The 144,179-nt window shown below is 40.4% G+C and overlaps 2 protein-coding genes and 1 pseudogene across 4 annotated transcripts; 1 reads left to right on the top strand and 2 right to left on the bottom strand.

Annotated features, from left to right (window-relative positions):
- The first annotated feature begins 33,579 nt into the window (after positions 1-33,579).
- TTR (transthyretin) lies at positions 33,580-40,548 on the top strand. Its single transcript, XM_032152585.2, has 4 exons — positions 33,580-33,674; positions 34,598-34,728; positions 36,838-36,973; positions 40,298-40,548. The coding sequence occupies exons 1-4, from the start codon at positions 33,606-33,608 to the stop codon at positions 40,403-40,405; spliced, it is 444 nt and encodes a 147-aa protein (XP_032008476.1). The 5' UTR covers positions 33,580-33,605; the 3' UTR covers positions 40,406-40,548.
- A 23,528-nt stretch (positions 40,549-64,076) lies between these two features.
- Positions 64,077-127,289, bottom strand: B4GALT6 (beta-1,4-galactosyltransferase 6). Of its 3 annotated transcripts, XM_032152581.3 has the most exons (9): positions 126,580-127,289; positions 108,713-108,829; positions 99,888-100,001; positions 87,189-87,313; positions 80,463-80,579; positions 72,782-72,969; positions 68,835-68,957; positions 68,121-68,222; positions 64,077-67,599 (listed from the first exon to the last, which is right to left on the bottom strand). In XM_032152581.3, the coding sequence occupies exons 1-9, from the start codon at positions 126,692-126,694 to the stop codon at positions 67,452-67,454; spliced, it is 1,149 nt and encodes a 382-aa protein (XP_032008472.1). In that variant the 5' UTR covers positions 126,695-127,289; the 3' UTR covers positions 64,077-67,451. The 3 variants fall into 3 exon arrangements, with proteins under 3 accessions (XP_032008472.1, XP_058294502.1, XP_058294503.1); XM_058438519.1 differs by lacking the exons at positions 108,713-108,829; positions 126,580-127,289 and adding an exon at positions 100,466-100,765; XM_058438520.1 differs by lacking the exons at positions 87,189-87,313; positions 108,713-108,829; positions 126,580-127,289 and having other exon boundaries at positions 99,888-99,963.
- On the bottom strand, positions 111,730-111,819 carry LOC116470007 (U6 spliceosomal RNA; annotated as a pseudogene).
- Positions 127,290-144,179: the final 16,890 nt, after the last annotated feature.

Here is a 144,179-nt window from a genome sequence, read left to right as displayed (position 1 = left end):
AGGTAGGAGAAAGTAAGGATTGAAAAATTACCTCTCGGGTACAATGTTCACTATTCCGGTGATGGGTACACTAAAAAGCCTAGATGTAACTGTTATGCAATCCGTGCGTGTAAAAAATCTGCAGCCAGGCTCGGTGGTTAATGCCTGTAATCCCAGCACTTTGGGAGGCCAAGGCAGCAGGATTGCTTGAGCCCAGGAGTTCTAGACCAGCCTGGGCAACATAGTGAGACCTCGTCTTTACAGAAATTTTAAGAAATTAGGTGGCCATGGTGGTGTACACCCGCGGTCTCAGCTGCTTTGGCGGCTGACATGGGAAGATCACTGGAGCCCAGGAATTCAAGGCTGCAGTGAGCCATGACTGTGCCACTGTACTCCAGCCTAGATGACGGGAGACTATGCTTTAAAAAAATGAAAATTAAAAAATCCTGCACTTGTACCCCTGAAATATATAAAAATAGAAACAGAAACTTAAATAATAATAAAATGCATTTCTTTTAAATGTAAAATAAATAAAAGTAAAGCACTTGAAATTAGACGATTCCAGAAAATTGTTGACATGTTTGTTCCCCTATCAATTTGGTACTTTGGTCTCCTTTATGAAACTGTGAAACCTCCGAGCCAAAAGCTTTGTCTTTCTGCATTCTTGCATCTTTAGTACATATCATAATGCTTTATATATGACAGGTGCATGACTATTTGTTGTTAATTGAATGGTATATCATACATCAATAGACATTTTCCCCAACATTCTGTTGGGAAACTTTTCACACACATAGCAAACTGAAAGTGAACACTTGAATTTCTACCACCAAGATTTCACCATTAACGTTTTACTGTTCTTGGCTTATTACATATCTATCCATGTCTCTATCCATTGATCAATCCATCTTATTTCTCTTGGTGAATTTCAAATTAAATTATAGCCATAAGTATACTCAAATACATCAGTACGCTGAACACATCAGAGTTGAATTACAGTTCAAGATTTATTTACATTTTTTTCTTCTGAGGCAAAATCACGTAGCATGAAATGCACCAATTTTAAGTGTACATTTGCTAAGTTTTGGAGAATGCATACACCCGTGTAACCAAACCCCTTTCAAGATGTGAAAATGACCATGACCCCAGAAAATACGAATGCCTCTCCCTGCTCAGCCCTCATCTCTATCTCTGAGAGGCAATGACTTTTTTATTTAAATTTTTTTTTGTTTTGCCTCTCCTGGAACTTTATATAAATGGAGTCATACAGTGTGTACTCTGGAATAGACTTCTATCACTCAGCATAATTTTTTAAGATTCATCTAGGTTGTGTGTTCCAGTAATACATTTCTTTTTGTAGAAAAGAAACTATTTTGCAATGGAAGGCAGTAGCATTCTATTGTATAGTTATGTCAAAATTGCTTTTCCATTCTCATTTTGATGGACACCCAGACTGTCTCCAGTTTTGTATTATCAAAAATGAAGCTACTATAAACATTCATGTTCAAGTCTTGGTGGCCACATGTTTTCATTTCTCTGGGGCAAATACCTAAATTGCTGGGTCATAGGGTAAATGTATGTGTAGACATTTTTTAGAAGCGTTTTGTTTTTTTTTTACCAAAATGCCAGGCTATACTTACCGTGCTTTTTCTCTCCTAGTTTGCCTATTTATTATTTATTTATTTATTTATTTATTTATTTATTTGAGACAAGGTCTCGCTCTGTTCACTCTGTTGCTCAGGCTGGAGTGCAGTGGCACAATCATAGCTCACTGCAGCCTCAATCTCCCAGACTCAAGTGATCCTTCTGCGTCCGCCTTCGGAGTAGATGGGACCACAGGCATGCACCACATCAAGCTATTTTTTTTTTAATTTTTTGTAGAGATGGGGATTTGCTGTGTGGCCAAGGCTGGTTTTGAACTCCTGGGCTCAAGTGATCCTCCCACCTCGGCCTCCCAAAGTGCTGCCCCTGCCCCTGGACTAGCTTGCCAATTTAAAAGAAATCCCTGAGTAAGAGCACCCAAGGTCTGCTGAATGCCCTTCACCTCACTCGGAATTCTAGAGCATCCGAGGATCTTTCCATTCCATATGATACACACCCTACCACACACTCAACCAACAGCTGACTGGATGAGAGAGGTACTGAACCTAAAAGTGGCCATCTACAGGTTGTCTAGAAGCCCAAGAGATAGACTGTTCAAAGATCTGCCCACAATGGGATGACAAAGAATAATCAGTCCAGTTAACTCCTTCTTGTTAATTAGAAATGGAGACACTGGAAAGAGACATTTAGTTAAAAGTGGACAAAGAAGGAAAAAGACACACAAGCAAAGCATTCTTCAGATTTCTTTGAGAGCAGCTAAATTGATGGTTAAAGAGACATGCGGAAATTCATGCTTTTCTAAGGAATGAACTCTTTAGGAGTTTCTCTTGCAAACAAAGAGAAATAAAATTCCCACATAATCTGGAGCACTCTAAGGAAGGGTAGAAAAATCCATGTTGTTGCTAGTACAGGACTTAGAGTCTTAAAAATTAGAGAAATTCGTTTAGGATTTATAGTTTTAAAAATTAGAAAAACCTACCCACCTGATCCACATTGAGAAGCTGGAATGAAATAGAAATAAAGATAATGATTAAAAGGAATATTACCTCAATATTTCCGCTCCCTGCATCCCCAACCCATCTGCGTCTCCCTCTACTCTCATACATACTCCAGTAATATTTGGCCATAAGTAAAAGCCAGGGGGTTAAAAAAAGAAATAGGATAAACCAAGACAAACTATTAAGGAAGTAAAAGGAACATAGAGGCAAACAAAATCCTCATGTCTCTTTCCCCCTCCTCCTGACATAGCCCTGATAACCAGGGATGAAGAGCATCTGCTACTGGGTGCATCCTCTGAACATTCTCATGACCCGACCCATGGAAAGAGAACCAAATTCTTCAGCCCAGCTTCTAGGATATTACCTCAGGAGAGTCTTAAGAGTTATGCAAAGATATGTATATAAGGATGTTTGTTACTATGTTGTTTATCATGTAAAAATTGTAAACAGCAGGTTATTGGTAGAGTTCCTTCAAAATGAGCTGTGGGCCGGGTGTGGTGGCTCACACCTGTAATCCCAGCACTTTGGGAGGCCAAGATGGGAGGATCACCTGAGGTCAGGAGTTCGAGATTAGCCTAGCCAACATGGTGAAACCCCGTCTCTACTAAAAATACAAAAATTAGCCAGCTGTGGTGGCGGATGCCTGTAATCCCAGCTAGTGAGGTGGCTGAGGCAGGAGAATTGCTTGAACCTGGGAGGCAGAGGTTGCAGTGAGCCGAGATCATGCCACTCCACTCCAGCCTGGGTAACAGAGCAAGACTCCATCTCAAAAAAGAAAAAATAAAAATCAGCTCTGTGCAGTGCTACATGTGGATTAATGAAGCATTTGAAAGTTACAAGACAGAGATCCTCCCAAACTCCTTTTGGTAATTGCAAGGGAACCTGGAATAGATCTACCCACCATGCTATCTGACCTTTCTAAACTTGTGTGTCAGTTACAAGGTTTATTGGTCCACTTTTTAGATGAGCAAGCCAAAGGTGAGGTTCATGCAACTGTGGCACACCTGTACACAGGTAAAGCTTTCGGACACAGTGGCCTGTTACTCAAGGGTTCTTACCCCAGTCAAAGGGTGTTCTACTGCAAGTAGTTTTTAAGAGGGAAAATTCAATGTGCATTTCCCTTTGGAATAATAATACTCTGAAGCACAGAGAGAATCTGGCAGACGGCAAAGGTGATGGTGATCACACCACTAGTAAAGACTCCAGTATGCACTGGGTACCTTCTCTGGACAGGCCCTGTGCTGAGCATTTCTCATACTATTGTCTGATTTGATCCTCACAACAGTCCTAGTGATCAATACTATTATTTTTCCCCGATTTGATGGGTGAGTTGGAGAAGATATACAATATATAAAGCTGGTGGTTTGTCTCGTGGCTTTTGCATCATCAGACAGTTCACCCCAGCTAAAGAAATGATGACGGGAACAAGAAAAAAGCCAAGGTTAAGGGCACTTCAGAACTTCAGAAAAACATTTGTTGCCTCTTCCAATTTTTGGATTTGTTGGGACAGAGAAAGGCTGTTTAAAAACAATTCAAGAGCCAAAGACATACAAGTGTTTGTTTGTTTGTTTTTCTTTAAATGCCCTAAGCTATTTTTCATCTCTAAAAAAAAGCACAGGGTAGAAATTTCCATTCACCTATGACTGGCTAATCTTTAGCGATCACTTAGCAACTGGGTAACAAATGGAAGTTGGCAAAGCCGGGCTGATTAGCATTCTTTTTTAGTCAAAAGATCAGAGTTATTACAAGGCACGGCCAACAGCTCTGAGGCTTACAGGCGATGGAAAGGTCAGACAAAGTTGCTGTTCATTTTGTTTGTCTTTTTTGGTTTTTTCCTTCAGAGCAAAACAAGTTTTCTTTGTTTATTTGGCTTAAAAAACTCATAAGATCTTTTCAAGAGAACAGATCCTGGACTGTGGGGAGGGTCCCCAGCTTGCTCAGTAGAGTTTCTCAGTTTTTCTGTCTCTGCAGAAATCTACATCAGCCCATGATAATGAAGATCGGCTATGAAATGCTTTGAAGTCTCTACAAAAAAATTAATTGTACAATAGATTTTCACCAGTGGAGCAAACAACAGCAATAATTTGCAATAAGTGTGGAAAATACATTTACAATCACAAAGAGAATTAAAAGAAGCTTGAGAGGCCAACTAATCCAATCCTCCCATTAGGAGATACCTCCTGACCAGTGAAAGGTGGAAGGGGGCCGCTATCTACCATTCTTGGTTATCCACTCCCGGGGTTCACAGCCTCTGTATCAGGAAGTTCTTTTGTAAGTTTCATTGGAGTCCCTCTTGCTACTATTTCAAGCTAATCTCTTCTTCTACTCTTCATAAAGAAGGCATCAATCTTTCTTTTTTTTTTTTTTTTTTTTTTTTTTGAGACGGAGTCTTGCTCTTTCGCCCAGGCTGGAGTGCAGTGGCACAATCTCGGCTCACTGCAAGCTCCGCCTCCCGGGTTCACGCCATTCTCCTGCCTCAGCCTCTCCGAGTAGCTGGGACTACAGGCGCCCGCCACCACGCCCGGCTAATTTTTCGTATTTTTTAGTAGAGACGGGGTTTCACCGTGGTCTCGATCTCCTGACCTTGTGATCCACCCGCCTCGGCCTCCCAAACTGCTGGGATTACAAGCGTGAGCCACTGCGCCCGGCCGGCATCAATCTTTCTTAAGAGTTATCTTAGTCTTGCTTGATGTGCGTAATGAATTCATAAAGACGTTTCTCTTATCCGGGTTCAATTTTTAAATCCACTGGGCCTGGCAGCAGGACTGGACTTTCTAAGTCCTGAACATAGAAAGATTTAACACGGCCCTTGGCTGCAAGGAGCTTATGTTTTCATGGGGTAAAGTAGATGTTTAAAGAAATGATGGCAGCAGAGTGTTATTGTGTAAAGTTCTGATATTCTTTGTTTTTGAAACTTTGCATTTTGATATCTGTCCATTCAAGATTACCCTATTTTTCCATTTCAAAATTTTAGCTATAATTTTATTACAAAATTTAATTCTTCATTCCACTGATGGGGTTGGGGTGGGGGGCGGGGTGCAGGAATAATAGAATGGGCCTGCCATCTAGTGGCAAAATGAGACAAAAAGAACTCCAAACTGTACCAGCATCCTTGTATCTATAAGGAGGAGAAAAAGGAATATATTTCCTGGATTCAAGGGATCAAAAATTGTAAGATGCACCATTGGTTTAGTAAGGGAACAAAAAGACCAAAAATGGAAACAAATACAACAAATATATACATCATCTGGATTTTAGAAATCCTAGGATAAGTGAGGAGCATCTTAAGGAAATATGCTCATTTTTCACTACTTTCTCTCTAACAGTTGGCAGCTGATGATGAGTAGTGAGTGCAGCTAATGATGGGGATTACCATGCACCCAGTCCCTGCTATATGCTGAATATTTCACAATTGTCCACAAAAGGGATATCATTTTAGCCATTTAACACCTGGAGAATGGGAGGCTCAAGAAAGGATCCACTCTTGACCTTAGAGCCAGCATGTAAACTCAGGAGGCTGGCTTATAGAGTTCCCAATTGTTCTACTCTCCTAAGCAACCTTCTGCTTTCTCTGCAAACCCTAGTGCTTCCCCACTGCTTTCCTTGAACTCTCTCCTAGACACACAGACAAGGTCTGATGACTCCAATTATTGGACTTCCCCGCATACTCCAGTTCACTCCCCTCTCCTGGATCAGATCCATGAGCCTGTCAGCTCCTGAAACTGTTCCACCTCAGAAACCTCTATCTCAAGCCCCAGGGTATGGCTCTATTCCCATCACCTCTTCTCTTCCACTTTCTAGTGATTTCTAGAAAACCTTTCCTCCCTGCTTACAGATGCCCCCTAACTTGCAGACACCCTCTAAGTGGTCCTGAGATAGCACCCTGATTCCTTCACAGCCTTGGCATGAAATTTAGGAAGCCAGGAGTGTCCCAGAGAGCAACATGGAGATGCAGAGAGAACAGGTGGCTCAGGGGAGGCCTAGGGTCAGGAGATGAGGCCAGAGAGGGTGGCCCCTCATCAATAGAGGCAAACATCAGTGGCCTTGAAATTCAGCAGCAAGTCTCAGCATATTGGTCCAAAGGACAAGTGCAATTAGACACATCTCAAGAAAGAATGGTACAGAACGTTCGGGGACAGCTTCTCTATTCCACAGCAGAGACCAGCATGCTGGGAGAGGCCCGTCCCACCAGGAGTACGGGTAGGTCTCTCCCTGCACCCACAGGCATTTTAGGAAAACATGAGGGAGATGCAAGACAGCTTAAGTTAACCCAGAAATGACTACTTTAAACCATAAGAAACAGAATTTTCTTGCTTTGGCAAGTTTAAATAGTATCCCACCCCAGCCTCCAGCATTGGTAGAAATGGGGCTCTAAACAGCAGTTACAGAAGATAAATGAAGGCCAAATCTATGCAGATTTGAATAACAGCATGTATCTATCAGCATGTATTCAAGAAAGCAGAGTCACTGTGGATATCGTGGAAGAAGAGACAGGATAGGGATTAGACCTGACACAATTGTGGGAGAAGCTGGGAAGGCAGAGATCTGGAAGGGGAAGTGAGAGTATCAGAGAAAACTCACTGTCCAGTCCTCCTGAAGCCCTGGCCAAGTGGATTGATCAGAGCTTGCTAGAGATCAGGGAAGGAAGGCCAAGTGCTGTTGGGCTGCTGAAACAGGATGACAGTAGGAGAGCTGGGATGTGTGGGTAGGGAGTGTTGACCACTGCAGGTCTACGGCCAAGTGGCTGGTGCTGGGCCAACAATCAGATAGAAGACCTGGACATGGAGAGGAACAGAGCAAAGACGGGCCGGGACCCACAGGGCATTGCCCAGCTGATAGTCACGATATCAGCCTGCAAAGGGATCCAGAGAAAAATGACCACTATTTCTCTTCTGCCTCTCAAATCTCATGCAAGTGTCTCTTTTGGCCAACTCTATTTAGGATCCATAGAGGGAAGGGATTCTGAAAAACATAGTTCCTAACATAGCCAAAGGTGACTGTGGAACAATCCAGCACACTGAGTACATTTCAATGCTGCTGCAGGATTTATAGCTTTAAAGTTATTACACATATGAACACGTGGCAGTGCCAAATAGCACTGGCTGAATTCAGAGAAAGCCATGGAAAAGTTGACTCTGGAAGTGGACCCGATATATTTTCTATCTAAAATTTTTTTCACACACTGAACATTCATTACATAGTAGTTTACATGTAACAGATTCTCCGATGAGCAATATAATTCATGACCTACACATGCTCTGCTACTGATACCAACATTTTCCCCAAACCTTCCTTCTTCCTTAGGAGAGAGTTCTCAACCAGGATCTGCCACCTCCAGTTATTCACAAACAGCGGCGGAAGAAGAGATTCCAAGCTTCCTGTCTGCCTCGCATTCAGGGTTTCAAGAATAGTTCTGGTGAATCAATAACTGTTCTTTCAACAAGGATGGAGAGCAATTGAAAAGGTTGGCTGTGACATGAAATTGCAGTGTGGCTGCAATTTCCTTGTATTTTCTAAACAAGACCTTAAAGGCTCCAGAACATTAAAATGCTGTGGCTGTCATTCATTCTTATAGTAGCCATTTCCTTGGACCGTCTTCCTTTCTGGATGATAAAAGCCCAAAATTCCAGGCACTGGCTGTCCTACCATCACACGTAGCCAGTACCTGCCTTGTGTCCCAATCCTGGCTCCCAGCATCAGAGCGAAAGTTGTGAAAAGGTGTTGCTTTCTCCCGGATAAAAAGAAACATCCTTTTCCCTCCTCAGGCTTCTGCAGAAGACAGCTCTGGTGGCTGTCTTGAGAGCTGTGAGAGAAGTCAGGAGAATCATAGAGAAGCAAAACCCAGACCTGTGACACTGCTGACCTTGTGAGACAACCTGCAACCACCCACCGCTTGACTCCTCTCATGCCAGATGATCAAGCCACTCGTGGGTAGGCGTTCTTGGGTAGATGCCTGATACATTTTTAACATTTCCAGTTTTGCAAGGGATTCACTGCTTTTTCGCAGCCCACTGGACTTAACTAGAGTGCCCAAGCAAGCCCACTTAGGGCCACAGAAAAACCCACGTGCTCTGTATGCAATCTCCATGCTTTCCTCAGGCTGCCTCTCGTGTTTCCTGCCAGACTCTGCCACCTCCTGGCTTTGCTACTTTCTCTTGCCAGAGATTTGCTCTGAACCTTGGCTTCTGCTGACTCAGTCATCAGGCTTTGGATGTATTAACACAACTTTGCCCTTTGTTCTCCTTTGGAATAAGAAGTCCATTTCCTGCCCCATGCATCCTTTCACACCAGGTAACCTCATGCCCCAGCCTTGACACTGCCAAGCTGGGTCTACCTCATGCCCACCAAACCTGTCCCAACCCACTCCTCCTATGGGCACAAAATAAATGAATGGAGACCATGTGGAGTTAGTCCATAGGACTGTGTATAACAAAGCTTCATGGGAATTTTTCTAGGGTCACAATATATTTTCTGTTGAACACACGGTGATTCATGCTTCCAATCTCAGCACTTTGGGAGGCCAAGGCAGAAGGACCACTTGACGCCAGGAGTTCGAGACCAACCAGGGCAATATAGTGAGACCCTGTCTCAAAAATTAATAAAATTAAATTAAAAACAATATTTTCTCCTATGTAATTCCTTAGAGTTGAATGCATAGACACCAAAAAGGGGAATGTTTGAAAAATCAGCTATAGTACAAAGAAGAAATCAATGCCCAGAGAAGGAATAATACCAAATTCATTAGAGTCCCAGACTCTTCCTCTGTGTTAACTCTAGTCATGTATTTGTTTATGTGGAGGTCTTCTACAGTAAGTATTGGGGCAATACTGATACCTGTTAATGGATATTATGCCTTTGACAAACGGTTTTTTTTCTTCCACTACATGTAAATGCTGTCATTATCAATATAGAGAATGTAGTTAAACTTCCACAGTGGGCACAGGTGAGAATTTCACTGCCATCAATTTCAAAGCTAAACCCTGATCTCAGTCAGTATTTATAATATTTATGAGTTATAATTAGGACATCCAATTTGTCTTGAGTTTGCACATCATTATGCTTCACAATAAAAAGTAACCAGGTTCTTAGTGCCTGAATTTTTTTAATCATTCTTCTTGGTTGAGGACCTTAATCTTGGCTTCAACTCTGACATTAAATTAAATACACTTGCACACAAATTATTCTAATTGCCTTATTTAGCCAGAGAAGAACAGGATCTGGCCATGAAGCATTTCCCCATTACCTGCACCTGAGCTAGTCCCTGATCTAGCACTGTCACCTCTGCAGGAAGGCCTGGCAAGGTTTACCGTTCTGTCCCCTGCTCTGGGAATCAATATCCAGGTCTCTGAGTGCTGCCTCTTCTCCTGGCCTACGCTCTGCCCCCACAACCCTCACACCCACCCGCTACTCCGTATCTGATTGGGTCCCTCTACCTAGGTGTTTCCAAGTGGTAAACTGCACCTAGTGCTATCTTTTGGATATTTGTCCCTTCCAAACCTCATGTGGGAATTTGATCCCCAGTGTTGCAGGTGGGGCCTAGTGGGAGGTGTTTGGGTCATGGGGGCAGATCCCTCATTAATTGATGAATGCCCTCCTTTGAGGATGAGTGAGTTCTCACCCTTAGTTCCCACGAGAACTGGTTGTTAAAAAGAGCCTGGCACCAGCCCTTTCTCTCCTGCTTCCTCTCTGGCCACGGGATTTCTGCACACACCAGCTCCCCTTCACCTTCTGCCACGAGTGGAAGCAGCCTGAGGCCCTCACCAGAACCAGATGCTGGCACCATGCTTCTTATGCAGCCTACAGAACTATGAGCCAAATAAACCTCTTTTCTATATAAATTACCCGGTTTCAGGTATTCCTTTATGACAACACAAAATGGAGTAGGACACCTAGACATCCAGGTTTATAAATGTAAACACATATATACGTGCATTTTCACACACAGCTTGTTAGAATGTGTGTGTCACTGGGGCTCTTTTATCTATACACTCAGAAAAAGGCGTCTGCTTCATTTTATTTTTGCCTTTGCTCACCTCGGCTCCTTTATTTCTGATACTAGCAATTCAAGAAAGTGGCATTTTAATTCAATCAACCCAGAAAATCAATCCCAATTGACCTTGGGACCATATTTTTATTTTCATTTAAACTTAACTAAAATTATTGAAAAGAATGAAAAATAATAAGAAACAGAAAAACCTAATAGCTTGGAACAACATGTATTCGCTAATTTTGTTTACTAATACCTCCATCCAGGGGAGTTCTTTCTAGCAAGATTCTTTTTTATTTTTATTATTATTATTATTTTTTGAGCAGAATCTCACTCTGTCACCCAGGCTAGAGTGCAGTGGTGCCATCTTAGCTCACTGCAACCTCTGCCTCCCAGGTTCCAGTGATTCTCCTGCCTCAGCCTCCTGGGTAGCTGGGATTACAGGCACACACCACCATGCCAGGTTAATTTTTTGTATTTTTGGTAGAAATGGGGTTTCACCACGTTGGCCAGGCTGGTCTCGAACTCCTGACCTCAAGCGATCTGCCCACCTCGGTCTCCCAAACTGTTGGGATTACAGGCGTGAGCCACCATGCCTGGCCTGCAAGATTCTTTTTTATTGAGGCAATTAAAAGTTACAAGAGAAGAAATGGCTGTGTAAAAATAGGAGCAAATAGAAAATGAGAATGGCCAGGCGCAGTGGTTCATGCCCACAATCCCAACACTTTGGGAGGCCAAGGTGGGTGGATCACCTGAGGTTAGGAGTTCAAGACAAGCCTGGCCAACATGGCAAAACCCCGACTCTACTAAAAATACAAAAAATTAGCTGGGTGTTGTGGTGGGCACCTGTAATCCCAGCTACTCAGGAGGCTGAGGCAGGAGAATCGCTTGAACCCGGGAGGCGGAGGTTGCAGTGAGCCAAGATCACACCTTCCATTCCAGCCTAGGAGTGCAAAAAAAAAAAAAAGGAAGAAAAGAAAATGATAATCTTACCATCTCAGCCCTCAAGTAAAAGAAAAGGGCAGGGCTAAGTCAGCAGAGTGATCAGGAAACAGATTCCACAGCCCTATTGCCTAAACGGAGGGGCAAACAAGATTCAGGCATTTCCTTCTTGGTCTACATGTGGATTGTGTCCCCCACCAGTAGAAACTCCCCCCTAACAGTTCTCACAGTTGTTCACCTAAACCTGAGCAGTGCTCTGGGGTGCATTCGCTGGTGAGAAGCTCTCCTTGCTTGAGCCAGTTTTAGGAGAAGGAATAGTGGGATTGAAAGTCACTAGGGCGCTAGCCTATGGCCAAGTACTATGAATGGCCCGCCACGTTCCAGAAACCCCCATGTGAGATCTTTCTCTGGGTTAAAGCTCCATGGTTGCTAATTGCTGTGAGAGTGATAGAGTCCCCTAAGTCTAATGAAGCCTGGAAGCTGAAGGACATCGTGTGGACTTGGGCCCTGAGAGGTTCCTGAACTCCAGAATTCTGCAAGTTATATGACTTTCATTTAAATTTTCTTTTTAATTGAGAAGGGGTCTCACTCAGTCACCCAGGGTGGGGTGCAGTGGCTTGATCACAGCTCACTGCAGACTCACACTCCTGGGCTCAAGCAATCCTCCTGCCTCAGCCTCCTAAGTAGCTGGGACAATGGGACATGCCACTATGCCTGGCTAATTTTTTTTGGTAGAGATGAGGTCTCACTACACTGCCCAGGCTGGTATTGAACTCCTAGCCTTAAGTGAGCCTCTTGCCTTGGCCTCCCAAAGTGCTGGGATTACAAGCATAAGCCACCATGCCTGCAGTTATATGACAATGATTGTTTCTTTTTAAATGAGGAAGCATTAGCTTAGAGAACTGAGAAATCCCTGTATGTAGTAGGTGAAGCAAACCATGCTAAAATAAACACATATAATTGGAGAAGCTAAGACTATTCTTAAAGCTACGTCAGTCATTCTAGCTGCCAATCAAAACCTGCACACAAAAACCTGGACATAAATATTTACAGTAGATTTATTTATTTATTTATTTATAATTTGGCATAGTTGATGCCAAAACTTGGAAGCAACCAAGTTGCCCTTCAATAGGTGAGTGGATAAACAAATTTTAGTGCATCCACACAACAAAATATGATTCAACAATAAAATGAGGTATCAGGCCATGAAAAGACATGAAGAAATTTTAAGTGCATATTACTAAGTGAAAGAAGCCAATCTGAAAAGGCTACATACTATATGATTCCAACTGTCTGACATTCTGGAAAATGCAAAACCATGGAGACAGTCAAAAGACCGGTGGTTGCCAGGGGTTGCAGGGGAGGTAGGGAAAGAGAAGGCGATAAATAGGTGGAATACAAGGGGATTTTAGGTCAGTGAAACTATTCCATATGATACGGTGATGGCGGATGTGTGTTATCATACAATTGTCAAAACCTCATTCAACACAAAGTGGATCCTAATGTAAACATGGACTTCAGTTGAGAATAATGCATCAATATTGGCTATCAATTACAACAAATGCACCACACCGATGCAAGATGTTTATCATTGGGGAAGCTGTCAGGTGGAAGATTTGAGGAGATACAAGGATAAAGGGGATAAATAGTATATCAGAGACAAAGAACAAGACTTGGCTGAAAGAAGGCAACATATTAGAAAGAGGTTTTATAAGAAGTCATTCAAGTGACGAAATATAAGGATAGACTGAGAGCCGATTCTTTGTTAAACCCGTGCTTTCCAGGCCTTGTTCTTCCCAATCTTTACCAATCTTCAGCAATGCAGAGGAGGAACTAGAAACTCTGGGAGACCTGAGATTCATCTACACACCTAGAAGGTGGTAAAAGCAGGGTTTGGACGAGGTCTGTCTGACTCACAGCTCCTGATCCTTCCTCCACCCCACCCTACCTTTGTCTACTTAGAGGAGACCCCAGCTTGTCTTCTACTTGGGATGGGGGTAGCCATGGAAATACTAGGAACAACTTAACAGTTATTCCCAGCAGCTGCCTGAGGAGATTTTCTCTGCAAGAACAGAGGATAATGAATTCTCCTAATGAATGAGAGAAATCCCAGAGGTAAACAGAGGTGTAAACACCCAAAAAGGTCACAGTCACGATAGCCCAGCAAGACAGCATCGAAAGACGAGTCTGCTCTGTCTTTAGAGAAGAGGGGTGTTTTCTGAGAGCCTCTCACTGCAGATTCTCTGCTGAGCTGGCAGCTCCAGCCTAGCGCTCAGAGGAAGCCACAATGAGAAGACCAATTTTCCACAGTCCTAAGAAGAGACGCATCCCCTTCTGTGTATACATTTCTCTTGCATTCACTGTTTTCACTCAGCCCCCTGCAGCCTGCATAAGACTTGAAATTGCAACCCTTATACCTTCAAGTCCAGATTATCCTTCTTAAAGGGAATCAACCATTGTTGAAATCCCCAGATAATCCCCCAACCTCATTTGTACCATTTTTTGTACTGCTTTCCCAGAAAGTTCAAGCCCTAGACTGAAGAAACACATGAAGTAAAATTGATGGCTTTGAATGGAAAATCCCAGCTAAGAATCCAACAGAACATGGTGTACCAGGGCCCCAAGCATGCTTCCTGTTCCCCACTAGCTACCGGCTCCCAGGCCCATTCCTCCTCAGACTGCCATGGGCCTGTGCAGACAGCCCTGGAGGAGGCGAGGAGGTTCCTTCCAGACTTGACGAGGTCTGGGTAAGGGCAGCAGGCACAGTGCAGACTCCTCCCACGAGCCCAGGTCAGGGCACAGTCCGGCTGCCGTCGAGGTTTGGATCTTAATCTCCGATTTGGCTCTAAAAGCTGCTCAGGCAGCACCCAGTGCAATAACTGTGGGGCAAAATCAAGAAGTATCTAGCAGGAGAGGGTTTCCAGAACAACTGTGCCAAGGGTCCTAAAAACTGAGCATTGAGCCTATGGACACTAGCCCCTGGATGGTCTAGAGGGCCCAGGATCCTACTTTAACCTGTTCTCCCAGCCAAGCAGGAGCAAACCACATCTGACTTAATATACTCTTGTGGAAGATCTACCTGCTCTGTGCTTCCTCACAGTCTCTGCTAGAGCCACTGGCATGGTACAAGTGACAGCAAGCTTGCAGGATGGACACGTGGGAGATAAGGGGGAAAGGGAAGAAAGAGAGGGAAGGAGGGAAAGTGGGGAAGTGAAAACAGTCTGTAGGTGGGCAAAGGGTAATGAAAATTTCAGTGCTAGAACTCCCTTCTCCTCCCTGCTTCATTTCTGTATCTTTGAATCTTATCATTTGCTCTAGACCCCAGTGAAATCTCCTCCACAAAGTCTTCTTTAATGCCACAACTGAATACTGAGAGCTCCCCATTTCCCAAGTGTGTTGGGCAATTTCAGTCGGAACCACCAATGCAGCACTTTATGACATGCCTCTGGTTTCCAGAATATAACCTTGGTTCCTGACACACTCTCCAAACACGAGGCTTCACTTGCTCAAGGACAGTTATGCTAGACACTTTCCTTGTAGCCAAGATCTAGGACTGCACTTCACCCTTCAAGATGGGCATTCGCTCACTGATTGAATTCCCTCCCCAAGTCCCAGCATGCTCTCATCTATGTAGGCACTGGCAGGAGAACCCTCGAGAGCTTTTCTTCAGGACCAAGGGAAGGCAGTGCTCTTGTTCCCTATCTCTGGGCCTCCAGAGTATGAGGGCACAAAGGTACAGCAGAGGGCCTGCCAATCCTTGGCCTAGGCATTTAAGGTGGTCTGGAGCTGATATTCATCCAGAAATGGGTTACTGTTTTTCAAACACCCATACACACATTTGATTTATAAAATACAAGCCAGGCATGAGGACTCATGCCTGTAATCCCAGCACTTTGGGAGACCAAGGCAGGAGGATTGCTTGAGTTCAGGAGATTGAGACCAGCCTGGGCAACATGAAGAGGCATTGCCTTTTCTTTGCTTTTTTTTTTTTTTTTTTTTTTTTTTTTGAGACGGAGTCTCACTCTGTCACCCAGGCTGGAGTGCAGTGGCGTGATCTCGGCTCACTACAACCTTCACCTCCTGGGTTCGACCGATTCTCCTGCCTCTGTCTCCTGAGTAGCTGGGATTACAGGCACCCACCATCATGCCTGGATAATTTATGTATTTTTGTAGATACAGGGTTTCACCATGTTGGCTAGGCTGGTTTTGAACTCCTGACCACAGGTGATCCACCCACTTCAGCCTCCCAAAGTGCTGGGATTACAGGCGTGAGCCACCATGCCTGGCCAAGAGGCATTGTCTTTACAAAAAATTTGTTTAAAAATTAGCCAGGCATGCAGTGCATGCTTGTGGTACCAGCCAATTGGGAGGCTGAGGTGGGAGGTTTGCTTGAGCCCAGGAGGTCGAGGCTGCAGTGAGCTGTGTTCACATGACACCACTCCAGCCTGGGTGACAAAGTGAGACCCTGTCTCAAATAATAATTTAAAAGAATAAAATACAAAGCCATTTCAAGCCATTACTGACTTTTTATTAACATTTTGTTATAAATTTATTTTTAAATAGGTAGATATTAAAAGTTCAGGTCCCAGGATTTTTTGACATTTGAAAGAACTTCAATGTCATATTAGAACATTTTGGAACTACTGATCCATACATGAATGCTGTTCCTTTCCTCATTCACAGTCAGGTGGCATGCTGCTAGCTGCAGCCCAGAATCCAGGTTCCCCATTTATGAACACACAGTCATTGAGTCTGCCAAAAATTAGCGTCTGAATTTGCAGAAGTTCAAGGCTTAGGGAATAGTTTAAAGGCAACTGATGCAACAGTCACTCTTGACCAATTTGCTGGGAGCTGAAATCATACACAGTCTATAAATATGACTTAAACAGTTCTATTTCAGTTTATAATAAACAATAAGGCTCAGCTCCAATCCTTCCCTCTCCCCAGTGAGGATTTTTTTTTTTTTGAGACGGAGTCTCGCTGTCTCCCAGGCTGGAGTGCAGTGGCGCAATCTCGGCTCACTGCAAGCTCCGCCTCCCGGGTTCACGCCACTCTCCTGCCTCAGCCTCCCCAGTAGCTGGGACTACAGGTGCCCACCACCACGCTCGGCTAATTTTTTGTATTTTTAGTGGAGACGGGGTTCCACCATGTTAGCCAGGATGGTCTCGATCTCCTGATCTCGTGATCCGCCCGCCTCGGCCTCCCAAAGTACTGGGATTACAGGCGTGAGCCACCGCACCCAGCCCCCAGTGGGGATTATTCAGAGCCCTACCCTTGCATAGTTAGGAAAGGTGGGGACCAAGTTTCGTATTTCATGGTATTAACAGACACAACAAAACTCTCTTTCCTTGACCCAATTCACTGCCTTTATTTTCACAAACTACGTGATGCAATAGCCATTTAGCATAGTGTGTCCCACTAAAATAAATGGGGACATCATTTAAATGCCATACTAACTCGTTACATTTCTACATGCTTATAAACCATGAGGCAACTATCAAGTTAATAAACAGCCAAATTCTGATGGATTTACATTTATATTGTTGACACTGTATCTGCATTCAGCGCAAAAATGAAATGGGTCTTAAAATGAGTCGTGATAAAGTGATTGCTATCAAAAGGCTGGAAGATGGATCCAGACAGCCGTGGGCTTGCAACTTTCTCTATCGAACAACAAACAGACCCAAAGATTAAAGTGCTCAAATAAAAATTAGGGCAGGTCTGCCAACCCCATTTCCACCTCTACCAGATGGGACCAGTATTCATGAATTACTATGGCCCATAAACTGTGTTGTGCTTCTTATCCACTATTGAATTCAATCCTCCCTAACAGGCAGATGCTATTCTTGTCACTAGTTAACAGATAAGGACACTAAGCCTCGGTTGTGTAAGAAAATACAAGTAAACAATCTAGTACAAAGCAAACTCAGGCAAAGTCAGACTCAGACCAAGATTTTCTGAAAATCCAAAGCCCATACTATTCCTCTTACATTACTTTGCTTCTCAAGTGAAATATTATTTCTTTGCCTAGCAGCCTTCACTTACAGTCAGGGTGGGTGTGGACAGATCTGTGTATGGCTCTAGTATAAGAAAGTGGGGAGATGTTTAGAAGGCTCAAAAAACTGTTGACACCAAAAATTCAAACTATCCCTTGTCCACAGAAGTCCCAGCTGAGTTTTTAAATCAATATTCCCTCAGCTGACCCTGATAAGACAGAGATTTCAAAAATCAAATATGCACAGACATGTTCCACTTACTCATGTAAACTTCTTAAAAACTCAGCAATGAATTACCATATGGAGCTCCAAGTACAAATGCTATGTCTATTGCCTTTGAGGTCTCCAGGCAGAGGTGAGCAGTGAAGGAAGGACTCTAGGGGATGGGCATAAGGCATGGTGGGCAGCTTACCCATCTCAGGAACTGGCTTCAGCCCCATGGCACCACAGGGATGGAGGTAAGAGATTGCAAACGCAGTGGGCTGACTGCAACTGTGCTCTTAGGAAAAGCGCTAACCCCAATCAGCAGCAATCACACTTGATCTTCAGGATGACTTTGGAGCAGTTCTCAGAACTAAGCAGTGGAGAGAAGGCCAAATGAGATTATACATGACTCAGATAAAGCGATGGATAAATTAATTTTGTTTTCTTGTGCAAACATTCATCCCAGCTGAAGAATTATAGTGTTGGCATGAATATGCATTAAAAGAACAGAAGCTGAATTGTGTTCCAAAGGAATTGTATTGACTACACAAGCAGCTAATGACATGGTTTACTTCTCTGGAAGAATCAGCACTCATTTTCAGAGTGACTTTATAGTTTAAATTCTTTGAATTGAGAGCACAATGAACAAGCTCCTCTACTGAATTTGTAAGTGACTATGACATGGCAACACCAAGTCACTATCTGGGTAACTCATCGGCCTGTGGAAACCAGTGTTGATCATTGCTTTTGCACCAGCCTTCCTAAGCTAGTGCTGTCTGCAAACAGATCTTTCTGTGCAGATTAGAGAGAGCCTGATTCAGTAGAACCTACATGTCACAGATCATTTGCTTTGCCTCTCTCAACACAGAACTTTAGCATCTGATTAACGGAGGCCAGATGTCCTCCTTGGACACCTGGCCAGATGGATTTGTTTCTGAGCAAAGTCAGAGGAAACCAGAGGTAGCCATGCACCTGGTCCCCAGTCAGCTTAGCCCTTTTAATGTGCCTAGCCATCCCTGAAGTTTTGCCCTGTTAACGAAATAGGAATTTGCCATTGCTATCTTTACAGGTGTTCACAAAGCCATAGACTAAAATGACTACAATTTGAGATCAACTGACTCAAAAGCTTTATCTCCTAGAGGAAAGAAAACTAAAGTCCAGAGAGGTTAAGTGACTAGGCCAAAGTTACCCAGCTAGGAGGTGGCAAAGCTTTTAAAGACACCAGACTCTAGATTCCATGGCCCAACCTCACTCCTGGTTATTAGTTGCATCTAAGACAATGGCTTTCAAACTTTAGCATCAGAATCATCTGGAAGGCTTGTTAAAACACAGATTGCCAGGTCCCACCCCCAGAGTTTCAGATTCAGTGTTTCTGGACTGGGGTCCTAGAATTTACATTTCTAACAAGTTCCCTGGGGAATGGTGATACTCTTGGTGTAGGGCCCATATGGGGAGATCCACTGAGGTAGCACGTGTGATTAGATAGGAGGAAAAGTTGCTCATCTGACCCCACGGACACAAAAGATTTATCTAAAAACTCAGAATGAAGAAGTTTGCTCCAGTTTCCAAATCTGTCCTAGGCTATGTAAGTTAGGGGGAATTTGTCTTCTAGAATGCACATTTTAGAGGCTTTTAAATGTCAGGGGAAAGGCTTCTGTTCATCCTGATAAACCATCCTAAGGAAGTTTTACATTTGAGTCTGAAATTAAAGATGAAGAAATAATCCTCAGACAAATATAGAAGCCCAAGGAAAATGATGGGTGGCAATGGAAGGTGGGCACAGGCATGTGGGCGGTGATATGGCTTGGCTGTGTCCCCACCCAAATCTCATCTTGAAATTTAGCTCCCCTAATTCCCACATGTTGTAGGAGGGACCCAGTAGGAAATAAGTGAATCATGAGGTTGGTTTCCCCCATACTGTTCTCACAGTAGTGAATAAGTCTCATGAGATCTTCTGGTTTTATAGGAGGTTTCCCCTTTCCCTTGGCTCTCATTCTCTCTTGCCTGCTGCCATGTTAGATGTGACTTTTGCCTTCTGCCATGATTGTGAGGCCTCCCCAGCCATATGGAACTGTGAGTCCATTAAACTTCTTTTACTTTACAAATTACCCAGTCTCAAGTATGTCTTTATCAGCCTGGTGAAAATGAACAAATGCAGGTGGGAAAAGAAGGACATGATCAGTGGATGGAACAAGGAGCACTGGGGCTCAGAAGCAGTCTGGCTCAGTTGGGCACACACAATCAAGAACATGGGAAAATGGCAGCTGGATTGTTGAGCTGGAATCAGGAATGCCAGAAATAGGATAGAGGGCAATGCAAGTGTTGGTTCACTAAGAGAGAAAGCAAGACCCAGCTGTGACTGCAGCTAACTCCATTCATTTATTGAATCATTCAGCAATCATTTACTGGGCATCTCCTGCATGCTAGGCCCTGCACTAGGACTGGGGATGAAAAAGTAAGAAGGCATTTCCCAAGAAAGAGAAATTGTGAACACAAACAACTCTGATGGAATGGCATAAATGTTCAACAGAGGTACAAAGCACTGCATAGCAGAGTTAACTTCTGCCTGGAGAAACCTCTACTTGAGGTTTCTCTTGCTTTTATCACTGGCCAAAGGTTGGTTTACCCCAGCGCTCTATCCTTGGACTTGTTGTTAAAGGCTTTTGGGGCCAGGGCTGATATTTATGCCTGTAATCCCAGTGCTTTGGGAGGCCAAGGCGGGAGGATCACTTGAGGCCAGGAGTTCAAGACCAATCTGGGGAACATAGTGAGACCCTTATCTCTACAAAAGCGAGTAAATAAATTAGCTGGATGTTGTGGCACGAGCCTCACTTGAGCTCATGAGTTTGAGTGCAGTGAGCTATAGTCATGCCACTACACTCCATCCTGGGCAACAGAGCAAGACCCTGTCCATCAAATAAAATAAAATAATATAAAATAAAAATTTAGTCTAGTGGTGACCTCCAAATGCTATACTTGAACTCACATGCTGTATCTCCATCTCCAACCTGATTTCCTCTAAGCTCCATCTCCTAGGCTGTCACTTCCAGCTGTCCTCTAGGCATGGATGCCTACATATCAACCTTTTTATCTCAACATGTCCAAAAACAGATTCATTTTCTTTCATATTTTTAATCATATAAGCTAATGGCTTTACTATCTAAACATCCTTCCAGACATTTTTGGCTCTTCTCACTCACTTTCCATTTCTGATGTCACCAGAATCTCTTATTCCTACTCCCATAACTATCTCTCATCTGGCCTTTTCTCTCTGTAACCACTGCCTTCAGCAACACCCCACTCTGCTGGCTCCTTCAGACAATTAAAAGTGTGAGGGAGAATGGATGAGAAAGGAGTAAAGGCCCTGGGCTGGCCTGTCACAGGCTCTGCCCAGAATTCAACTGGTTTTTGAACGGTCAAAGCAAAAAACCAAGTCATGACCATCTCTGAATGTCAGACTAAGGACATTTGACTTTATTTGGCTGGCCATGAGGAGTGAGGAAAAGCTTTTGTAGAGAGATGTGATGTAATCAGAGGTATGCATTAAGAAGATTAATTTGGCAGTAGCTTATAGAAAAGATTATATGGAAAATAGATTAGCAGTAAGGAGATCAGCTAGGACATAATTGCAAAAGGCCATATGATTAACAGGGAAGGTTTGAATTCAGTTGGCAGTTGTGGAAACAGAAAGTAAGAGATGGGGGAAATATTTTGGAAATAGAGTTGGTATTATTTTTTGAAGTCTGATGTTAAGGGAGGCAGAATTCAAGCATTAACTCTTGAGGTTCTATCCTTGACTAGCCAGGAGAATAAGGATTTCACTTAGGGAAAGAATGATGGGGCAAGGGGAGAAGGGAATGAAGAAATGCAGTGTTCAGATTTAGGCATGTTGAGCTTGAGGCACTATTGCGATGCTAAGAGAGTTGAGGGATTCAGATTGTGAGGCTGGGACAGAAAGACCAGAGCCTCATGGCCCTACTTAGAGGTGAAGAGCAGCTCTGCATGACACTGATCAAGGTGTAATCCTGACCAAAATGCTTTTGTAACTGGTGATGATAAGAATACCAACACCCTTGAAGTAGAAAAAAATCCTGTAAGAAGAAAGGGTGGGGAAACTAGACTGCCATCACTGCTGTTCGTGATGAGAAAGTAGAAGTGGCACAGTAGATTAATCATTAGCAGTGATAGAAGTAAGAGAGGCAGAATCCTAGTCAAAGTCTGTAGAAAGATTGGGAAGGATGAGTTCCCTTGCGGTGACATGAATTAGTTTTCAGGCACAGAGACCTAGAAAAGGTAGGGAGAAAGAAGGAGAAAGGACAATAGAGAGTAGATAATAGATAATCTTAGAAAAAGACAAATAAATTAAGATCAGTGTCAAAATAGGAACAATAGTCTTGGAAGAATGAAAGACGGGGGTAACCCAGAGGAAACAATGAACTTTCTTCTGAATGGGAGATGAAAGCAAAAGAAGGGTCAAGGAATGGTTCACGAAAGAAATGAAGGATGAATGTTTAACGCAAGTCTTTAAAAATATGTAGAAAATGCAACAAGGAGTAAATACAGTATGCACATGAATGTAAGAATTACCAAGCTATAATAAGGGTTATACATGAATTAAATGAACGTTTCGAGGGCATGATCAAGACCACGTTGTTGCTTTTCCCTTAAGCAAGCTTAGCACATTGCCTCCTCCCGTGGCTATTCTTCAATCAGAGGGTGGGGAAGATTAAGGACAGAAGGCATCTAGGGCGCCAGGTGAGAGAAACGACTGAGCACGGGACACAGGCTGGTAGGGAAGATAAGCGAATCCCAAATAGGAGTGCTGAGAGCTCCAGGATCTCTTGATCAGATGGGGAAACTGGTACCACTAAAGAAAGCTCAAGAGAAGTGCACTTGCTAGGAGAACCCAGATCCCAACTAAGACGAAGTACAGAGAGCACTTAGGGCACTGATTGAGGGTACTGGCAAATTTGGCCACAGTAGGATTGAAGTTGTCTGGTACTCAGTGGAAGGATTGGGTGGAGGAGTCTAAGTGAGCACAAGAGAGCAGAAAGCCTGAGAAGTCAGGGACGAGGGAGGAGTTTGCACCTGCGAGGATAAAGGCGATGGAGCCTGACTTGTAGGTCAATCCCTTTTGTTCACTCAGGTCTCAGGATCCTGCCAACTGGAAAAATCAGTCATACTTCTCCATCTCTGAGGGATGAAGCAGATCAACCTAAGCATTCCTCTATTGTTCCATTCTCGTGGTCCATTTGTCTAAGACTGTCTCTTCCAGGACACCAAAGGCCTTGTTTGAGGAAATCATGTGTTTGTTGCAAGGACATCGAATTAAAGTTAAACTTGCTTGTCTCCTAAGCCTCTGCCTTTAAATAGTCAATGACTTCCCTTGTCATAAATGAAATCTTCAGTTTACTTGGATGTTACTTTGATTCACTATCTTAGGTCTCTGTCAAGGAGACCCTCTCTAATCCTCTTGGGTCCTAAACTAGAGAATCATTCTGACTTTCAGCTTCCTTCCTCAACACCCTGTCTCTCTGCTATTAATCCTCGCTCAACGCTGTCTGTTGCATCCATGCCTTCCTTCTATAACCAGTGGTACTACCCCCACCCAGATTACTATTGTTGACATTGTAGGAGAGGTGCTTACTGAGGTCAGTGTCTCCACGTGGAGGCCAACTAACTCTCTCTCCAGGGCTACCTGGATGAATTTACCAATTCATTCAGGCTGGCCAATGACCGAAGTCCACTGGGGAGGCTCAGAATCACAGTTTCATTAGAAACCTCAGAAATAGACTCACTAACCAAGCTCACAAAGACTAACGCATAAGTAAGAATCTCAATGTAGTAATATTCCATAAGAAATCCTGCAGCCACACAGGCCAGAATGACTAATATATTCTCTTTCTGGCATACCTGTGTAGGAAGTCTTTGCAGCAGTGTTTCCTGCTCCAGCAAAAGTCCTGACCATAAGACTGTAAATCTTCAGTCCAAAAAGCCAACACACTACAACTTCCTTTTTTATTTCCTTCCACTGCTAACAAATCCCAGGGACGACTGCCATTTTCTTTACATGTGCTCATAGATTCCGCTCGATTACCGCCAAGCCTTCATGGCCTGGGGGAGGTTATTCTGTCTCTGTGTCCAGGTTCTTCACCTTATCGTGCATAAAATTAAATACAGAGGATGACAAAGGAAACCAAATGTGTTGAAACACCATTATTAAAATATTTTTTAAATAGTCATATAGTAATATATGTGCATCTTTATTAGTTACAAAATCTAGCCCTGGGTGTCATAATTTTAAAGTAGTGATGAGCATAAAGAATATTTCAAAATGTATCCATCAACTATATGTGATAGGAGTATATCTGTGATTTCTGTTGGTGACAAAGTCACAGTTACTGTTCATAACTACTCTGGCTTATTATCTACATTCATAATTTAAGAAAATGCTAAATTGCAATCAGAGGTTTGTATAAAGATGCAATCTTTTTCTCATCCAGTAATCACAGGTTTCCTGAATTCTGCTCACAGACATCAAGGATCTGTAGAGCCCGGGTTAAGAGCCCCGACTGAGTTGATGTGGCATGGCTCTGCTTTTCTCGCAACATGCTGATTTCTTAGTGTATCTCTCACATCACAGTTTCTAAGTTCTTGGGCAAGTCATTCCGTTTCATAAATACTACCTATCGTTATTAGGTATATTCTCCATCTTTGCAAGAACATTGTTTTTACATTTGAAAATGTATGAGACAATCACCAAAAACTGGAAACAACTGAAATGTCTGCTAAGTGGCGAACGGATAAATTGTAGTATATCTACTCCATTGAATACTACTAGTAAATTAAAGAAAAAATTAATAAAAACATGCAACAACATAGAGGAATGTTAAAAAGAATTATGCCAACTTCAAGAAGCCACACTGACAAAGCTATTTACTGCAGGACTCAATGGGTATGACATTGTGGAACAGGCAAAACTATAGCCACAGAAAACAAATCAGTGGTTGCCAGGGGCTAGGAGGAAGGAGGAAATTCACTACAAAATGGTGTGAGAAAACTTTCTGGATGGAAATATTACAACTCTTGATTCTGTTGTTAATTACATGACTTACATACATTTGTCAAAATTCATATAGCTGTACACCTAAAAAAGAATTTTACCATATGTAAATTATAGCGCAATATATCTTTTAAAAGTATGATAAAATATATTCAGACCTTCACATAATAGAGGTCTTTTAAATAACATTTCGTTGAGAAAATACAAGTGTGCCTGTAGACTCGAGAATCTGCAATAACTCCAGAAGGGCAGGGGTGCAGGTAACCTTGACCCACAGGCTGTACCCTACTGATTACACAACTATATTAGTGTCCTAAATGGCCACTTAGCCTGTTATTTTTCTCCTCCAGGCTCTTCCAGGCTCAGTCTCTCTAGTTTCCATCCTGTTGTTCTGTCAATAACCCAGAACTCTCAATAACCTCTTTTAATTTTTGTTCTGTCAATAACCCAGAACTCTCAGAACTCTCAATAACCCCTTTATATAGACTTGTTAGCGGAAAGGACTTTGAAGGTCATGAATTTCCAACTCTGACTCACTGCCAAGCCCCATCCCCAGTACTCCTGCCTGAGGTCAGCGAGCTTCTACCTGGGTACCCTAGTGGCAGTGAGGCGCCCCACCTCATGAGGTAGAGTGCTCCATGGGTAATAGCCCTGAATTACCAGATAGGTTTATGTTCTTACTTACAGAGAAAACTCAAACTTCTCGGGAGAGCACTAAAGATCCTCCACAGTCTGACTCCAAATGGTGTCTCTGGCTCATCTCATTAGGTTCATCTAATCCACATGGTAGGCCCTGCTCTACTCCTTGTTCTCAGGCCATGCCTAGTGTTCTTCCACTTTTGCACCTGCACTCATTCTGGTTTCTGTGTCTTGTAAAACAGATTCTCTTGTCCTGTAAACTCAGTGCTCAGAGACACTCCCTCATCCTTCCTTCTCTGAAGAGGCTCCAAGAGTCCGATAACATCTGTGATAGCAGTAACAAATATCATAGCCAAACACTCTTAACTAGGCCTCAGTGTGTTATGCTGAAATTCCCAAACCAGGTGTAATAAATGGTTTACAGGAATGGTCCCTTCTGCCGTTGGAGTTGCCAAATGAGGCCTGGGGAAGCTGGATTCCCTGGGCTCATTATCTCCAAATGGAGCAATCTCTTCCAATTATCCCAAAATGCTAATACACACACACACACACACACACACACACACACATAAATATGTGTGTATATATAATACATATAATTTTATCTATATAAAATTATTTTTATGCATGTGGAAAACTGAAGAAGCACAGCATTCAGATGTCTCTACGGCCCAGACTCCATCAGATCCCAGGCTCTAGAACTGCTCCTACCCCTTCTGACCTGCTTGTTCCATTGACTCCATGACTCTCCCACTGCCTCACTCCCGGTCTGACCCTCTCACCCTAGCCCATTAACATTGACGCTTCGTCAGATTCTATGCTTGGTTACTACTCCTAGGTTCTGGATTTTCCTCCATTCCTAGTTCCACAGCACTCATGCCATTTATTTCTTCTTCCATCCCCATCAACCTGAAGCATCTCAAATGCTTTCCCACTTGTATGGGAGAGGAATTCCACACACTGCTCTTTTTTCCTCTGCAGATTGTATTTCTCCTTGATGATCAAGCTTCAATCTCACCTCTTCACAGACACCTTCCACTATCCCAAAGTCACTTCCTCCCTCTGTGAATTATCATCCACCTCATCAACTGTTTCCTGTTGACTGGGTATATTTTTTCCTACTTCTTCAACTTTTATTTTAAGTTCAGGGGTACATGTGCAGGATGTGCAGGTTTGTTACACAGGTAAAAGTGTCCCATGGTGATTTGCTGTACAGATCATCCCATCACCTAAGTATTAAGCCCAGAGTCCATTAGCTATTCTTCCTGATGCTCTCCCTCCCCCAATTGTCCCTCCTCCAACAGGCCCCAGTGTGTGTTGTTCCCCCCATGTGTCCATGTGTTTTCATCATTCAGCTCCCACTTATAAGTGACAACATGTGGTAGTTGGTCTTCTGTTTCTGCATTCGTTTGCTGAGGATAATGTCTTCCAACTCCATCCATGTCCCTGCAAAGAGCATGATCTCATTCCTTTTTATTTCTGCATAGCATTCCATGGTGTGTGTATGCCATATTTTCTTTATTCAGTTTACCATTGATGGGCATTTGGGTTGATTCCATGTCTCTGCTATTGTGAATAGTGCTGCAATGAATATATGCATGCATGTGTCTTTATAATAGAATGATTTATATTCCTTTGAGTATATACCCAGTCATGGGATTGCTGGGTCAAATGGTATTTCTGCCTCTAGATCTTTGAGGAGTTGCCACACTGTCTTCCACAGTTGTTGAACTAATTGTCACTCACACCAACGGTGTAAAAGCATTCCTTTTTCTCTGCAACCTCACCAGCATCTGTTGTTTTTTGACTTTTTATTAGTAGCCATTCTGACGGGTGTGAGATGATATCTCAGTGTAGTTTTGATTTGTATTTCTCTAAGGACCAGTGATGAGCATTTTTTCATATGTATATGTTCTTAATAATTAAATTATAAGCAATTTGAAGGCACATGCCTCTCTTGATAGCTCCCATAGTGGTGGCTAGCACATTGGCTCACATTAGGAAGATGCTTAATAGTTGCTTCTTTTAAATTAGTTGCTGAATTTAAAATATCTCTCTCAGTTCCAAGGTTGAAAGAAAATAGAAGTAGCCAAAATCTATATCCTGAACCACGCACAATGGATTATGGCCACAGAATCAGTACAGCTGATCTAAGGGATATGTAAGTACAGACACAGAGTCAACCAAATAAATCCTCTTTAATTCTGGCTGGTGCAATTCACCCATACCCCAATGCAGTCTCTTGGTAAATGGGGTAGGTTATTAAACATCACAAGGATGGGTTTGGAGAGGAAATCGTATATATCATATCACATATCCAGAAGGCCACACCCCACTTCCTCCTTCCTTCACAGATCATGGCCAGAGAGGCCACCTAAGTGGCCTCCAACTTCGAGTTTGTTTTGCTACACTAGCTGCATGAGAGCTCCGGGGCAGGGTGGGGTGGGGGGGTGTGGATAAAAGAAGCCCAAAGGAAACATGCCAAATAGATTCTTTTAAAAAATACCTTAAAAATTTAAACTTCCTCTTTTGTCTGCATATCCGCCCCATAGGTAGGGGTGGGTGAGCTTTGAGTAACTCTAAAGCCAAAACTCTTAACTGTGTCTAATAACTGTTTATGGATAAAATCTTCTAACACGTGTGTGATCACTAAGACAGATATGAACCTGGACCAAGACATGGGTGTCTTGCCTGAATCATCAGAGCTACTGATATACAGCAAAATCCCCCAGATAGTGACAGGTGTGTTCTCAAGCCATGGGTGGGACTGAAGTTGCCACTCTTGGTTATACAGTCCCCAAATATGGGGCATGGCAGCACGCAGGCTAAGAGTTGTGGAAGATTCTTACACAAGAGAGTTCTCAATGGTTGTTCCCAACCAGGTTGGCCCCCAAAATTCAACCAAGAAATTCAAACTACAATTAACAAAAATAAAATATGGTCTAATTAATATATCCTAGATAATGTTTGCCTTTACTTGGATGGTTATTTACATGGACAAGGGAAGAAGGGAAGATAAGGGAGAAGGCTTTTTATGTGTTTATTCGACACTGGCGGAGGAGAGGCATGCCAGATAAGGCAGACACGGGCATTCCAAACACAAGAAAGGTATGTGCTACAGAGAAGTCAGATAACTTTCCTAGGCTCTCCTGCAGTCCGGATGAAATACTCTCAAAAAATTAGCCCGGGGCCTTTGCTCCAATTTCTCGCTTACCTAGCAACCATCTAACTATTAATTAAATTGGTATTATGGTTTTAACATGAATCTTTTATGATTTGCTTGCCATTAATCAAACCCCCGAGGCTTATTCACCTCAAGGGGAGCTGACAAAGTTGAATTATTCAACCTGCAAAGATCTAGGGTCCCCAAATATCGTCATTTCCACTCTCCCCTAACCCCCACCATGAGGCCCAGTCTCAGCACTCGGCCAGCCTATGCCCAACTCGGGGTAATCAGCTTAGACACATTAATATTAGTGGGCATTTCAGTGTCAACAGATCACTGTCTAGCAGCGGACAGGCACCCTCAGAAAATAAACCAAGAAGAAAGGGTTTATCTATAATATCAAAATTTTTCATAGATAAACCTGCCCATTATAAGGAAGAGGGCAGAAGAACCCTAAACTAAGAGCCAGGCAACTTGTTCATTAATCACAGCATATTCTGTAGGAGAAGGAGAAATGCTGTCCTCAAATTCATCTTTTTCACCTCAGTTAAACATCTATGCTACAGCCCCACAGTCAGATTGAGAGGAAAAACAGTACATAGCTAAGAAAAGACATAAACTTATAATTGAAATGCTTCACTGGTGCTCCTTTTGTTTTAAAGCATTGGATCTTCATAGCTACTGATTGTGCCCAAGCATGCAGCATCTGCAGCAACCACTTAGGCCTCCAGGAATGTGGTGACCATTGACCCTAATTCATTCCCCTTCATGGATCCTATGTAACCATCCTCCGAAAAGAGCTTTCGCAAACTCAAATAAACACAGGAAAGGAAGATTTTCTTATCTTTGAGAGTATATGTTTAGCCCTATAACCCTTTCTTATCATAAATTGCTTCTTAGTCAAGAAATATTGGATTTTTCTTGTATTTGTCATTGCCATTAGCTCCATACAAGCATTCATTTAACAAATAATGCATTCCATCTCCGTTTTTTGCTTTTTCCTTCATGCTTCAGCCTTGGTTTTCTCTCACCTAAAACACTGCAAGCTTCTTCTCCCAGAGCTCTCACTTTGACTCCAGACTACCTACATTTAATCTTTAATTCTCTACCAAAATTTTCTCCTATTTTTATGTCTTTTTAATTTTAATTTTAATTTTTGTGGATACATAGTAGGTGTATATATTTATGGGGTACATGCAATGTTTTAATACAGGCATGCAATGTGAAATAAGGACATCATGGAGAACGGGGTATCCATCTCCTCAAGCATTTATCTTTTCAGTTACAAACAATCCAATTACACTCTTTATTTTAAAATATACAATTATTAATTATAGTCACTCTGTCGTGCTATCAAATAGTAGATCTTATTCTTTCTATTTTTTGTACCCTCTCGTCTTTTTATATTAAAAAATAATCTTTATCTCTGTAAGCTTTATCAGCGATTTTCCAATGAAATTTAGGATCTCCTCTGTACCCTGAATTGCCTTACTTTCTCCTCACTTCCTTGTCTTATTCAAATGCAGATTTCATTAATGATTTCCAGATCAATGATAGTTCAGAAAGCAAGCAAGTCAAAGTGACCAAGGGCATGGCCTGAAAAGTGTTCTAAGAGAGGAATTTCCAGAACAACTATTAAATGATGTCAATAGGATTGTATTAGTCCGTTTCAATACGGCTATAAAGAGCTGCCTGAGACTGGGTAATTTATAAAGGAAAGAGGTTTAATTGACTCACAGTTCAGCATAACTGGGGAGGCCTCAGGAAACTTACAATCATGGTAGAAGATGAAGGGGAAGCAAAGCATCTTCCTCACAAGGCGGCAGGAAGAAGTGCCAAGGAAAGGGGGAAGAGCCCCTTGTAAAACCACTAGAACCTGTGAGAACTCACTCACTATCACAAGAACAGCATGAGGGAACCACGCCCCATGATTCAATTACCTCCACCTGGTCTTTCCCTTGACACATGAGGATTACGAGGGTTACAATTCAAGATGAGATTTAGGTGGGGACAAAAAGGCTAACCATATCAAGGATCAAGTGGTGGGTTGAAACTAACAGGATGAGGTATATCAGATACAAACACAGGGTCTCATATTTGGGTTAAAATTCATAAATGATCAAAGCACAGGATGACAGATAATATAGGTCATTTTAGATTATTGTGACCAACAGATCACAGTGGGTAGTGTTATGATGAAGGGAGGGTCACAGTTACTACAGTTACAGATGGATTCTGGGTACAACATTTGCACTAAAGTGCCTTTGCCAAGGGAGGCAACAGTCTCAACATCCTGTGGCCTGATCTACTTCAGGGACTGTGTCTTGTTCAGAGCATCACGTTTGAAGAGAAACTTTGACCAAGGGGAGTATGCCAGAAAAGGAAGTTCAGGATGCTGAGGATCTTAGAAACTATGTCTAAACAAGATTCATTCACAGAAGTGGGAATGTCTGTTTGGCAAAAAGAAAATACTACTTACATGGCTATTGGAAGACCAGCAATCACAAACTCAGTTTTTCAAAAGGCTGGGCAGAAACACAGATGAAAGAAACGGGCCATGTGCAAGAAAAGATAAAAGCTCAAGCATGATATGCCACTAGAGAATCACGTAGCCTCAGCGTTGGCAGGGAGGCCTGGGGAGTCGTGATGTTTGAGAGTGACGTTCTGATGATCACTGTCATGTGTAAATGTGGGCCTAAAGCTGCCAACATTTTTTATTTCTTAAGAGAAGCAAGAAATCCAAATTTTTATGCAGCATGTCTCAATATTTAATTTTGGCAACTATTACAAAATGTTTAAAGAGACTCTGTGCAGCCCAAGTATAACATATCTATGGGCTGATGGCAGCCCAGGTTGCCAGTTCACAGGGTCTACAAGAGATGATTCTTAGTTTCAACAGGGTACAGTGCTGAAACACGTGCATAGTAGATTTTGCTTGGGTTATGAAAGAACTTCCAAATATTTATGATTCATAGCCAGAGAAAAGGCTCTCTATCCAGGTTCTGAGCAACAGGAAATTATCAAGAGGATATTGGATGACAATATATGAAAGATGTTATTTGAGAAAGGATTTTCTCCTGAGGCAGAGATGTTGAACCAAATTCTATTAGTTATGCTTTTACAGCAAGATAGTAGTTCACAGCTTACAAAAGGCTTGTACATCCTCTTATATTAAAGGTGATTAGAACAGTCCTTTGAAGTAGAAAAGTAGGTATTTCTATTTTACAAAAGAGTTGGCCAAGTATCTGAGATAGTAAATAACTCATAGAAGGTCATCCGGGAAACGGGGCAGCAAAACTGGGATCGAATGACTCTGGTCATCCAACTCCAAATGCAAAAGTCTTTCTGCTGCTGCTTCCTAGTCAAACTCTAAGGGTCTAAGACTCCATTCCTAGTTATGGTCTCAACTATGTTTGCTCATTGCTGTGAAGGGTCAACCCACCTTCCGGAGTCCTCTCCTGCACATTCCCATGTTCCTGAAAAGCCTTTCTGTTCCTTCCACTACTCCCTGTAAGCTCCTGTGCTTCACAATTTCTTGTTGAATTTTTTCTAATCTGACTCTATTAGTTATGGGAATGTTCCTTCACTTCTTCAAGTCCTCCAAACCAGACTTGCTCTTGGCATGTATTTGTCCAAAATATTTGTCTTCTCTATGTTTTCTACATATTTTTCTTATAAGGACAAAAACCTGCCTTAGTTTATCCACGAACAAAGCCACGCATGCTAGTGTGCACACACACACGCACACACGCACACAGACACACACACACACACACAGAGGATTTTGTACGTGATTAATGAATCATCAAATCATCATAATTTCTGGACTTGTATTAATAAGTCGGCCAGGAGGAAAGGAATCTGTTGTCAATCATGGCTTCTGGTTCTCACAGTCATCTCTACTTTCTTCCAGCAAGTTTCGTTCTGTCAAAAACCAGCTGTCAGCCTTGTTCCTGCATGCCCAATGCAGGAGAGTCAGTAAAGAAGATTTGGTTCTCTGTATTTCAGGGTCATCAATGCCAGGTTGAAATATACCATTCTGGCCCAGCTCAGTGGCTCACACGTGTAATCCCAGCATTTTGGAAGGCCAAGGCGGGCGGATCGTTTGAGCCCAGGAGTTCGAGACCAGCCTGGGCAACAGGCTGAGGTGGGAGGATGACCTGAGCCCGGGAGGTCAAGGCTGCAGTGAGCTGTGATCATGTCACTGCACTCGAGCCAGGGCGTTGGAGTGAGACCCTGTCAAAAAAAAAGAAAAAAAAAGGAAGGATAAAAGGAAGGAAGGAAGGAAGGAAGGAAGGAAGGAAGGAAAGAAGGAAGGGAGGGAGGGAGGGAGGGAGGGAGGGAGGGAGGGAAGACGCCATTCTGTGTTAGATTTAAGTGGACTTTATCTGGGCAGAACACACACACACACACACACATGCACACACACATTGTGGAGAAACTGCTGACTAAGCAAAGCTTCCAAATGACTTAGTTTGGCTAAAATGTGAGCTTTTAAAAAGGTGAGCACTGCCAAGGGTTTTTCCTTGTTGACCCATGGATCCATCAAGTGCAAACATTTTCTAATGCACTATATTTAAGCCTGTGCAGCTAAATGTCATTCAACATGAAATACATTATTATAACTTGCATCTGTCTAAAATCTTGCATCTAAAATGAAAGATAAAAAATGTATAAAAATGGAAAACATGCATAGAAATACGTGAGGGAGGAAAAAATTACCCCCAAGAATGTTAGTTCACGCAGTCACACAGGGAGAAGACTATTTTTGTTTTGTTTTGGTGACCTAACTGGTCAAATGACCTATTAAGAATATTTCATAGAGCTAATGTTCCGATGCTCTAATCTCTCTAGACAAGGTTCATATTTGTATGGGTTACTTATTCTCTCTTTGTTGACTAAGTCAATAATCAGAATCAGCAGGTTTGCAGTCAGATTGGCAGGGATAAGCAGCCTAGCTCAGGCGAAGTGAGTATAAAAGCCCCAGGCTGGGAGCAGCCATCACAGAAGTCCACTCGTTCTTGGCAGGATGGCTTCTCATCGTCTGCTCCTCCTCTGCCTCGCTGGACTGGTATTTGTGTCTGAGGCTGGCCCTACGGTGAGTGTTTCCGTGACATCCCGTTTCTACATTTAAGATTCACGCTAAATGAAGTAGAAGCGACTCCTTCCAGCTTTGCCAACCAGCTTTTGTTACTAGGGCAAGGGTACCCAGCATCTATTTTTAATATCATCAATTCCAACTTCAAAAAGAATGAAGTTCCGCTGAGCTTACTGAGCTGGGACTTGAACTCTGAGTATTCTACCTCATTACTTTGGTACATTGGATTTGTAATGCCTGGTAGCTCTATTTCCTCAGACAGATGATAGAAATAAAGATATGATATTAAGGAAGATGTCAATACTGAATTTTCAGAAAAGTATCCCTTTATAAAATATATTTGGGGGGCAAACTGCAGGAGATTATATTCTGGCCCTGTAGTTAATCAAAATGTATTTATTGATTAATCTTTAAAAGGCTTAGTGAACAATATTCTAGTCAGATATCTAATTCTTAAATCCTCTAGAAGAATTAACTAATACTATAAAATGGGTCTGGATGTAGTCTGACATTCTTTTATAACAACTGGTAAGAGGAAGTGACTATAGCAACAACTAAAATGATCTCAGGAAAAACTGTTTGGTCCTATGTATGGTACATTGTATCTTTTCAGTAATTCCACTCAAATGAAGAAGTTTAACAAAGCAACTGTTCTCAGGGGGCCTATTTTCTCCCTTAAAATTCATTATACACATCCCTGGTTGATAGCAATGTGTCTGGAGGCAGAAACCATTCTTGCTTTGGAAACAATTATGTCTGTGTTATACTGAGTAGGGAAGCTCATTAATTGTCAACACTTACATTCCTGATAATGGGATCAGTGTGTGATTCTTGTTTCGCTCCAGATTTCTAACACCATAAAGAATAAATCCTTTCACTCTGATCAATTTTGTTAACTTCTCACGTGTCTTCTCTACACCCAGGGCACTGGTGAATCCAAGTGTCCTCTGATGGTCAAAGTTCTAGATGCTGTCCGAGGCAGTCCTGCCATCAATGTGGCTGTGAATGTGTTCAAAAAGGCTGCTGATGAGACCTGGGAGCCATTTGCCTCTGGGTAAGTTGCCAAAGAACTCTCCCACAGGACTTGGTTTTATCTTCCCGTTTGCCCCTCACTTGGTAGAGAGAAGCTCACATCATCTGCTAAAGAATTGACAAGTAGATTGAAAAATGTGGGCAGAGGTCAAGTATGCCCTCTGAAGGATGCCCTCTTTTTGTTTTGCTTAGCTAGGAAGTGACCAGGAACCTGAGCATCATTTAGGGGCAGACAGTAGAGAAAAGAAGGAATCAGAACTCCTCTCCTCTAGCTGTGGTTTGCAACCCTTTTGGGTCACAGACCACTTTATGCAGGTGATGAAAAGTAAAGATTCTATGCCCAGAAAAAATGCGCAGATACACACACATACAAAACCGTATATGTGATTTTAGGAGTTTCACAGATTCCCTGGTGTCCCTGGGTAACAACAAAGCTGAGAGTCCTTGTCTTAGAATTTTAGGAAAGAGGTACAATGTGTATTAACCCATTAACAAAAGGAATGGAATTCAGAAATATTATTAACTAGGCATCTGTCTGTAGTTAATTTGGATCACCCAAAACCCAGGACTTTTGCCTAATGAACACTTTGGGGCACCTACTGTATGCAAGGCTGGGGGCTGTCAAGCTCGGTTAAAAAAAAAAAAAAAGACAGAAGAGATGGATCCATGAGGTAAAGTACAGCCCCAGACTAATCCCAGGATCACCCAACTTCATGTGCAAGAGTGACTTCTCACCTTCATTAGCCAGTTCACAATTTTCATGGAGTTTTTCTACCTGCACTAGCAAAAACTTCAAGGAAAATACATATTAATAAACCTAAGCAAAGTGACCGGAAGACAGAGCAATCAGGAGACCCTTTGCACCCAGCAGAAGAGGAACTGTTAAGTGTTTACGTCTCCTCAGAGAAGAATTTCTGTTGGGTTTTAATTGAACCCCAAGAACCACATGATTCTTCAACCATTATTGGGAAGATCATTTTCTTAGGTCTGATTTTAACTGGCTTTTTATTTGGTAATTCATTTATGTTTATATAAAATGCCAAGCATAACATGAAAAGTGGTTACGGGACTATTCTAAGGGAGAGACAGAATGGACACCAAAAATATTCCGATGTTGTTGTGAATCTTTTTCCTTGCACCAGGACAAAAAAAAAAGAAGTGAAAAGAAGAAAGGAGGAGGGGCATAATCAGAGTCAGTAAAGACAACTGCGATTTTTATCTATCGTAGCTGTTGCAGTCTAATGGGAAGCAATTTCCAACATTCAACTATGGAGCTGGTACTTACATGGAAATAGAAGTTGCCTAGTGTTTGTTGCTGGCAAAGAGTTATCAGAGAGATTAAATATATAAAAGGGAAAAGAGTCAGATACAGGTTCTTCTTCCTAGTTTAGGTTTTCCACTGTGTGTGCAAATGATACTCCCTGGTGGTGCTCTCAAAGGTATCCTCACACCACAAGGGAGAGGAGCGAGATCCTGCTGTCCTGGAGAAGTGCAGAGTTAGAACAGCTGTGGCCATTTAATTTTGGGTGATCCAAATTAACTACAGACAGATCATCAATCTTGAATCACAAGGACTCTTTCTTAAGTAAACATTATACCCGCTGGGCCCGGTGGCTCACGCCTGTAATCCCAGCACTTTGGGATGCCGAAGTGGGCATATCATCTGAAGTCAGGAGTTCAAGACCAGCCTGGCCAACATGGCAAAACTCCATCTTTATGAAAAATACAAAAATTAGCCAGGCATTGTGGCAGGCACCTGTAATCCCAGCTAATCAGGAGGCCGAGGCTGGAGAATCCCTTGAATCTAGGAGGCGGAGGTTGCAGTGAGCTGAGATTGTGCCATTGCACTCCAGTCTGGGTGACAAGAGTAAAACCCTGTCTCAAAAAAAAAAAAAATTATACCTACATTCTCTTCTTATCAGAGAAAAAAATCTACAGTGAGCGTTTCAAAAAGTTTTTACAAACTTTTTGCCATTTGATTTCAGTTATGAGTTTTCCCTATTTCTGACTTAGTTGAGGGGAAATATATATAATATGTTTATGTGTGTTAGTCCGGGGGCAGAGGGTATTACTTTGCCATGCCATTTGTTTCCTCCATGCCTAACTTAACCCAGACTTTCACACCTTATAGGAAAACCAGTGAGACTGGAGAGCTTCATGGGCTCACAACTGAGGAGGAATTTGTAGAAGGGATATACAAAGTGGAAATAGACACCAAATCTTACTGGAAGGCACTTGGCATCTCCCCATTCCATGAGCATGCAGAGGTGAGTATACAGACCTTCGAGGGTTGTTTTGGTTTTGGGTTTGGTTTTTGCTTTTGGCATCCCAGGAAATGCACACTTTTACTTAGTGTACCACAGAAATGTCCTAAGGAAGGTGATGAATGACTGAAGGTTCCCTTTCCTATTATACAAGAAAAAATCCACAGCACTCTGAGAAGCAAATTTCTTTTTGACTTTGATGAAAACCCACTTAGTAACATGACTTGAACTTACATGACACTATTCATAGTCTATTCATTCCACTTTATATGAATATTGATGTATTTTCTGTTGAAATAATAGTTTATGAGGCAGCCCTCCAGACCCCACGTAGAGTGTATGTAACAAGAGATGCACCATTTTATTTCTCGAAAACCCGTAACATTCTTCATTCCAAAACATATCTGGCTCCTCGGAGGTTTGGACAAGTGATTCTTGGCAACACATACCTATAGAGACAATAAAATCAAAGTAATAATGGCAACACAATAGATAACATTTACCAAGCATACACCATGTGGCAGACACAATTATAAGTGTTTTCCATCTTTAACCTACTTAATCCTCAGGAATAAGCCACTGAGGTCAGTCCTATTATTATCCCCATCTTACAGATGAAGAAAATGAGGCACCAGGAAGTCAAATAACTTGTCAAAGGTCACAAGGCTGGGAAATACACACGTAGAAATGTTTACAATTAAGGCCCAGGCTGGGTTTGCCCTCAGTTCTGCTATGCCTCGCGTTATGCCCCAGGAAACTTTTTCCCTTGTGAAAAGCCAAGCTTAAAAAAAGAAAAGCCACATTTGTAATGTGCTCTGTTCCCCTGCCTATGGCGAGGGTCTTCAAACAGTTATACGTGGACCCAATCCCCCTGCCTTCTCCTTAATTTCTTAAGTCATTTGAAACAGATGGCTGTCATGGAAATAGAATCCAGACATGTTGGTCAGAGTTAAAGATCAACTAATTCCATCAAAAATAGCTCGGCATGAAAGGGAACTATTCTCTGGCTTAGTCATGGATGAGACTTTCAATTGCTATAAAGTGGTTCCTTTATTAGACAATGTTACCAGTGAAATAATAGGGGCTTGTTTGACTTCTGGGGCCCACAAGTCAACAAGGGAGCCCCATCTACCAAGGAGCATGTCCCTGACTACCCCTCAGCCAGGCAGCAAGACACAGACCCCAGTCAGGGCAGGAGCAGGGTTTCAGCGGTGCCCAGCACAAGACATTGCCCCTAGAGTCTCAGCCCTTACCTTTGAGTAATAGATCTGCCTACCTGAGACCGTTGTTTGCCTAAGACGTGGGTCTCAGCCTGATGGGAACCATCTAAAAAGGTTCATTGACATACTGCCCACATGTTGTTCTCTTTCATTAGATCTTAGCTTCCTTGTCTGCTCTTCACTCTTGCAGTATTCATTCAACAAACATTAAAAAAAAAAAAAAGCATTCTATGTGTGGAACACTCTGCTAGATACTGGAGATTCAGAAATGAAAATACATCCCTACCCTTGGAATGGAGGGGAAAGGACCGAAGTAAAACAGATTAGGCAGGACCGTCAGCCCAGCTTGAAGCCCAGATAAATATGGAGAACAAGAGAGAGCGAGCAGTGAGAGATGAGTCCCAATGCCTCACTTTGGTGACGAGTGCATGGTGGGCTTCATGCAGCTTCTTCTGATAAATGCCTCCTTCAGAACTGGTCATCTCTACCTTGGCCAGTGACCCAGGTGGTCATATTAGATTTACCAAGGGAAATTGGAAACTTTTATTAGGAGCTCTTAGGCCTCTTCACTTCATGGATTTTTTTTTTCCTTTTTTTTTTGAGACGGAGTTTTTCTCCGTCACCCAGGCTGGAATGCAGTGGTGCAATCTCAGCTCACTGCAACCTCTGCCTCCCAGGTTCAAGCAATTCTCCTGCCTTAGCCTTCCGAGTAGCCGGGACTACAGGTGTGAGCCACCACACCAGGCTAATTTTTGTATTTTTCGTAGAGACAGGGTTTCACCATCTTGGCCAGGCTGGTCTCGAACTCTAGACCTCAGGTGATTCACTCGCCTCAGCCTCCCAAAGTGCTGGGATTACAGGTGTGAGCCACCATGCCCAGCTACTTCATTGATTTTTGATTACAGATTATGCCTCTTACAATTTTTAAGAAGAATCAAGTGGGTTGAAGGTCAATGTCACCATAAGACAAAAGACATTTTTATTAGTCGATTCTAGGGAATTGGCCTTAAGGGGAGCCCTTTCTTCTTAAGAGATTCTTAGGTGATTCTCACTTCCTCTTGCCCCAATATTATTTTTGTTTTTGGTATGGCTCACTCAGATCCTTTTTTCCTTCTATCCCTAAGTAATCCGGGTTTCTTTTTCCCATATTTGGAACAAAACGTATTTATGCAGAGTGTGTCCAAACCTCAACCCAAGGCCCGTATACAAAATAAATCAAATTTAACACGCCTTTACTGTCTTCTACCTCTTTCCTGACCTCAATTTATCCCAACTTCTCTCACTCTGAGAACCAAGGCTGTCCCAGCACCTGAGTCGCAGATATTCCACTGAATTTGACAGAACTGTGTGACTATCTGGAAGAGCATTTTGATCCACAATTTGCCCAGTTACAAAGCTCAAATGAGCTCTAGTGCATGCATATATATTTCAAAATTCCACCATGATCTTCCACACTCTGTATTGTAAATAGAGCCCTGTAATGCTTTTACTTCACATTTCATTGCTTGTTATACATAAAAATATACTTTTCTTCTTCATATTAGAAAATGCAAAGAATAGTAGGGTGGGGGAATCTCTGGGCTTGGAGACAGGAGACTTGCCTTCTTACTGTGGTTCCATCAGTATGTAGACTGGGGCAATACAGTAATTCAAGTCTGGTTTGCTCATCTGTAAAATGGGAAGAATGTTTCCAGCTCCAGAATGCTAAATCTCTAAGTCTGTGGTTGGCAGCCACTATTGCAGCAGCTCTTCAATGACTCAACGCAGTTTTGCATTCTCCCCACCTTTTTTTTCTAAAACCAATAAAATAGATACAGCCTTTAGGCTTTCTGGGATTTCCCTTAGTCAAGCTAGGGCCATCCTGACTTTCGGCGTGAATTTGCAAAACAAGACCTGATTCTGTACTCCTGCTCTAAGGACTGTGCATGGTTCCAAAGGCTTAGCTTGCCAGCATATTTGAGCTTTTTCCTTCTGTTCAAACTGTTCCAAAAAAGAAAAGAATAAAATTAACTAAGTTGGCACTGGACTTCCAGTGGTCAGTCATGTGTGTCATCTGTCACATTTTTTGGGCTCTGGTGGAAATGGATCTGTCTGTCTTCTCTCATAGGTGGTATTCACAGCCAACGACTCTGGCCCCCGCCGCTACACCATCGCCGCCCTGCTGAGCCCCTACTCCTACTCCACCACGGCTGTCGTCACCACTCCCAAGGAATGAGGGACTTCTCCAGTGAACCTGAAGGACGAGGGATGGGATTTCATGTAACCAAGAGTATTCCATTTTTACTAAAGCAGTGTTTTCACCTCATAAGCTATGTTAGAAGTCCAGGCAGAGACAATAAAACATTCCTGTGAAAGGCACTTTTCATTCCATTTTAACTTGATTTTTTTCATTCCCTTATTGTCCCTTCCAAAAAAAAGGGAATCAAAATTTTACAAAGAAGCAAAGGAATTCTAGAAAGTATCTGGGCAGAACGCTAGGAGAGATCCAAATTTCCAATGTCTTGCAAGCAAAGCAAGTATTAAATATGATCTGCAGCCATTAAAAAGACACATTCTCTAAATGAGAAAGCCTTATTTTCCTGTAACCTTCAGCAAATAGCAAAACACACATTCTAAGGGCCCACTTCTTTACTGTGGGCATTTCTTTTCTTTTTTCTTTCTTTTTTTTTTTTTTTTTCCTTTTTTGAGACAAAGTCTCACTCCGTTGCCCAGGCTAGAATGCAGTGGCATGATCTCAGCTCACTGCAACCTCTGCTTCCTGGGATCAAGCGATTCTCCTGCCTCAGCCTCCCAAGTAACTGGGATTACAGGCACATGCCACCACGCCTGGCTAATTTTTGTATTTTTAGTAGAGATGGGATTTTGCCATGTTGGCTAGGCTGGTCTACAAACTCCTGACCTCAGATGATCCACCTGCCTCAGCCTCCCAAAGTGCTGGGATTACAGGCATGAGCCACTACACCTGGCCCCTATTCTGGGCATTTCTTTGATTTAATAGAAGGGGAGCTCTAACAAGATACACCTGCAGCGACTCAGGCCGTCCGATCAGTTCAGGCCAGATCCACACTGCAATCAGCCAGGTCAGGGGCCCCACACACCCAATTTACTTAGGCTGATCCAAAATCCATGTATGGAGAACTCACATGCACCAGGCACTATTTTAGGTGATCTGAACATAAAGAATAGGACCCAGTACCTGCATTTATTTAAAGAACTCACAATCTTTTGAGAACATAACTGTTTCATCATGGTTTGGCAGGAGGCTATGGTACAAGGCACAGCAAGGGTAAGAAGGAGGAAGAAACCAACACCCTACAGAAATTAGGGAATGACTCTGAAAAGGTGTCGCTTAATCTGAGTGTTGGTAATTCGTCAGATAGACAAGGGAAAAGGTATTCTAGGTAGAGAGAATACAGTTTGCAAGGCCCGCCAAGTGAAACCATTTGATAAGTTGAGAGAGCAGATGACGATTCAGAATGTTGAAGGGCAAAGGTACTGAGGTGGGATGGGTTATGCTGCTATCACAAATAACCCCAAATCTCAGGGGCTTAACAAAGCAAAAGTTTATGTCTCACTTGTGCCAGGTCCAACGCACAACTCTTTGCTCTAGAGACTCTTTAGGGTGGTTTTCCTTCTAATGGTGACTGTTTGAGACAGTTCGATTTAGCCTTGTGGCTTCAAGGTCACTCTGGTGATATTTAGCCAGCAGACTGAGGGAACATAGTATGGTATTAGACCCCTCTGTGCTGAAGTGTCACACATGAGTCCCACTGATCTCCCACTGGCCAGAGCTAGTTACATGCCCCCATCTAGATGTGCTGAGAAATGTGGCCCCTAGCTGGGAGCCATTTCCCAGAACAACTAACTCTATGTTCTGGAAGAGGAGCACTAATCTGAGTTGGCCAACAACCATCTCTACCACAGTAGGGTTGGGACTGGTGGGACATGAGGCTGGAGTGAAGGTTGGTTTTATCTGCCACCGATTACAGCTGTGAATTTGTCTTAAAAGCAACATGGGTCCATTGAAGGGAACCTTGACATCAGTCATGTGGCCGGGACAAGAATAGTTACCACTTGCCCATAATCTCCAACCAGGATTCTCCAGGAGAACCTTAGTTAGACACATGGCTTAGGCCTAAACCTACCTGAGTGGTCTTTCTATTTTCCTCCAAATTCAAATCTCAAATCTTGCTACCCTCTAACTGGCTGTGTTGAGAGAGGAAAAAACTTGAAGAGAATACAGCATAGGTTTGGACTTTTTCACATGCACTTTTCCCCAAGATACATAGCAAAATCAATGTCTCCAATTCTATTAATGTTGTTAGCAAGTCCTTGTTCCTTGCATATTGGTTAATCCATAGCAAATTGCCATTTTTATAGATTAAATGGTCAAATATTGGCAATTTCATAAGGTATAGTCTATTACCTACCATGATTGTATTGGTCACTAACCTGCCTATTTTTAGAATGCTACATATTCATTTGAATGTTGTTAAATAGCTATGGATTTTTATAATCAAAACAGGTTGAAAATATGAATCAGTTTAAAACTATATACATGTGGCCAGGCATGGTGGCTCATGCTTGAAATCCCAGCACTTTGGGGGGCCAAGGCAGGAAGATCACTTGAGGTCAGGAGTTCAAGACCAGCCTAGCCAACATGGTGAAACCCCATCTCTACTAAAAACACAAAAATTAGCCGGGCATGGTGGCGGGCACCTGTAGTCCCACCTACTCAGAAGGCTGAGGCAGGAGAATCGCTTGAACCCTGGGGGGTGGAGGTTGCAGTGAGCTGAGAGCAACCACTGTACTCCAGCCTGGGCAACACAGCAAGACTCTGTCTGAAAGAAAAGAAACTATACATGTATTTTTAAAGGAACTGGTTCATGCAATTATGGGAGCTGGCAGGTTTAAAATCTACAGGGCAGGCCCACAGGCAGGAAACCCAGGGAAGGGTTGATGTTGCAATCTCATCCGGAAGCAGAATTCCTTTTTCCTCATGGGTCAGGAGGAGGAGCCTGAGTCTATTCTTTTAAGGCCGTCAAGTGATTGGAAGGGGCTCACCCACATTATGAAGGGTCATCTACTTTGCTCAAAGTCTACAGACTTAAATGTCAATCACGTCTAAAATATACTTTCACAGCAACATCTAGGCTGGTGTTTGACCAAAAATAGGCCTAAGCAAGTTGAATATAAAATTAACCATCACAGTCCCCTTCCCCAAATTTGTTCATTATAGAATGAAATCGTTGGCCACATTCCTATTCTTGAGGTCATGGGGAAAACTGATATATCATGATGAAGATGCCTCCAGCTTTAGGGAATTAAGAGGTGCCTGTGTTTCTGATTAGTGGGGAAGGCTATGAATGGAATTAATTAACATACTCATTTATCTTTTGGGGTATCTTATGGAAATCAATTGTAGGGCTGGCTGGAGCCCACCAAGGTTGATATGTTAGAAGCAGGATATTGGCAGGATTTTCTTATAAGCATTCATTGGCATTTCAAGGCTTTAGGTGAGCAGTTCCTCACCATTTAAATTAATTGAGAACTCAATAACTACTCTGGCAAATTGAAGTTTCTCTGCTTTTCAGGGCTTTCCAAAGCTCCCCAGATGGCTTTGGGCAAATTGCTTGACCTTATGTATCTATTTTCTTATCCCAGAACAAGCCTCCAAACCTAGCATTCAGTGGCTCTCTAACCTGAACCTAACCTACCCCTCCAACTTTTTCCATCATGAGTTTCCAACTCTCTGCTTCTGAAAATCTAGTTCCCATCTCCCTCTCTGCTATGATCTCACTAACTCCCACCAAGACATCTTAGCTGATGTGGTTTTCTGCAACTTAGACAACTATTCCTCCACACATTCCATCTTTTAAATACAATTCATAATCTCTTTAATATACACAGAGTTCTAGTGAATCGACATTAAATAAATGGGCCCCCTGTATAAGATGGCAGATGTGGGTGGACACGCAGTCCACATGAGAGGTTCAAATGGCAAATACCATGAGACAATATGTTCAGTATTGCAAGGCAAAAAGAGAAGTTGAGCTAAATATTAAAAGTAATTTTTGACTTTCAGAATGGCAAAGATTTCAACGAATATAAACCTAGGACAAAATTTGGAAGAACCCCGCAGGAGGCTTTATTCATTTCCTAGGGCTGTGATAATAAAGTATCCAAAACAGAGTGGCTTAAAACAACAGGAATGTATTGTCTCACAGCTCTGGAGGATAGAAGTCTGAAATTAAGGTATTTTCTGGGACATACTTCCCCCCAAAACTTGCAGGGGAGAATCCTTCCTTGCCTCTTCCTAGCTTCTGTTGGTGGCACTTGATCTTTGGAATTCCTTGGCTTGCAGCCACATCACTCCATGATCTGCCTCTGTCATCACATGATGCTCTCCCTGTGGCTTTTTCCAAATTTTCCTCTTCTAAGGACCCCAGTCATGCTGGATTAGGGTCCACCCTAACTACCTGCTCTTAACTAAATACATCTGTGAAGACTATTTCCAAATAAGGTCACATTCACAGGTCATGATTTTTACAAAGTCACTTTTAGGTCTTTGTTGTTCTGTATTAGTATCTTCTGCTTATGTCCTTTCATGGCCGTTGTTATGGGTGAAACTATGTGCCCTGAAAAAGACATTGAATAAAAATCCGACATAGTTGGCTCCATCTTGCTTCTAACCTTCAAGCTGTACCTCACTCATTCCTGGGCATAGGCCAAGCTAAATTTGAGATGAATTTATTTTCTGGTTTAACCTTAAAGCAAGAATAATAATAGCTTTTCCCAAACTAAACCACCTTTGTAAAACTAATAAAAGGGCACAAGGTTGGGATTTTGAGATGTGCCTAAATTATGCTAAGATACAGGCATAATTAAACACTAACCAGCCACTCACTATTCTGGAGGTCACAAGATTTACAACTTCCCCAATTACTCCTGTAAATAACATCACCATTATAAAACCTAAGATTGGCCTTTTAAAAGGTTTTTTTCAGACTTTTACACTTCTGACAATCAACTGACTTGGACTTCACCTCAACCCACAACTGTGACTCAACTGGTCCTGTGGCCCCCACCCAGAGGCTGACTCATTGCACAAGGACCGTTTTCCACACCCCTATGATTTCATCTCCAACCAATCAACATTCCCTACTCCCTAGCCCCCTGCCCACCAAACTATGTTTTTTGTTTTGTTTTGTTTTGTTTTTGAGACAGGGTTTTGCTCTGTTGCCCAAGCTGGAGGGCAGTGGCACCATCACGGCTCACTGCAGCCTCAAACTTCTGAGATCCAGCAATCCTCCAGTCTCAGTCTCCTGAGAAACTGGGACTTCAGGTGTGCACCATCACACCTGGCTAATTTAAAAATGTTTTATAGAGACAGGGTCTCACTATGTTGCCTTGGCTGGTCTCAAACTCCTGGGCTCAAGCAGTCCTCTGCCTTGGCCTCCCAAAGTGCTGGGATTACAAATGTGAGCCACCACATCTGGCCCACACGTTCCTTTAAAAACCCCTAACCTCCAAGCCTTTGGGGAGACTGATTTGAGTAATAACTCCAGTTCTTCCACATGGCTGGCCTTGCATTAATTAAACTCTTGCTTTACTGTAATACCATGGTCTCAGTGAGCTGCTTTTGTATGCACAGCAGGAAAAATGCATCAGGCAATTACAGACCAAGGGAGCAAACAAACATTTCAGTCAAAGCAGCATGGACAGAGGATAGTCAGCGACCAGACAACACATTCCCCCTTATGTCAAGATGCTCCATAGCCTCCAAAAGGTGGATGGAATTCATGGAAAAACAAAGAAGGCTGAGCATTAAACTGGAAGTCAAACTGAGTTGATTTCAACAGATAAGATTAAGTATGCTGATACCAAAAGGAACTATGGACAGAAAAGCTAAGTTTAATTCAGATATATGTATAGCATCGCTCTCTCTCTCTCTCTAATACACACACACACACACACACACACACACATGCTCACACAGTATTTGTTCTGTTTCTCTGGAGAACCCTGACTTATACAGGTACTGTACTATCATCCACCCTTTGAAGTTCCCTTTGTATGGTAATAGGGAGGACTTGGAGGTTCTGGAGCAGGGGAGCAACATGATGGAAGTTGAGTTTAAGAAAACAACATTTGATCACTGATCATCAGAGAAATGCAAATCAAAACTACAATAAGATATCATCTCAGTCCAGTTAACATGGTTTACATTACAAAAAACAGTCAATAACAAATGCTGGCAAGAATGTGGAGAAAAAGAAGAGAACTACCATTTGATCCAGCAATCCCACTACTGGGTATCTATCCACACAGAGGAAAAGAAGTAATTATATGAACAAGACACTTGCACGCGCATGTTTATGGCAGCACTACTCACAATTGCAAAAATATGGAACAGCCCAAATGCCCATCAATCAATGAGTGGATATATATATATACCACAATTTCTTTATCCACTCATTGATTAATAAAGCTACTTTTTATGGCTACGTAGTATTCCATTATATATATGTATATATACTTTTTATGGCTGAGTAGTATGATATAAAAGGAAACAAATAATGGCATTTGCAGCAACCCAGATGGAATTGGAGACCATTATTCGCAGTGAAGTAACTCAGGAATGGAAAACCAAGTAGCGTATGCTCTCACTCATAACTGGGAGCTAAGCAGTGAGGATTCAAAGGCATAAGAATGATACAATGGACTTTGAGGACTTGGGGAGGGGGGATGGATGGGAGTGGGGTGAGGGATAAGACTACAAATTGTGTGCAGTGTATACTGCTCTAGTAATGGGTGCACCAAAATCTCAGAAATTATCCCTAAAGAACTTAATCGTGTACCAAATACCACCTGTTCCCCAAAAACCTATGGAAATAAAAAATAAAAATAAATAATAAAGAATGTGGAGAAAATGGAAGCCTCGTACACTGTTAGTGGTAATGTAAATTATTATAACCACTATAGAGGACAGTTTGGAGGTTCCTCAAAAAGCTAGAAATTCAGCTACCACATGATCCAGCAATCCCACTGTTGGGAACATCTCCAAAAGAAAGGAAATCAGTATATCAAAGAGATATCTGCACTCACTCCTATGTTTGTTGCAGCCCTGTTGACAATATCCAAGATTTGGAAGCAACCTAAGTATCCATCAACAGATGAATAGATAAAGAAAATGTGGTACGTATACACAACAGATCACTATTCAGCCATAAGATCCAGTCATTTGGAACAAGGTGGATGGAAATGGAGATTATCATGTTAAATGAAATAAGCCAGATGCAGAAAGACAAACATTGCATGTTCTCACTTATTTGTGAAATCTAAAAATCAAAACAAGTGGACTCATGAACATAGAGAATAGAAGGATAGTCACCAGAGGCCGCAAAGGACAGTGGGGGGCGGGGGGGAGGCAGGGATGGTTAATGGGTACAAAAAACAGAAAGAATGAATAAGACCTACTGTTTGATAGTATAACAGGGTGACTACAGCCAATAATAACTTAACTGTGTGTTTTAAAATAACTTAAAGAAGGTAATTGGATTATTTGTGACTCAAAGGATAAATGCTTGAGGGGATGAATTTAAAAAGGAAAACTAAGTTTGTAGGAATGAACATCATAGGACTGATTGGGAGAAGGCAGAGGAATCATACTGACACATTTGGAGCAATGAAGCTTTGAGGTGATGTGACGTTGCACTAGGGAGGCAGACACGGAAATGCAGGAAAAGGAATGCATGTCAGATCTTAAAATGTATATGTGATGGGAAGAGGTTTGATTTGCATTCCTCGGGGAAAAATCATGAGGTAGATTAAAAAGCAACCAATGCCTTACGGGGGGATGAATGATGAGGCTCTGATCCCATTTACCTGTGTGGACTTTCTACCTTGTGAATCAATCATTTGTATCCCAATATGAAAACATAAAGTCAGTCTTTGTAAAGAAGCTGTGTGTGCTGTGGGTATGGTTGACGGTAAATGTTTAACCGGCTCTTTGGAGAAAAAAAGCTAGCTCAAGTTTGTAATGTTTGCCAATTTTCATGGTAAAAACAATCTCACCATGGCAATTTCAAACTACCACCATGACGTCACTAAATGCACAGCTGGGAAGAGTTATACAGTAGTCTAGTGTAGTATTTCTACCATACAGATACAATAGATAGAAACAGCCTCAAGAGTACAGGTAAGGTAGTTAGCAAGTAATAAGATTTGACTATTTATTACCTTTGTTTGAATGTAAGTTAATGCTAAGTTCAAAAACCAGCTCATGAAATTTCTGAAAATTTAAAATAAGCCATTAGTTGCTGATTCCAGCACACTACTGCATATATCCTCTGTGTTACAACTCCTTTCTATAACGGTGTGAGTGGGTATGTGCGTGAATATTGAGGGGGAGAGTTTAAACAACAGCGTCATTTAAAAGAAGGGTATTCATTCTCATAAAATGTCCCTGCCCTTTTTAATAAGACCAAAAAGCTACATATGATGTCTGTGTAAGGCACACGCAAATAAACATAATATTTGAATGGGACATTTATATGTGAGAGGCTATTTCACAATTACCTTTTCTAAAAGTTCTCCTTTGCCACATACTCTAGGGAACCAGGAATCCCCGTTGAAATCAGTGGATGCCCTGAGATTATGAACCTAGACTTTACAGGTAAAAATTATTGGTCTGGTCACATATAGAAGTTGATTAGTGATTTTTTCCCATTAACCATCCTGATATTTCAAGAAGCTAGATTGCTAAAGCCTGGAAAATCATTTCTGATATAAGAACAGATATTCTGCAGTTTTGGAGATGGAAGCAATGCCAGAGATAGGACTATTTTTTCTTATTGTTTTAGATGTAAACATTAAAAAAAAAAACCAGGAGGCACACTTAGTCCCTACCTCTAAGTGTATTTGTCTCTCTCTCTAGTCATCTTCTCCTCTCCCTTCCCAGAGCCTAGGGCTGTGTTTTGAGAGCTGAGTTAGAAGCAGCCGCGGAGTGGTGCTGCCTAAGGATAAAAGAGAAATTATTGGAGACGATATAATAAATGAATGGAGTCATGTGAAATAGGAGAGGCATGGAAATGAGCACGTGTGGTCAGTACTGCTGGAGAACCCAGTCAGAGAGAGAGCAGAGGGCAACCTGATGGATGTGGATAGCTCATGAACCTTGTCCCTTGTATGTCAGGCCAGGCACTTTGTTAGTGAAAGCAACGTAGAGGAGTTATTTCTCCCACATCAATCGCAGGTTTTTAAGCAGAGATGCGTCATGTATAGATTAGTATTCCAAATCAGTGTTTCTTATTTTTAAAAAAATCTATACAATGTGCTATGATTTGATTGTATCCCGTCCAAAATTCAGGTGTTGCCAATGTGATGGTACTATTTGAATAACCATTATTTAAAATACTTGGGACCAGAAGTGTTTCAGATTTCAGATTTTTTTCCAGTTTCTGAGTATTTGCATTATTGGTTGAACATCCCTAACCCGAAAATTTGAAGTCCAAAGTGCTCCACTCAGCATTTCCTTTGAGCATTCTGTTGGAGCTCAAATGTTCTGACTTTTGGAGCATTTCAGATTTCAGATTTTCAGACTGGGGATGCCTGTATTAAGAGGTGCAACTTTAAAGAGGTGATTAGGCCATAAGGACTCCTCCCTCAGGAATGTGATTAAGGCCTTGTAAAAGACAATTCACACAGGTTTCAGCTCTCTTGCCCTTCCCCCTTCCAAAATGTGAGGGCACAGTGTCTCTCCCTTTTTGGAGGACACAACACCAAAGTACCATCTTGGAAGCAGACACTGGGCCCTAACCAGCTGCCACCTTGATCTTGGACTTCATAGTCCCCAGAACTGTACAAAATAGATTTCTGTTCTTTGTAAGTTACCTAGCCTAAAGTACTTTGTTATAGCAGCACAAAGAGCCTAAGACACCGTGTTTATTTAATTTTTCATTTTGAACTAGTTTTAGCCTTTCAAAGAAGTTAGAAAAAATAGTACATAGAGCTCTTTACTAAACTTCTCTTAATGTTAACCACTTACATGATCATAGTGCAATTATCAAAATCAGGAAAAGAACACTGATAGAAATACATTTTAGTTTCACCCAACCTGTAACAGCTTCTCAGTCTTTGTTTGCTGTAGTAGTTTTCTAGAGCTGCTGTAACAAGTGACAACAAACGGCGTGGCTTAAAACAACAAGAATTTATTGTCTCGCAGTTCTAGAGGCCAGAAGTCCAAACTCAAAATGTTGGCAGAGCTGTGCTGTCTCTGAAATCTGTAGAGGAGAATTCTTCCTTGCCTCTTCAAAGCTTCCTGAGCTTGCAGCTACATCACTCCAGTCTCTGCCTCTGTTGTCACAGGGCAGTCTCCTTGTGTGTCTTTGCCTTCGCATGGCTATCTTTGTATAAAGACACTAGCCATATTGGACTAGAGGCCACCCTAATCAGCGTGATATCATCGTTTAAAATCAATATATATTTATACATATGTATATGTATATATCTACTTTTTAAAATGTAACAAGAAATTTACCATCTTAATTTTTCAGTGTACAGTTCAGTAGTGTTATGTATATTTACATGCTAGTGAAACAGATTTCTGGGACTTTGTCATCTTGCAAATCTGAAACTCTATACCCATTAAACAACAACTCGCCTTTACCCCTTCCCCTCAGCCCCTGGTAACCTCCGTTTTCCTGTTTCTATAAATTTGACTACTTCAGTTGCACATAAGTGGAATCATGTAGTATCTGTTTTTTTGTGTGTGACATGTATGACTCTGTCTTGATGAATTACATCTGCAACAGCCCTACTTCCAAATAAGGTCACACACCGAGTTACTAGGGGTTAGGATGTGTTTATCTGTTTTGGGGGATCACAATTCAACTTACCACACTTGTCTTTCACGACTGACATTTTTGAAGAGTACTGATCAGTTATTTTGAGAATATCCCTCAATTTGGATTTGCCTGATGTTTTTCTCGTGATTGAAATGGGATTATGCATTTTTTGTAAGAATATTATAGAAATGATATTGTGTTCGTCTTAGTGCGTTATATCTAGGAGTTTATGTTGTCAATACATTATATTCTGTGGCCCATTTTTGATAAACAAAAAGTTTATAAGCAAAAAGTTTCACACAATCCACTGGTGGGTGAGGTAATCTCATGATAGCATGAAAAAGGCTGAGAGGGGAAGAACATTGGAACTTGGAAAACTACACATGATGTTGTTGCTGATGATAATAAAGGCTGGTGATGATAAAAAACAGGATTTAACTAGAAATGGAGAGGAGAGAATGGTGTCAATCTGCTACACAGTCCACATCCCCCAGGAACACACCTATGTGGTTGAATCAGTTGGGTTTATTACTCCTTCCAGCAAGAGAAAACATAATCCACGGGAAACCATGGGGCATCTCACTAAGAGGGTGTTAGAAAAAACCTATTAGAGGACCTGGGCTTTGGTTGGGTGACTTTGGGGAGAGTCTAAGGAACTGGGGATAATTCTATGATTGGGTATCTCAAGCACTTCTACAGGAAGGGCAGACCAGAGTAGAGATAAAGGTATGATTTGTAAAGCAGCAGCAGTTACTCATTTTAGTGGGAGGGTGACATTTGGTATTTTGTGGGTTTCACAGTGATTTTTGTTTTTGTCTTATGCTGTCATGGTCTCAGAGCAACCTTGTTTGGTGTTGATGTTCTGTGAGACTACGTTCAAGGGATCAACACAGCTCAGCTAGGAGAGAGCCAGATTAGCTTGTAATAACATTGAGGCCACTTCTCAGATACCAGGATGTTTAAATATTTCCTTCTTTTCCTTGATGTCTATAGAGGTATTTAGAATAGAAAATCAGCAGAAGAGTGATGATAGCTTTGTTGTGGGCTGTGAGAGAATTAGAGGAGTCTAGGAAGCCTCAGGCTTCCATCCTGGCTAATCGTGTGAATGGATGAGAGAGTAACTGAGCTCAGGGATACGGGCAGAAGAACAGATTTGCAGTCAGAGATAATGAGTCCAATTTTAGCCACACTGAGCCTGGGGTAATCAGGCCAGTTTCCAATCTCATAGCTTCGAAGCTGGCACGGTATGCACACACACAACCTGAAAACAAAAACCACTAATATTGAGATATCTTCTGAAAACAAAAATCACAAAGCCTAATCACAAATCACGAATACCTCCTGAAACATTTTGATAGCACCTGTCAAACAAGAAAATTTAGAGTAGTTATGCCTCTAACCGCATTTTGAGCTACAGCAGAGGCAGCATTTCCTAAGAATGTTTATTTCCCACCCAAACACTTAGTTTTACAGCCAGTTCCTTCCTCTGAGTTCACACTTCATAGAACACACCCCTCCCTGAGCCCCATCACATCTTCTTACTGCCTTTCAAAATGGAAATAAGCTTAGAATCAATTCCATTTTCCTGGCTCCTCATTCTCTCTGGGTTAGAACTGCCCCAGTTAATTTAAAGCCAAGGCAGATGGTAATTCATCTTTGGCAATCAATGCAAGTGCCGAAGGAGAGGCGGGTCACACGCAGGCTTTCTTAAATCAACACTTGTGTGGAGCTTCCCTCCAGGCTCAGCAGTCACCTACCTGCTGTTGCTGCCATTAATTTCACTCCCCAGGAGGCGGAAGGTGGTGGAACTGGGTATAAGACATGGTATGGAAGCACAGTAACAGGCTTCAGGAGAGAACGCTGAGACTGACCTCAGAGCCTGGGCTGCTGCCTGAAGGGCTTGTGCTGAGCTCAGTGAACACTACTCTTGGCTTCATTAGGAAAGTGTATTTGGAAAAGATATGGGAATATATTTCCAAGTCTCTGGAGGACGGTGCCTAGCACAGAGTCCGTGCTCAATAAATATTTGAGCAGGATGGAGCAGCATTCTTGGAAGGAAGGAATGAGAGGTTTGACTCTAGGTGGGCAAATAGCTCTCATCTGAACCCTTCCTGAGCCCATGGGCTTTATGAAGGTGTTGTTTTTCCTCTTGCTCAGATGTGAGAAATGGCATCATGACCCACCAGTATATGAGAAATTGACCATTTTGTTGGGAAACACTAGAAAACTACAAGCTCTTGGGGGTAACCTTGTTCAAATATCGACTGGCAGTTTCTGCATCTGTGGATTGATTTAAACAACTTAGTCATTCAGAATATTTAAAAATAGAACCAGTCTATTTAAAGTGTCCTTCTGACTAGGGCCAGAATCAAAACAACAGGGGTTGCCTCTTTCAAAACAACAACCAAAACTTGCTAAGAAGGTGTTGGTTGAGGGAGCTGAAAGACAGAGACCCTCTGCTCTTCTAGGCCTCTTCACAGAGAAGCAGCAAGGGATGGGAAAACTGCCTGGATCCAGGCATTGCTAGGGTAGTTGGGGCCTGCACAGGGAACGGGCATCCTACATGGGGATTTGGGACCCTCACAGAGAGTCAGCACCTTGCCTGGGATTCGTCTATAAAAAGGTAAACACAAAAAAAGGGAAATTCACAAATGCTCCATAATGGACGTTATAGCTACAACACCAGCATCCATCCCATTCATTCTTCTCCCACTGAGTAGGAATGAAAATGATCTCAGCCATAGCTCCATGAGGAGGGGAGTGGGAGTGAGGAACTCATTGGTCTAAAGCAGTGAAGTCTCATCATCTTTGCCATGCACTTGGTTTAGGGATGGCAGGGATCTAAAATGGCTCAATCACAGGGAAACCCAGGGCTTCTCTTTAATGAATAGATAAAAATGTGGTAAGTCCCTGGGCAAAGGCAGCCCTGGCAGGTGCTGGCAGCCATCCTAGGACTGCGAGGGGAGCCATCCTCGGGAGAGGGGGCAGTTCCAGGAAGGGAGAAAGCCAGTCTTGATGACACTGCTGAGTGGCTGAAGTACTGACTATTTCTGGAATGTTCACCACATTAACTAGTTTCCTTTTTAAAGTGAGTTTGATTCAGTTATTTCGTTATTTATGACCAAGAATGTCTTAACTGATACAGCCATAAAAATATTCATCATCTTCTCTACGGTAAGATAAAAGGAAGTACAAAGAAATCAGTAATAGATCTAAAATAGGCTTTCTCCTCACACATAATGTTAAATTGAAAGAGTCAATCCTATGATATATTGAGAATAAAATTGTCAGAATTTTTTCAAAGGTAATTATTTTATTATACTCTTCTTGAAAATAATTTAATTTAAAGAAATTAAAATTATAGTAACCCATGGTTTTACCAAAGTAGAATGTTTTTTATTAATAGATTATAAAAAATGTTTAAAGTTGCAGTCATAACTGTGAAATTATTTTTTATGCTTTAATGATTTTATCATAACCAATTTCCCATGTTTCTCTGTAATCTTTATAATTATTTTCATTTTTTGAAAAAATTACCATCTTGTTTATATACTATAATTAGGCCACCCCCATAAGGTGATAGATACTTAGTTTCAACTTAGTTTTTTGTATTTGTAATTAGTGCTGCAATTAAAAGATTTACAAAGCACACAGCTCTTTCCTTCTGTTGAATTTGAATTATTAAGTGAATGACCTAACATTTCTAGGAGTATATAACTCCTAGACTAAGCAAGGCCTTGGGTATCAAACTACTTGGGAAGAATTCTTGGCTCCATTCTCGCAAATAGTATTATCTTGTTACTGTCTTGTACAGATTACATAAGCTTTCTTTCCTTGTTTTTTCTTTTTCCATTTGTAAAATGGGAATAATCATAGCACCTACTCCAGAGAGTTACTTTGGAAACCAGTTGTCATAATACATGTCAAGGGACTTAAAACAATGTATGGTACATGATAAGCTCTCAAGAGCTCTATTACTGTTTGGAGTAATATTAGCATATGAACACATTAATATAAGTTCTATGGCATTACGGCCTTACCAGTGCTGCTTATTCATATTTTGTCACTTTAACAGACATACCATTATATCTCATAATTATCTTAACTTTCATTTAATTACTGAAGGTGGCCATTTCTCCATGTCTTTTATTTTTTGTGTGTATTGTCTATGTCCTTTAATAGATGATTTTATAAAGTATGTCTAATAGTCCAAAGGGACTGGGACTTGTTAATTTGTATAGGTATGTGTATTAGTTTCCTATTGTTACCATAACAAGTTACCACAAATTCAGTAGCTTAAAGCAACACAAAATGGTCATCTTACACCTCTGGAGGTGTAATTTTAGACTTCTGATCAGAAGTCTAAAATTAAAATGTTGGCAGGGTTGTGTTCATTCTGTATGCTTTGGGGAGAATCAATATCCCTGCCTTTTCCAGCTTCTAGAGGCAACTTACATTTCTTGGTTTATGACCCCTTCTTATAGGAACCCTTGTAATTATATTGGGTCACCTAAAAAATCCAACATTATCTCCCCAGTTCATGATCCTTAATTTAATCACATATACAAAATCCCTTTTATCATGTAAGGTAACGTATTCACAGATTCTGAGAATTCGAATGTGGACAGCTCTGAGGGGCAATTATTCAGCCTACAACAGCATAGATGTATTGATTCATTCAACCTACATTAATTGAGCACCTACTCTGTTCCAGGTGCTGGAGCTATAAAGGTATATGGAGACACAGAGCCTGTTGGCAAGGAATATTCTTAGCAATGGAAAGAAGGAAGGAAGGAAAAAAAGAGAGAAAGGGAAGGAAGGAAGGAAGGAAGGAAGGAAGGAAGGAAGGAAGGAAGGAAGGAAGGAAGGGAGGGAGGGAGGGAGGGAGGGGAGGGGAGGGAAAGGAGTGAAGGGAGGAAAGGGAGGGAAGGGAGGGAAGGGAAGGAAGGGAAGGAGGGATTAAAGAAAGAAAAAGAGAAAGGTGGGGGAGGGAGGGAAAAAGGAAAGAAGGGAGAGAGAGGAAAGAGAAAGGAAGGAGGAAGAGTGGAAGAGAGAGAGGAAAGGAGAGAGGGAGGAGGAAAGCATTGCCATGGAAATACTTAAAATGCTATGGTAGCATAATAGAAAAATGTGTTGTAATTCCTGCGGGCCTGGAGGCTTCACAGAGAAGGGGACAATTGTGTTAGTTCTTAAAAGCTAAGTAGGAGGAAGCAGGCAAATAACTAGGAAAAAGCCATTCCTGGAGCGAAGAAACTGCAGAGGGACTAAGATTTGAGACAAAACGGCAATATTCAGAGAAAGATGAGCCAATTCGGTTTAGTTAGAGGCTCGGGTATTTCCTAGAGAATGGCAGAAGACTGAAGGGTTATGCTAAGAAATTAAAGAGCTTGTGTGTCATGGGGAAGCTGGTGAAGGTTAAGAAGGGTAATGATCAGATCTGATCGATGCTTTCTCAAGTGCAGTCTTGTGGCTGGGGGAGACTGAATGAGTGGAGCCAAAAGGCTGTTAAAATCGCCCAGTGAAGGGGTGGTAAATTTCCCTTATATTTCTTCTGGTTTTTATTAATATCTAATAAAAAGTAAGGGAAATAAACTAGATGACTTTAAAGTTCCCGTCTTGATCTGTGATTTCATGATTTCTACTCGATTTGTTCCCCCCAGTGAGATTAGTAATTAAAATACTTTAGCTTCTGGGCCTGGAGGAAAAAAATTACATTTACTCCCAGGAAATGACTTTTAAAAGAAGTTTTTAGATAAGTAGCTACTAAAAATCATTATTAAAAAATTACTCCATCATTTTCCCCAATGAGTCCTAATATGCATTTGGATAGCTTTTATTTCCTTATAAAAATATACTATAAAATTAATGCCATATTCTTTTCACTTAGAAGCAATGACGTCCTTCAGGCTGCGGACAGAAAAGTCAATGCGTGTGTGTGTTTAAAACTTTAATGCCCCCCAGCACCCTTTACATGGCTTCAAAGTGCTCCACTGTGTGCGTAAACAGAGCTTATTCAACCAGTCCTCTCTGGATAGACATTCAGGTGCTTCCAATCTTTTGCTAAACAATGCGTCCATAAACTTGAACATTTGTTGTTTCATATCTATAGAGATGTTTCTTCAGGGTACATGCCTGAAAGAAGATTTCTGGGACAAAAGGTAAATGCTTTAGTAATTTTGCCAACTTTCTCTCCACAGAGGTGGTGACGATGCCAGGCAATGTATGACCAGCAACGTATGACAATACCAGACTCTCCATAGCCTCATCAACAGTGTTCATGAAACATTTGGATTTTTGCCAATCTGACAGGTCAGAATTGATACTTGCAAGTAATTCAAATCTGCATCTCTCTTACTGTAAGTGGAGTTGGTCATCTTTCATATAGGACCATTAACCTCTTTTTAAAATAAATTTTTAATTGAGATGATTGTGGATTCACATGCAGTTGTAAGAAATAATAGAGAGAGATCCTGGACACCCTTTACCTAGTCCCCCTCCTCATGGCAACATCTTGCCAAATTATAGTAGGATGTCACAACCACACTATTGACATTGATACAGTCAAGACACAGAATAGATCCCGATCTTTCTTTTTATGACATCTTTATGTGAGTTGAATAAGATGGGGAAATTCCATTTACTCTTCCCAGTAATGACAAAAAAAAAAAAAAAATACAAAAAACCTACACCCTGTACAAAACAAACCTACACCCTGTACAAAACGCATAAGTAACCTACCAGAAGACTCTGAAAGGTGCAGTGAAGAAAGCACACGGACTAGGGACATGTGAACTGGAGGAACCTCGCTGTGAGCAATTTGAGTTTCTTCTGGCCTCCTTAACATCCCAGCCTGGGTGCTAGAGACATCTATCACTTAATAGAATATCTGCACCCCAGAAATGCCAATAAGGCAGATTTTTAAAAATCCCCCAAGAAAAACATGCTCTAAGTATAAGGACTTAAAACATGCTCTAAGAACTTAAAAAAGAGCAGCCCCTTTTTTAAATATATATATATTTTTAAGTTATAGAATACATGTGCAGAACGTGCAGGTTTGTTATGTAGGTGTATACCTGTGCCATGGTGGATTGCTGCACCTATCAACCTGTCATCTAGGTTTTAAGTCCCGCATGCATTAGGTATTTGTTCTAATGCTCTCCCTCCCTCTCCTTATTCCCCAAACCCCCCACAGGCCCAAGTGTGTGTTGTTCCCCTCCCTGTGTCCATGTGTTCTCATTGTTCAACTTCCGCTTATGAGTGAGACCATGCAGTGTTTAGTTTTCTGTTCCTGTGTTAGTTTGCTGAGAATGGTTTCCAGCTTCATCCTTGTCCCTGCAAAGGACATGAACTCATTCTGTTTTATGGCCGCGTAGTATTCCATGGTGTATATGTGCCACATTTTCTTTATCCAGTCTATCATTTTGATGGGCATCTGGGTTGGTTCCAAGTCTTTGCTATTATGCATAGTGAAGAGCATTCCTTTTATCCATACCTGTCTGCTCTCCAGAGGGGCACCAGCAAAGAAGCTATGCCCCTCCTCTGCCCCAACCAGCACTGCTGTGGACGACCTGTTTCCCACCCTCACTCACACCCTCTCTGCGGTAACCAGACGAGGCCCCTCCCTTACACAGCCTAAGGTAGAACTCTGGAAGCTTTCCTTCTTTTATGGGACCTGTCCAAGACTTTTGCCCAATTTTCTATCAGGTTTACAAGTAGGCTGTAAAATTTTAGAGGAAAACGGGGTTGGCCCTTTTGAGAAGCCCATGGCAAGCAGCTCCCTTTCTTGGTTATGGGCTACTTGGAAAAAATTGTATCTCATTTACCCCCATTCCCCCAGCACTAAGCACAATGCTGAGATGTAGTGTGTTAATAAATGACAAAAAATTATTGGTGTTAGAGAGAATAAAGACAAGGCTACCCGAGTTGCTAAGCAGGCTAGAAGACTGCATAATTACCCTATGCAAAATGACATTCATACCAAGGGCAAGGGAAAAAGAGTATAATAAAGGGGAATCTAGTTACCATAGTGACACTGTTCTCCTGAAACAAAAACACTCAACAGGATTTAACGAAGAATTAATAACCATCATGATTGTTCCTGATTCTGACAAAGACGATGGTGGAAGAGAAGAAGGCAGAAGGAAAAGCAGGCAACAGAGGGGTGGAAAGGGAGGGAGAACTGTGTAAAGAACATCTACTAATCCTTGGAAATTAACTAGATACATTGCTAAAACTACCTCAGATGAAAATTACGCTCCAGAGATAAATTAACACTTTCTCTTTCATTAGCCAAATTAGGTGTTTTCACAGTCTGCTCTGATGTGCTTTCCATGTCATCTAAAATCACACAACACTGTGAGGAAAGGAACCCTGATTCCTATTTGCTATATTTCTTCTTATGACTATTACTGACAAATTTCAATTGTACACTTTTGCCAGTTTTACTAATTGTTCACATACATGATCACATATAGGGTAATCACTGACTTCATTTTCTAGTTGAATTAAAGAATGCAGTATCATTCTTTAAATATAATCTTTCATCAAAATATTAGGGTCATATAACACTGTATATTTTGTGGGAAGGGCGACTTCACTTTTCATGTTTTTTTTTAAAAAAACAATAAAAATGATCTTGGCAATAAATTCTTTGCTATTTTTTCTCTTACATACTAACCTCTATTAACTGACTTAGAAGATACCTTTTAATTTTAAAAATATATTGAGTATAAAAGAGCCGGGCTCTCTATTCAGATATATTCATAGGTGTGTCACACATTTTGACAGTGGCCCTTAATAGTCCTAATGAAGGCACTGATCCTACCTAACACAATCAAGTATGAGGTATATGTTTTTTTTCTTTTTTTTTGAGACAGAGTCTCGCTGTCGCCCAGGCTGGAGTACAGTGGCATGATCTTGGCTCAATGCAAGCTCCACCTCCCAGGTTCCCGCCATTCTCCTGCCTCAGCCTCCCGAGTAAATGGGACTACAGGCGCCCGCCACCACGCGCGGCTAATTTTTTGTATTTTTAGTAGAGACAGGGTTTCACCGTGTTAGCCAGGATGGTCTCGATCTCCTGATGAGGTATATGTTTTAATAGAACGGTAATTTAGAATGCCGTTTAGTTCTTCCCTAATTACATGGCAAAGTGTTCCCCTGACAGACTCACTCATTCATTGAGCACTACGCCAGATGCTAGAAGTACAAAAATAAATAAGACACTGCTACTCTCAGATAGTTAGCAGTCTTTGGGAGGAAAGAAAATTTGTTAATCAAACACATGCAACAGTATAAGCCATGCTTTTAATAGGGTTTAGGTACTGTGGGCAGAGGTGAAAGGAGTGAGTGGCAAACTGGTTGGCGAGGGAAGGCTTCCAGAGGAGCTTATTGAGTCAAAGAGGTACGTGGGCCAAGGTCGGTGGCTTACACCTGTAATCCTAGCACTTTGGGAGGCCGAGGCAGGCAATCACTTGAGCTGAGGAGTTTGAGACCAGCCTGGGCAACATAGTGTAACTCTTTCTCTACAAAAAAAAAAAAAAAAAAAAAAAAATACAAAAATTAGCTGGGTGTGGTGGTATGTGCCTGTAATCCCAGCTGCCTAGGAGGCTGAAGCAGGAGAATCGCTTGAACCCGGGAGGAGGAGGTTGCAGTGAGCCAAGATGGTACCACTGCACTCCAGCCTGGGCAAGAGAGCCAGATCCTGTCATAAATAAATAAATAAATAAATAAATAAATAAAGCTATGTAGTAGATTCTCTGGTGGATAAGACAGGAAAGATTGTGTACAAAGGCAATGGTTAAGAGGCCACTCGGAGGAGCTCATAGGTAGCTAAGGAATGGAAAGCACGGAACAGGAGTGAGAAGTGAGGTATCTGTCTCACTTCTTGCCTCCAACAGGCAAGGACAATTCAGATCATGAAGAGCCTGGTATGAGAAGCAGAAACACTTGGACCTTATCCGTAGGCGGTGGGAAGCCTCAAGAAGATTTTCAGCAAGGTGGCATTTCAAAAGAGACAATTTCTGTGGCAACATGGAAAATGGAGTCAAAGAAGATATATCCTTGCAGTGAGAAAAGATGGAGTGAGGTAGGTGGATCATTTGAGTCCAGGAGTTTGAGTCCAGCTTGGGCAATACGGTGAGACCCTATCTCAAAAAAAAAAAAAAAAAAAAAAAAAAAAATTTGGGAAGGTTTGGGCAGTTGTTGAAGAAACAAAAGACCCAGGCAGATTGAAGAGAGAATTAAAAGGTAATGTTGACTGTGGGGAGGAGAAAAAGGGAGGATGACTCAGATTCATGCCTTGACTTGCTAAGGGGATGGGAATATAAGAAAAAACTAGGTTTTGAAGAGGAATTTGATACATTTACCTAAGGACCTGGTGAATTTTAAGTTTCTGTGAACAAACAGGTGGGGATGACCAATAAATTGATAAGTCACATGCTAATAATAATTCCGAGCTGGAGATAAGGGCTTGGGAATTTCCTGTACATATCTAGTGGGTCCATAGAGTTAAAGCTCTAGAAGTACCAGAGATTGCCTGCTGCATTTGACTGATTAAAATTTAACAATATCAAAAATTGAGTTCCTTACCCTTACTACTGACATCTCAAGTGCTTGAGAGCCACATGTGACTAGTGACTACTACATCGGACAGCATGGTCGTAAAACATCTTCATCATCACAAAACGTTTTATTGGACACTATTAAAAGAGTATTGATCCAAAGAGAGAGAGTGAGTGGAAGGCAGAGGAAGGACCTTCCAAGGAAACTGCAGATATGTGTGAAAAGCCAAACCCAAAAGCCAAGGTTGGAGAGACAGAGAGCAGGCACTCCGGCACATCGGGGATATTTGACTTCCTCCGGTATGATACTGGGAGAAGCTCTGAGTTACTAAATGCCTTCCATGAACTACATATTGTAACATGTGCTTTCCATGCCATCTAAAACCACACAACCCAGTGAGGAAAGGGACCCTGATTCCTATTTGCTACACTTCTTCTTATGACTATTACTGACAAATTTTTATTTTTTGAGACGGAGTCTCGCTCTGTCGCCCACGCTGGAGTGCAGTGGCGTGATCTCCGCTCACTGCAAGCTCCACCTCCCGGGTTCACGCCATTCTCATGCCTCAGCCTCCTGAGTAGCTGGGACCACAGGTGCCCGCCACTACCCCCGGCTAATTTTTTGTATTTTTAGTAGACACAGGGTTTCACCGTGTTAGCCAGGATGGTCTCGATCTCCTGACCTCGTGATCTGCCCACCTCGGCCTCCCAAAGTGCTGGGATTACAGGCGTGAGCCACCGTGCCCGGCCGACAAATTTCAATTGTACACTTTTGCCAGTTTTACTAATTGTTCACATACATGATCACAAACAGGGTAATCACTGACTTCATTTTCTAGTTGAATTAAAGAATGCAGTATCATTCTTTAAATATAAGCCAAGAATGCGCATGAAAGAAAAGCTTGTTAATCTAAAGCTGAAAAACTGACTTAATGTGAGCCAAATTTTTGTTCCCTGTGTCAGGCACTGACACAGTGGCACTGAGTGCTCTACTAGGGTTAGCTTATTTTTAATCATCTTTGATTGAGAGAACAGGAAACTGAGGACAACAGCGTTTGAAAATGTGTTAATGTTTCACAGATAATGGCAGAGGACCCCTGGATTCAAACTCAGATCAGTCTAAGTTACAAGTAAAAATTCTACAGTATTTGCTTATAATCCCCACCTTCCACAGAGCCCACCTTATGCAAAATCCTTAAGCAAATTTTTAAGGTCTACTGCAGAAGAACAATTATCGCAACATCTCCTTCTGAAGTACATGTTTACAGCTGACAAATAAGTGCTGGAGAAAAGCTGCTCCTACAAAGATGCTCAATTAGTGAAACAGACAATCAACGTTTGCAAAGGACAGAAATGAGCCCCTCATTTGATAGCATGTGGTTCTTCAGGTGTTTCTGCTACATCAGTTTTACACAGAGAAGACGTAAACTCCTTGAGGGTAGGTAATGTCCGATACCGCTCAAGATCCTCCAGAGCACACACTTAAACTGCTAAAATTGGGAAGATTATATTAGCAAGGGCATGCAACCAAAATCTGTTAGGGGAATGTGTTGAGAAAGATGCAAGTTTTATTTTTCACACCGTGTTTTTTTTTATTTTCATTGTATAGTTGAATGGCAAATCACTTTTCTGAAGTCGCTTAAATCAAGAGCAAAACAGTACATGCTCCTTAAGAACAGACTTCTCTAAATAAAATTTTGGTCCAGAATATACCCAACAACCTTAAATCTTTGTCTAAAGATAGCACAAAAAGTGTGTGTGTACAGTGTGTGTGTATATATATAGGATATCAAGGAGGTATCTATGATCATATATACACACATACACACACACATATATATATAATCATTAAATGGAGTTACTATGTTTTCACCAGAGGACACATTAATACCACAGTGGGGCAGACTAAGCTGACTAAATTTCATGGCTTTAAATGATTATGATTTAATGACTGGTTTTAGTTGTGACATGCAGTGACAATATCCCTATATATATTATACATAGAGTAATTACAATTCATTTCACAAATAGTAAGTTGATAAAACTCATGATCTCACAATCTAGTCTCAAATACAAATCTGGTCCCTAGGTATTTTTGAGATTTGGCTCTTTGCCTTAAAAATCATTGATACCTGAAAAACGAGTAGTAAATTGAGCATAACACACCAGCTTAGTTTATTGAAGTTGTGCAGGGAGAAGAAAATTTATGCTAAAATGAAATTCTTAAATATTTATCTTGATATAATAGACTACTAATTGTTGTACTAATCAAAAATATTTAAATACTACTTTTTGAGATAAAAGGAATAAGGTGATGTCCAACTGTATTTAAGCTGTGGTTACCTTATGCTTATATTGCAACCCTAGTGTCAACCAAGATATTCATCAATAATTCATTTAAAATTTAGGATAACAAACAAAAATCCCAGGTAACCCAAAAAAGTTCCTGGGAGGAAAATAATTACATCTTCACACAAAGTCTTTAGAACATTATATTTCATAAAAGACAATGATAAAAAAGTACAAACATTTCCATGAGAAGCAAAAAAAGAAGTGGGATACAAGAAATTACTAGCATTTATTTCAGTGCATTTATGTAGAAGCCTTTCATCTAAATAAATAAAATAATCTTAAGTACACTTCCTCTTTCTGATAAACAATACTATGACCATTTTAGTTCTCTCAACCGGCATACTTGCAAATCCAAGACAATAAATCCAGAATAGTATTTATTTGAAAAACACATAAATAAATATATCAAAGACAAGCAAAGGCCAAATAAAATGACAAAATCTACTTTCACTTGTAGGAAACCTCCAGAAAGAAAATATTGTATTGGACATTTTTCCATTTTGTTTTAAAACAGGTATCAGTATCTTGGCTAGCAAAAGGGTAGATAAGGAAATTTTTAATACATAACTGTGTCTACTTAATATTATAAAGCTTTCTTACTGAATACCTTTTCACAAAAACAAAAACTTAAATGTAGATTTAAAAAATACTCATAAAACTCTAGTTTTGGCAAAGAATTAACTATCTCCATTGTGAATTATATATAGCTCCAGCAAATGTGTACTCTTCTCCTTTTCTTCTCTACAGACAGGCCCATTAGTCATTACTTCTTTCTGTAGTTGAAAAGCACCATGTAATTTTCCCAGTTAGTGCCATAGGGACCTCCTATAAGCCCTAGGTCCACATATACGGGTTTCTTGACTTTGAGACTAGGAAATACAACAGATAAGTTATCAGAGGATGTCTTCATAATTTCAGAAAGATCTCAATTTGCTTGACTTCATTTGTTTAGAAATGAAATAATAATACTCTTTCCATAGACATACCTAGCATTGCACTGGATATGGAATAGGCAATGAATATATGCTCATTCATAAATCCTCCAAACATCCTATAAAGAAGATAATTTGCATTTGCAATATATTTGTTAATCTTTATGTAATAATTAATACAATGAAGATAAACGGGCACAGCTCTGTCACTCTTACAGAAACATATTAAGGTCACTGTTTATAGGCAAAAATAATTTTAGGTCTACACTAAAAAAGCAAAACAAATAAAAAGCAAACTAGGTGGTTTTCACAGGATGACAAACCATATTCAAAACTGAAAAAAAAGTGAAATGTTTATATCTCACTCTTGAAACAAAAATTAACATCAGACTTAAGAAAATAAGGCAGATACTAGTAGTACTAAGTTTTCTTGAAACTGTAAAATATATATAAAAATGAAAAGATACTGAATGTGGACAGCTCCACATTGATCAACAAATGTTAACATTCTCAGTCTCTCATTGACTTTAAAAACTATGTAATAGAGACAGAAAATGAACTAATACACAAATTAAGTACAAATATCGTAATTTTCAGAAGGTTTGATTTTTCATCGAGTACCACAAAAAAAACTGAAATATAAATACTTTGGAAATAGTTCTAAGAAATAAATATGAAAATATTTTGTTTGGTATTATAACAGAGAAGCTATCCATTTTCTCAAAGTATAAGGATTCAATTATTTTATGATTTAGTCCGTGGTCATTTGTGTTATCAATATTGCCATAAAAATGACACTTCAAAATAAAACTTACAATCTGAGATAAATAACCATAGTTCTGTTTTAGGTAAACAATCCTTGAGGCAAATATTATCCAAACGTCTCTCATATATAGATTTCTATTGCTCATCATTGTTGTTGAAGATTCACTTTATAGATATTTAATTTTTTGTTTGAAATTTGTGAAAATATCAAGATATTTTAAAGAATCTTTATAATTGCTAATTTTCAAAAAAGAATACTGTTCGGCTTTACTGTGGAAAAATTCATCCAAAATTAAGATATGTACTTGATATCAGGTAGTAAGACCTTTTTTCAGAGAACAGTCATATGAAGATGACTGGACAAAGCCCTGACACTCATGCAAACATATAAGATACTACATATAGAAGACATTATGGCATCAGTGCACCGAATAACTCATCATGTATTTTAAGATAATTCTATTAAATTATACTTTTAGATACTACATATAGAAGACATTATAGTATCAGTGCACTGAATAACTGATCATGTATTTTAAGAAAATTCTATTAAATTATACTTTTAGAAAGCAAATTTTAGTAATTAACACCAGAGATATAATCTCTTAAAAGTGAAAAAAACAATACAGTTTGAATGAAACTAACATTCAAGGGTCCCCTCCAAAAGTGAAATTCTATGTCTGAGAACTAAACTTAAAATTTGTTTTTATCTACTAAGTATTTATCTTCATAAAAATAGAATATTTAATTCTTATCTAATAGTATAATTCATTTGTATATTATAAGTACTATTGGGTTTTCTTCCATAGATCATTCTTTTAAAAAAACTGACTTGATTTCTTTTTAAATGAAGATACTTTTTTTTGGCTCTTCTGAACTGGAAATAATAAAAGTGCTGTTCACCGTGAATTTAAAAAAAATACAGAGTATAAACACACAACCTTGGAAACATTTTTTGAGGCACAAAATCCCTGACACACCAGAGGTACATGAAAGACATTTAACATAAAGAGGTCCTTTATATCATGTCACATCATAACTTTTAAGATTTTTCTTGGTAATACTCATGCAATATGCATAAACAATATGGTTGTGATTTCTAGCAAAATCAGATGAGATTGCAAGCAAGGAAAAACATAGGTAATCCCAGTAGGAAGAAGAGCTACTTAAGTCCTTTCTTCTTTCCCTTTAAAGCCTAAGAAAGCTGTGACTTCTTCCACACAAAAGGCTGAGGTCTAAAGCTCAAAACTAGTATAACAGTTTACTGTATTAGTTGGCTGTCAATTATTGACAGTTCCTTCATTTCACACAAGGGTTAACCTTTGTTTAGTGACATAAATTTAGTGAGTTTTTTTCATGCAAATAAAAAATGTCTATAAAAGTCCAATAAAGGTATAACCGATTACATGCAAAACTGCAACACATCTAATTTTTCAACAATTTGCACACATTAATTTATATCACATATATACAAAATGTTTAAATGGAAATAAAAGCATTCTCTTGAATTAAATTATAGGTTTTAGTATAAAAATTTTCTCTTCGTAGGGAGCTCTCTTAACTTCTGATCTTAAGTAGTGGCTTCCGGTTTCTGCGGTGCTCGCCACAGGGGTGTGTCTCAGAGCAGGGAGGACGGGTGAGAGAAGGATGACTGTATATAGTCCCACTCTGTAAACATTGTGGACTGCTGGCTCTTCTCAGAGAAAAGGGCACTGTGACGCAGCCAATCACTGACCTCCACTAAGAGTGCGCTCCAAGTTTATGATCCAGCATTGTGGTCTACCTTGCCACGACAGCCACTTCTTTTAATAGTCTTCGATTGGAGCTAACTCTGGCATGAGGTTTACAGACACGTTTGTATACAACCTATCAACCAGTATTTTTGGCCTATATATTAAATTGTTCAACCCATCGATGTACTGACGCTCCTTGGAATACCTTAGTAATTTATACCTATAGTTTTAGAGGAAAAAACAAAAAAGTAACAAAACATGTTCAAAAAGGAAAACTGATAAGGACTGTGTTCAAGGTCATCTTATAATTAAAGCACTTAATGCCCTTTACAATTTCGGGTTCTTGTGCGTAATTTAAGAATCTCTAAACCATTATTCTAAATTAGCAATTTTACTAATCAAAAAATGCCACCTGAAAAAATTATTTTGCACTTTTACAATTAGACATCTTTAATAAATAAAACATTATGCTTTATGTTACATAAATACTTTTACATAAATAGTTAACCGGGTTCTTTAACGTAAATATGTGTATTTATTAATGCATATATATGTATATCTCTTCAAAACAAGCACCAAAAATGCTTCCTTTTGTAAAGATTCCCTTCAGCAAAAAATACTTCCCTTCCATTATGAAAATTCCCTTCAGCAGCTTTTTTGGGGTTCAATGCATTTTTATTTACCTTTCATTTATTCAACAGCTTTGGAAAGCTTGGTATCTGAAGATGACATTCAACTTACCGTCCTAAAAACTGGACTTCACCTCTATGGTGATGAGGAATTGACTTGTATTTTCCTAAGTCTCCCTCTGGTCTGGTTACATTATATCCAGCATAGTGAACTCTACAATGCCATATATGGAAATGAAAATATAGAGAAATAAAATATGAAAATGGGTTATGTGAGTTCAATTTCAAAACACAAAAGAATGCTCTAATCCAGGGTTCCCCAACCCCTGGGCCACTAACCAGTATAGGTCCATGGCCTGTTAAAAACTGGGCCGCACAGCAGGAGGTGAGCGATCATTACTGCTTGAGCTCCACCTCTTGTCAGATCAGTGAATGGCATGAGATTTTCAGAGGAATACAAACCCTATTGTAAACTGCACATGTGAGGGATCTAGGTTGTATGGCTCCTTCTAAGAATCTAATGCCTGATGATCTGAGGTGGAACGGTTTTCTCCCGAAACCATCCTCCTGGGTCCTTCAAAAAATTATCTTCCAGGAGACTGGTCCCTGGTGCCAAAAAGTTGGGGACCGCTGCTCTAATTATATGCTGCCAATAATTTCAGAAAGCAGACTTAATGGAAAAAAGAGAAACATAAAATAGGGTTTAGAAACCTCAAACATATCCCATCCCAAAGAATCTTCTTGGAATGGATAAGTACTACAATTTACCTAATATAAGTAAGATTTATAAAAATTCTATTAGTGAACAATTTGTACCTCAACATACCTGTTCCAAAGGTCATCATCTTCTCCTCCCCATCCCCAGAAGGCATTAGGAAAACCATTGATCTTTCTAAATTGTTCCACTGTCAGCCCACTTACACCACCAAAAAATTCTTTATATGGAAGACTAGAAAAGAAAGACACAGTATTCTAAAAATAAAATCATAATAGTTTCCCATGTGAAATGAAGGTTTCAGTCTTTCGTGTGCTTTTGCAAAATATGCCCTGATATTCTATATAGACAATTATGTTAGAAAATGTAAAGTACACCAAGACATAAAACATTTTTATATTCTAGTGAAACAAGTTAATGTAAATGTGTTATGTTAAATGTAAAGCACTTATGGAAATCTGAATTTAATATTTAGTATACAAATAAGACTCAAAATAAAACCTGTGAGGCTCAAAACCCAGTGCCCCAAAATTGTATATTTTCACAACAAAAGTAAACATGATTAAATATATTAATAATGGTCAATGCATGTCAGATGTTCCTAAACTAGTAACACTTAAAAAATTAACTGAATTATAAATGCATTATTTATTATATAGAGCAGGATAAATATCAATTACAAAAGACAATTCTAGCATTTAATTTTCTAGCTACCTACTTTTATAATGATCTTATCTGTTGGGATTACACTCTCAAAATATTCATGGATATTTACAAATATATTCATTTTCAATGCACTGATATTTACAGAAATAACTACATTTTTATTTGGATTTTATTTTCCTTACCCTTCCCTAACTCATACTCCAAGGAATGTGTCAAATGATGCAATGTTTTTAAACTTTTCTAAACTATATTTTTACTTAGCTAAACTGTGTGTTTAGGTATAGATTGGCTTTCTGACATTTAGGCAGCATACCTAGACCTGCAATCCTGAATATATTCCCATGGACTGAAACATGCCCCTGGGGAGCAGATGCCAGAGCAGAGAAAACGTGACCATGCACAGCACCCAAAAATCGAGCTGAAGGAAACCTGGCTGCGACCACAGCAAAGCTGTCTCAGAGGAGGGAGCTTTTTGTTAGACACTCGCCTCACATTCTGAGAAGGACGTGCTGTTTGCCAGCTGGGGTCTTGTGTGGCACACAGACCAGGGAAGAGTAGTTCCTTCATGGAAGCCTAGGGTTGTAGGAGAAAGCAGTCTTGCCCTCATCCTAGGTCAAAGGTACTCCAAGATGGTAACAGCAACACTGATCCTAAAGACAACCATACTCTCCTGAGACCTCTCAAGGCTCACACTTGGGAGCTTAGTGTTCTGGTATTACAATAAGACTAGCTGGGGGTTCCACAGGGCCAATAAGCATTCTTGGCACCATGTACTTCCCACATCAGATGGATTATTCTTGCCCAGGCTAGTAGTTTAGGAAAAACCTGAGATCATCAGATAGGGAGACATGAATAAATGTGTCTGTGTGTTTATTGACATGTACAAATCAGCAAGCCTATCAATTCCATTTACTGCTCTAAGTGGAAATAGTCAATTGTGCTATACGAATAATGGAAAGTTATTAGGTAAAATGAAGGTATAATAGATAAACTAAAGAAGAGAAAACAAAACCCAACAAGTCAAACTCTTGCAGTGTTTATCTTACACTGTCAAAGTGGGAGAGACACTACACCTGAGGGTCTGAGTTCTCTGGTCAGCAGCAGTGTGGCCATCACTGTGGGGCAGGGACGCTTCACCAGGCTTCATCCCACAGCTGGAGTCTATGCACTGTCCAGACCAGGCCTTGATCTACTGCCATTCTCCCTGAGCTACATTCTAATTTCTCTACAAACGTCCAAGATGCCTAACCAATCCAGGGACTAGTCTAGATGGATATGAACACAGCTGACCCTTGAACAACACAGGTTTGAGCTGCACAAGTCCACTGATACACAATTTCTTTTTCAATAAAAGTTACGTAGAATGTGCCTCTCCTGCCTCCTTTTCCATCTTCAACTCCTCTTTCACCTTGCCACCCTTGAGACCCCAAGACCAACCCCTCCTCTTCCTTAGCCTACTCCACTTGAGGACGATGAGGATGAAGACCTTTAGGATGATCCACTTCCACTTAATAGACAGTAAATATATTTCTCTCTCTTATGATTTTCTTAATAACATCTTCTCTCTAGCTTACTTTATGGTAAGAATATGGTATACAATACACATAACATACAAAATATGTGTTACTCAATTGTTTATATTATTGGTAAGGCTTTTGGCTAACAGTAGGCTATTAGTAGTTAACCTTTGGGGAGTCAAAAGTTATACTAGATTTTCAACTGCATTCCGGTGGTGGGCAGTGGGCGGAGGCAGTCACCATTGTAACCCTTGCATTACTCAGGGGTCAACTGTATTTTATTAGAAATTGATATTTTCAAGTTAACAACAAGTTATTTAGACAAAAAACAAATTCATTTAGAATTTAACTACAAATCAATTTAGAATTCTTAGTTTATATGACCTTTATGATTTGTGTGTCTGTGTGTGTGTGTGTGTGTGTGTGTGTGTGTGTGTGAGAAAATCGGTTACCCTGGATCTAATGTGATTCTAGCAAACTGACCGAAATCAAGTTTCCAGAAGTGGTAAGAGCCAGATTGTTGCCGGACACGGTGGCTCATGCCTGTAATCCCAGCACTTTGGGAGGCCGAGGCAGGTGGATCACAAGGTCAGGAGATCGAGACTATCTTGGCTGACACAGTGAAACCCCGTCTCTACTAAAAATACAAAAAAATTAGCCAGGCGTGGTAGCAGCGCCTGTAGTCCCAGCTACTCAGGAGGCTGAGGCAGGAGAATGGCGTGAACCTGGGAGGCAGAGCTTGCAGTGAGCCGAGATCGCACCACTGCGCTCCAACATGGGCGACAAAGTGAGACTCTGTCTCAAAAAAAAAAAAAAGAAAAGAAAAAGAAAAAGAGAACCAGATTGTGAACCTTGATGGCCTTCTTCAAGGTAACCCCATACTCCAAGTTCAGATACAGAGGTAATAAAGAAAAAGGTTTTCTAATGATAACAATGACCAGCAAAGAAAAAAAAAAAAAGGAAGGAGGAGGAGGAGAAGGATGAGGTGGAGAAGGAGGAGCAGGAAGGAAGGAAGGAAGGAAGAGGAAGAAGGGGGAAGGGGAAGGAGGGGAGCGGAAGGGGGAAGAAGGGGAGCGGGAGTGGGGAAGAGGAGTGGGGAGGAGGAAGAGGAAGAAGAAGAAACAAGCATTCTTTTCCTGCTTGTGTCAGACTTTTTGCTTCTCTCTACTCTAGATTAGCACCAGGCAAAACTGTGACACAGGCAACATCTTCCTGCCCTAAGCAACAAACAGCTTTATTTTCTCTCTACTACCATTAGGCCAATGAAAACTGTGATCCTTTCCCCATATTAGACTTACATTCTTTCATGTCCTTTTAAGTTACTATCTCAGGTCTGATAACTGTTCACATTTTAAATTATCTCCAATTAGAGAAGGAAAAGATTTGGTTTTTTTATTATTAAAGGGCAGGTCAAGAATGCACAGCTTAGGAAGAAGATAAACCGCAGAATAGAGGGCTTTGTGGCCCTCCAAACCATCACTGGGGGAGAGCAGGCAGGAGTCAAGATGAGTTATGCACCTACCACATAGCAGGCACAGAACACATGTGATCTCACAGCAGCTCTATGGATGGAATCTATTATCCCAGTGAACAAGGAATACACCTTCAGAGATGAAAGTGACTAACCTCTAAGTCCTGGAACTGTAAGTGTGAGAACCCAAGTTTAAATCTGTGTGTGCTTGACTTCAGAAACCAGGCTCTCTTTCCCACCACACCACATTCAAACCTCTGTGTAAGGAAGCACACAGGGGAACGAAAAGCCACTCTGTGGGTTCTTGAGTTCTCTCAGATTTAGGGACATAATGCTGCTACCATTTCAATGCTATGACTGTGCAATTATATCGTACAATATCAGGAACAGTGCACACTACTTACATATACATGTATTTATCCAGCTTTGCAGCAAAATGACGTGGCATTTCTCCACATCCGTAATAGTTCCGGTCATTTTCAGGTAGATGATCCACATCGTGGAAGATTACACAGTCCCAGACACTGTCTTTCATGGCCTCTTTGAAGCCCACGTTGAAAAGCATCGCACGGTTAAAAGGTTGTGTGCCAGTCTTCATGGAGCAGACCGAGAGAAAAAAATAGAAATGTACTCACACTTCATCATCTGACTTTTTTCTTTTTTTTTTTTTTGGTACTTTTAGTAGAGACAGGGTTTCACCATGTTGGCTAGGCTGGTCTCGAACTACTGACCTCGTGATCCACCCACCTCAGCCTCCCAAAGTGCTGGGATTACAGGTGTGAGTCACCGCGCCCAGCCCCCATCTGACTTTTTTTCTATTATTTTTCAAACTTGTTGCATCATGGTCAAATGATTACAATAATTAGATCCAAATGAAATAGACAAATAATAAATATACCTCAGGATTTTCAAATACACTGTTTAAATTTACTTACTATATTATTTTAAAATTTAATAACATAGAAGAAAACAGTATCTAGTCCATTGGTACATCAGCACATTTAAATAATTTGTATTTCTGCTCTACTTCAAATACATCAGGATATAAATTACTTGTGGCGAGAAAAAAAAAGTCATTAAAAATAATATAGGTTTTATTTTTTTAGTGGAGCTTTCCATATGCTGTCAAGACTAAGAGAAGAGGAAACTGGAAACGACTCAACAGTGACCTTTCTCTAAAGTATCAACACCAAGGAGGTCTAACTTTCTATTATTAATGCTTATAATAAATACCAAGAGCATTTTAGACAAAAAACAGTTGGAACTTATTACACAAAGCCAAACTTCCTTTATTACAACCATTTTCCTTTATTATTACAGAAAATACATTAAAGTACATGGGCAATAAATAGTTTCTATTATTGCTTATGATAAAGATTAAGGGCATTTTAAGGGACAAAAAATAGAATTTTATTACACAGAACCCAACTCCCTATATTACAACCATTTTCCTTTATTTATCAGTGAACATATATTAAGGTGCACTGGCAATAAAAAACCTTCATTCTGCATCTAAAGAAAATTAAAGAGCATTTACCAATGTTTTAGCAACATTTATCAAAACCATTTCTAAAATATAAAAAAAAAAGGATTACGATAAAAGTAAACGAGACACACATCGTAGTCATCATCAGAGCACTGCCTCAAGAGTGAAAAATTACTAATTTTTACTCCTAGGCCTTGCACTAACTTGAGGTAATAAAAGTCACTTTATTTTTTACAGCCTCTTTTTTCACCAGTGAAATAAAATAAAAAGGGAGTTAAATTATAATGTTATGACTAGTACATCAACATCAGCTTTAACAAACTACTTTTAAGGTTTTAAAAATTGTTTTTATTAAATGTTTTATTAAATGTGGACATAATACTCAAAGGCTTATAACAGAAATAAGAAGTTCCATATCTAATCCATCTCCATCCCCCAAGAGCAATACATTTCAACTCTTCTCATTTATTCTGGTATTTATCTACATATTTTGAGGAAATGAGAGTTCTGATATTTCTTGCTTCTTTCACTTTAGACACGGTCTCTTGACTTCTTCTTATCATGGTAGTGGAGGAGTAAAACCACCACACCTCCTGCCCCTACCTCTATTCTCCCAATATAGTTTTATCATAATTTTTGGTTAAATCAAGACTTTACATTATTAGGACTATGTAAATATTTAGTATTTCTTCAGTGCTGAGTAAACTGTTTTCTTCTGCAAACTGGGAGTAACTACAGTTTTCTATATAATTATTATATTATTACTTTGTACAAAAGGCCCAAGAAATATGTCCTACACCTATTAATAATTGATGTAATCAAACACATCAAATCATCTATCAATTCCTTCACCATCTCTCAAGCCCAACTCTCCCTTGCCCTCTCCAGACCATGTATGAATATCACCTGGGTCGTCTTCATTCCCTAAATCACCCATGCCTTTTCGTTGGCTTTCTCAATTTGCTGAGGCACATTCTTCAAGAGCTTCCTAAGTAAAGACCCATGGAAAATATACTTTTAGCCAATTAAGGACTGAAAATGCCATTAGTCTACTCTCACATTTGTCATTTTGGCTAGGTAAAAAATTCCAGGAAAAAAAATTTCCCATTATTGCTGAGAATGTTCATAGGTTTCTGATTCATAATCATTTGTCATTTTTCCTAGAATTCCCAGTATCCCCCATCCTGTGCCTATGAAAGCCCCGAGATCCTGGCAGGAAGAGACACAAGCAGGTGGACGTCGAGAGGAACACACCAGCAATTAAGTTGCTCCTCTACTTAAGAACCTCCAGAAGGCAGTGGAGAGTTTTAAGCGGAGGAGAGACTTACATTAGGTCAGTATACATTAATATAAAATTACCACCTATCACATATATTAAATGTGAAATATGAAGTAACAATACCAAAAGTGGTACAAGCTGGCATGGAGAACTGGTCTTCAAGTGTTACCAGACCTTCTTTAGGTTTCTGAAACATCACTTTATCTAGTGTCATCTGAAGGTTTTATGTAGAGGAGTGACTTAATCTACCTAACACAGGATAATCCAAGCCCTCACCCTGCACTTCCTTATTTGCTTTTCTGATTTCCTCCCCAGAATGTTCCTCAGCCGGCTGCTCTGGCGACATCAACCTCTTTGCTCAAACACACCAAGTATTCTTCTGCCTTCTCCAGAGTGCACAGCCTCTACAACAGCATGGTGTGCTCCTTTACATCATTCCAGGATGCTCTGATCTCACCTCCCCAGAGAGGTCTTCCCCAAATGCTCTGCATAAAAGAGCACCTCTACCTGCCCTTACCACTCTCTGCCCTGAGTGCCATGGAGACATTGCACAATCATTTACTACTGCCTGTCCTTCTGGGCCAGCAAAAGAAGGGGCCTTGTCTGGTTTGTTCACTGCCATATCCCTTTTGTTGAATAAATGAAACTGGGCTGCAGGGACCTGATAAAGTGACAGGCTGGCCTTTTCCTTTGGAGACCTTCAAATATCAGATATGGACTCTTTTTCCTGGAGATAATTTATTTCTCTAGCGAAGACACCACTATGCCCTGCCACAGCTGGAGGGGTGGGGAGATTCACACCTGGCTGTTGGCTTCAAAAGGCCAAACAGGGAAAGGCCTGGGGTCCCTAAGGTCAGCATGCAGACTTACTCAATCCCCCTGGTTTTATGCCCTACCACACAGGTGCATCAGCACTCTCAGCAGCTTCCTGCTACACTTTTTCCACAGGATAAACTGGAAAAAGTTTCTACAAGATACAACAGAGTAATGACCTGGCAGTACAAGTAAAGATGAGCAACTGGGAATGCGGCTGTTTTGTAGTCAAACTTTTAAACAATCTCCTTACTTTAGTGCAGTGCTTCAGCCTACCTTCTGTGACAGCACTGAGACAGAGGTGTGTCCAGCAAATTGACTCTAGTCTTGTCACATCGCCCTCTACAAGCATGTGGGTTTGCACATCCTCTGTTCTGCTAGGCATCAGCACTCCATCTGTTTCCTGACTTAACAGAAACGTGTGAAAATCTCTCACCCACGACTTTCTGTCCTTGAGGTTTAATAACTTTTCAAAAGTTTTTTTCTTTCACTCTCATTTTAGGAGTTTGGAAAGAAGCAGTGAACCCATGTCCATCCTCCATATTTAACTAGAATTCCTGAGCTGCTCTTCAACTGCTTAGCACTCCCTGGGTACCTGTCTAGTAGAAAAATTACTTTTCTATTTCAAATATGGTGAAGATGTTTCTAGCTCAAAATCTCACTCTATCAAATACACGGTCCTGAATTAATATTGATCAAGCCTGAGATTCAGACTTAAAAGGTTTAAATATAAACACGCAGATCTTAGTTGCCTTGCAAAGATTGCTTCATCACATACACCAAATAACTGGTGCTGAACTCTCAGGATAATATGCCTTTAAAAACAGAGACAGGCTGCAGTGACGCATGCCTGTAGTCCTAGCACTTTGGGAGGCCGAGGCGGGTGGATCACAAGGTCAGGAGATCAAGACCATCCTGGCCAACCCTGTCTCTACTAAAAATACAAAAATTAGCTGGGTGTGGTGGCATGTGCCTGTAATCCCAGTTACTCGGGAGGCTGAGGCACGAGAATCACTTGAACCCAGGAGGCAGAGGTTGCAGTGAGCCGAGATCACACCACTGCACTCCAGCCTGGTGACAGAGCGAGACTCCATCACAAAACAAACAAACAAAAAAAACAGAGACAGCTCTCTCACCTCTCAACACATTATGGGGAATTGAAGTTTACACAAAGGAAACTAGCACTTTCCTAGATCAGTAATACTGATCTGGAAATCTACAACTACAGCTCCATGAACGTAGATAAAAATTTTCACTTGTTAGGTAAAACGAGTCACATTTCACAGTATAGATTGTTACATTAAAAAGTACATAAGGCACAAAACTTAAAGAATGATTTACACACACAGAAGTATGGTATGTTATATTAAATACCAAGCATTTCCACGGAGAAAAAGCAGAGGTAAAAAGCTGAGAGGAGAAACAAACAACCAAACAAAAAAGGCAGATTTAGAAAAAAAGAAACTGGAGAAACTATAACCACTTCAGGAATAAAAATTTGAGTATTTTCCAAAAATGAGCCAGGCATGATGGTGGGTGCCTGTAATCCCAGCTACTCGGGAGGCTGAGGCAGGAGAATCGCTCGAACCTGGGAGGCAGAGGTTGCAGTGAGCTGAGATCGTGCTATTGCACTCCAGCCTGGGCGACAGAGGGAGACTGTCTCAAAAAAAATTTTTTTTTTAGTATTTTCTACCAAAAGAAAAGATAGAAGTATCTAATAATACAAGCCAGGTAACTTTGTCTATCATTTATACTGTTACTTACCTATTGAAAACTAAGGAAATAAAGCCTAGCAGACTTTTTGGTAGAAACTGACAAGCAGAGTCAATGGAACGCAGAGACCAGAAAAAGGCCTGCATACATATGACATGTATATATTAAGTGATTTTCAACAAAGGTGCTAAAGCAATTCAATGGCAAAAACAGTCTTTTCAACAAGTGGTGATGAAACAACTAAACGAAACTTCACTCTTAGCTCATATCATATCTAAAGATTAACTCAATGATTAGCCTAAGTGTAAGAGCTAAAACTATTAAGCTTCTGGAAGAAAGAGAAAATCATAGAGAACAATTTCTCAAATATAATACAAAAAGCACAAGCTATAAAAACAAAAATCAATAAATTGGACTTCATCAAAATTTAAAACTTTTCAAAAAAACAGTCAAAAGAATAAAAAGGCAAGCCATAGACTATATTTGCAAAACTTATGTCTTACAAAAGACTTGTATTTAAAATACATAAATAATTCTTACAACTCAGTAAAAACAAAGACAACCCAATTAAAAAATGAGCAAAAGATCTGAACAGAAACTTCACCGTAGAAGGTATATGGGAAGCAAATAAGTGCACGAAAAGATGACTGACATTATTCATCAGGGAAATAAGATACTACCACAGACCCATTAAATGGCTAAAATTAAAAAGACGAACCATACCAAGTGCTGGCAATGATGTAAAGCAATTGGAAAGATCAGTATACATTAACAGAAAATTACCATCTATCACATACACTTAAATGTGAAATATGAGGTAACAATACCAAAAGTGATACAAGCTGGCATGGAGAACTGGTCTTTAAGTGTTATCAGATCTTTTTTAGGTTTCCAAACCATCACTCTATCCATGTTTAGAAATAATGTAGAAAATTAAATTCTTTTTTTCAATTTATTTTTATTTTTATTTTTTGAGATAGAGTCTCGCTCTGCCACCCAGGCTGAAGTGCAGTGGCGCAATCTTGGCTCACTGCAACCTCCACCTCCAGGGTTCAAGCACTTCCCTGCCTCAGCCTCCCAAGTAGCTGGGATTACAGGTGCCCGCCACCATGTCCGGCTAATTTTTGTATTTTTAGTAGAGATGAGGTTTCACCATCTTGGCCAGGCTGGTCTTGAACTCCTGACCATGTGATCCACCCACGTCGGCCTCCCAAAGTGCTGGGATTACAGGTGTGAGCCACCACGCCAGGCCAAATTCTTTCTTTATATTTACACTTTACAGCCTTTAAACAAAGACTACAAAAAGTAAGTCAAGGTCATTTCAACTCTATTTAAATTAACTATGTTAAAGAATTATGATTTATTCAGCTTTGACAGCATCTGTTCAGAAACAAAACGAATAAGCTTTTTTTGACAATATTTTAAAATTCCATTCTCCACCTGGTTATCTCTTCTAAAAGAATCACAGAATCTCAAATTTGGAAGGGATCTTGGGCATCACATAGTTTAGTCTTCCATGCAATGTATGCTTTTTTTTTTTTTTTTTTGACCTGTCAGTTTACTGGATGCATATTTACTTACCAACTGTAGAGCTGGGTCTATATCCTACAACAAAAACAGTCAAGGTTCCTCTACCAAGAAAGATGACTTTGAAAATGAGAAACTGAAAACAGGACAGAAAATGTTTAATGTATACTACTTTTTGTTTTTAGGTTTACTAACTGGCTCTCATTCAGGTGTCTCTGATTACCTAATAAAGTTAATCCAATATTGATTTTCAGGGATAGCCAGCAACTACCCCACAGTACAAAGAAATCCTCAATCGAGAATTACCTACGCTTTGCGATTGTGTTAAAAAAAGAAAAAAACTTTCCTTCCTTTTCTGTAGTTAAATTCACGGGTCATAAACTGAAATGTTTTTTTCAAATTAAATACTGTGAATATAACCGAGGTAACTGTAGGGTGCTTTGGTATAATTTAGAAAAGAACTTTGAGTTGTACCAGTTATGAGTCCAGATGTCTATACATGAGTCTAAATGCTGCCAAGTAGCCTAAATTAGAAAATAAACAGTTTCTCAATTAAATGAAACTTTACAGAGGTTTTCAAAAATAAACATCATAAGCCTAATGAAAACATAAAAAGTAATAATACTACAAGCCAAAGACACATTTAATCCTGTAAGGTAAATATCAGCTGTATGGTTATTTTAAAAACCATAGATTGACAATCCAATATTTAGAATATCATTAAAATATAATGAGGCTATCATACTAAAGTAAAACATGATTGCTGATTAAGTCATTTAACCAAATTACAATTATTATAAAACAAATATATGGGCCCAATCCAAAATGTAATCTCACCCAGGTATAAAACTAAGAATTTGGCCGGGCATGGTGGCTCATACCTGTAATCCCAGCACTTTGGGAGGCCAAGGGGGGCAGATCACGAGGTCAGGAGATCAAGACCATCCTGGCTAACACAGTGAAACCCTGTCTCTATTAAAAACATAAAAAATTAGCCGGGCGTGGTGGTGGGTGCCTGTAGTCCCAGCTACTTGGGAGGCTGAGGCAGGAGAATGGTGTGAACCTGGGAGGCGGAGCTTGCAGTGAGCTGAGATTGTGCCACTGCACTGCAGCCTGGGCAACACAGCAAGAATCCGTCTCAAAAAAAAAAAAACAAACTAAACTAAGAATTAGACTTACCTTATTAATCCTAAATACGTTTAATCTAACCACATCTAAGAGTTTAGATTCTAGTATACTTAGTGACCACTATGAAAAGTATTCTCACCTGTTCAATGACATAAAAGGCAAATTCCAGCCGCTGTTTCTGGAGCATTGGAATCAGATGTAAGAAAAAAATTGGAAGATGTTCATGGCGATTACGGAAAGGAATGAGAACTGCCACCTTTAAAACAAAATAGTCATGTATGTAAATAAATATATCTAGCACATCCTAGAGGTAAGGATAAAAATCAATCCTTGAAAACTTCTGATGGTTTTAAAGCCACGCCGTTATGAATTTTCTCATCAGAGATACAACAGTAAGCAAACACAGAAAAAGCCCTTGCTGCATGCTGCTATGGTCTTATAAAGCTGCGAGGCAGATGGGGCTCTGAAGGGTTTTCTAAAGATTATGGCCTTTAACCTATGAACATCATGAGAAATTGAAAGTGATAAATCAGATGTGGTGACTGCAAAGACTACTTTGGTGGCGGTATGGACGGCAGACTGGAGAAGACCAAAAATTGACTCGGGGAGCTAGTTAGGCAATTAATACAGTCGTTGAGAAAAAAGGTAATGGTAGCTTAAACTAAGAGGAGGATAAAAGAGAAGAGAAGTACATGGGTTTTCAACACATCTAAGAGGTAAGCTAACAGGGTTTGGCTATCAATTGGGCATGAAAAGTAAGGGAGGGGAATGTATCGTAAGAGTAACGTCTCGGTTTTAGAGTAGATCCTACATACTAACTTTCTGGATTTTGAATTGAATTTAAAAGACATTTCACTTGAATATCTACTATATTACACATGGTTTCTCTGTCCTAGAGATATTTTCAGAAATATAATAGAAACCAAAATCTTCACACTCCAGCCACAGCATACAAAAAACCTCAATCATACATGATATTGCCCCAAAATATACATGAAGTTTGATAATTAATATAATATTTTTCATTTAATCAAAATGCAGAATTAAGTTTTTGATACATTTTAAAATTTATTTCAGTGGTAGGATAATAAAATGAAATTGGTAACAAACCATAACAAGAAAAGATGATGTAAGCAGCCCAGAAATTTGTCCTTTATCAACCAAAGAAATTTGTTCTCATCCAAAAAGTAAAAGAAAAAACATGTACATGGAAATGAAAATAGTTTCTTGGTACGTTAATCTTTCTTCTAATATGAAATAAAAAATCTAATGGAACTCTCAAACCCAACACTTAAAAACACCATTTATATAAAATGTTTTAATGTAATACAGGAATAAATGAATGATCATCAATCATCACTAATTCAAATCCTCTATTTCTTGGATCCAAACTTTGTCATACAATCTAGATCTCCTTACAATTTAGATTTTGCCCTTGAAAAACCTAGTGTTTTCAAAATTACTTTTCTCAGCAACTTCCTAGCTGAGCTAGCTTTATTATTATTGTGAATTTTCTAATAAAATTGAAATTAAAGCAAGTTTTCTACAGATCATAAATTCCAAAATCATTAGATTTTCAAAAAAACACAACAGTGAAAGTATATCTAACCAAAATACCTCTGTGTTACTCTATAATCTGAATTTTTTAAATATACAATCTAAACTGGTTGTAACAGAATATTGTGAAAGAATATTAAATCTATGATTTACTAAAATTTTACCTATACCAACTAAAGTTTATTAATAAATGAATAAATGCAAACAATTGAGAATGCTTAAGTTTTGCACCTAATCCTTTTAAAATCAGGACATGATATTAGATATCATCAAACGAAAATAATATTTAACCATGTATTTTACGTTACCAGGATCATAGATGGCAGAAATTTTTAAATTATTAGAACAAAAAATGATTTAGTAAAATTGAAGATGTCTAAACTACGAACTTCACCATTCACTTTCCCTTAATGCTGAGAGGATAGCAAAAACAAGAGACAATGGCTGCTATGAGGCTGATGTTTTCATGATTATATTAATCACGGCATATCTATCTGGCAAATGGTAGGAACTAAAGAGGTCTGGTGCCCCTGCCGGCCCAACTTTGGGTCCCATTCCTGTTTGGTTTCCCCATAAGGTCTCTCTTGGCTCAGAAGCCTGAGGACCATGAGGCTACCCCAGCAATACCGACCCAACACCCAAGACCTCCTTCCTGCCCCCGCACAATGGCTGCCAACTGTACTGGAACTATATACTGAGGCGGACTTACTGCTGGGCTTCAGCGCCAATGGCTGGCATATTCAAGGAATTCCTGAAATCAAAACAACTGCCGAACCAGCTCAGGGGTTTACTTTTAGGATGGGAAAGTGCTACGAAAAGTAAAAGGAGCAAAAGAGGTTAGATGGTGAGTACATATCCCTCCACTGATCTTATCTAAAGCATATCCATGTGATAACATGTAGCTTAATAAGTCAAGCCTGCCCTTCTTGATTTTGAATTTGGCCACGAGTTGGCCACCTATGACATAATGTCAATGAGCTGTAAAAGCAGTTAAGGCCAATTACAGATATTTGAGGGAAGAAATTATTAAATGGCTGCAGAGTCCCGATTAAAGACAGTGAATATTAATTAAAGACAATTAGACTGAGTGATGAGCTGAACATATAAGGATAAATAAAAGGTAAAGTTCTAGCTCCTAATACAATAATCTCTTCAATGAAGTATTTAAATATCAAGGGTTCTTTTTTTTAATCTTATAAGGAAACTGAGGCAGTAATAAAATAAATTACCAGTGTCTTGGCAAATTCAAATAAGCTAACCTAATGTGCTAACAGCAAATAGATGTCCAAATTTTAATGAGAGGGTTATTAAAGATTGTGAATATGTGATAAATCTAAAGCAAAGCTTTTATTAAAATAAAGCTAAACAATATCTTAAAAGTTCATCTGGCACATCAGTTCTTGTGTTTGTGGAAGAATGTCCTCCATAGTTTACAATTTTTTTGTCTAGAAAAGATCTCAGTGTTCTGTGATCACTTATTTTAAGGCTTAATAGCCTGTTTCAGGACATTCTTCTATGTGCCCTAATTTGCTGTTTGAGCCACTCTCTTGTTGATACACCTCCAGTGGAGACCGAGAATATCTGGTCATTATCTTCTGATAAAACAACACTTCATCCTCCTGAATCTCTCCTCACCACCTCTCGATCAAGCAAAATTATTCCATTCAGTTTGCTCCTACTTTAAAACCACAAATCTTGCTGAACATATGCACCATTTTTTCCCTTGCTTATTTTCTCCTATATACACCATGAGGAGATCATCAAGAAAAATGTGTATCACATCAATTTCTCCCACCAAGTTTCTGTCCTATTTTCAAATTTTCAGCACACTACCAGCTACGGTGTCCCTAAATGACATGGCTTTAGGCTTGGTAACCTTAAGGTGAATCTAGTTATCTGCCACTGAGTAAGCAGAAGCTAGTAAGCACTCATTCTCCTTCAGTGTTTTTAGTTTCATCTTCCTATTCCTCCTCATTTCCTGTACCTCCAGGAGCAATTCTCAAACTGGAGGCACTTGGTTAAAAATGCAAGTTCTTGTTCCTTCCCACCAATAGAATCAGAATGTTTGAGGACTGAGTTCAAGAATCTGCATTTTTTTTTTTTCTTTTAGAGTTGGGATCTCATTCTATAGCCCAGGCTGGAATACAGTGGTGTGATCATACCTCACTGCAGCCTCAAACTCCTGGGCTCAAGTGATCCTTCTGCCACAGTCTTTCAAAGCACTGGGATTACAGGTTTGAACTACCACACCCGGCCAAAAATCAGCATTTTTACCATATGCCTCAAGTAGTTCTGAAACAGGGAGGCCAAGACTCATCTCTGAGGTACACTGGACTATAAATGAAACTCCAGGCCTCTGGGTAGACAAGAGCATCAAGCAGCTGCCTGGTTCTTTAAGCCTGCAAGTTATAGACCAAAGTTGTTCATCAAGCCCTCCATCTGAAATCTGAATGGAAAGTCAATGTCACAGGTAAACACTTCACTTTCAATGACTTGCATAGCATCCTCATGTTCTTTAGATACAAGCTTGCCCCAGAAGGTGTTCAACCTGCGCAGATCTTCTACTTAAACCTGCAGCATTCAGGAATACCTAGGAATTGCTGAAATTACTAGTGGTTTTTTGTTTGTTTGTTTGTTTGTTTGTTTTTTGAGATGGAGTCTCACTCTGTTGCCCAGGCTGGAGTGCAATGGCACGATCTTGGCTCACTGCAACCTCTGCCTCCCGGGTTCAAGCAATTCTCCTGCCTCAGCCTCCCGAGTAGCTGGGATTACAAGCCTGCACCACCACGCCCAGCTAATTTTTTGTATTTTTAGTAGAGACGGGGTCTCAACAGGTTGGCCAGCCAAAATTACTGGTTTTGAAAGATCTCAGTTCTCATTAATTTGCCATCAACTAACTACATTGGTATTTTTCTCATTTAAAAAGGGGGCCTCAAATATTAAGAATCAAGTTGATGACAGATGTTTAACATAAATCTAGTTATTTCTTATTTCCATCTCTCTCCACTGTTCTAATATGAGAACGGAACATTATCAGTAAGCAGGCAGGGACGGGTAGGTGGAGAAACTATTTAACTAAATATTTAGTGAGATGATAGTTATATAATATTTATATGAGTACAGCTCACTTCTGAATCATCTCCAAAATTCCTTTCATACCTTTAGTTGTGTAATTCTGAACTAGAGACTATATTCTGAGAAGGGTTTGCTAAAAGTTGAAATAAAAGCAGCATTATCATATAGTTCCTAAATAAAATAAGTGAATTTATTTTGAAACAGTCTTGCTCTTTCACCCAGGCTAGAGCGCAGTGGTGCGATCTCAGCTCACCGCAGCCTCCACATCCCAGGTTCAAGCAAATCTCACGCCTCAGCCTCCTGAGTAGCCGGGATTACAGGCATGTTCCACCATGCCCGGCTAATTTTTGTATTTTTAGTAGGGATGAGGTTTCACCATGTTGGCCAGGCTGGTCTCAAACTCCTGGCCTCAAGTGATCTGCCCACCTCAGCCTCCCAAAGTGCTGGGATTACAGGTGTGAACCTTAGATCCCTGAATTAGTTTGTTCCCAGGAACTCTTTTCAATACTGTTACCTACTGAATCATATGTAGTTTATAGTCAGTCTACTAGTATCTTTAAGTAGGAAATACTCATGTGATACACCTGTCTCCTGGAAAATGAGAAGAAAACAAAAAAATTTAAAATCCATCTGGTATAGATCACTGGAAACAGGACAAGAATACTTCATTTTTCCTATCCTAAACTGTTCTACTAGTATGCTACCCAGAGCACACCTGAGGGGTGTGCCATATTCTGTACAAACAACTATCTGAGCATCAACCTCCATGCTATCTCACAGCCTCGGTGACTGAGTGTGCTTCTTTTTCTATTAGCATTCAATATATACACTCAGCACCCAAGTGTTAAAAATAATTTATGTGCCCAGGCTATTTTTAAAAGGTGGAATGTATGTAAATTGGGCCGCATTTCATATAGCTACAAATGTGAGGAAAATCCATCAAGAAATATCAACAGATTCATTTGTTAAATGAATCTGATCTGGGAAATAGTGTAAGGTAATTATAAAATTAAATGTTTTGCTAAAATTGGTACTGGAATCCATTTAAGCAGCTTCACAACTTGTTCAAGGCAATAAGAAAGCTGACCATTTATTGAATCATTTGTAACAAGGCCAAAAAGGCTTTTATTTGCCTTATAGAGTCAATTTAACAAAACTGTGTTTAGTGCTTACCTTACACAAGACAATGGGCTCTGTGTTGGGAATACAGATACAAATAATACACATCTTCAAACACAAAGAGTTCATGGTAGATGAAGTCAGAGGGTCTTTTTCATGAGTTTAACAGCATATCATTTTCCTTCCTACTAGTGGTTTTTTTTTGGGGGGGTGGGAGGTGAACATACAAATATTCTAGAAGTATACTAATGTTTTAAAAGAGAAAACTGAAACTGTTTCCAGATCAAGGTTATATCACAATCCTTTAGGAAATAACACTTGATTTATCAGTTGTAGTTTTCACTGGAATTACATAAATGTTATTTCTTACTCAAATGTAATAACATTAGATGAATATGCACTTATTAACCAATTTCACAGCTTTGAGGGCAAGTCTGGTTTAAATTATGGCTTTCAATTTTTTTAAAGCAGCAGAGGTAAACCCACCCCCTTACAGTTTTTCAAACAAAACATTGAATAGAATTCTGAATATCAAAAAGACTGAAAGCTTGGGCTGTGCCTTCTGAAGCCAAGAAGAGCCCAAAGTCCAACTTTTCAAGTCCCATCGTGATCTCTGAGCAGCCTCTTTATAATCTTGGATTCTGAGAAACAGAGCTTGAAGACCCCAATGCCAGAACAAACTGAAAATCAGGATATTCATATCCTCCCAGTGAGTTCTCACGATTCAGAAATTGGTGAGGCTATGCTTGCAGGTGTCAGTAATCATTAGGGACAGCTGCAGGAGGCAGGGAACTCACAGCCTCTCTTCCAAACAGAACAGAACAACAAAAAAATCTATTTTCCAAGCCAAACTCAAGTCACGTATTTATCACCAGGAACTCAAAGAGAATGAACTGAGCATCTATTTTATATCTACACAGGTGCATTTATAGTCTTCACACGTAACACTTAAATCACATTTGAATTATAGATAGTAAACATTAAAGACAAAACTTTGGATGTTTTAAATTTATCAAGACTTAAAAGACATTTGTCTCTGTATTTTGAATCAAGCACATTCTTTCCTCAAATGCTTAGTAACAGTCAAATTGCTTATGAAAAGAATTTACCTCACCTTCCATCTGGGTTTACAGTCTTTTGGCCTCCAATGACCCCCTGGCTCAATATCTAAATCCTTGGAGAAGAGTTGATGAATTTCATCAAAACTGACTTCGCTTACATTGACATTGAGGAATCCTCCTACAAATTAAAAATGTAAAGAATTGTTTTAATATTTTTTGCCTCAAAGATCTAGTAGAACAAATAATAATCAGCAGGGTGATGGCATAACTTAGTTGCCAGGACAATACAGTTTATTCCTGCTACCACCACAAAATTATGAATAGCACCCCCTTTCATTTTTAGTTTCAATGATAATATACATGGTCACCCTACTATGTTTGGTAAATCGGCCAAAGAAAATCAAATTCTTTTTAAAAACCTTTTTGCTTTTGAGTAATATACTGAATAATTTAGTATTATTTGGAAAATGTTTGCATGTCATTATAACTTAACACTGCAATTTAACAACTATTCAAATATTTTAATACCATTTTTAACATTTTCAACATAGGGGACACAATGGCACAGTACTTAATAATAAAATAAGCAGTCAGATTGACTGGGAACTGATTCCTAGCTTCTGTCTATTGGGAAAATTATTTAACCTCTCTGTGCCTCAGCTTCCTCCTCTGTAAAAAGGACAGTGATGCCTGCCTCCCAAGGTGGTAGTATCCATTCCAAGAAATCATCTGTGTGAAGGATCATATGCAGTGTCAAGCATTAGGTACAACCAACAAATGTTAGCTACTATTACTGTTACCTACTGACATTTCTCAAGAGAGGGAATTTGCAAACACAATTCAAAGCATTGATTCTGAGCACTTACCATGTATCAGGCCCCTTGGCATACAAAACTGAAAAACCACTTGAGATATTCCTGGTCTAACAGGCACTCATTCTCCAAATTAACAAATATATGACATTACTGGAGGTGTTCTTACTAGTAGCTTTTCTTATGTATACCATTGAAACAGGAATGAATCTTGAATGGAAAACCATTTCCATTAACCCCAAAAGAGAACTAAGAATCAGGAAGCCTCTTTATCTCCCCCTGAATTAAAATAGCTGCATGATCACTAACATCCCTTCAAAGCAATGCTATCTTCAATGACTTCACTGTTAGAACAGGATGTAAAAGGCTATTGAAACTACAGATCATCTTTTAGCAGTTTTAATGTCATCCGTTAACTTCCAAATAGGTACAAATTGCTCTGGAGCGCCCTCCAGCCAAATTCTTCTCTCTGACCTCATCTCATAAAATACAAACCAACAAATGTTGAGGTTTCCCATTTCGAGTCTTCTGAGTTTCATGTGGCCACAATTTCACATAAAAACTCTCAGTTCCTCTCTAGAGAGCCTCTTTGCTCCTGCTATTCTATATTTTAGGAGTTTTCACAATGGCCTCTCTTCCTGTCCCCACTCCATCCTAACCAGGCAGAGCTGTCAGTAGCCTCCACGCAGGCATGCTAGAGTATTTTACATCGACATACCTGCTTCCCAGAATAAGTTAGAAAAAGAATTGCAACCTTCTAATGCCTGCCTGTTCTACTGACAACATAAGCAGTCTTTTATAACCAAACACTCAGCCTTCAGTGTGACAAGATACACAAACTAGCTAATCTTAGAAAGGTCAGATTCATCTAAAAGAGAAACCTATGAACTTGCAGAGAAAGAGTAAGTAAAATGTAAGATTGATCAGTAAACATAAGTACAGACTATCATGACTCAGCTGACAACGAACAGAATCTACCATTGTAATCAAATAAAATTTACACAAATAAATCTGATACATTTAATAGTATGCATGATTGCTAAAATGATAGTAATTAGGCTAAATAATAAGCAGTTCATATAAGTAACTGAAGCTGGTATTCTTTCTGCACTGTTAAACCAAATTTTTTGTCTTTTTTCCAGCTTTATTGCTCCAACAGCTGTAATCATCATTATTGTCAGCAGTTTTCTCCAGCATCATTTGCAGTTTAATTTCCATCTCCAACGCATATGTGCTGGCAAGAGACAGGCTTTATTTCTTTCCCTCAAGAGACAGGGCTTCCTCTGTCCATCACTATCCCCATGCCTGAGGTATCCTAAGTTCACACTCCTCGGGGTTGTGCGCCACCCCCACCCCATCCACACCCCTCAGAGTCCATCAGGAGTTTCCTATGTGCTTGTTGCCCTTTGCTCTGAAATCCTAATAATTCGCTGATTGAAGGCTAAAGATTGACCCGGTGGCATGCTACCCATGATAAGAGCAACATTGCTACACTGGGGAGTGTGGGGAGTAGGCCTCCCAGGACAGGTATTGCCACCACTGGGAACAGCGAAAGTGTGATCAGAGAGAGACGAAGAACATTCATCATTGTGGGGAGTGGTATTAGGGAGAAGATCCTGTACTTAGGAAGGGAAGGGAAAAGGGCATGTTATAAGAAGAGTGGCCAGGAAGAAGTATGCTGCAGACAAACTACTGATGGTTTGGTTTCTGTGGTTTCCAAACCGTCCTCGGGAAGGACGTCTCTCGGGGATCCTGTGGTTGGAGGAGGGAGGACTCAGGCTCCCCCAACACAGCCACTTTCATCTCTTTCGCGTACTCTTTTGTCCCCTTTAGGTTTCACTCAAGAAGGCTTCCACTGCTTTAAAAACAAAACAAAAGGCATCGGAAAACCACCCGCTATGAATGAAGCCAGAGAGGGAATGTCCTTGTAAAGAAGGACGCCATCAACTGGGCCAGTCCCCTTTATTTCACTCGCTGAGATTTCAAGGGCAACTGAAGAGATCCACTGAACTCCATGGAGAGCCAATCTTCACTCTCCTCTGTGGTGAATCTGAGATTGGTTGTTGTTGTTCTTAATCCCAGATGTGACAGTATAAATCTGAGATTTTTAACTGGCACAAGTGGTTTCCCAGTTAGAGATTTAAAGATCAGAAAATAAATATGTTGATTGAAATCCATTTACCCAGCAGTGTAATCACAATCAGCAAATGTAAATAATATAATTTACCAAATACTGAATTTCAGTATTTTAAAGGTAGCGCTGGGGTTAGAAAGGAAAGAGCAGGAGAACTGAGTGAAGAGTGGAGGGGCTGCCAAGTACCTAGAGGGTCAAGGTGAAGGACAGGGAACTCAAGTCAGCTGGAAGCTACCCTTCCAGTCGTGTGTGCCAAACTGTTTCTGTCATGTGTGAGGGTAACTTAGTTGCACCATTGGTTATGTAGGACATTTACTATAATTTCCTAACGCTGAATTTGCAAGATATGCAGCAATGCTGCCCGTCTGGGAAAGCCAGGCATGCATGGGCGCAAACAACAGGCTTATTGTGCTGTGGATGATAATGTATCACATGACATGATTTAGGATTTTCTTTTTTCTATTAAAATATAATTCTTAAAATAATATTCAAAACCTATGAATTACCTACATTTATATTTTTCTAACATTTCAAGTAAAATTTAAGACATATAATCTCCAGAGAGTTGTTTGCTCTACAAAACAATAGTTGTAAATAACTATTTCATTTTGTTTGGAGCCTATATCTATTTTTTGGTATCTAAAACCTAATTCTGGATATGTTGGCTTTTATCTGTTTTACCCTCAGGGTTTTAAATGTTCACAGCTCAAAGAGCTGATGACAGTGTCAGAGAAAGACCTGAATTTCCCCTAGAAATGTCCCTTAGGGTAAATTCCTCTCCAAAGCTAGAAAAGCATTTTTATGATAAGATGGGACATTCCCTCCCCCAGCCTCTGTGCTGCCTCCTGAGCATAGCTCTGAGGCTGAACAGTTACGAGTCATCCAGCCATTGGTCACCTCCTGTCCTTTCTGAAGCCAACACTAGACACTGCCTATTTCAAATGCTTTACTTAAGCTTCTCGACTTCTAAAATTTTACAACCTCTGCTTAACAAACGATTTCTTACTCAAGTTTTCTTGAAGCAACCAAACCTGAGCATTCTAAACATAAGACAGAGCATTAGTCACACATCCCCACTGCCAAGGGCAATGCCTGGACACTGAATGAATGAATGAATGAATGAGTAGGAAGATTCCTGTCTCATCCCTACTTCCACCTACCTGCATTTCTACTCCCTGGCTCCATCAGGTGCTAAAATATTTCTTTAAGACATTTATGCAAAACTGTACATCCAACAAAGGCCTAATATCCAGAATCTATAAGGAATTTAAACAATTCAACAAGCAAAAAACAACCCCATTAAAAAATGAGCAAAAGATACAAACTTCTTAAAAGGAAACATTCAAGTAGCCAACAAACATTAAAAAATGCACCAAATCACTAATCATCAGAGAAATGCATTTTAAAACTATGATAAGACACCATCAAATACCAACAGGAAAAGCCATTATTGAAAAGTCAAAAAACAACAGATGCTGGCAAGGCTTGGGAAGGAGATGCTTATACACTGTTGGTGAGAATGTAAGTTAGTTCAGCCACTGTGGAAAGCAGTTTGAAGATTTCTCAAAAAACAAAAAACAGAACTACCATTTGATCCAGCAATCCTATTACTGTGTAAATATCCAAGAGAAAATAAATCATTCTACCAAAAAGGCACATGCACTATTATGTTCATTGCAGCAATATTCACAATAGTGAATTCACAGTGACACCCAGCTCTGTGCCCAGACCCTGAATCACAGTCACCTAGAAATGACTGGCTTTCAACTCTGACACTGCACCCTCTCGTTAAAGCCTCTTTCCCATTCACCTTCTCCCACTCCCCTCCCATGAAGTCCCTCTTCAATTTCATGAAGACTTGAAGTCCTCTCTGCTATATCCACATTTTCCTCTATCTGGACTCCGTATAAAGTGGTTTGCTAATTTTGATGTATGCCTAAGAATTACCAGCTGTGCTTGTTTAAAATGCAGCTGACTGGCCACATTGTCAAAGTTTCTGTGTCAGTTGAAGCTCATGGGTCATGCTTATGGCCACTGGCTTTAACTGAACACATTTCAACGGCTTGAATTACCCACCATTGAGTCCTGCCTTTCAAAGGAAAAAGCTAGAACCCACTCTCCAAACCCCTCTAGCAGGTAGGAGTGGCCATATGACCAAATGCACCTGAAGTGGTGGCAAAAGCTTCTAGCTTTACGGGAACCAAGAGCACTTCTGGTCTCCAGACCTGAGCATGCTGGTAGGAGGTTTAAGCCCTGACAAGTGGCAGCAGGAGATGCTTCAAAGTGGTCTGAGCCTTGTTCTGGCTGCTCAATTTCTCAACCTAATTCTCTAGCCACCCAGGTTGTCTCTGGGCTCTCTAATATATTTTCATGAATTCTTTTTTCTCTTAAATCAGATAAAGTATATTCTGTGGTTTGCAACCAAGAATCCTGACTTTCACAGTCTAGGGTTTAGCTCAGAGGCTGCATTTTTTTTTTTTTTTTTTTTTTTTTTAATTCTTTTTAAAATTTTTTAATTTTTAAAATTAATTTTTACTTTAGGTTTTAGGGTACATGTGCACAATGTGCAGGTTTGTTACATATGTATCCATGTGCCATGTTTTTTTTCTTTTTTGAGACAGTCTCGCTCTGTCACCCAGGCTGGAATGCAGTGGCACCATCTAGGCTCACTACAAGCTCTGCCTCCCGGGTTCACGCCATTCTCCTGCCTCAGCCCCCTGAGTAGCTGGGACTACAAGCGCCTGCCACCACGCCCAGCTAATTTTTTGTATTTTTAGTAGAGATGGGGTTTCACCGTGTTAGGATGGTCTCAATCTCCTGAGCTCGTGATCCACCCACCTCGGCCTCCCAAAGTGTTGGGATTACAGGTGTGAGCCACCGCGCCCAGCCCCCAGATGCATTTTTAACAAGTGTAGGTCATCTAAATCACACTTAGAGAAATGCAGCTCTATGACCTTCACCCGATCACAGCACCTACACACTGACAGACACCTTATCTACCACCCCCTCAACCTGCCACACCTGAGCTACAGGTCCCATCCTTGCAGTGACAATTATCCATGCTCCAATTTTCTACCTAATAAACAGCACTAAAGAAAGCACATAAGCATATAGATTAATCCCATCATTTGGGTGGCAATACCTAACATATTGCCTCAAGCATAGTAAGTTTTCAGCAAAAACAAGTGTCACTTTTTTTTGTATTATGACTCCACCAGGGTGGGGTGGGGTGCTCTCTAGGCTAACCTGTTAATCACCTTTTAATTTATGATTAGTTGACTCCACTTCTTATTCCCTACGACAACTTTTTAAATACTTACTCCTGCCTTTCAAGCTGCTCAGTCCTTCCTGGCCATCCCCTCAGGGACACATGGCCTCCTGCTTTACTAGGAAAACAGACACAGCAGGCACGAGCACCCTGCCTCTCCACCTCATCTCCAAATAAACCGCGGGCTTCCTCAGGGGAGGAGGCATTCCTGAGGCTTTCCATGCTCACTCTTCAACCTGAGGCATTGTCTCCATTCAGTTTCTAACCTGGCTCTATGGAGACCTCCCTTGTGCTTCTCCCTCATCCTTCCCAGTTCTCATCTTTTATTTTATTTTATTTTATTTTTTGAGACGGAGTCTCGCTCTGTCACCCAGGCTGGAGTGCAGTGGTGCGATCTCGGCTCACTGCCAGCTCCACCTCCCGGGTTCACGCCATTCTCCTGCCTCAGCCTCCCAAGTAGCTGGGACTACAGGCACCCGCCACCACGCCCAGCTAATTTTCTGTATTTTTAGTAGGGAGGGGGTTTCACCATGTTAGCCAGGATGGTCTCGATCTCCTGACCTCGTTATCTGCCCGCCTCAGCCTCCCAAAGTGCTGGGATTACAGGCGTGAGCCACCGCACCCAGCCTCTTCTCTCCATCCTTTCTTTCCATGATGCCTACAACACGCTCAAGTCCATCTCTTCCTAAAGAGCTCTTCCCTTACCCTCAATTCCTCCAGATCCTTTACCCCATTCTCCTTCCCTTTGCCGCCAAACTTCTCTCATTTCAACTACAGTCTTCACACACATCTGACTCACTTCTCAAGACAGTCTACTTTGCTTCTTTCCCAACCACTTTACTGAAATCGTGCTTGCTGTGTTCTCCATCCGTTTTCTGCACCAAATTCAGTGGCCCTTTCACGGTTCCTCACTCTCCCTGCTGTCTGGAGGTGTGTGACAAGACACAGCAGTCTTTTTCTGGGATGTGCTCCTCCCTGGACCCCATACACCACCCTCTGGCTTCTCTAGGTTCCTGTCTCCCCTTCTTCTGTTAACCACCACTCACCTCACAAGTACGGTTCTTCTCAGGGACCCACTCTCGGCCTTCTTCCCATCTCACTTCCTCTAATCTTCAGTCCAGATCTCTTATGAAAGGCAGACCCCAAGTTAACCCTCCTGAACTTCAAACAAAACAGCCCAAACGGAACCCACTGACTTCCCCATCCTCCAAATGTGATGGTTACTCTGTATCGCTTCAGTTCATGGTCACCAAGTCAGAAACCTGGAAATTAACCCTCACCCCTCAATTGGTCGCCACATCTGGCCAATGGCACCCTGTAGGTTCTTTTTTGTGCCTTCTCCTCTCTCCAACGCCACAGCCTTGGCACTTGCCCTTGTTGTTGCCCATCGGCTCCCTGCAGCAAGCTCCTCACTGGTTTCCTGGTGTTCCCAGTATTTCTCCATTCTCACCCATTGTTCAGCTTCTCATCTGAATAATCTTCCTAAAATACAGTCCTAGTCCATCAGTCATCTGCCTAAAAAGCCTTCGATGGTTCTCCATTTCCCTAAAGCAATGGGGGTTTTTGTTTATTTTTGTTTATTTTTTTTTTTTTTTGCCCCTAGACCCTTTGAAAATCATGCACAGTCACCTGAGAGAAATGCACACAGGCTCATAAATCAACTGTCTGCATATAAGCTCACAGGCTCTTCTCCCTCTGAAGCTCACCTCATGGATGCCTAGGAATGATGGAACCCACAAGGCCCTCAGATTCCTCAGTCCTTTACACAAGACCCTTCTGGCCAGCTTCATTTCCCATACACGCCACTTACACACCCTCTCTGGGCAGAGCCAACCACTCTCCAGTCGGGGAATACACAGAGCCTCCTCGTGGTGATGCTGTTCTCTCTCAGCTATCTTGCAAGACCCAGTTCTGATGACACCTCTCTCTGACATCGTCCTTTCCCTTCCAGAATAAACTGCTGTATCCCTTTTGTCACATTCATAACCTTTTTTCTTTTTTTCTTTTTTTTTCTTTTTTTGAGACAAAGTCTCGCTGTGTTGCCCGGGCTGCAGTGCAGTGGCGCGATCTCGGCTCACTGCAACCTCTGTCTCCAAGGTTCAAGCGATTCTCCACCTCAGCCTCCCAAGTAGCTGGGACTACAGGCGCGCACCACTGCACTTGGCTAATTTGTGTGTGTGTGTTTTTGGTAGAGACGGGTTTCACCATGTTGGCCAGGCTGGTCTTGAACTCCTGACCTCAGGTAACCCACCCGCCTCAGCCTCCCAAAGTGCTAGGAAACAGGCGTGAGCCACTATGCCCGGCCTCATAACCTTTTCATAGCATGCCTTTCTCCAAGTGTGTTACTTGCTCCGAGCTGCCACACACATGACCATGTTCAGTCTTGTCTCTCCCGTGCCTGCTTCTATGAACAACACAGGGACCGCTGCACAGCGGCTGTTCATCAATGACTTGTTGACTCTAAAATGGCTCCCATCTCATTTTTTTTTTTTTACAATAAACATATGAATGACAGTTTGTTACATTAGCATTATTTGAGCTTTGCTGAAGTTTGTTTGCTTATCTTTTCCTTCCTTGCTGATTTTCATTTGAATTATTTAAATCCATCTCAAAAAGTCCTTGGAGCTTTTGTTATATTCATAAGGTTAGGGAACTATAGAAACTATCAGGGTTAAACCATAAAGGGAACTATTCCACAAATAGTAAGAACAGAATATATAAAGGTCACTGCAAACGTATTCTATTTGAATAAGAATTAAAAGATAGGAAAACTAAAGGTAAGTCTATTTTCAGTCTAATGCAGAGTATGCAATTGACACTTTCCATTCTACCTCACCCATAAAAATTAAAATCAAAACATCCACACTAAGCACTTATTAATTTTTAGCCTTAGACAAGGTGAAACTTCTATTTTATTTGTTAGCACAAAGAATCTTACATAAATGCAATAAAGCTGAATGTGGATTTGCCCTTTGGAGAATCTATAAATACTAACAAACAAGAAAGAAGTATTCACTCATATTCTTCATATAAAAAATACACATTAAAATAGATTTTAGTGTAATTGGCCACTATTGAATATGAAACACTGCTGAAATGTATGAAACACATTTTATCGCATTCTAGTTTGAAAAATTCACTTTATCTTTACAGAAATCCAGTGCCAGTGTTTCCATTGCTATACTAGGTAAAAATCAAAGAAGTTTACAACAGAATAATCAAATACACCAATGTTAAGCCTTAACTTCACTTTTAGTGACTATAAGTAAATATCACTTGTACTTGAATGGTTTTCATCCAAGTAGATCTAATTCTTACACAAATCCCTTCTAATTATTATTTGGGAAAGAATCATATTCAATTATTTTGTGTAACTATTATAAGATTTTATACTTATGTATTTTATTGCATTGTTCTCTATTATCAATGAAAACTATCTTTTTAAGTAAAAAAATGTAAGGACACATAGCTAATAATAAAACTTCTAAACTCCACACATTTCTCCTAGGTGTCTCATTCCCTTGACCATTGTAAAGTCTGGCTCTATTATTCAAAGAAGGAGGGAGAAGGAAAGGGAGAATCAAATTAATGCCTATCAAACTTCAAGCACTGTGCTTCATTCTATCCTTACCACACTCTGCAGGCAGTATTAGAATCCCAGGTTTTACAGGTAGGTAAACTAAGCCTCCACTTTGCGGAGGTCACAGGACTAGTGAAGCGCTCTGTTGGGCAGCTTGTGCGAGGCTCTCTTGGCAGAAGCCTCGTTATGTTGGCTGTACCCATGGCTCCTTTCTAAAGCCTTATCTGTATGTGGCTGTATTTTCTACCAAATCACCTTGCCACCATGGCCACCATGGCCACCACTAATTGGGCACAAAATTGGGACAGGACCCAAAGTTGGCAGCCCATGAGAGGGACTGCTGTGAAAAGATGGCTGGCCACACCAGTGTGATCCTCTCTTATAAAAGAATGCAAGGATCCCAGGGAAGCAGAGAGAAGGGGCAGTAGTGCTGAGATCCTTCCCCACCCCCGGTGAAAAGGCAGTGCACAGCAGACACGCACGACGCAATCTCTCAGGCATCACGACAGAGACGGTACAATGGGCTGTGAGGCGGGAGGAGAGGAGTACCAGAATAAGGAAGTGGCAGACAGATGCTTTGAAACAGAGTTTAATTAGTACTCATAAAGCACTAATTAAAGAAAATGGCAACTAAACCAAGAACAGAAAGATTTCCTGAAACTATATGTTCAAGGTTCAACAAACCTTGAATATGAAAATTATGAAGATGAAATTATTGTAATCAATATTTCAACAGAACATTACCCAGTGGTTTCAGTATTACACAGACAAAAGTATTCATTTTTAGGAAAACAAGGCTGCAATAACAAAGTAATAACAACCACAAAAATCACTGAGTTCCATTCTTTATTATGGTACAGCAAAGAGACAGCAAGACTAGAATCACCTGAGAATTTTTTTTTCTTAAATACCAGGGACCAGGCCCACTACTCTAGATCAGTGGGTCTCAATACGTGGCCCAAGGCTCAGCGGCAACAGCATCACCTTGTGGGACTTGTTAGAAATGCAGATTCTCAGGCCCGCTCCAGACCTGCTGAGTCTGAAACTCTTGAGAGCTGGACCAGCAATGGGGCTTGACAAGATGACCCGGGCGATTCTGATGTACCCTCAAGACTGAAAGCCATGGCCTTAGATGATATTAGAAGGTCAATCTTTCTTTTTATTATCGATATATCAACAATAAACTAAAACAAATCCTACAAATATGATAGGCAAAGGCTAATTTCCTCAATTAAAAAAGCTCATGTAAAGAATAAAAAACACAGACACAAAATACATCAGAATATGGATAAATAAGCAATTCAAAAAGATGTTTATTTAAGTCTTTATATCAAATCCAAGATACAAACCTATATGTACAAAGTATGCTTAAAAACCATGGGGAGGGGTAGAAGACATACAAAAAAAAAAAAAAAGCCAAAATAATAGCCGTGTGGCTTCTGAGTGTTGAGAGTACAGTATAGTGTTTTTTTTAAAATAATGATAATGTATTATCTTCATAATTTAAAAAATATATAAAGTACAGTAGCTTTATCACTACCACATATTACACACAAAGGTTAAAAACAAAATAGTAAAATCATTAGAAGGAAATAAAGGTATTTATCTATATGGCCTCTGGGTAAGAAAAGCTTTAAGACCAAAAAAAAGCAAAACCCCTAAGTAAAGTGATTAAAAAATTTGAAAAGGTCATAATTTTAAACTTCCATAAAATAAAAGGCAAAATAAAACGAGAAGCCCCAGAATGTGAAAAGATACTTACGAAACACATAGCAGACAATAGGCCACTGCCAGAATATAAAGAATTTCTACAGATCAATACCAACACACAATAACTAACGAGGAACTGATAAAGCCCATGATGCAGCAAGTCACAGGAGAGAAAATTTAAAAACACAAACATGGGAAAACTTACTCAAACCCACCAGGAATGAGGGAAGTGAAAATTGAAACGAGAAACCATTTGTTAATCTTTCAGATTAGCAAGAATTTAAAAGTCCATCAATTTCAAAGTGGTACATTCATGCTTTGCTGTTAGGGATATAAATTGGTATAGCTGCTTTTGAGAGCAATTGACAAAATCTGGAAAACCTGAGCCAACCTACCCAGCAATTCCACCACTAGCCATCAACCCTCAAGTACACATGCATATATGCACGGGAAAACTCACACTCTGTTGTTCTTTATACCAAAATATACATAAATATTTTGCTATTTTGTGATAGCAAAAATGTTGAAACAACCTAAATGTTCATCAGTGGGGAAACAGGTAAATGAGATGTGATACATTTATACAAAGATGTACCACACAGTAATAGTTAAGGGAAAAAAATTAGATCTATATGTAACAACATGGGTAGTTCTCAAAAAAGTAGGTAAAAAAGCAAGTTACAAGAATGAAATGTACTTTATAGACCAATTTACATAAATTCTCCTTTGAAACAATATTTATTTTCTATATAGACATCTATCTATGTAAAAAACAATTTTCATAACCGGTAAGAATACTCAGCAAACTCTCACTAGAGGTGAGGTTACTTCTGAGGAAGGAATGGGGAGCCAGCACTGGGGATGGTGGTCAAAAAGGACTGGTTTAATCCGGAACATTTTAACACATTCAAAAGGAGACTACACATTAATTACTGTCTTAAGCACTGTTCTAAAAGAACTTGGACACAGGTAAGCCAAAGTATTAGTTTTTAAAACTGGGTGGGAACAATATGGGTATTTGTCATTTTCCCCCTTTGTATTTTTCTTCAGCTTTTCAATCATCCCCCTTCAAAAAGCGCTTTGCCAAAAAATAAATAAATAAATAAAAGTCCAAATAACACGCTGCATAATATAAACATTTGCACCCAGGTGCACATGACCTGCTCCTGCTGCACTCAAATCATGTGGTTTTTATGACCGTATTGTAACACAAGTAAACAGTTAAGTCAAAATTAGATGACGACTTACGCATATAAGGCAGCTTTTCTGGACAGGGGAGGTATGGTGAGTATGTGAAGTTTTCCGGGAGATACGTTGTTGTTTGAACAAGATAATCACTTGAATTATTGCCTTCGGGATAATCTTGGAAAGAGAGAAAAGAGTTACCAAAAAAAAAGGCCTTTTGCTTTGTCCCTGGAATGAAATACATCACTATCACTGTGAGAAAACTACAATATACAATCTACAGAAGTACTTAAAATCAATTATCTTTAAAGAACTAGAGAATAGCAAACTGCTGCGGGGAACAGACCTCTCAGCATGATTTCCCAAGAGACATCTAGAGAGCAGCACACCCTTATCCTTGCACACAGACATAGCAGTCCCATTTGCAACCATGTGAGAACACCTGCTCCCATCCCTCCCCTGGCTGAGCCCAATCTAAAGGGAGTGTGAAAGTATACCAGGGAATCCTCTCCACTATGGCACAGCCACGGGTGTTCCAAACCACCGCGTGCTGCTACTAGCATCCACAGAGCAGAGGGGTGGGAGTAATGTTTTCTTACCACCTCACACTGTAGAAACTGAGATTTACCCACTCAACTTACTTTTTGTAATACAGCTCATTCTAAACCTTTAGGTTAGTCATTCCCAGCCTGTGGGCTACAGCCCCAGGGGAGCCCTGGAGCTATTATTACATTAGGTCCATTATCTTTAGAGTCAGCAAGTTAAACTGCATACAGGGCACCAAAGTCAAATGCCTGAGTTCAAATCCTTGTTCCAACACACTGTAGCTGTGTGATACAGGGCAGGACACGATGTAGTTTGCCATCTATGCCTACTTCATACTGTCATTTTTAAACTTCAATAAGACAAAATGTGTAAGGTGCTGAAAACAATCCCTGGCCCATAGAAACAGTTAATAACTGTAGCTATGAGTGATTAGAGATGAGCACCTGACCCATGAGACAGTCACAGGCTCAGGATTTCTGAATGTAGAACCAGAGAGATCACATTTCAGTCCCTTTCTGGAGCAAAGTTCTGAGACGCAAATCTAGAAACCATGACACGCAGGTTTCCTGCTATGTAGGGAAGCTGGCCTAAGAGAATGACATCAACATGCAGTGAGTGAAATGAGAGATGGAAACAGCTCATTAAACTACCGTCTGTCTCCTGGATCACAAACAATGTACCACAGAAAGTGAAACTCTAGCAGACACTTTAGGAAAATGTGAAGACATTCTTTGAACCTTGAGTAATCTGCTCCAATGAGAGACAATGTAGAAGCTAAACCCTCTGACCATAGGGAAATGACAGAATTGTGCAAATTAGATAGGAAGTATGTGAGAGGAGCCAAAGAAAACTAAGCACCTCCCTTGCATACCTTTACCTAACATCAATATTCAGTCACTATCACAATGGAGTTGGTGGGGATGCTGCATGGGAGTCAGGACAGTACTTCAGGGCAGAGACTCACACCACCTGCAAGGGTGCTGAATGAAAGATGCCCTGCCACGGCTGCTAAGCAGAGGGTGTTGGGATGGGCAAAGGTTCCAGGTTGGGTACCAAGGAGGAAACAGAAGCCACAAGAGAAGGTCCAATTCCAAAGAAGTGCATGGAAACCCCAGTTACAAATTTCACAGGGTGTCAGTAAGGTGTTAAGGTAAATGCATTCCCAGAAAACCCCAACCTATGTTGGGGAGAGATCAATGATGGTACGACTGCTAAGGCCTATCCTACCAGGAAGTGGGAAAGCCCCAATGAGACAATCCTCCCCTCTCTCTCTCCCTGGGGGAGTGCTAGAAAGCATCTGACAAGGAAAATCTTCCAAATAACAAGGGGAGAAGAAATTCAGTGAACATTAATTGTTTTGTATGCCCAGTGACACCCCAAGACCACAGACACTATACTGGTAGCCCATGCTCAATGTATTCCCCATGTGCCTGAAAGATTTAAAGATACCAAGCAAAAGTAAGTGTAAGGAAGTCCAATAAAGTTCTGATTCTTTTCCTTTTTTTTTTTTTTTGAGACAGGATCTTGCTGTGTCACATAGGCTGGAGTGCAGTGGCATAATCGCTCACTGCAGCATTGACTTCCTGGGCTCAAGTAATCCTCCTAGCTCAGCCTCCCAACTATTAACAGCTGGAACTACAATCACGCACCACCACACCCAGCTAATTTTGTATTTTTTGTAGAGACAGGGTCTTGCCATGTTGCCCAGGCTGGTCTCCAACTCCTCGGCTCAAGCAATCCTCCCACCTCAACCTCCCAAAGTGTTGGAATTACAGGTGTGAGCCACCATGCCTGGCCTGATTCTTAAGATGCTTTAAATATATATATCTACATACATACCAAAATTCTTGTTTTTTTGTTTTGTTTTGTTTTTAAAGGGCTTCTCTTTCTATGGGGACTCCTACCTTGCTAGTGGTAGCAGCAAGTGCAATAAGCATGAATTGGGTTTCTGTCACTCCCATCAAAACTGCTTAAGATTACTATTGTTATGAGTTTTGTGACAGTGTCTAGTCAAGTTCATTGATTTATACCTTAGAGTTACTTATTTATCTTCAATATTCCTGGAAAGGAAGATAAGCCATTCTTATTTGAGGGAGACAGTAAGAAAAAAAAAAAAAAAGAATTCTTAAAAATAAGTTTGCCAAAATTTAAAAAATCAAATCAAAGCATTGTAGTAAAGTCAGAGCAATCTCCCAGAAAGACAGAAAGGAAAGAAAAAGAATTTAAAAACAAGAGAGAAATTATATATAATAGGAGTTCCAAAAAGAAAGGAAAATAACAGGAAGACAAATTATCAAAGAAATAATATAAAAATAGCTTGGAGAATTGAAGGGTAAGATATTCCATATTGATAGGACTGCTCCCAGCAAGAGAAGAAAAACAAAGCTCCAAGATGCTCTTTGTAAAATTTAAAAATACCAAAAGATCCCAAAAGCCTCCAGAAAGAAAAAACTGATCCATGAACAGTAACTGCAATCAGGATGGTCAACAGACTTCTCAAAAGCTGCACTGGAAGAGAGAAGACAATGGCATGGGAATTTTGGAAACCCCCCCTTAGCGTGGTCAACTCATGTGCCTAAGGGAAAATCAGTGATAGATTAAGAAGGCTCTACGAATTGGGGGGAAAAAAGAGTTAACAAGTAACATCAACAAAAATAAACAGATCTACAAAACAAACATAATTACAACTAGACTCAGGAAAACAAACCATTATCTACATTCTCTTAACAACATCAACAATATCAATTTGAATTTAAATTGTGACATATTGGGGATAAGGATAGGTAAAATTGGGGTGAGACTATAATACTAAATGTCTTTCTTCCATAACAGGAGTAGTTTAAATTGATAAATCAAGAGACAGCAGGATAGAAACATAAACATAAATACAGAATAAAGTGTTAGTTCTCTGAGGATTGGGACTCAGGGAGGAGTGAGCTAGGAGACTGTTGTTATTACATTATACCCTTTTCTACTTTTAAAATATAAAAAGTTCTACTTAAAATAAAAATGCAAGAATACGAATAAATGAGCAGTTAAAACAATAAACATCGAATGGCAAGTTCTTCACTAATTAGCTAGTGTGTGCTCTCGCTCTCTCTCACATACACACACACACACACACACACACACACACACAGAGAGAGAGTTCATATTATAGCTTTTGTTGCACATACCACCAGAAAAAAGATGGGCTAGCTATATAGAGATGATAATTTTTCTGAATCTCTTCAATTTTTATTAAGGACATACTATACACTACACATTCACAGGAATGAGACAATAAATAAGGTTGTCCTTGGATGTACAACTATGATATAACAATATTTTAAAATACAAAAAAAAAAAAGTAAGTTTGTTCCTGGGGGTCATCTGCCTTGAGATATTACAAGGCTCATTTTCTTATAATCCTGAGGCAGAAAAATATCTACATTTTCATTCAATCCTTTTGTTAATGTCATGCATTAACTTTAAATAAGAGTATTTCCTTACTCTGCATAATTTATTAATTTTATCATTAATGCTTGGGCTCCTTCTCTTAGCCACATGCTATGATTCTCTAAACCCACATCCAACTCACAGAAGTGCTTGGCTCTCTAGACATTTCTGCAAAACAAACTGTTAACTCCTTCTGCGGAGTCAGATGGCAACAGGAGGGCCAGAGAGAACTGTTCTACTTTTTATTTTAGTGCTAGAATGACTGAATCACAAAAGTAAACATTCCATCACTTTTATCAGTTTTTAAAGAACCACATTTAAGTGACTTCAAGTTAAGCAATATCGTTCTATTCACTTCATTGAATACAAAGTTTTAGAGCTAAACGTGCTATTCTTGGCCACCTCGTAAGGAGCGCAACTCACTGCCAGACTTAGAGAAACACCTCCACACTCCTTCAGTACTCTGTCCAGTGGTATTTGTGTCTTCCCAATGTATTATGTGTATATAGTCTATCCACCACCCCGGCCATTATTCTGAGTATCTCTTTTAATTGAAATCAAATTATCTTTGATTTCTAGTACCTAATAAAAGTATCTACAACATAGTAGGAACATACTATAAACAAACACCTCACAAATGATAATACAGCCAATAATGATTTAAGCTTTTGGAGATTTTACTGTAATAAACCCACAAAATTGGCTGGGCGTAGTGGCTCACGCCTGTAATCCAAGCACTTTGGGAGGCCAAAAGGGTGGATCACAAGGTCAGGAGATCAAGACCATCCTGGCTAACACGGTGAAACCCCATCTCTACTAAAAATACAAAAAATTAGCCAGGCAAGGTGGCGGGGCACCTGTAGTCCCAGCTACTCGGGAGGCTGAGGCAGGAGAAAGGCGTGAACCCGGGAGACGGAGGTAGCAGTGAGCCAAGACCGTGCCACTGCAGTCTGGCCCGGGTGAAAGAGCGAGACTCTGTCTCAAAAAAAAAAAAAAAATTAGCCAGGCATGGTGGCGGGCGCCTGTAGTCTCAGCTACTTGGGAGGCGGAGGCAGGAGAATGGTCTGAACCCAGGAGGCAGAGCTTGCAGTGAGCCAAGATCATGCCACTGCACTCCAGCCTGGGTGACAGAGAGAGACTCTGTCTCAAACAACAACAACAAAAAAGCAACAACAAAAAAACCCACAAAATCATTATTCCTACAAAAGTTGTTAGGTGAGCAATGTCCATCATGTATAACCACTACTTTCAAAGTCAGGAAGCATTTTAAAAGGTTATGCATGACAGATGCATTTGGGATCCACCACAACTGCTATAAAAGGTAGACATTATTTCATCTAATGAATGGATAAAAATAAAATGAGCTCTGGGCCCCCTGCTTTCTTCCTCCCTTCCGGAAACACAACCAAAGAAAAGGGAAACAAAGAATGAAAACTGCCAGATGGATCCCCTACTAATTCTCACTGGACCTTATCACTTAAAGGAAAAGGAGAACAGGACCAAAGAACACCTTTTAATGGCTTTATTTTCCTGCGAAACGGCAGCTTAAAACAGGTGTTAGAAACCGATGAGAGTCCTAGTCTGTTTCCCACTAACTTGTCGTCAGTCTGGCAGTGTCTGGGGGCCTCAATTCATGTATCCATCAAATGAGGAGGCATGCTAGGTTATTTCCAACAAACCTATCCACTCTAACATTGCATGGCCCTTATCTGCTTCAGTAATTAGATGAATTCACTGAATACATCTTGTTTTCATAATTTGACTGGCTCTGTGGGCTACATGGCACCATCTGATTATAAGAGTATATAATTTCTTTACAAAAATAGTATACATCTATTTATATTTGATGCCACAGAAAGTCAGGTACAGGATTAAAAACCCCTTTTGGAAATCGAATGTGCTTATAACTATCACAATCTATTTAGCATTTAGTGTTAAATTGTAAATGAGCCACTGCATATTAATCAATTCTCCTCTAGAGCTCAGTTAGCTTTTTGTACACCTTATAGGCCATTATCTTCTTTTTCGGATTTTATATCTATAGAAGTCTATATAGAAATAACCAATTGCATTATAAATAACTATTTATGTTTCCATCTCTCCCAGAGGCCTAGAGATCCTCATATTAAAGGAGACTGTTTTTCTTAATATTGTGTCTCCAATATCTGGTTAAATATACTAATTATAATAATTATTCATAAATGTTGGCTAAATGAACATGGCAGAGCCTCATTGCTGACTCAAACTCCATTTTTCCCTTTCCCCGTAGGTAACAGAATGCCAGTGTCACTAGAGTTCCAGCAGACTCTGGTCAAAGACTATATTTCCCAGTGTTATTGCATGTGGCCATGCAATTAAGTTCTAGCCAATTAAATGTATGAAGAAATACTACGTGGGACCCCTGGGAAGGCTCCAGAAAAGGGGTACCTTATTTGTTCTTCTTTGTTCTCCCTTTCCTCCTTCCTACTGACCCAAGTTCAAACACCAAGATGGCACCCAAGCAGCCATCTTAGACTATGAGTTAACCATGGAGCTACATGACAGATGGCAGAAAATGAAAAGTGTGATAACTTACTTTAAGGAGCCTCCACAACAGCCACAGATATTCAACTGGCACAGTTCTTTCACATGAGAACAGAAAGCCTCATGTGTTTAAACCACCACAGACAGGTCTCTGTTACATCCAAACCTAATCCCTAATGTATACAATGACTGTTTCCTGAGAACAGTTTTACCATCAGTAAAGGAACCCTATAAAAAGTTTTCAAAGGTTCATAAAAGTAAGCAAACTCTAATCAAAGTATGCATTGGTTCTTTGGTCTTTATTGAAACTATGACTTGTTGAGAGAAGAAAAGGATTTTCCTTTTTTTTCTTTTTTTTTTAGTTGCAGGGTACTACGGGGAAAGATTGTCTTGCCCATGTAATCATTCCTCCTAATCAAGCTCAACATCCACACATATACCTTATTCATACCCCAGGGAAAACAACCTGATATGCACAAATTTTTAGCACTCACACAAATATACCAACTTAAAGATGTCTATTTCCTTTCAGTTGAACAAACTTTCAGTGAACATTTTTACAATCAACTTATTCAACCAGCACAAATCCTACAGAAGCTTTTAAAATGTTTAAACTTCTAAAACTGACCTAATATTCAGAAGACTCATTCATGCTAAGAAACATTTAATGAGACTTTTACTGTAGAATTAAAACATCAACTATGTTGAGACAGTCCTTCTAAAAAAATTCCTTCAAGGTTAAAAAATTAAAATAAAACAAGAGTGTTTTGATTTGTGGAATCATAAACATATTAGGCAAATGACTAGAATGGATTTTATAGAAGCACATGTGATATTAAATTGAGATCAATATGTCACAGTCTTGAATTTTTAGAAGGGTCTAAAACTATCACCCACCTTGACATATATTTAAGAAAGAACATCTATAGCTGAAAGACAGACTTTCTCTTAGTAGAATGTGTAGGTTTACAGTGACACAAGGAAGAACTACTAACACAAATTAAATATTTTTAACTGTTCAAAATGAGACCATAAAGGGTACAACAACCGACAACACCACTGAATCCTTTAAAGTAACACCTAATAATACCTTGGCAGACACTGTGGCAACCCTGCCATAAAAGAGCATTAACATTCTTCCACAACAGTGAAATCTATTTACATCAATTCTACCATCATTAAATTATTGGTTCAGCCTATTAGATTTTAACCTCCTGGGATTCTAATGGAGCTTCTACTTCCAGGTAACATTTTAAAAAGACAAGAGTAGGCCGGGCGCAGTGGCTCATGCCTGTAATCCCAGCACTCTGGGAGGCTGAAGCGGGCGTATCACGAGGTCAGGAGATTGAGACCATCTTGGCTAACATGGTGAAACCCCGTCTCTACCAAAAATAAAAAAAAATTAGCCAGGCGTGGTGGTGGGCGCCTGTAATCCCAGCTACTTGGGAGGCTGAGGCGTGAGAATGGCGTGAACCTGGGAGGTGGAGCTTGCAGTGAGCCAAGATCGCACCACTGCACTCCAGCCTGGGCAACAGAGCGAGACTGTCTCAAAAAAATAAATAAATAAAATAAAAAGACAGGAGTAGCTACCAATTTCCAATTTTATAAAATTTCTTCTTTAGCTCCTTAAAAAGGCCATAACACTATTAACAATCTTCTATAATTAAAAACAACTATTTTCTAGACCTAGTTGGAAGAACAACTTAGGAACTAGAATGAACATAAAGAGAGATGGTAGTATGGCTTACTAAGATGAATAAATTATTCTCTGGTTAATTTCTCTTAAATACAATATATGAATTGAAAAAGTAGAAGCTGCTGGCCGGGTGCGATGGCTCACGCCTGTAATCCCAGCACTTTGGGAGGCCGAGACAGGCGGATCACGAGGTCAGGATAACACACAGTGAAACCCCGTCTCTACTAAAAATACAAAAAAATTAGCCGGGCGTGGTGGCGGGCGCCTGTAGTCCCAGCTACTCAGGAGGCTGAGGCAGGAGAATGGCGTGAACCCGGGAGGTGGAGCTTGCAGTGAGCCGAGATTGCGCCACTGAACTCCCGCCTGGGAGCCACTGAACTCCAGCCTGGGAGACAGAGCGAGACTTCGACTCAAAAAAAAAAGAAAAAGTAGAAGCTGCTTTCTATATTTTGTTTGCAAGAATTAACTTAAGTGTCTGTACAAAACCTCATCACTTTTGTGACCACACGTTCATACATCCTAAAATAGGTAACAGTCTTGATTTGCACAGTAAAATAATCTACCAAGACGCTTAGGGGAAGATACCTTCATCTTTAACAGGAAGTTACCTGAAGGCAAAACAGACTGTAAAAGATTTGGTTTACTGCTTTGTAACTACAAGGGGTTAAGCAGGAAGTAGTCTTACCTGTACCGTTGAGCGTACTGTTTTTATTTGTGTACAGCCTGATCATATGACCTATTGTTTTCACATTTTCTCTCAACATTATACCTCGAGCTTGTACCATAAAGAGATATGTGTTGGCTATAAAAGAAAAATAGAGAAAGAATGTCATAACTCAGTAAGCTTTTTATTTAATAAAATAATATTCAGAATTGGTGAAGTGCCCAATAAACATAAACTGACTCAATCAGCACGTCCAAATGGAAAATAGAAATATAAAATATTGCCTAGTAATAAAAACTGACAAACACAAACTGATTTTTTAAGAATAAAAACAAAAAAAGTTGAAATATCCACCTATCAAATAGAATGAAACTAACTGAACAAACTATTATAATGAACCCCCACATCTGTGATTTTCTACTATAAAATATACTTAGAAATTTCAAAAAGGCATTTTATTACAGATACTCAATCCTACAGTCATAAAATTCAGTTTCTCTAATTATATATTAATTTCCTCCTGCCAAAAACTTCACAAAAGCTAGGATTCCTTATAAATCCCATAATATCTAGTAGGAATAAAGATCTTGCAATGGTCCTGAAAATTCTTCATGTGTTTGCAGGGACAGGTGATCTAGGATCAGTATCTCTTTGGGTCATTTCTAAGAGTTAATTAAACTTTTACACTCCCTTTCAATCACAAATCTTTCTACCAGGATGGTAAAAGCAAACAAAATCAAAATCAATGTGTATTTTTAAAGCAGGTCAATTTAATTATTCACAATAAGTGCTTCAAAAATAGGCTCCAAATTTCTTCTGCTGGGAGAAACTGGTAAATTGACAAAGGTTTATCGCAAAAATCCCTAACTTTTGAGATGTCCAGACCCCCCAGGGGCACAGAACTAAGTCAGAAACTCCTTTCCTGGTCCCAATTCTGTTAGTGCTGTGCATAACTTTGTATAGCTCCTTGGATCTCAGTTTCCTCGTTTTTACAAGGCAGGTGTGCAAGTAGTGCATTCTTCTTTAAAGTCTCTAAACACAAAGCTAGAAAATCATAAACTCCATTCAGATGAGAGGCAGAGGCTCACTATCATGGCAAAAACCAAGAAACTGCAAGCCTCAGTTAATGACTCAATTTTAAGATAAGTTGTCTCTGAATACAGTAATGACACTCTCCAAAGATGAATCCTGAATGAAAAAAATTAAGAATGCTGAGTAATTTTCTGAGTGCTGCTCTAGTTTCTCAAGATGGAATAGAGGGATGAGAGAAATTTAATGTTTACTACCTTCTTTCCCACTTTTTATGTAAATATGAACTTGCTCAAAGTACATATGAACAGAGCATAAATTAAACTACTAGAGAAGCAGAGTAAAATAAAATTTTTCTTTCACCTCCAGAAAAAAGAGACAAACAGAAATCCAGGTTTCACATAAGCTTTACAGATACCGTTTTTAAAAGCATGTCTACAGGCTTTCTAGAAAGTAGTCCTATAATTAGATTTAACTTGTCCACACCTGAATTTACTATACTAGTTTACAAATACGACACCTTTTGACTACATTTTTGTACTTAAGTGGATTTCAAAAGAATGAAGACTCACACTTGTAATTCCTGGGAGGCCGAGGCGGTCGGATCACAGGGTCAACAGATCGAGACCATTCTGGCCAACAAGGTGAAACCCCGTCTCTACTAAAAATACAAAAAAATCAGCTGGACGTGGTGGCGCGAGCCTGTAACCCCAGCTACTCAGGAGGCTGAGGCAGGAGAATGGCTTGAACCCTGGAGACAGAGGTTGCAGTGAGCAGAGACTGCACCACTGCACTCCAGCCTGGGCGACGGAGCAAGACTCCATCTCAAAAAAAAAAAGAATGAACAACACAGTCATAAAAAAGAACAAAATCATGTGCTTTGCAGCAACATGGATGCAGCTGCAGGCCATTATCCTAGCGAATTAACACAGGCACAGAAAACCAAATACCGCATGTTCTCACTTGTAAGTGAGAGCTAGACACTGGGTACTCATGAACATAAAGATGGCCAACAACAGAAACTGGGGACTACTACAAGAGGGAGGGACAAAGCGGGGCAGAAATTTAAAACCACCTATTGGGTACCATGCTTACTACCTAGGTGGCAGGATCAATCATACTCCAAACCTCTGCATCATGCAATATACCCATGTAACAAAGCTGCAAACGTATGCCCTGAATCCAAAAGTTGAAATTATTTAAAATAAATAGACCATATGGGGGAAAAACTTATTCATACAATTTAAATATATATTCATAAGTAAGGTTTGTGGGGTTTTTCCCATCTATGTTTTTGTTCTTAATGTTAGTTTCATAAAGTAGACTGTACACATTGCTGTCATTTTCTGACCTCTGAAAAAACTGATATAGTGTGGCAGATATTAAGCCCTTAAAAGTTTGAATTGACTTCTCATAAAAAGTCATCTAAAAGTTGTAATCTGGCTGGGCGTGGTGGCTCATGCCTGTAATCCCAGCATTTTGGAAGGCCAATACAGGCGATCTCCTGAGGTCAGGAGTTTGAGACCAGCCTGGACAACATGGTGAAATGCCATCTCTACTAAAAAATAAAAAATAAAAAAACTAGCCAGGTGTGGTGGCCCATGCCCGTAACCCCAGCTACTCAGGAGGCTGAGGCAGGAGAATCACTTGAACCCAGAAGGCAGAGGTTACAGTGAGCCGAGCCAGGACTGCACCACTGCACTCTAGCCTGGGTGACAGAGCGAGACCCTGTGTCAAAAAAAAAAAAAAAAGTTGTAATCAGACACCTTTTCCAATTCCTCTCTGTCCACGTATTCAATTTGTTGATTTGTTGAATGCCTGCCCTCTGCCAGAAATTGTATTAAGTGTATTTCAGTTTTTATTTATTCTTGATTCAATTTGGAGTATTTTGTCCCAGAGATCCAAAGTTTCATTGAGATATTCAAATTAGGTAAAGCGGTGCATAACTTACATAATTTTTGAATCTCCTCTACTTTTGATTTTTAATTGTGTTTTCTCCCCTTTTCTATTAAAATTTGAAAATAAACATGTCATCCTTCTGCAGGGGCCATGTTAATCTCTGTATTGTTCCCATTTTTGTATATTTGCTAACAGAGCGAGCACTCCCTTTTATTTTTATAAGACTTGTCTTATTTGTGTATTCCATTGCTTATACTTAATCTGTCTTGAATATCTCAATTCTTTTTTCCTCTATTTTTAAATGTATTAGTTCCTGATCTTATCCTTGTATAGACTTTCTAATTTCCTAATCCATATTAATTTTTTAATAATGAAAGTATCTACAGCAACAAATTCATCTTTGATAACTACAAAAAAAATGGAAGAAAAGAGACGAAGAGAAAAAAGAAAACTAAAAGAACAGCCAACCAAAAATGCAGGAAAATGTTCAATACAAGACAAGCTAACATTAACAACTCTGCCTAAATGAAGACCCAAAGTTCAACTGAAATGATGTGGGCGGGGCAGCATCACATAGATTACTAATGACACCTGGTTTGCAGCACCTTGGATTATTTAATCCTAAAGTTACATATGAAATGTGTTGTCAGTGATATAGACATCTTATATTTGTGCTATACCAAACTGAAAAGAAAACCTGCCGCAAACTACTAGAACTCAGCCTAAGGCAAAAAACTTACACTTCCAGGACTGACCCTGGCCTAAGAAATGAGATGCTAAGTAGGAGCATTATATGCATTATTATGTTTCCTGGAAACAACTTTTTAATTTATACAACTTGCAGGTAACAAAACTGTTTAAAAAAAAAAAAAAAAAAAGGATGATCTTTTTTTTTTTTTTTTTGAGACAGGGTCTCACTCTGTCATCCAGGTTGGAGTGCGGTAGCTCCACCTTGGCTCTCCGTAACTTCCACCTCCCAGGCTCAAGCGATCCTCCCACCTCAGTCTTGCAAGTAGCTGGAACTACAGGCACCTGCCACTATGCCCACCTAATTTTTTGTATTTTTTGTAGAGACAGGGTTTCTCCATGTTGCCCAGGCTGGTCTTGAACTTCTGAGCTTAGGCAATCCACCCGCCTCAGCCTCTCAAAGTGGTGGGAGTACAGGCGTGAGCCACCGCACCTGGCCTTTAAAATGATTTTTTATGATACCTCTAACAAAGGTGAATTATTTACCAAAAGAGTGCATTTACTATTCACTAGATGAATGAAGACCAAAATTAAGAAAAGCTAGACACCAATTTCTCCAAATGGAAAATCTATTCTTTTATTCCAAATTGTTTACAGCTAATTGAGTTACATTCCTCAGGTTAATGGTCCTCATGGGTTTAATCCCTCAAGATCAAAACCCATTAGGGAATGAAGCTGTGTTTAAATAGAGTGGCTGTTAACAGGAAGAAAGTGCTATGTCAAACGGTTGCAAGACACACTAAACCAGCATGAGAATGGTTCCAATTGTCTGCTTTCCAAACATAAAACTATGTTAACCCAAACCCAAAACTTGCTTATTAGTAGTAGTATAAAATGTAATGTCTTTTTTTTTTATTATATTTAAGTTCCAGGGTACATGTGCAGAACGTGTAGGTTTGTTACATAGGTTTACACATGCCATGGTGGTTTGCTGCACCCATCAACCTGTCACCTACATTAGGTATTTCTCCTAATGTTATCCCTCCCTTAGTCCCCCAACCCCCGAGAGGCCCCAGTGTGTGATGTTCCCCTCCCTGTGTCCATGTGTTCTCATTGTTCAACTCCCACTTATGAGAACATGCAGTGTTTGGTTTTCTGATCCTGTGATAGTTTGCTGACAATGATGGCTTCCAGCTTCATCCATGTCCCTACAAAGGACATGAACTTATCCTTTTTTATGGCTGCACAGTTCCATGGTGTATATGTGCCACGTTTTCTTAATCCAGTCTACCACTGATAGACATTTGAGCTGGTTCCAAGTCTTTGCTATTGTGAACAGTGTCACAATAAACATACGTGTGCATGTGTCTTTATCGTAGAATGATTTCTAATCCTTTGGGTATATGCCCAGTAATGGGATTGCTGGGTCACTTGGTATTTCCAGTTCTAGATCTTTGAGGAGTTGCCACACTGTCTTCCACAATGGTTAAACTAATTTACCCTCCCACCAACAGTGTTAAGAGTGTTCCTATTTTTCCACAACCGCTCCAGCATCTGTTGTTTCCTGACTTTTTAATGATCACCGTTGTAAATGACGTGAGATGGTATCTCATTGTGGTTTTGATTTGCATTTCTCTAATGACCAGTGATGATGAACATTTTTTCATATGTCTGTTGGCTGCATAAATAATGTTCTTTTGAGAAGTGTCTGTTCATATCCTTTGCCTATTTTTTGATGGGGTTGTTTTTTTCTTGTAAATTCAAGTTCTTTGTACATTCTGGATATTAGCCCTTTGTCCGATGGATAGATTGCAAAAAATAAAATGTAATGTCTTATTGGCAAGTCTTTAGGTGAGAAAATCCTTGTCTACAATTTCTATTCCAATTCTCATTTCATAAAACTAACAGGGAAACCTACCACTGCTTAATTAAAACCATTTGTGTGTTCTCTAATTTCATTCATTTTGTATTTGACTCTGCGTTGTGAGACATAAATCTAACTTCTTTACCAGTTCTGCTTCCCAGGGGATAACACCATCGGAAAAAAATTTAAAAAATAAAAAGAATAAAATCTATCTTCAACAGTTTATGAAAGCTTTTAGGCCAGGCATTCTATCCTGAGTTTGTGAGGCAAACTTATCTAATTCTTAAGAAAATTAAGGGACACATCTGCTATAAAACTGTGCCTGCCAGCCCCTTTCCACATCCAGCTTTGCTCACTAACAGTGCTGTAAGGATTCAAGATAAGAAGAACGTGCCTGCCTGCAGGGATCTAGAACTGTTTCCTGGGCTTTGCAGGACACCAACACAGCATCCCTGTGATCCTGATATCTCTGTTCCTAGCTGCTATGATATGCTGCCACAGTTCCCAGGTCTCTTCACAAAAGTCTAGTGAATAAATGATTTTGAGAGGGAGATGATGATGTTGGTCAGACAATCTGGGATGCAGTTATAAATGTAGGACTGAAGCTAAAAGAGGGCTAGAAATACCATTTGGGGAGACATTCAATAAATGTAAAACCTGGAACTATCGTGATAAATTCCCAGAGGAAAAATTATCCAAAAAGGAGATAAGAAGGTGAAGATCTGATGTATGAAGACAGACCACAAACAGGCAGCACAAAGATAAAAGATCCCAAAGTGAATCAATCTCAGCTTGAACATAGTGAAAACGCTAATGGACTAAAGACGAGGGAGAGGTCAACCATGTCAGATGCTAAGGAGAAGGACTTAAAAACAACAGCTTAAAAAAATTCAGCATACTCTCTTTGTCAAGCATACTTTACATATACTAACCTACTTAATCCTCACAAGCAATTCTATAAGGCAAGTACTATGATTATTCCCGTTTTTCAGATAAAGAAATTGAAGCATGGAGTTGAATAACTTGCCACAGGTCACATAGTTGTTAGTAAGTGGTGGAGCCAGAATTCAAATCCCAGCAGTCTGGCTCCAGCAAGCTAGCCCTTGACCATCATACCATTTAGCCTCTTTAAAAAGCCTACAGGAGATCACTGTAAGCCTTCAAGACAGCAGCTTCAGGAAGCAGTGGAAACCAAAGGAAAATAGTAAAGATTTCAGTGGATACTGACAAAGTGAAAGCAGCAAGTTTCAGAAAAGGAAAATAAGTAATTAGCAAGGTCACGGGAAGGTTTTCTGGAAGAGCAGGACCCTGAGCATGTCAGCAGCCTGAGTGGAAAAAACTAGAAGGGTGAATAATTTCAGGCACTAAAAGCAGCAAGAGGAAGGAGAGAAAACCACTCTGTTGGTGGGAAAGTTTAAGCAGAGGCTCTGAGGTGCACAGGGGCAGCACACACCCAGGGAATGACAATCTGCCCTGAATGGAGATGGGTAGTAACGGAAGTTAGGAAGGGTCAAGCGGATGGAGAGTTTAAAAAAAAAAACAAAGGAGCGTGAGAGGACGAGAAGTCATTGTGAGGATGAGACATAACTGTTAACAGAGGTGAGAAAGTTTCAGAAGCAGAAGGTTAAGAAGGCTGTGGTCTGGAGAGGTGCAAGGGAGAGAGCAGGCCACAGCTATGCTGACACCCAGGGCATGGCCAGGCGGAGTGAGGGCAGAAGACAAGAGCTAGACATCCTGGTGGTCACCAACAAGGACGGAGGCGGGGGACAAAGTGGAAGGGAACATTCAGAATTGAGCACTGACTGCTGAAATCTTCCAGGGATATAGAATCTTGGCGGGCATAAGTTTCTGAAGAGCAGATGAACTAACATTTACTAAGTGCTGAGTTTGGTCAGGCACTGAGCTGAAGTCCACATATAAATATATGTAAGTACACATACACAATTATATTTCCTTTAATTCTTATAACCACCTGGAGTTGGGCGACTGGAAATCCCCAAAAAGATATGCCCACACCTTAATTCCCAGAACCTGTGAATGTGACACGCGGAAAGGGGTCTTTCCAGATGTAATTAAGCTAAGGATTCTGAGATGAGGAGATCATCCTGGATTACCCAGGCGGACCCTAAATCTAATTGCAAGTACTCTTCTAAGAGAAAGGTAGAGAGAGATTTCACACACTCTCACAGACACACACACGAAGGCAATGTGAAGACAGAGGCAGTGATGAGGCTACCAGGCACCTGAAGCTGGAAGTTGCAGGACGATTTTCCCCAGAGCATCCAGAGGGACTGTCCTGCCAACACCTTAATTTCAGACTTCTGGCCTCCATAATTCTGAGAAAATAAACTTGATGTTTTAAGCCGACATGTGGTAATGTGTTATGGTGGCCTTAGGAAAATAACACACCACCCCATGACAGGTACAACTTTCCCCATTAGAAGATGAGAAAACAAACTCAAAAGAAAGTTAACTTAAGTAGAATTAAAAATTCAGGATTCAAGCACAAGCCGAAGTGACTCTGAGGGGAAGGGATTTGGAAGAAACGTTGGTTCAAGGCCACAGAGGAGAGGGAGAGACAAGGAAAAAGAAATCTTCATTGTAAAAAGTTATGAGGGAAGTGAACATATGAGAGATAAACCAGATTTCCTTTAATACAAAGAGGAGGAGAAAGCCAGAAGAGATCCTTAAAAGTTACAGAAGAGAAAATGATTTCCCATATTATCTATGGAACACTGGAAATAATATGGACAAAAGTAAAAATCTTAATGCACCACTCAATAATAACTACAGATATGTGAATCAGGTATCTCTTTCTAAGAATTTCTAAGAATTTATGATAATCTTCTAAATATCTGTTTCTGATGCTGAAAATTTTTCTTCTTTCCACATCTAGCCTCTTGTTCAATAAATCCCCAAGAATTACTCATCCATGTGGGTAAAGGAAAATACGTTATCTTCAATAACAATGGCATAAACCCCAAAGTTAGGCCAGACTATATATGAAATATTATTCATACTACACCTAGGACTAAGGAAGGTATTACTTGGATTAAAAACAAAAAATAACAAACGTCAAGGATGTGCCAGGCTGTTTAAAAAAAAAAATTCTTTTATGTCAAAGTACTATTTGTCTGACCATGGTGATAATAATTCAAAACCAGGTATGCACTCAAGGAAATCTGCAGTACAAATTATTACTAACATATAATATCCTTACCTCCACTTTTCAAGTTATGAGCTGACAGAGTCTGCAAGAATTCTGTGTTCAGAGCCCCACTTCATCGAACAACAAATACAATGATCACATACAGCAGATCTAGTTCAGATCTTGGCTAACAACTCAAGCTTTGCAGATGCAAATACTAAAAACTGACAAGAAATTCTTTGTAACAGGTGTCTTTACAACTTCCACTCTGCAGTTTAACAATTTTAAGTTATTTCTGGAGAATCTTTGTTTTGAATACTGATCAAGGTTAAACATTTTTAAATAAAAATAACTTTTCCAATGATCTTACTAAAAATGTTCAGGGTGGAAACATGTTTATCCACATGTTTACTGAGTGCCTGCCATTTACCAAGCAATGCCAAAAGTTAAGGGGCCATTTGGCTTCCTCTGTAAAGAACCAAGATCCTGCAAAGGCACAAACTGTCTAAAACATCAGAAGGACTTTTGCAACAACCAGATCATTAGTTCAGCCTACTTTAACCCTAGTTGATAATTCAAAAAGTAGACTCTGAACCTAGTGATATGAAAACACTATCTAACAAAAGATAACTATCAGCCTTGTCATCTGCTAATGCACTGTGTAATTCACTTAAAATAATTATATACCTTTTTTAAAGCATGACAAGAACCCTAAGAGAGTTATGAACCACACTGGAGAAAGTGGAATCAGGAGGAAATGAGGAAATCAAGGAAGGAAGAATGCAGGAAATTAAACAGATCTTAAAAATCTAATCAGGAAACTCACTTAATGACATTACAGACTAAAAGACCAAGCCATAAATAAGCAGGCCCAGGAAACATTATGAAATTGTTGAAAATTAGTGATGTCAGAGTATATAAGTGTAGAGTATATAAGAAGTCTATCAAAATGAAGTAAAATGTGAACTATTTGAATATGTTTTATAATCATCTCCAATTTACTTGTGTTTTCACAATTAAAATACCTTTCAGAATTCCAACTTAGTATTCACGAAAGGAAAATGAGCCTAAAACAAGAATCAGAGAAGGGAACTGGGTAGGAAATGAATTTCAAAGACTTCCAAAGCGTATTTTCAAATCAGTAAACAAGGCACCTTTTAATTCTCTACCTTTGGTCTCTTGATTCAAATGAAAATAATGTCCAATTTCTCTTCCTATGAGTCAAACTGAAAATTGCACTATAATTAGAAGTCATAATTTCTGAGCAATTAACTTAATTATCAGGAAGGCAATATACGTAACAAGATTTCAGTAAAATCATAGTAACACTTGCCTCAAATATATAAAAACAGGCCATAGTATTCAATCAAGATATCATGTTATAGTAACAAACTTCGTATAGCTACTTAAATATACCACTGTAAAGATATTATAAAAATGACTTTTCTAGCCAAATGCTAGGAAATGTTTTGAAATTACTTCCACTGAGTAACCTACAATGCTATCCAGTTTAATAAGTTTTATTGATCTTAGTGAATTTACTATGTCTCTAATAATTAAAAACACTAAATAACAAATGTAGGATGACCTAGGACCCAATCACCTAGTCAATGCCGACTCATAAAGGAACACATGATCCTGGCTGGTATGAATAATGTATCCGTCCATTTCTCTTCTGAAGGAAAAGATTCTTCACCATGATAGCCATCTCTATTGCCAGTAAAACATGATGTTATAAACAAGTTAATCAGGTTTTCAATAAGATTAGTTCTATGAAATATCAAATGATGTAAGATAATCAATTCAGCAAAGTATGTAACACTATTTTTTCCCCACCATTTGGGGTATTTTTCAGAAACATCGTTGCCAGTGTGCAGAAACATCTGGGTATGTGTTAAAAATGAATCAGAATCAGAATCTCCCATAAGACCTGGGAAATAAGCTTATTAAAGCATATCACCTTAAATAAACCTTAAGCACATTCATATTTGAAAACTATTTCTTGTAGTAATTCTCCACACATAACATTTGTAACAAGTAAAACAGAAGACCCTTCCTTCCAAATCAGTATAACTTATATCAAATATATCTTCTTTTACATAGTTTTTGAATATACTGCAATTCATTTGGACATAGGAGTATCTGTGTTTCATCCTTAATGAACATATAACACAACAATTTGGTGAAGCCAAAGACTTTCACTAATTCAAGTAATTAAACATAAAAACAAAGATGCAAGCAAAAAGCCATACTACACTTCTGGAGGAAAAAAAAAATAAAAATTAAGATTTCAAATTACTAAGTATATTTTCCTAAACATTTTGCTGTGCTTCACAGCCAAAAATATAATTACTGACATAAACATCCTTTAAGCTAACTCTCCTATTTCAACTGAGAAGGGGGTATTGCTGTATCTTAAATCAAACTCAGCAAAATTCTGCTAAAACCAAAAACAATTATGTCCACAGGAAGTCTGACCAGGAAACATAGCAAATCAAACTGGCCTAAAACAGGATGTAAATGCTGAAGAAAAACAGAATTGAGTGCTACCTGAAAGTTTCCAGTGGGCCCAAGATATGAGGTAAAAATATCTCATTATAACTGGAGTAAATGCTTAATTTTCCAAAGGCATGTTAAAGGCATTATGGGTATCCTCAGAAAACCTACTCTCAATCTTCACTTGAATCGATCTTCAACTTGAATCACTGTATTACTTGTATATTATTCTCTTTGTTATTATCCTGACAAAAGGCAGAATTTGAATGAAAACGTCTTTTAAATATTAAATTACCGTGTCCTTCAGGAATTAAAAAGAAAACACGAAATAGATTCAGAGGGACAAGGGGGAAACGAGAAAAGAGGAAGGGGAAGAGGTGGGGACAGCCAGCTTAGGCTGGCAAACCACAGGCTTAGGCAGTGGTGACAAAAGCCAGCTTGATCCAAGGCGGCCAAGAAAATGGACCAGAAAAAGAATGTTGTAAACATAACAGGCCTGAGGAACTCCCAAGGGCGACCTAGGAAACCCGAGCTCTAGAAAAATCACTCCTCCCACACATCTCACCTCAGCCTCCCCTCCCACCGCCACATTTCTACTTAAGACAAACATGAAAGGCAGGCTTGAAAGGGAAAAGGAGTCAGAAAAGACAGTGTGGGTGAGGGACAGGTGGAGGAGCAGGTCTGCCCTTTTGCAAGGTAAGCCAGGGTGCTGCAGAGTCTAAGCACATGGTATAAACACAGCACTGAGCAACAGTGTTTAAGGGAATCCAAGAGATGTGTCCAGTATCCCAAACAAAGCACCCTCTCCAGGGTAATCACAGCTTTAAGAGGTGGTCATCTACCCTCATCTGACAATGTATAAGGAAAGGAGCACTTATAAGGCCACTTATTTCACTGATTGCAGGTCAGTTGGAAGATATGTCTTTTTTTCTCTCTCTCTTTTCAATAAGCCTCAACTCTGCCTCATTGTAATTATCCTCACTGCTAACTTAGGCTACCCAAAAAATGTCATCACTCGTCTATACAGTATTCCTTCAAACTGAAGAAGAGAGAGCTTGTATTTCCCCAAAACCTTCCATTTTCCAGGGCAAAAATGATTAGTTCCTTTCACTCGGGCACAGTAGAATGAGTCAGGAATCCTAAGGTGTACATTTCAGCTCGTCCAACAATGATGTGTGACACTTTAGGCAAGTGGCCATCTTCCAGAGCCTGTTCTTCCTTCTCTCATTTCACAAACAAGGCTAGCCCTACTGGCAAGGGGTCAGGGGTGTGGCAGGGAAGACATGGATCTCCAAATATGGACAAGGTGGTGGGCTATCTTTGGGATTTTGCTCTCGGGGCTGCTCTGCCCATAGCTCTGGCTCCAGGAACCAATGCTTCTGTGCCCAAGTTTCCCCTGGCCTTGGGCCCTTGGACAGAGGGGCAAACGCAAGGGCCCTGAGGGTGAGAGGAAAAGCCACAGCTAGAACCATCAGAGATGAGGCTCAGAAGGACAAGTGCCCTGAGAAGCCCTGCAGGACAACCCGAGAGAAACAGGCTTTCCACAGGATGGGTTAGAAATTAACTACTGTGTACCACACTGCCACAAAAGGAAAATGCATTCTATTCCCAACCAAATTACAAGTAGTGTTTGGAATACCTATTGCATACAGACACTACAAACCTAGGTTAGAAGTTTCTCTTCTAAAAGTAATCACAGACATGGCTATTTTTATCTTTAATAAACATTAAAGGCAGTAATGATAAGCACTGCTGCAGAAAAAACACATCACTGCCTCACTCTGCCACATTAACAGACTTCAAAGGTATTTGTAAAAGGAAGGCTAAGGAGGAAAATAGCAGTTAGCATTGCCAGATTTCAATGAATCAAGTTTCCCTTCAATATTGCCTAATTTCCCACAAGGCCATGGGATTTGGATTAGTTTACACTGAAGAGATATAGCTGAGTTACATATGCTACTTAGGAATGGCAATCTGACTGTGGAAACAATCTCTAAGAAGGCCAACTCATCTCTTGAGTGTGGAATGGACCTACTGACTCTTGTAACAAAGTTAGGGAGTGAGAAAGAGGGTAGCAAATCCCATCGGATACTTTCCAACTATACTTGGTCTTCCTCTGTATTCCAATTTAACCCCTGTGATTCCATGTTTCAGAGGAAGTAACACAGTGAGTCACTTCCAGTTGCAGAAGTGAGTTTTATTACTCAGGCATGTTGGAGGATAAATAAATAACATTCACCTACATGATGCAGACAATCAAATCTCTCCTGGGCTGCAAGCCCTTACTTTCATCTGCCTACCTACTAATTCTTCCTGGATATCACACAGGGATCCCAACTCAATTTCTCTAAAATCAAAATAGCCCCCCAAAGACGTGACTTTCTATACTCCCTATTAATAGCTACCTGAATGTCTAAGCTAGAATCCAAGCCTCATCTTAAAGCTGTTCCTGTTTCTTCAAACCCACTATTCCCATCCATTCAACTCTGCCCTGATGAACTACCAACCTCGAAAGTTCTAATCTTCTATTGTCCATTGCCCCCTATAACCCATCCTTCATGCTAGAAGGATCACTCTAAAACAATGGACTGCATCGTTTTCAAAACTTCTGACATTTCCTGTTACTCACAGGACAAAAAAAGCATGGGACATGTGGCCAGTAAGGGAGGCCCAGAAAAAAGAGACGCCCAATACCATGGCCCAAATCCAAACTCCTGAAATGGATCCATGCAGATCAGAGCACTGGGTGAATAAAACTGAAAGGCCTTTGAAACAAAGCAGACTATAACAGCTCTGAAGAACACAGCCAGGCCCACTTGCCAGGGCCAGGAGGCTAAAGGGCTATGATAAGAAAGCTGCAGGGTAACTAGCTACCTTCTGTGCTAGCCCAGGAAGAACCCCAGCCAAAATGCCAGAGGGACTCTGAGGAAAGGACCTAAGATACCTCTCCCACAACACACATGCCTGCACATAGACCCCACACTTTGACTACCCATCGCCATCACCTCCACCATTCCCAGCAGGGCGCACACCCCAGGAAGGCCCAAATAACAAAGCACTCGGCCAGATAATTCCTCCAAGAGCCCAGAGGAAGTCAGACCAAAGTTGCCCGACCAGATTTCACCTCTACCCAGAGAGCAAAACAGCCCGTCAGTGTGTCTAGGAAAGGTCAGGGCTTCTGGTGAGTCAAATGGACAGTGAAATCCCCACTCCCAGGGAAGTTACATAATCTCCTCCCATTATATAGCCCCACTGATTATAGGCACTATCAATTTATTTTGTAATCACAGACAGCTTTGATAAAGCTGTATGAACAAAGACCAGTCTCTCTCTGCCAGGAATTTTAGAGACCTCAACCATCTGAACACCACGGTTGGACATTGGAGCCCCAGAGACCTTTCATAACCTGGCCCATGTGCCACTCCAAGCCCTAAGCAGTAGCTGGATGGAGCTACTCCCATTTTCTAGAAGCTTTGCTCATGCTGTTCCCTGTGACTAGGATCCCTTTGCTCAGTCCAGATAAATCTTATCCATTACATTTCAACCACTTTCTCCTCTGGAAATCCTTAACCAGTCCTCACTCCCCACCACGTGCCTTCCAAGGATTTACTACAGCCGTTTTATGGGGCTCAGCCCACTCCTATTGTTGAATGAACTTATAAGTCAGCTCATCTTTGATATGACAGCAAGAAAATGACTATGTTATATTGGAAGTTATATTAATAAAGGTTTCCTATTAAATGCAATTCTGTTCTCAATCCAGCCAAGTCAAAACCTTGGAGAGAAACTGCACTCATCTTTGCAATCATGCACAAAGGTAGACACAGAATAAGAAATAATTTATGGCTCTGGCCTCTACGGGTGGGCTAGAGCAATTTGTCCATGGACTTCCTATGGTGTGGTGATGGGGCAGGTGTCTGCCATCCAGTTTCCCTGGGTACTAAGGTTTATAATGTAAAGACTATCCCTGTGTTTCCTGTATGCATTAGACACTTCAAGAAAAATGTTTCCTTGAAAATAATGAGCTTTGAGTTCTATGGAACTCACTGTAGTTGACCCAAATAGTCCAGAAATGCTGAGGAACATCTGAAAACACTGGAAACTAAACAGATTACGCTGCCTACAACTGTGTGATGTATCTGCTCAGGATGGCAAAGAAGAGGAACTAAAATGATAGAAGATCTACCTGGGAAGAAGGCCCATGACATACACAGGGCTCAGGACAGAAAAGAAGCAGGGAAATAGAATTAAAGTCTGCCAAACAGGTTGATATGGTAGGATTAATAGGAATTTCTTAACAGAGGAGATTTGAAACGCTTATTTAGGGCACATAAAAAGTACTTACAACATATATTTTAGCCATAAACACATTTTGCCCCAAGATGTAATTCAGGCTAAAATATAAATTATTTTAAGTTATTATTTCAAGAAAAATCTACATACATCGAATAAAAACTAATTATAAGAACTTAATTACTTCTGGATATGTCTCATAAATAAGAAATCTGAAGCACTTGTGCAATTGATTGATTGCTGCAGTATGGACTCAACAAGCCACATTTTTCATGGAACATCATTTTTACTTGAAAGAACAACTGAAAAACTATGGTTAAACTTGTGTATCTGACCTATATTTTCTCGAAAATGAGCAAAGTGAGACTGACACTTCAAGAAAAACTGACAGTATTTGTTGCCAATGATAAAATTCAAACTTTCAAGCAAAAATTTGAATTTTGGAAAACTGCTTCCCAATACTTAAAGATACAAAAGATTAAAAAGGAGGCTTTTTTTGGCTAAATGGTACAGGGTTTTGGAGACAGATTCAGCTTGACAAGTTCACAGCATTTTATAAGTTTTTGGTTTGCACTCTTCTAACTGGTTTTAATAACTTATTATCATTTATAAGACCTGCAAAAACACAGTAGGTTAAGCCATGTCAATCTAATTGCCTACAAGACATTTGCCAACATTTTTACATTATATCAGTGACGGTTCTATGGCAAACATTAAGCATTCAAATAAGAAAAATGTATTAGTATTTCACACAAATTGAATTAAGAATCTACAAATAATATACTGATGCACTAACTTTAAAAAAAAAAGGGATGACTAGAATTCTGATTTCCTTTGGTTAGCTTTTTGAGTAATATAACTTTAACATGTTAACTTGTAATACCAAGAAAGTGGGAAAATTGTTATGTAAGTGTCAAAAACCTTTTCTCCAAAATCTTTCAGTTAAATCCCTAGTAAAAGAAACATACCCCAAAGATGTCCAAACTTTTAAAGAGTTACATGAGAAAGTAAAAATTGCTATAGAATGAAGAGTTAATTTATAAGACTCCAAAATGGCAAAAAATAAAGAAAGCCCTTGTTGAATATCTAGATAATATCAAATTCACTAAGCTACCACTGTCATTTGTACCATAGGCTTCAAGGGGTAGGTTTTTGTGAGGTTTTTTGTTTTTTCTGGCCTAAAGGAAAACTGCAATAATGTTAAAATATTCTTCAAACTTTACCCTAAAACTTGTATTTTGGGATACATCAACGTTTCACAATGCATTTCTTCTCAAACATCATCATCTGAGTTTATACATCTCACTGAATCCAAAAATTAATAAAAGTCTCATAGTAATTTTAAGAAATGAAGCAGTCTGGATGAGGTTTCCATCTTCCTTCCCTGCTGCAATTCACTGCAATAATCTACTACACTCAAGACAATGCCCTGATCATTCCATCTCAAAATTCTGCAGGTGTTTTCACTCTGTAAGAGGCATTACATTTTTAGCTAACTCGGAACAAACAGCACTGGCTCAAACGACCACAGTGTGTAAGGAGAAATGAGAGGAGATGCTCACTGTTACTAAGTAATTGAACATTAAATACATAGTAGCCAGGAAAAACTCAGAACTAAGTTTTGGAAATATGACATTTTAATATGCATGTGAAGTTCATATTTTTCATTCACTAGAATTAACGCCGCATTGGCTCCTTTTCAACAAAAGGGGGACGAAGAATTCGGATATTTAATAAAGAATTCAAGTAGTTTTACAAAAGTGTATCTTGCACCAAAGGCCAAAAAATGATAAACAGGTTAACATTTTAAACTACAAGTTCCCTTAGATAATGGTTATTTTAATCACTATTTTCTCAGAAGTCATCCTAACAGGTGGCAAAGGCAACGTACCCTTGAAAATCAGACCCAAGCAGACTAAAATAATGGAGCACTGTCTTTACAAGACAACTCATCGCCTTAAAATTCCCCAAGTATGGCACAAAAAGAAGGGGGTCCACTGATCCCATTCTAAAAAAGCGACCTAGGACCCTAGAATACACACATGTTGGACTCAATCACATACCCTGCTGTTGGCTCCTCTGTATTTTTACAACCAGTTCTTATACCCGAGAGTGTTTGAATACAACTACGATTAAGCACTGAGTTTAGGCTTAAAGACTTAACATTAAAAGGATAAAGCTGTCAGAACACTCAAGAAAGCGACTAAGGCATCCCGGGCCATCACACTAATTTTGCTATGTCTATTTAATGCAATCTTTTGTTATTAACAAACTGCATGCATTAACAAAACTCACGTACCAAAGTCATGCCCTGAAGCAGTTTGTTTGACACGTCTGAAATAACATTTAAAACGAAACGCTTTTCTGCGGGCCCCTATTTAAACAGCTTCCAAATCCCAGAAGTAACATCCTTAACAGCCTGCGCTGGCTGTGGTGTGACCAGGGGAAGCGAGGGTGTGTCTCGGTGCTTACCGATTCCCGGGGCCACATAGATGAAGTACAGACAGGACGAAGAGAGGGAGAAGAAGAAGATGAAGGCGAGGAGGGAGCGATTGGAAACCCGCATCATCCGCCTGAGCACAGACATCTTCCTCTTCCCTGCCAGCAGCCCAGGCTGCGCTCTCAGGCCGGACTCGGGGCCACTGTCCAGGCCCTAAACTTCCATAAATGTGCTGAGAACCACGAGACTGCAGCGGGGTCCGCGCGGGGAGGCTCTGGGGAGAGGGCCCGAGTGGAAAGGAGGAAATGGGAGGGAGTGGACGGAATGAATGGGAGGCCAGAGAATCGGGGGAGGGGAGGCGCAGAGGCCGAGGGGGAAGAGGTGGAGGGGAGAGAGGGAACGGGGGGCTGGGGACCCGGGGAGGGCAGGACCCAAGGAGGCCGGGGAAGGGCGAGGAGGCGCGTTTTCTCCGCCAAGCAGCGGCGGGAGGAGGGGCTGCAGGTGGGAGGACGCGCAGGCTGCGCGCCGCGGCGCCCCTGCGGAGAGGGGCAGCTAACTGCAGCACGCCCGGCTCCGCTGCCCGCGCTCGGCGGGACGCCGCCGCGAAGCCCAGTGCTCAGGGTCCGGGCCGCCCGCGTCTGCTCAGCAGGCCTGAGCCGCCTCCTGCTTCAGGCCGCGGCTCTCGTGCCTGCGCGGGGCTCGCGTGGGCGCCGGGGCCGCAACCAGCGCGCGCCACGCGCGGGGGCCCGCGGGGGCCCTGGGGGCCGAGGAGCTGGGCGCTCGCCTTCACCGAGCCTCCTCCTCATGCCGCGCCGGGCCCCGGCGCCCCGCGGCCGCCGCGGGAGCTGAGCACAGGCCAGGGCGGCGTCCCGGCCAGCGACGAACGCGCTCTGATTCCGGCCGCCGCCAGCTGCCTGCCTGGCCGCAAGGGCGGCAGCGGCATTACCGCCGCGCGCCCGGGGTGAGGCGCCCCTGCCGGGCCCGCGGACACCAGGCGAAGAGCGACCGGGCGACGCGCGCTACGGGCAGAGCCGGGGAGCCAGAAGAGCAGGAGGCCGAGCGCCGTCGGAGCCGCGTCTGGTTGGAGAAAGAGGCGGACGTGAAAGGGCGGGGGAGCCGCGGAGGAAAACCGGGACCGGCGGGCACGTCCCGCGAGCTCCGCGCGCTTCGCGCGCTCGCTCGGAACTCGGCAGGCGGCGCTGCGCCGGGCCCCGAGAAAACCTGGAAGCCCCCGCCCTCCCCGCGCCCGAAACACCGCGCGTCCTGATAGGCCCGCGCCCAGCAGCCCCCTCCCCGCGCCGGCCGCACCGGGGCCCCGCCGCCTCCTGCGTCACCGCCGCCCTCCCCCGTCCAGGGACTCCGCGGTGGCCGCGCTGCTGGGGACTGAGGGACGCGTTGCGATCCCCGGATACATTCTACCCTGGGGGTACATAATGAAGGATGATGTACCTGAAAGGAAAAGGGCATCTCCAAAAAGGGACTTCGCGGGTGGAATTTCCTTCCAAAATCCTCCCTCGAGGAACAAGGTGTATTTCCGACCTGGATTAATGAATCCCCTCTCCCATCCCGCCCTTTCTGTAGAAACAGTGTCAGGATGTGGCGCGGACCTGTGTGCGTCCCTTATACCAGGACTTGCCTTCAACGCTGAAGGTGAACCCTGGGTCGTCCTCGCTGTATTCAGGCGCGGCTGAAATGGCTTCTGGGCAGCCAACAGGCCCTTGAGCGCCTCAGCCCCATCTTGCTTCAGTAAGCAAACGGACGGATGTCTTCATCCACCTTCTAGGCCGTGGTCTACCCTTTGTTCAAATGCTTCTTCCTGCTAGCTGACTTTGTCCAGGTCCTTAGCTGTATCACATTGTTCAAATGTGTGTGCGCAGGTGTTTGTTTTTCAACTAATCATGCAGGAAGTGGCGGGATGCCCTACTGCCATTATTTGCTCAGTATTTCCAGATGGAACTGTAGTTGATAGCCAATAAGTTTGGTACGTTTTTATAAGGATGCCCATGCCCTAGATCGTCCCTGAGATGGTGCTTTGCAATGTGGAACCTGAAACACCTAATTTATAAGCCCAAGCCTTTCATTAATATTAAATGTGAGACCCCTGGAAGCTACTACTTTGTGTGAGCCTGTTTTCTCCACCCTCAAACAGTGGATATAATACCCCCTTGCAAGGCTGTGAGATTAAATGGGTAACTGTGCATAATGCTAAACATGGTGTCTGGGACGCAAGAGGTTCCCTTATATCCCATTAGTTCACTAGGTGGGATCACCAAGTTGAAATTCATTTTTTAACATTTTGCTTGTTGGAGTACTCACAACTTCTCTGGCTAATTTGATATTTAATGTGAAAGGTAATGACACTATTTTGTAACATTTTTAGATGCTTAAGGGAAATTTGAAATGCAAAGTGGAACAACATTAAAAGGAAACTCACTTGTAAAATAAAGAAAAACAAAACCTATGCAAGCAAAAGAAGTCAGGAATGCTGAGGAAGCAAAAATTGTGGTTTTTCCCTCTCCAGTCCCACTAACTTTTCATTTATCTTTATTTGCAGCAGTTAGACTGGTTGTTTACAAAGCTAATACCACCATATTGCTAGTCAAAAGACAGTTCCATACCTTTGCTGACCTAGTGGTAGACCATTCTTCTCAGGCAAGGTTGGCTTTTTCAAAGGAAAGGTTACTATAAACTGGGAGAGAAGTAGTAACATTATAGAATTCGATGATTCATCTTTAAGAAATCTGAAGACTGTACAGATGAACCTAGCTGGCATAGATGACTGCCATTGGTATCTCTCCTAATTTTAACCCTATCTCTTGATTTCTCTTGTTGGGCAAGTGTCCCCCACGGTACTTGTTAAGACTGATTAGCTCTCCCCAGGAGTAGACTTTTATCGGTTGTACCAGAAAACAAGCCTAGTCGGTGCAGCCGTTGTTGTGAGGATTAAATTAAATGAATTAATGCCTGTAAAGAGCATGGGAGAGGCTGGTACATGGTAAGCACTATTGGAGTATTTGTAAAATATATTTTTAGAAATCTCTCCTTTCAGTCACTCTCTGTCCACAGTAACAAATGATGTGATGGTTGTCTCTTTCTGTTTAAACACCAAATTTCCTAGTGGGTCACCCATTAAATCTGTCTCTAACAGTCTGAGGGATGCCTCAGGGTCTCAGCTCGTGTTTAAAACAGAGATAGATTAAATACTCAGTGCACAAGAAATGCTGAGCCTTTCCAAACCCACAATATCAACTGATACTTCCTCAGGAGCCAAGTAAGCCCATGACAGAGGAATGACCTTGCAGAAATCTAAAAGTCTGTTTTTTAATGCCATTAAAAAGACCTTAATCCTATAATAGTAAGACATAACTTACAACAGTAAGAGAGAAATAAATTTTATTTAATGGCTTTGTTCTAAGTTTATTACCACCAAGTATTCCTTTTATTATTTTCTGTCTACTAGGGACACCATGCTTTTAAATATTTGGGTATCAAACTGAATAAATTAAATCATAATTAATGGTTTTCTACTTGTATTAATAAGAAGTATACACAGAGATTGCAATTAAAACAGAAAAAGAAAAATGTGCTTGTTAATGAGATGGATGACATTTTACTTAGTCTGTGCTGTCTGAGTGAGGATGAACAATATACACTGTGTTTTGAATTTGCTCGTGAGCATGGTAAAATAAAAATACCTAATTTTTTTCAGTGAATTGCGGGGGAAGAAATGAAAGAAAGTAGCATATAGAATCTCACTTTTATGGTAGCTAAAGATTCAGATCTTCATGTTACAATTACTGATTAAAAATAGTAATTATATCTGTTTAAATGCATGGTCTCAGCATCTGAGACTCAGCTAAAGAAAATTATTAGGTTGATGAATTATGCTTAGACAATTGAATTTGTATTTATATAATTGTAGATCATATAAAAGACATTGGCATGATTCATAAAATGGAATATTTATATACATATAATTGAGTATATATATATATACACACACACATATGTAATTCCAAAATGTTGTGGTACAGATATTTCTCATAAATAAAAATTTGTATTGTGAATATGGTCAGATCTCTGGTGAGAAAAAAGATATTGCTCCCTGTAGCTTATTTAGATTATATAAAAGAAATTTTAAATAAGTCTTACATTTCAGAACAAATATGATCACTTTAAAGCCAAATTTTAATAATTCTATATATATGAAATAATATAGAACTGTATGATAATTCTGTATTGTAGTTAAAATTTTAAAAGAAAACCACTGTAGTGGTAGCAGCCCTACTTCAGCAATTGACCCAAATTTCTTACTAATCTCAAAGTGCCTGAACTCTTTGATCTTAGATCCAAGATCATTCTTTCACATCATACAAATGTCCTAGCATTTTCAAGCATTCCAACCACTTTGATATCGTTTTCACAACATCCCTTTGGGGTTGGTATGGCAAGTATTATTATGTCCTTCTGAGATGAGGAAACGAAAGCTCGGGAGGTAAAATACCGGGCCTGAGGTCACATAGTATAAAGGTAGCAGAGCTGGGAAGAAAGCCCAGATGTTATCAGCCTACTTCGGTGCCCTTACTACAAACCACACCAGCTCTTATCTTCACACACATTATTTTGCCTATCAGGGTAAGTGTTTTCATGTATTTTTTTTCATTTTTTAGAAATAAATATATGTAATCCATCTTCCAAACTTCCTTTACCAATTTTGCCTTAAACATCTCTGCCAAGAAACTATATAAAGTGTACTACACGGTACACTGACAGGGAAAAAACTGGTACATAAAGTGAAGGCCCGACTATCTAGTCCTTGCTTGTCATCAGTTGGTAAGTCAAAATGAGAAAATTAATGGATGGTGTTAGCTTTATTCATTCTTTTTCTCAGCTTAATGCTAGGTTTATTCAGTAGATTGCTGGTTTTGCCTTATAGGGAATCTGAGCTGCCAAGCAATAGCCACTGACTGGACTCAAGGCCAGCAAATCCTAGGCTGACTGGAAAAAGAAGCCAACCCAACAGAAATGAGAATTTGTTCAGAAAACTATGGGGTTGGAAGGTGGGAGGGCAGACAAGGAGAAGCAAAGATGGAAGATTGAAAGAGTCCAGTCACACAACGTGGTGCCCAGTGCCTTCCATGGTAAGAGATGATACTTAAGCACTCACCAGGGTAAATGGAAGAGGCTGGGCCGGGCGCAATGGCTCATGCCTGTAATCCCAGCACTTTGGGAGACCAAGGCGGGTGGATCACGAGATCAGGAGTTCAAGACCAGCCTGGCCAATGTGGTGAAACCCCATCTCTACTAAAAATATAAAAAATTAGCCGGGCATGGTGGCACAAGCCTATAGTCCCAGCTACTCGGGAGGCTGAGACAGGAGAATTGCTTGAACCCAGGAGACAGAGGTTGCAGTGAGCCAAGATCACACCACCACACTCCATCCTGGGCGACAGAGCAAGAAAAAAAGAGGCTGCCTTCACCAGCCTGAGGCTTAAGCTATGTGGGTCCCAGGCAGCCCCCTAAAGGTTGAGGGAAGTCAGTCTTGGCACCTATGGAACCCAGACACACAGGGCACCTTAGGTATTGTGCACACCAGCTGGGCAACTCAACCCTAGAGAGAAAGTTCGTAAACTTGGCTACTGAACAGACAAAACAATATCCACAATACTAGATCTTCCTTGAATTCTACACAGTGTTACTCCTGAGAATCTCAAGAGATAGCTTTCTTGTGGACACATACATCTTTATTAAAAGGATAAAAGAACTATTACCTGACACAGTTCAAAAGAATTAACTTATTATGGCCAAAATAGCCTACCTTCAGTCATTTAATGTTTTGGGAATTTTTTGTTTGTTTGTTTTATTGAGACAGACTCTCGCTCTGTTGTCTAGGCTGGAGTGCAGTGGCACGATCTCTTGGCGTACTGCAACCTACGCCTCCTGGGTTCAAGTGTCAAATTTTGTTTTTAGTAGAGACGGGTTTTCACCATGTTGGCCAAGCTGCTCTCAAACTCCTGACCTCAGGTGATCCGCCTGCCTCAGCCTCCCAAAGTGCAGGAATTACAGGCGTAAGCCATCATGCCCAACCCCTGCAGTCATTTAATATTTTGTTGTTTTTGTTTTGTTTTGTTTTTGAGACAGAATTTCACTCTTGTCGCCCAGGTTGGAGTACAATGGCACGATCTTGGCTCACTCTAACCTCTGCTTCCTGGGTTCTAGCGATTCTCCTGCCTCAGCCTCCCGAGTAGCTGGGATTACAGGTGCCCACCACCACACCCAGTTAATTTTTGTATTTGTAGTAGAGACGGAGTTTCACCATGTTGGTCAAGCTGGTCTCAAACTCCTGACCTCAGGTGATCCGCCTGCCTTGGCCTCCCAAATTGCTGGGATTACAGGTGTGAGCCACCACGCCCAGCCCCCAGTCATTTAATGTTTTAAAAAGTCATTTTCTTACTATGTAGCCATAAAAAAGAATGAGCTCATGTCCTTTTCAGGGTCATGGATGAAGCTGGAAGCCATCATTCTCAGCAAACTAACACAGGAACAGAAAACCAAACACCACATGTTCTCACTCAAAGTGGGAGATGAACAATGAGAACACAGGGAGGGGAACATCACACAGCGGAGCCTGTCAGTGGGGTGGGGGGCAAGGGGAGGGAGAGCATTAGGACAAATACCTAATGCGTGTGGGGCTTAAAACCTAGATGACGTGTTGATAGGTACAGCAAACCACCATGGCACATGTATACCTATGTAACAAACCTGCATGTTCTGTGCATGTATCCCAGAGCTTAAAGTACAATTTTTTAAAAAGTCATTTTCTGAACATGATTCTATTTTGATGATATATGTTACTATCCTAGAACCTAGTACAAAAACAGGGCAATAAATAATTATTGAATGAGTGGATTAACATAGTCTTAACATCTTACATAATTATACATATAGCTCTGGGTTTTGTCTAATAGAGTACAAGTTAGTTCACCTTAACTCATTCAGAGCATATTATCAAAAGAGCCATCTTCATAGGCGAATGACTCACAAAAGCAAAAGATAAAATACATAGATGAAAGGTAGTATACTATGAAAATGTCCTTTTATCATATCAAGAATCTTATACCTGTAGCCAACAGAAGCAATTCAAGAAATGTAATTATGATACAGAGTATAACTTTTAATGAAGAACATTTCTAGACCATTTTCTATTCATTTATTATCATATTTAATGTCATAAGGCTCATAAAATTTTCTCAGTCTGTTCTTTTAGTGACTAAATCATTCTGGGGCGAAATAGTTTCTAAGCTTTAATGGGTTAATATTGAATTAAGAAATAGGATTCAGGTAAATTTGATAAAGGATTTCAGTGTTTCTGTGTCTGAAACAGGAACTCTGGACTAGCAAGTTCCTCTCTTAAGCTGAAATCCACAAGTTTATGGTCACAGGAATGATTTAAGTTACTGTAAAAAATAAGAAGTTTCGGTATATCAGAGCTATTCAAAAGAGAGAAAGAAACTGACCTTTTCAGTCTGCAAAGTATTAATAATACCAGTTTGCCATGACCAATAAGGAACAACTAGAAAATGGAAGCACCTGGCAATACTTAGCAAATTATTAACATAATTCAACATATTAGGTCAAAGAAAAAAATACAGGATCTTTTCTTTTTTAGAATAATTGTGTAAATATCTATTCTAAATATCTATTATTCTATTATTTGTTAATGAACATTGCTTTTCAATTTGAGTCAACAATAAATTGAACTAGCATAAACATATGCACATGTGCATGCATTTCTGTTGGTTATATATTTAGTAGTCAAAATTGCAGGTTTTGTGATGTGTGTCTACTCAGACTTAAGAGATGCTGGTAAACACTTTCCCAAACTGGTTTTACCAATTTATGCTGCCACCAGCAGCATTTAAAAGTTCAAGTTGCTCGCATTCTCATCAGTACTTTCTATAGTCAACCCGATTTTACTATTACCATTTCAGGTAGAGTGTAGTGATGTCTCATTTTGGTTTTGATTTGCACCTTTCTAAGAGCTAATGGGATTGAGCAATTTTCATACATTTTTGGCATAAAATGTCTTTTATAGAGGCTAGGAAGCATTTGATATGATTAAACAATTTCTGATATTAAAACTCTTCATAAAATAGGGATAAAAGGATGTGTTCTTGTTTTTTTTTTTTTTTTTTTTTTTGAGAAAGAGTCTCGCTCTGTCCCCTAGGCTGGAGTGCAGTGGCACAATCTCGGCTCACTGCAACCTCCGCCTCCCGGGTTCACGCCATTCTCCTGCCTCAGCCTCTCCGAGTAGCTGGGACTACAGGCGCCTGCCACCACGCCCGGCTAATTTTTTGTATTTTTAGTAGAGACGGGGTTTCACCATGGTCTCGATCTCCTGACCTCGTGATCCGCCCGCCTCGGCCTCCCAAAGTGCTGGGATTACAACCGTGAGCCACTGCGCCCGGCCTCTTGTTTTGTAAATAGCTATCTTAAACAAGGTGCATCAACATGATTAATGTAGAATCATCTCTATTCAAATAACAAAAAAAGACACGATTGGTAAGAATTAGCTAATGCATATGGATGAGAAAATTAAGAGGTAAAAGTAAGGGAAAGAAAGTTATAAAAATTAGTTATTTGTAGTTTATGCTCTTACCCCCCAAAATAGTGTTCACTAGAAAACTCATTAGAACTAACAGAACAGATTGATAACAGAGTCAATCAAGAAATATATGCACACTTAGTTTAGCGTGGGGATACATTCCTAGGGGATACATTCCTAGATGTTAGGGCTCTAACTGAACTTACTTATATGGGGTCCTGTAGTTTCTATGGAGATGTAGTATAGGTATTGTACTTAAGTGATTGCTTAATCCTCAGTTTTTAGCAATGTTTAGAATGTCCTTCAAAATGTCAAAGACTTCTACCAATCTCCTAATTTTCTTTATTCTCTGCTTCCTCAAATATTTCCTTAAAAGCATCACAAGTTGGCAGAAAATGTGTGTCCTCAGCTACCTCCTGATTCTCTGCCCTTGTTGGTACCATAACTTTGGAAGTCAATGCATATAAAAATTATTTACTAGCCGGGCGTGGTGGCTCATGCCTGTAATCCCAGCACTTTGGGAGGCTGAGGCGGGCAGATCACGAGATCAGGAGATTGAGACCATCCTGGCTAACACGGTGAAACCCCATCTCTACTAAAAATACAAAAAATTAGCTGGGCGCAGTGGCAGGCGCCTGTGGTCCCAGCTACTCAGGAGGCTGAGGCAGGAGAATGGTGTGAACCCGGGAGGCAGAGTTTGCAGTGAGCAGAGATCACACCACTGCACTCCAGCCTGGGCGATAAGCGAGACTCTGTCTCAAAAAAAAAAAAATTATTTACTAGAACTCAAGACAAAACTGGAAGGAGAGGCTCAAGCAGAGAACACGAGAACACAACACATATTGTGGAACCACTCAGCTCAGGATGGTTTGGACTTTGCTTATTGCTTGTGTACACCAGTACATCACTGGTGGAACATATGATGGCACTCAGTGCATGGAGAAAAGTCCTATTAACAGAATATCATAGATGAATATGTAAATAGCTGTTACACATATAGCATGTTCTACTTTTTAAAATATCATAAAGACAAACAGCAAATGGGAGATATAATATACCTAATTATATTACAAAATTAATAAAATATAGCTAACTTTATACAAATGTTAACATGAGATCATATAATAATAACCAAAAGATCCCAAGTGCAGTAGCAACAAAATATACATAATACTATAAATAAACTGAAAAGGAAATATACAAAACTAATGTGAAGAAAGAACTCAACAGAGTGAAGACAAAAAAGAAGGCTTGAAAATGAAAAGGGCTGGCTGGGTACAGTGACTTATGCTTGTAATCCTAGCACTTTGGGAGGCTGAGGCAGGAGGATTGCTTGAGGCCAGGAGTTCAAGACCAGCCTGGGCAATATAGTGGGACTCCATCTCTATAAAAAATGCAAAAGTTGCCCAGGCATGTTAGTACACGCCTGTAGTCCCAGCTACTCAGGAGGCTGAGGTGGGAGGGTCACTTGAGCCTGGGAGGTCGAGGCTGCAGTGTGCCATGATCGTGCCACTCCAGCCTGGGAGACAGAGTGAGACTCTGTCTTAAAAAAATAAAATACATAAATAAGTAATGAAAAGGATAGGAAATTCAATACTATAAAGATGTGAATTCTTCCTAAATGTAACCATGAATGTTGGAGAGTAACCAAGCTAGAGAATTATAATCACTTATCTTAAAATAGATAAAGGCAGGACAGTAAGCATGCCTCCATGGCAAGAGACAATACCCTTACCATAACAACATTTACAATCACGACCAATTATGTTTCCAATATTCTTCACCCTACTAGGCATGAATAATGTGCCTGAGAAAGAAGATTAATCTATCTATAAATAAATAAAGTCTTTCCTTCAGGAAGATGTAAACAGGAAAAGCTTCCAGACTAGTCTGCTAGAGTCTGAAACAGAGATCAGTGCATATAAACAAGACTTGCCTTTGTCGGGGGAAGCACTATTGCTTGCATTAAGCACAACACTTCTTTCCTTACCCAGAGCACAGATGTGTCCCAAGCAAGACTGAATATCTTTAAACACACCAACCTCTTCAGGACAATGGAGCAGTAGATAAAGAACAATTGCTGGCCGGGCGCGGTGGCTCACGCTTGTAATCCCAGCACTTTGGGAGGCCGAGGCGGGCGGATCACGAGGTCAGGAGATCGAGACCAGGGTGAAACCCCGTCTCTACTAAAAATACAAAAAAAAAAAAATTAGCCGGGCGTGGTGGCGGGCGCCTGTAGTCCCAGCTACTCGGAGAGGCCGAGGCAGGAGAATGGCGTGAACCCGGGAGGCGGAGCTTGCAGTGAGCCGAGATTGCGCCACTGCACTCCAGCCTGGGCGACCGAGCGAGACTCCGTCTCAAAAAAAAAAAAAAAAGAACAATTGCTCAGAGTCTCTCTAAACTCTGCAGTTAGTTGAAAGAGCCAGTGTACCAAGGAGAGGCCATGAAGTGACTTCAGTCAAAGGCCTTTGCTATAAAGAACGAAAAATGCCTGTAGGACTTTTGTTCACAGGATATTTGCAGCAACTGGCCATTATTACTGAGTTATAATTGACTTAGGTTGTAGTCCTGATATAAGTTGTCTTAAAATAACTTCTTTCAATAGAAATGTTCCCTGTTTTTGCTATATGATAGAAAATTTTCAACTGAAATATCACTTTACCAACATGAAATTTCAAAAAAATGTGTGTAACTGTGAAACCAAGAGTACAAAACAACTCAAATTTTACCCCTCTACATTTCACATACTAGTTATCCCGGATCCTGTTTGTCTTTAAACTGTTGATGGTAGAATAATTTTAGAAATATGAATTGCATAGTGATTAATACATAGATATTTAATTTTAAACATTCTTGATTGAGTTCCTGACCCCTGTTTATAAAATGACATTAACATCTTCTAGGAGACTTCATTGTATAACAATTCCTTTTTTTTTTTTTTTTTTTGAGACGGAGTCTCACTCTGTCACCCAGGCTGGAGTGCAGTGGCGCAATCTCGGCTCACTGCAAGCTCCGCCTCCTGGGTTCACGCCATTCTCCTGCCTCACTCAGCCTCTCCGAGTAGCTGGGACTACAGGCGCCCGCCACCACGTCCGGCTAATTTTTTGTATTTTTAGTAGAGATGGGGTTTCATCGTGGTCTCGAACTCCTGACCTCGTGATCCGCCCGCCTCGGCCTCCCAAAGTGCTGGGATTACAAGCGTGAGCCACCGTGCCCGGCCCATTGTATAACAATTCTTAAGAATCATGCTATACTATGGAGAAGGAATATTAATGCCATGAAGTACAAATCATTAAAATAAAGCAGGAGTGACTTTTTTCCTGTCTGAGAAAAAAATTTTCCCACTGCCACAGAGAAAATAGGCTAGAACAAAAGTATTACACATGTAGCAGGAGGAAAACTTGTTAAAGGAGGGACTGGCAGAAGGTGGTTTCCAGTTTAAACTAATGAAATAAAAATAGTTCTGCCACTTCTCCTCCCCGAAATTAAAAAAAAAAATCTTCAAAGATGCCAGAAAATGCCTAAAACCCTGAACAATTATGTATGAAGAAAGCCTGGGAATATTGTCCCCACAGTCAGAGAGAATGCCAGATGAAGATTCTTGCTCAGTACACTTGGGACAGAGCAGAATTCTTCGTAGTGGAACCCCCCAGAGGCAAAACAGCCACTACCTCATGTAGGAGGAGAGGCCATATCTAGGCTGCCTGGACCTCTCTGACCTCTTTTGACAATGCGGGAAGGGAAGAGGTTTTCAACCAACAATGCATAGACACAACACTTCTGTAAGAAGCAAGCTACTGATGTGCAATTAGAGGCAAAACCTTGGATCATCTCACAGCCCTGAGCTGCCAATTTTTGTAATCTGAGGAGTAGTGAAAGCTAAGGCAAAAGTAAACACACTAGAAAACTGTGTCATATGGAGATTCATGGAAAAAATAGTGCAACTTCTTCCAACCAGGTTAGAATCATGCCACAAGGCAAAATGTCAGTGAGAAAACTTTCATAGGCAACATCTTGTAATCCAGCTGCTCCTCAGGTACACTCCCTGGCCCATACCTCCAAATAGACCGGGAATAACTCCATTCAAAGCAGAAATAACCAAGAAGGAGCCAGGATAAGACACGAAAAGAAGAGAAAGAAAAAGAACATGACCTATGAAAGGTAGATAACCAAATGCCAGAAAGATTATATCAAGAATGAGATTGAAATCAATTTTTTTAAAACTTCAAATGAATTTTACACACACACAGACACACAATCCCTGAGAAACATGGAGAGAGAGTTAGAAGGGTTCACAAAAGCTGATACAAAGAGAAGAACAACATCATCACAAAAATCATGGGCACATGGAGAACAGACATAAAAAGATAACAGATGTTGCTGAAAACACAATTAGATGTGAGACAGCAGGCTTGAGATAATTGAGCAAAGTAAAATAATAGAGGAAAAAATAAAGACAGGTAACACGATCCATGGAAGACAGGTAACACGATCCATCATATGCATATTTGGCATTGCTGAAGAAGAAAACAAATGCAATAGAGAAAAATTCAAAAATACAATTAAACTAAAAAGAAGGAGGCCCTCCATTCCATTTAGATTCTCTTGGCTTATTTTATTCCTATCAAGTCTTGCCTTTGATTTATCAAGTTTTACTTCATTGCCTTTTCTTCTTTTTCACTTTTCTACATTCTATTATTTTATTGATAGTCTTCAAATTTTTAATGTGCAAATTTTTATTATTTTTAAGTAGTTCTAAAATTATTGGTGTCTGTTTCTCAGCCAAAGATATAGAACAATTTAGCTTCTCTCCAAATAGTCTCCATTCCATATAACATGCCATGCCCACTATTTCATTTCAATTTGTTTTAAACACCATCAAATTGCTTTTAGGAGTAATAGGTAGATTTTTCTAAGAGGTTTTACCCATTTCTCTTCTCACTATGGCATTTTAGATCTGTTGCTTCATGTGTGCTTATTTTCTTCCTTCCTGCAGTATAGCCTTTATAGTTCTAATAGTAAAGGTCTGTGGATATTAAACCTTGAGTCTTTTAATGCAGAAATGTGTCTTTATTTTGCCCTCACTACTAATGATTGTGTAGTTGAGTCCAAGCTCGTACCACTCACAGCACGACAGCCAATTAGCTGAGAGACAAAGTGTTGCGGCAAGGCAAGTGACTTTAAGAGAGCCAGCTAGACCCGGCACGGTGGCTCACACCTGTAATCCCAACACTTAAGGAAGCTGAGGCAAGTGGATCACTTGACCCCAGGAGTTAGAGACCATCCTGGGCAGCATGGCAAAATCCCATCTCTACTAAAAAATACAAAAATTAGCTGGGCATGGTGGTGCACACCTGCAGTCCCAACTACTCAGAAGGCTGAGGTGGGAGGATCACCTGAGCCTGCTGGTAGAGGATGGCTGAGATTGTGCCCCTGCATTCCAGACTGGGCAATGGAGTGAGACCCTGTCTCCCCCACCCCGAAAAAAAAGAGAGAGAGAGAGACAGAGAGCCAGCAAATGGAGAAGATGGCAGGCAGACTAATGTCCTAAAGAACCATCATGAGTTAATAGAAATTTCAGACTTCTTTAATGTTAGGGCAAGGGGGAAGAGGGAGGGGGTTGAGGTACAGAGGTGATCACTGGTCACCTCACTGGTACAGAGGTGACCAGTGATCACAGACATCTGGGTGGCAGCGAGGGTCGGGGGTGGGTGGGAGGGGTGGATTGAGAAACTTTGTCCTTTGTCCTTGCTCCTAGAAGTCCTTAATGTAACATTGTTATTTATTGTTACTTGTGTGTACACCCTCATTATCTCTCCGGGTTAGTTTAGGGGGAACTATTATCATCCTTGCTTTAAAGTCAAACTACAAACTAAATTCCTCCCATAGTTAACTTGGCCTATGTGCAGAAGAAAGAAAAAGCAGTTAACCTAAAAATATGGCATGGATGAGGGGCCTAGGAACAAAATGGAGTTAGTCAGGCTAAGCCTCCTTTTCACTGTTATACATTGTGAACTTGGTATAGAAATGTAGGTTGATGGGTTTTTTCCCCAACCTTTGAAGATATTATTTAGTTGTCTTATGGTATCTATGGCTGCTATTTGTCTAATTATCATTCATTTGTAGATAATTTTCTATCACTATTACAGTTTTTTTCCTGATGTTCTGTGGTTTCAATATCTTGTTTCTCAATAATGTGTTTTCATTTATCCTGGTAGAGACTCAGTGTTATGATGTCTTTCTTAAAGTCTGGAAAGTTCTCAGCCATTAGTCCTCTGAATATTGCTTTCCCCTCATTCTCTCTATAGGCTCCTTCAGGGATTCTATTTGGCATATGTTGGATCTTCCAATTCTCTGCCTGTCTTTTGCCTTCTCTTTTAATTTTCCATCTCTTCATCTCTATATGCTTCATTCTGTGTTAGATTCTCAGCTATATATTTAATTCAATTATTGCCTTACTTTTCTCTTCTTGTGTTTGACCTTTTCAATGTATTTAAGAGGGAAAGGAGGCTTCCCTCTTAGATACTCAGTCTACCATCTTACAAGAAGTTGAAATCTTAAATCAACAGGCTTAATGAACACAACATTGGCCACTCACAGTGGCTCACATCTGTAATCACAGCACTTCACTTTGGGAGGCCCAGTGGGCAGATCACTTGAGGTCAGGAGTTCAAGACCAGCCTGGATAACATAGTGAAATCCTGTCTCTACTAAAAATACAAAACAATTAGCCAAGCATGGTGGCACACACCAGTAATCCCAGCTACAGGAAGGCTGAGGCAGGAGAATCTCCTGAACCCAGAAGTTGGAGGTTGCAGTGAGCCAAGATCGTGCCACTGCACTCCAGCCTGGGCAACAAAGCAAGACTCTATTTCAAAAGAAAAAAAAAGGAAAAAAGAACACAACATGTCCCAAGAAAAAATTAATATAGATTGATGACCACTAACCAGTATACTCAGTAAATAGCAGAAAGGAAAGCATCTTAAGGGCAGCCAAGCCAAAAAAGGTCAGCTCATTAAAAAGAAAAAGTAAGGCCGGGCACAGTGACTCATGCCTGTAAAACCCAGCACTTTGGGAGGCCAAGGCGGTTGGATCACCTGAGGTCAGGAGTTTGAGACCAGCCTGGCCAACATGGCGAAATCCTGTCTCTACTAAAATATAAAAATTAGCCAGGTGTGGTGATGCACACCTGTAGTGCCAGCTGCTTGGGAGGCTGAGGCACAAGAATCACTTGAACCAGGGAGGTGGAGGTTGCAGTGAGCTGAAATGGCACCACTGCAGCCTGGGTGACAGAGCCAGCCTGGATGACAGAGCGAGACTGTCTCAAAAAAAAAAAAGAAAGAAAGAAAAAGTAATTCTTTTCTGGCTTTAATGGCTCAAACTTCTCTACAGGAACATTGAATTCTACAATAATTTTCAGAAGTAGTCATCAGGGAAAGAAAACATCATGTAAAAATTTTATACCCACACATATGGTTGCTTAGAATAAAGGCAATAGACAGATATTTCTTTTTTTTGAGACAGATTCTTGCCCTGTTGCCCATGCTGTACTGCAATGGTATGATCTTGGTTCACTGCAACCTCCACCTCCTGGGTTCAAGCGATTCTCCTGCCTCAGCCTCCCAAGTAGCTGGGATTACAGGTGCGCACCACCATGCCTGGCTAATTTTTTCTATCTTTAGTAGAGATGGGGGTTTCACCATGTTGGCTAGGCTGGTCTCAAACTCCTGACCTCAGGTGATCTGCCTGCCTCGGCCTCCCAAAGTGCTGGGATTAGAGGCATGAACCACCACGCCCGGCCCAGACAGATACTTTCAAACATCAAAGAATTCAGGAAATACACTTCCCATCAGTCTGTTCTTGGAAAAAAAAAAAAAAACCTGCTATAGGAGAACTGTGGCTCTCAAAGTGCTAAAGGAAGAAACAGTGGTGAAGAGAATAATGGTGACCATTGAATCAATAGAAATTTAGAATGAACAAAGACTGAACAATTAGGTTATCGTATATAAAGTGTAATAACTCAGCTCACTAAAATAGGGAGGAGGAAGCAAAGAGAAGATAGACAGTAGTTACATAAGTTTATTTGTTTCCCCATCTATCATGGAAGGAAGAAAAGGAATTTGTTTAAAGCTGATTAGTCAAGTAATAGAGATCTAATGTGTTTGAAAATAAAGAGGAAATTACAAAATAATTATTTTAACCCAGCAAAATCAGATAGTGGGAAAGAAGGAAGTTTATATAAAGATCAAAAACAGGCAAAACTAATCTATGAATTATTTTTGGCAGGGTACTAACTGGGAGAGAGCAAGAAAGCATCTCCCGGGATCCTGGTGGTCACACATAATCATCAATCTCTACTCGTAAGAGGTGTGTCCTTTACTGTATGTATATTATAACTCAATACATGTTTTTAATTCAAAGAAGTTAAGTTCTTAAAAATTGTTCAGCAAAACTAAAGAAATGAAAAAATAGAACAGTGGAAGAAATATAATTTATTCTTCTTAATCTAAGAAAGCCATGTAGACATGAATAAGATATAGAGGAAACAAATTATGTACTCAAGCATGTAGAGCTAACTAAAATATATGTGAAACTTCATACTCTGTGAAAGAGAATATACTTTTGCTTCAAGTGCTTATGGGACATTTATAAAATTGACTGTGTGTGTGTGTGTGTGTGTGTGTGTGTGTGACAGAGTCTCACTCTGTCACCCAGGCTGGAGTGCAGTGGCACAATCTCAGCTCACTGCAAGCTCCACCTCCCAGGTTCAGGCCATTCTCCTGCCTCAGCCTCCCGAGTAGCTGGGACTACAGGCGCCCACCTCCACACCTGGCTAATTTTTTGTATTTTTAATAGAGACGGGGTTTCACCGTGTTAGCCAGGATAGTCTCAATCTTCTGATCTCATGATCTGCACACCTCGGCCTCCCAAAGTGCTGGGATTACAGGCATGAGCCACCACACCCGGCCAAATTGACCATATTTTAGTTAGACTACAAGGATGGCCTTTGGTGTCATAAGATCAGTG

This window comes from Hylobates moloch, unplaced genomic scaffold (genome assembly GCF_009828535.3).
Source record: "Hylobates moloch isolate HMO894 unplaced genomic scaffold, HMol_V3 SCAFFOLD_5, whole genome shotgun sequence".
Lineage (NCBI taxonomy): Eukaryota > Metazoa > Chordata > Mammalia > Primates > Hylobatidae > Hylobates > Hylobates moloch.
Note: the sequence above shows the minus strand (reverse complement) of the source record. Positions and strands in the feature narration are given on the sequence as shown.

What these genes read in the sequence shown, in the direction of transcription:
- TTR (XM_032152585.2), top strand. Translation starts at nt 33,606, where the DNA reads ATGGCTTCTCATCGTCTGCTCCTCCTCTGCCTCGCTGGACTGGTATTT. An exon ending in TGTCTGAGGCTGGCCCTACG is followed by an intron (nt 33,675 to 34,597) that starts GTGAGTGTTTCC and finishes CTCTACACCCAG; the next exon opens with GGCACTGGTGAATCCAAGTG. An exon ending in CATTCCATGAGCATGCAGAG is followed by an intron (nt 36,974 to 40,297) that starts GTGAGTATACAG and finishes CTTCTCTCATAG; the next exon opens with GTGGTATTCACAGCCAACGA.
- B4GALT6 (XM_032152581.3), bottom strand. Translation starts at nt 126,694, where the DNA reads ATGTCTGTGCTCAGGCGGATGATGCGGGTTTCCAATCGCTCCCTCCTC. An exon ending in CTATGTGGCCCCGGGAATCG is followed by an intron (nt 108,830 to 126,579) that starts GTAAGCACCGAG and finishes TTTCTTTTATAG; the next exon opens with CCAACACATATCTCTTTATG. An exon ending in ACTGTAAACCCAGATGGAAG is followed by an intron (nt 80,580 to 87,188) that starts GTGAGGTAAATT and finishes TTTGTTTTAAAG; the next exon opens with GTGGCAGTTCTCATTCCTTT.